The sequence below is a fragment of the Ixodes scapularis genome, unplaced genomic scaffold, assembly GCF_016920785.2.
Source record: "Ixodes scapularis isolate PalLabHiFi unplaced genomic scaffold, ASM1692078v2 PGA_scaffold8__174_contigs__length_109621045, whole genome shotgun sequence".
Classification (NCBI taxonomy): domain Eukaryota; kingdom Metazoa; phylum Arthropoda; class Arachnida; order Ixodida; family Ixodidae; genus Ixodes; species Ixodes scapularis.
Window position 1 is genome coordinate 57,440,701 of NW_024609883.1, and position 144,179 is coordinate 57,584,879.

Sequence of the window (144,179 nt, forward strand, 5' to 3'; positions counted from 1 at the left end):
GCACATAATTTCGTGAGATGCGAGTTCCATGAAAGATCGATATCAAAATGTATTCCGAGATATTTAACAGTGTCGGAATATAGAACTTCAATACAATAACATGGGGAACAGTGGAACGAATGGAGATAAAGGGGAATATTTAAAGAAACAACTTTTAAAGGATTATTTTATTTTTCATTTTTCATTTCATTTCATTTATTTAGATACCTTGAAAGCAATAATAAGAATATTAAATGATATTTATAAAACAAATATTTATAATAATAATAATAATAATAATAATAATAATAATAATTTTATTTCGCATATCTTCAATACAGAATAAAATAAAGAATAAATAAACAAATAATAAGAATAATAATAATATTAATAATACATACATACATACATACGTAGATTTTGGTTGACTCATTGGGACTATTAAGGACGAATATATTCACGGGCACATGAAAGCCAGCAAAGGGCTTGTGGGATGACACCCTAAGAAAATGAAAAGAGTTCGCATAAATGCTAAGGTAAAGACAGATCTCTCCTTACCATCCTCCCCTCCCCTCCATTTCCGATTGTAGCACAGAGTACTAACTAACTACGAGAAAACGTACAGCATACGAAAGAAATATACAAATGGAAGCAACAATGCACAAAAATAAACACTTACAAACGCGTGTCCAAAAATAAATTGTAACAGAGAGCACTGAAATCGAAAATAAAAAAAAAGAAAAGAAGAGGCAGGATTCAGAATCTGTGGTAACTATAGCAACTAGCACAGCCGATAGTCATAAACCCAGACGAAACAGCCACTAAATACTATCAAGGTTAAGGACCTTAATTCCTTTCTTTAGAGTCTTTGGTGATGCGATGTAAATATAGCCCGGGAGGGTGTTGAAGACACGTGGAACAAAACATTTGCGCGTGAATTTACCGTACCGGGTACAACAACGTGGTACTACAAAACGAGAAGAGCTGCGTAATGTGCGGGACGAATGTAGCGGTGTCTTGTAATCACTGCTCCGAAAATTGCAAAGGAGGACGGACGCAATAAAAAAGTGTGTGGAAATCCGGCAGCTTAGTGCTTTCAACGATGTCGGCAGTGGCAGAAAGAGGCGTATTGAAGAGGATGTTGGTCAGTATGCCTCTTAATAAGGTGTTAACATTTCATTGCCAGCGGTATGAACAGATACCAAACACGGTAATGCCGTACTGAAGCACACTTTAGGCCAAGCGCGTGGACTATAAAAAACCGAACATTGACGGGCATAAACACCTGTGTGTTCTATAGAGCACGCAGGGTACAGTTCGGAATTTACCTCATAAGTAGGACATAAGAGTGTTCCAGGACATCTCGAAATCAAAATGAACAACCAAATATTTCACGTAATTAACAGACTCGATCGGGTAACCGTTATCTGTGTGGCAGCTTGAGGAGTGGAGAAGAAACCTGTGAGTAGCGTGGTGTCTTTTAAAGGGATTTCTGACACAAACAAGCTTTATTTTCAAGTTGTTCATGTCATGAAGGTCATCCACAAACCAGTTCATTAGATGGGTGGAATGCAGAATACTACTACTACTCATAATATTAATAAAATAACATTAATAAAAATAACAATCTCTATTTTATTGTGCTCAAAAACAACCCGGAGGTCTTCGCTTTGGTGCACAAAGAACGAGTAAAGGCCAAATTCACACCAAACATACAAAACACACATTAGAGATAGGTAGCAATCTCTTGTAAATGCTTGCGGTAAACATAAAAGTCACTGAATATTTCAATACCCGAATTTTCAAAGCGATTGAACAGTGATTGCATGCGTGACAAGAGTAAAGATCTGCATATATGCTATTGACCTAAAAATTAGTGACGCCTAGTCAGACTGGAGGAGACATTGATATTAATATTGGACAAAAGCGAATCATTCCCTATGATTTACTTTACTATATTGTGGAAAAATAATCAAGTCACGTTCTGCTCTTCAGTAAGACAATGGTCTCAACGAGAACTTATCTAGAAGAAAGTAATAATCAAAATAAAAGTGGCGCTGAAGATAATGGTCGTAAACGATGCGTATTAAGCGTTTTTGCGCACTTCCGATTTTTGTTGATTGCGTTTCTGACAAAAAATTTTAAGCTGTAGAAACGAATTCAAGCTTTGACCTAACAAGAGAGCAGAATGAACGAAGAATGCAGGCAGGGTTATTAAACTACTTAATAATGCGAGATATCAGTCCCAACATCTTTGTCGCGCTGCCAGCACTAGACGACACATGCGAAATAAACGTCAGTTGATTATCTATGCTCAAGCCAAGGTCTGTTACAAAAGAGATGCGCTTTATTAAAGTCGATTTTTAAACATATTCGTTATGTAATACATTACGAGGTCTGCACAGGGACAAGACATTTGTTTAGAGGCGGTTGACTGACAAGTTATTCACTTTACACCACTCAATTATGCGCGACACATCAATTTGAAAAGTTTCGCAGTCTACAGGAGTATGAACATAGATAAACAGCTTAATGTTATCTGCAAAGAGCAACAACTCGGCATTTTCAACGTACGACACTCAATCATTTACGAAAATAAGGAAGAGAAGTGGGCCGAGAATAAAACCTTGGAGAACACCGGGAATAGAAAAAAATGTTATTGACTATTATCCATTCGAACAGGGTTGGGACGACATGATAGGCAACTTCGAAACCATTTGCACAGCTCTGCAGAACAACCATATGAAGATTATTTTATGTAATAAAACTCATGGTTCACTTTATCAAACGTATTTGACACATAGAAATATATACAATCAATTTGACCTTTGTTCACAACAGGTGCGCACAAGTTTAGAAAAAGCGCACGCATTACTTTCAACTGGCCGTTTCGTCAGGAATCCGTGCTGTCAAGATACAAATTTTTGGTAGCAGTAAGAGTAAATTCGGTTATGCATAAAGCGTTCAAACGCCTTAGAAAATTCAGGCAATAATGATATGGGGTGACAGCCATTAGTAACAGAAGCGCCATTACTTTTGAAAAGAGCTACAATCACCGCGTTCTTCTAAAGCAATGGAAAATCACCGGAACTAAGAGAGAGGACAAAGAAGTGCACCGAAATAGGTGAAATCAATTCGCGACAACACTTAGTAATAAAAGATGGAATGGAGTCCGCCCAAGTAGATAATTTTTGTTTTAGTTTCTTTATGGCTTCAGCGATTTCTTCAATATCTACTTCAATACCAGTCGAAAAGTCATGGCAGTTTATTTTGATATTCGTAGGCGGAACGTTTTGTTGAACTGTGGAGCAGCAGTCACGGAAGTAATCAGAAAACATATCTGCAACCTCTGCAGGGGTGGAAACATCGCTATCGTTAAGTGAGCTGTCGCGTAGGCAAATATTGTGGCTAGAATCGAGGGTGTACTGTTTTTCAATCCTCCGAAAACATTTTGGGGTTCGGTTCAAGCTACGCTCTATTGGGTCAAGGTTTAAGCTCTTATCTCTAGTGTAAAACACTTTAGCTTGAGCACAATAAATGCTAAACTGAATATAGCATAAAGTATTGCCAGTTTGTTTAAACAGTCAGTGAAAGTGTTTTTTTTATGCAAGCACACATTTAAATCTTTAGAAAAACAGTTGAAACAATTGCAAGCCTTGAAAATTCGCTGAGGCACAAAAGGATCAATCGCTTCTTTAACAATAGACACAAACGTCTCTTCAGTTACTATTTCCATGTCAGTTATGTAAGACCCCGCTCCGACCAATGTTTTCGAAGTATCTGTACATGCTCAGATAATCTCCTTGGGCATAGTTGTAGGTACAGTAGCTACGTGATATATTTTTTTTTCGTAGAAGGTCGAACATAACCTCAAATACTGGGTGAAACTCGATCATCTTTTTTCAGTTTACTTCTAGATTAGAAAACACCTTACAAGGGCGAAGCACACTAGCATGGGACCTTCAGCGTCACGTGGTGTGGAGCGGCCCTGATGAAGGTTCGCCGTAAAATAGCCCCGTCATCAACCTAAAACCCATCAAAGCAATATATACACAAAACTCCGACCTCCGTAACCGCATAGCCTACCAGCACCACAACGCTGAAAATAATGGACGCATTCACATTTACACTGACGCCAGTTTTTTGGCGGACCCAGCCGGGCTAGCGTGGCATTGCACCTCTCGACAAGAGCTCACAGGCGCTCATACATGTACTCTACCGCAAGGCACCACCCTGCAGGCTGAACTATTAACAATATGGTGAGGGACCTGCTCGATTTCCACCCTCACTGATCTTCAAAGAGAACAGACGCTGACGCGTACATACCGAATCTACACGGACTCCGTCGCAGCTCTAGAAGAACTGTCAACACCAACGACCGAAGATGCTACCGCTGTTGAAATCCGTAAACGCCGTCGGATGCTTCAAGACTTGGGCTCGGATGTTCAGATCCTCTGGACGCCAGCCCATACTGGGGTCCCAGCAGGAAACGCTGCAGCACATGGAGCCGCCACACAGGCACGTGGGAGCAACCGTAACTACAACCCCACCCTCCTCACAGATCCCCTTCGCAAATCCCTATTTGACCTTGATGACGCCTCGGATTTTTCTTCACTATCTACGCACGCGTATCCGCAAAGATAGTAAGCATCGCCTCCAGAGGGCGACACCCGAAACCTTTTTCTCCCCCACCAATAAATACACGCGCGCACGACAAGTATTTCTTAAAGGGGTCATGAAACGCTTTTCCAACTTTTTCCTGTTCAGCTTTCCTCCTCAACTCATAAATCGCGCATTCCACCAAACAGTTAAAGAAGACGAAAAGGGGAAGCCCCCTCTTGCTCGCACCCTCGTTTGTGTAATCCGGACACATCCATTCTCCCCCTAGAAGATTAGCCCGTCGCTCAAAATTCAGACAAAAGTTGCTTTCCCCACCCCTTTCATTCCGAAGCTGACAATGCTGTTGAAGCTATGTGCTCGTTGGGCCAGCCACACTTGCCACGTGAGCGTGGCAAATGTGGCTGCAGAGAATGAAGTCAGGTGATGAAAGGGAGGCGGCTGATTGGTCCGGCAAGCGCGTAGCTTCCACCACAATGTCAGCTTAGGGGTGAAGGGAATAAGTGAGGTCCGGTTGCGTGTGACGTCAGTTTGGACCCGACGACGCGCTTTTGGGACCGCGGATGTATCACAGTGAAAAGGCAGAGAGGTTGCGAAGGGGAGGAGGTACAAAATAGTCCGCTCTGTTTTCAAATTTTCGCACTGAAAGTCACGCTTTTGACTTTCTACTTTTTTTCTTTTGGTTCACTGAACGATGTGCTATTAGTAAAATCCCAATCTAAAATGATTTATCCCAACTAAAAAATCGTTTCATGGGCCCTTTAAAGGCCGGCCCGCAAGCAGAGAGGAGGAACCCGACCCTCACTTTCCTTCTCGCCACTGTGAAAGGAGGAAATTGCCTCTCGTTTCCTTCTCGCCATTTTCCGATTTTGTTGTTTTTTGTTTTTTTTGCCGGCTGCCTGTTTTTTTCTTTTTTTGACAAGTTTGGGGTGGAGGAAATGAAAGCTTCAAGGATTTGAAAAGATTATCCAGAAGCCAGCCGGCACACCTGCGACAAGGAGCTGAACGAACCGAGTTTTGAGCGAGCTTGGCACTTGCTCTTCCCAACGAGTTGCATTGGATCTTTTTTAGCATTGGTTTGGACGACGATTCTTGCTGCTGTGAGAGCACAAATACCTTGTTCTGCTCAAAGAAGTAGTCATTGAGGTATCATTTTTAATATAAATATCTGATTTGGTATCTTTCGTTCTTTAGGCGGATTCATGGCGACAACGGGAAGTACGAGCGGCGTTTTCTGTATATCAGGGATGGCGCTCCATAGACCAGTGGTTCTGAATCATTATGGTTCGTAAACCGGCAGAGGTGACGGAGGATCCCATCCGTGATGGGTCTAGCACTTTTCGGTGTAGAGCGTTTTGCTGTAGGGCATTTCGGTGCGGACTTTTTGCTGCAAAGACTTTTTGCTGTGGGACTTTTTGGTGCGCGGATATTTCGGTGCACGGACATTTTGATGCATGGACATTCGACGCTATGGTTTGCTCGCCGGTATCTCTTTTCCAACGTACGAAGACACGCTTCACATCGTGTTTGCGCGTTGAGTTGATAGAGATAGTCTCTTCTATAAGGTTTTGGCTTTATTATTGGTCCTGCGTGTAGGAAAGGACCCAAACAGCAAGACGTTTGAAGTCGTTTGTGTATTCCGAACAATTCTGAATATCTTCAAATGCGCCTCCTCCGCGTAATCGCATAGCTCTGATTGTTAATAATAAATTGTGATGACCTCGCACGACAAAAAAAAACAACAAAAAACAATGTAATTATCACTTGTAACTCATTAGGGAATAAAGGAGGCGTGTACGGGTACAAAATATGTGTAATCAAAACAAATATCGATTTGAAGCAAGTAAACAAGCCGAATTTCGTGAATGCTAAATCTATTTTATTTGGTATCAAATGTTTGCTCATTCTCGTACGAAAACAAAAAACAGTGACCACAGATCATACACAGCGTATGATCTGTGGTCAACGCCTCCTTCCATGCCGTAATGATGTCGCCGGACGTAAAGAACTCCGTTACAATCGAGCTTATAAAGGGCGATAGTTTTTTTAACGACTAGATATTTTTCTAGAAAGGACGTCGGAGTTACGCAATTGCGGTTTGTACCTTATCTGTAGTCATCAAAAACACCAAAGCATTCATTTTTAAAGAGATGTAGTGCACGTGAAGTGGTTCACGGCGTCCTAAAAAGCCTAATTTGGACGCGCATCGTGTTACCGCAATCTTTTCGGCCGCCGCACTCCTCGCTCGCCCCCCCCCCCCCCCCCCCCCCCCCCCCCAAAAGTGGCGTTGTCACAGCGATGCGCATGATTTGTCGCTTTGGCTTCATGGTGTTAGGCTGTGCCACGCGGAGATGGAGGCCACATAAAATCAGAACTGTGTTTTCGCACCCAAATTAGGAGGACGCCGTATCAGGACGCCGTACAATAGGGTGCGCGCGTCGCGCGTTACATCTTTTTAAGAATGGACGGTTTGGTGGGTTGCGATTATGGCCGACAACTTTCTAAATACACGATGCAGTTTTCTTTTCTAATTAAAAGGTTAATTAGCAAATTTTAGGCAATCGGTCGGTTTTAGTTGCGTTCGTTCTTGAACCTAACCCTCGCCTGGCCGTATAGCTCACCTACACAAACCGCAATGGCGCTAATTTTCACTGGACGATTTGGTGGCTTTCGATTATGCGCAACAACTTTATAAGTCAACTATCCCGTTTTCTTTTATAATCAAAAAGTTCATTAACAAAATTAGGTAATCAGTCGGTTTTTGTTGCGTATTCTTTCTTGAACCCAATCTTCGCCTGGCCGTATAGCTTACATCCGCAAATCGTTAATTTGCAAGTTTTCTGAAATATCTAGTAGGTGAAAAAAACAAAACAAAAAAAAAAAAAAAAAACAACGTTGTATATAAAACAGAGGGCAGTTCTTTTCTGATATAAATAAAGCGTAGGGGCGCGCGTCTTGCACGCATCTCTCTTTTTTTTTACGGCCTATGAAAACAAATCCAAAACAAATGAAAACAATTCGAAATTGAGTTTATGATGGGGCGGGCGCTTTATCACGAGGTATTTTGTCATGTTTCATAAGCTTTATTACTAGTCAGAAGAAAGTCACGCGAGCCGTATCACGTTGCAGACAGCTAATTCGGGTGTTTCTCAAGGAGCTCTAGAACGTTCCAACTGACATTTCGGTTGTTAATACATTTAAAAAAGTTTGATAATTAGTCTTAAACATTTAATTTCTTAAGCATAATTAAAAATACTCCACCTTTCACAAGACGTCTGCCCAAAACATAAAGTTGGTTTCATTGGTGTAAAGTAGCTGCGCCCTAATTTCGCGTTACAAAGATTTCTAAGCGTCTTTCATTTTTATGCTTGGTCTTTAAAGATTCGTGAAAGTCATTCGCGACCTGTCAAACCGCGTACGCGGACAGCGCGGCCTCCTCGGCAAGTTGTTCCCTCATCGAAGACGACAATGAATAAAAGGTACGATCAAAATCTTAATGCCTCAAGAAAGCGCAAGTTTAAAATAATTCTAAGTTGATTTTATTTCTACTATATTCAAATTTCAACACTCGTCGCAGGCAGCATGAAAGGAAGCACTGCACTCTTGGCGCAAACTAGTGCCCAGTCAACGGTCCTACACTCAAACACGCATCACCACCCGACCTGTTTGAAAAATAAATAATTTCCAGCACTTTTGGTAGAAAAAGCGAATTTTCTACTGAACGTGACATTTCGTGGACCCAAAAGTCCTGTAGCCGAGATCGGTAGTTCATAGCTTCAGGAAGGCGAAGAACGACGGATGCATTATTTCCCGCGGAAGTACTGTTTTGACGTTGAATTCCACATAAAACTGTATTTGCACAAATTGTGGCATGATACCGAACTTGCTTGATTACTTTTCTTTTAGAGACAACATAACCAGGCATAATCTATTGCAGAATTTATTTTAATTGGCGTACAGCGCGAAAAACAAGTATGGACATAAAGAACACAATGGAGCTCTGCGTTTCTACTGCATTTCTTTCTGTACTTGTGTAAAGTTAGTCCGCATGACTATATTCAAAAATTGACAAATCGTTTAAGCCTACCCCTTTTTATAGTTTTTTTTTTCATAGATTAATTAGGAATTGTGGCGAATCCCGGCTGGGTTCGGGTAAAGATCTCGCACGTGTTCAAGGACACATTTCGGCATGATTTCCCTCTTGGTGACGACATTGAGCTGGCCGCTGTTCCGCTTATTTTCTAAGTAGGCGGGGAACGCCAGACGTCTAAATTAGCCAAGCAGCCTCAAAACTTGCGGTAATGCACCTTCCGAACTCCTGAGTTTTTTTTTTGGAGATGGTCGCTGGCCTTCGCCCACCCTGACAGAGCCCCGAACAATTATGATGCAATGGCTGCAGAGGCTATCTGGGAATTCCATTTCTTAATCAGCGAACAAATGGGAACAGAAGAGAATGAAAACTTCGTAATACCTGCTGTCTTTTAATGAATGGCATAATATGCTACTATTGCTAATTGCACTATTTTAAGCGAAGAAAATTGTGATTTTGCGGTTCAATCTTCGTATTTCCCGCTCTCTTTGCTGATACGCCAGATATTTGTCTGCTGTCGAGTTTTCAGTTACATATGTTGACAGAAACTAAATGCACTTTTGGCCACGAAGAAATTTTTTTTCAAAGGCGATAGATGAAATATACCATAAACCGTTTCACTTTTTATGGAAGTTTGTTTTTACTCTTCTTAGTAGCTTCAGCGAGGCGGCCGTCACTCTAGAAAACACCTGTAGTACGAACCTATATATTATGCCCCAGAAATGATCAGACTGTGTCCCTCTGACTGCAATATCTTTGACTTGTAATTACTCATGATTATAACTTTGTACAAAAAACAAAACAAAAAAAAACAAAAAAAAAACACAATAGTGATACAATCACTCTTCAGTGTGCCGTTGTTAGAACGACCAATTTTCAACTCTCTGGGTAGAGCTCAAAGTTCAGATAAAAATACCCATCTTTTTTCCTTCTGCTGTGATGTTCAAGTTCCGTTCACTCGAGATAAATATGCGGTGTTGTAGCGTATGTGGCCGCATGCGGAAGTATCTGAATGTAAAAGAACTTGTTGGCCTAGTTAGTGTTGACTATCTGAGTGTGTTTTAGAGCTGCAGAAAAAGAGTAAAAAAAAAAAAGAGAAAAGCGAGCCACCCCGAACCCTTCCGAGCTCGTCCCAGCCGGCCTAACTAATCCCTGGTGTTTGGGATTGAAGCAGAGAACCTTGAAGGGTTACGGAGATTTTGTGGGGGAACCGCTAAGTCCATTAGCACTCGTGCGAGAAGGCCGGAAAAAGCGAGGAGGAAAATGAAGGAGGAAAGGGGAGGAGGAAAAAAAGAAAAGAGGGGGAATCTTCTGCCACGCTGAAGAAAATTTTGAGCGCCCGCCTTTAACAAAATCATGACTAACGCTGCATACACACCACACATTATTCAAAAATGCCTCCCTATCGACCTCAATATTCCCCTAAGCTGCCCTCACTGCCAGAAGACGGCAAAAGCAGACCTCCTTCATCTTATATGGGATTGCTGCGCATTCACGACCGGCCGGGACACGATCGTACACATCCCTCATTCGGACCATGCAACCCTCGTTCAACACCTCTTCGATCAACCAGCCAATAGACACATTCTCGCCACTTTTGGTAGCTTTAACGGTCTGTCCAGGATGGTGTAGGCTGACTTACTCTTTCCTTTCGATTGCTCCAGGATACCCTGCATGACTTAGGTGCTGCAGAAGACACCGAAGACCAAACACAGCGGAACTGGCGCAAATTTCGAAAAAACCAGACACTCCCCCCCCCCCCTCCCTCAACCCCCTTGCCTCCACAGCGGCCTTGTACCATCCTCCCTCCCAAAGGATCAATCAATAAATAAATCCATTCGCACTTAGGAATGCACAAGGGTCACAAAATCGACTCATATGTTTGATAAAACAAGGTCCAGAGCATTTCCAGCGCTATTTTAATTGGGTTAAGTTGATGAAGGACACAGTAGTCTATGAACGACAGTAATTATAAAGTCTTATTTGATATTAAAGCGTTGTTGCAATTAGCGAACCTCAGCGGCCAGTCCACTCCTTGAAGATTAAAATCCACATATATCTGCACTCTGCATTTCGAAAAAAATGTACTTGTTTGCTAATTTTGTCAAAATGCTCTTCAGAAGTTACTTCATTAGAAAGTTGTAGAAAATGAAAGTTTCCATCTATATAATTGAAGTCATCATCTGCCTGAACCTCCACCCAGACACTCTCAGGATATGATTTCAGGTCAAAACGATGATGTGACGAAATAAATGACTTAGTAGCAATTAAAACCCCACCACCAACCCCGTGACTAGAACCCTGGTAATCTCGATCACGGCGATACATTTTGTAGTTCGGTGTAAAATAGTTGGAGTCGCTTCTCCGATTACAGAGCCAAGTTTCCGTGCGACGAAAACCTCAAACTTTATTGTGACTATCTTTGGCATGAACTCGCTGGGCTTCGTTCGCAGGCCCCTCACATTTCGATAACGAACACTAATCCTTGCAGCCATTCTCGCGTGTGTTTCCTTAGTGTGAACACGCGCATTCTCAAGGCGACGGAAAAAACTGCTGGAAGGTGCTACCCTCGGGGCGAACTTCTGGTTTGTTTAGAGCTCCAAGCGCTGTCTCGTCGCAAGCGAAGTGGAACGACGAGTACCATGGAAACCTTGTTGTAATCTTAGGACAGGCAACAGTTCTGCCGTCTAGGAAAGGCTCAGTTGGGGATACAATATCAGGAGCAGTCGTGTTCGGTTCGAGCCTGGAAACAAATAGCTCGAAGCGTCATACGGTGCGAGAAACATCATTCACCTTGACCGATTTTGCGGCACCAGACGACGGCTTGTCTCGTCGCCGACGCTTTACCAGAATGAAACCGTCGTCCGTTCGCTGTCGCGTTTATTACGAAATTCCGTAAAAGAGAATAAATAGAGAACATAGGGCACTAAAACTAATCAAACTTGATATTCCGGCTATTTATACATAGTCATACAAATTTTATAATTCACATTTCTATTGAATTTAGCTAGCTTGATATTCTTCACAATTTACGTCATACCTAAAGAACAAAAGTTGCGTAACGAAAGCAAAGGCGTCAGCGAGCAAGTGATCACTGTGGTGTCAACAGTTAAGACCATAATACAGCGATTTTGTTAGGTTATCCGTCAGAGTGAAAATATTAGTCTCTAATCATTCTCAAACCATACTTGGCACCATCTGGCGCAAGTGTAAGAATGTATCTAAAATGAAGACAACACCCCAACAATCGATTGTCTTAATAGTGTCAACAGCTGTGGACGACAAGCATGGTACTTCGGTAACATCATCAGCGTGATCGATCGCATGCGAGGGCTGGAAAAGTAAACACGTATAAAAAATGTAGGACCATTGAGCGCCCGTCTCTTCGGTCTGTTTCCTTGTTGCAGTACCGTTATTCGTGTTTCATTTGTTTATTATTACGGGAAACCTAAACTTTAATTAAAAAATAGGAGATTAAGGCTCGCGTTAACGGGCCTCTGAAATTCGTAAACTGATGCTATTCTCCGTTCGATCTTAAAGCCGTCCGCGGCTGACGTAATGTTTCCATCCGGCCATTTCAGCAGCGCCAAAGCCAAATCTTCACGACATTCGTTGTTTTTGCGGGTTTACTATCACCTAATAAACCAATCACGCGGAGGGATTTTGCTGCAATTAGCGATTTTTCTGCATGGTTAGTTTAGCCGGCCAGAACAAGCCTACAAAAACAAGGGACATCTTGACAATACACTTCTGGCGCTGCTGGATTGAACGCATTAGCCCAAAGTGTCGGCTGGGGTTGCATTTTATTTATTTATTTATTTATTTATTTAGAAAATACTGCAGATGGTTTTTCACCATCCAAGCAGGAAAGGGTTACATACGGTTTCAAACAGAGCAGTCAGAACAGTCAACATTTGGGTCATGCACGCAATCGGTTACATAAGGTTTCGAACACAACAGTCAAAACAGTCAATATTTGGGGTATGCACACAATCGGAGGGCAGTGAATTCCAGTCGTTAATCGTACGTACAAAAAAGGAGTATTTAAACGTGTTATTTTTAGGAGCATATGGTCTCACATTTTTGGCGTGATTCAATCTTGCAGAGCGCTGGGGAGGTGGCAAAAGGTATAAGGTTTTGTCCAGGCCGGACTCATTATTGTAGACCTTATGAAAAAAACCCAGCCTAGCAATCTTCCGCCAAGACTCGAGCGATTCGAGTCCGCAATTACGTATCATGTCCGACACTGATGATAGGCGCCTAAAATCGGAAGAAATAAATCGTGCACTGAGGCGCTGGATTCTCTCGACTTTTCCAGTATCTTTTATTAAGTACGGGTCCCACACAATGGACGCGTATTCTAGCACTGGCCGAATCAAACTTTTATATGCCGAAAGTTTTACCGACGAGTCACATGGTCCCAGCTTCCGTCTTAAGTAACACAACTTTTTGTAAGCCTTTGCGGTTGTACTATCTATATGGGTTTCCCAATTTAATTTTGAATTAAGATGTAGGCCCAGATACTTTACCTCGTTTACAGTTTTTATGCATTTGTCTTTAACGTGGTATGCAAAGCTAAGAGGGTATTTCTTGTGCGTTAGTGTGAGAGCGCACGTTTTAGAGTAATTAATAACCATTCGCCACCTCTCACACCATTCGGCAATTTTGCAAAAGTTTTCGTTAAGCGATACTTGATCGCACGTGTTTCTGACAGTTCTATAAACAACGCAGTCGTCAGCAAACATTTTCACGGTCACACTTGTATCAATGTTGTCGGCTATGTCGTTGACATAAACTAAAAATAAGAGAGGTCCTAAGACCGACCCCTGTGGAACGCCAGATAGCACGTCAAGATGTACTGATTGACATCCGTTGATTTCAACAAATTGTACCCTATTTTTTAAGTAAGCAGCGATCCATGTCACAAGGCGAGGAGCAATGCCAACCTGTTGCAATTTTATTAGTAGTAGGTGATGCGGTACCCTGTCAAAGGCCTTGGATAGGTCTAAAAATATTGCATCAATTTGTTCTCTGTTATTAATCGCATGGCCGAAATCGTGTACTACTGAGAGCAGTTGAGTAGTAGTAGACAATCTTTTTCTGAACCCGTGCTGAAAGTTGGCTAATATGTTATGGCTATCTAGAAAAAAACTTATGTGACTGGCGATGACATGTTCTAGCAATTTACAGCAGGTGCTAATTAATGATATCGGTCTGTAATTTTCAGCAAGCAGTTTGCTCCCATCCTTATGTACGGGTACAACTTTTCCACAAAGCCAGTCAGGTGGAAGACATCCCTGATCCAAAGAGGTTTTGAAAATGACATATAAATATTGTGAAATCATCTCTGCGTAACATTTCAAAAAAGCATTTGGGATGCCATCAGGACCACATGATTTTTTACATCTAGGTTTAAAAGTAGATGACGTATACCGTGGATGTTCAAGTCTATATCTCGCATTATTGGGAAAAGAGGTACTGAGTCAATAGTTTCTTCAGAAGTGCATCTTGAACTGAAAACACCATGAAAGGTGCTGTTAAACTCGTTCGCAATTTGGTAGGAGTCAGTAACAGCATTTCCATCCACATGAAGCTGTTCAATAGATCTCTTGTTGCCCGACAGGTACCCCCAAAACTTTTGAGGCGCTTCTTTCATAAAGTTTACTAACGTTGTTCCAAAAAAATGATCACGCGCCGTCTTTATTTTTTGTTTCAACGTCTCTGTGAGGGAAGATATGACATCAGCATTTTTACGATTTCCTCTCCGTTTCCTAGATAATGTCCTTTTAAGATGTATTATCTCTCTTGTTATCCAGGGGTTCTGATGTTTCTTTTTTACTATTTTTGGTACGTATTTATGAAGGCACTTTCCAGTAGTATGTTTAAAGGCATTCCATAATGTTGTCATGTCACCCTCCGTCTCAAAGTCGCTGAAGTTCAAATCAAGAGTATCAATAATAGCTTCGTCGTCTGCAGCAGCGAAGTTAAAGAAAAGTTTACCATCGTGACTCTTTTTTACTGGGCAAAAATTAGTCGTAAGGAAAACAAGCTTGTGGTCAGAAATTCCATCGTAAACGTTAACCTCAGTGTCCTCTGGAAAGTTTCCAACAAAAATTAGGTCCAGTGTGTTATTGCTATTTTGGGAGATACGAGTACCTTCAGTAACAAGCTGACTTAGATTAAAATTGAGCATTAATTCGAGTAGCAAGTGGCAGCTTTTTTCTTCAGTTGAGCCAGGCTGGAAAGTCGACCAGTTAATTGACGGTAGACCAGTTAATGGACGGAGTGTAAGATCACAGTCAGTGTGACCGGTGTCGTTTTACAAGAAATATTTTTTGGAAAACTGCCTTGCCATTGAGTCGCATACGTAAACCGTTCTAGCATCGCAAGTATTTCGCGATAATCTGAGCAACCAGAAGCCAGATGCCTACGTTCGGGGCGCACTTCATCAGATAGTTAAACGCATACCATGTGTGCACTTGATGGTTCTTCCTAGGATCTAACGATACTACCTCCTAATTGGGCTGATGAACCTGCCGATTTTCCAGTGCCTTCTGTGCTCCCCAGCTGCTCTCCCTCAGTGCGTGCAGGTGGTCGAGCTCCTTCTCGCTTCCTTCACTTTTCCTGGCATACGCTTTCTAATCATATGACATCGCCGATAACCAATCAGCGTCGTCCACCTCACTCCTCATCTCCCGCCCATCCATCAACCAATTAGTATTTAGCATAGTGGCCACGCTTTTATCTAGGTTTCATTTTTGGTCTTCACGAAATGCTGAACACCTAGCCAAATAACGTTTGACCTTAAAAAGTGGGCTGCGCTTCTGCGGTGCTTCGCTGCAGAGTGCGTCGAAACGCGATAGCATGTCGGCGTTAGCTAAAGGCCAGCACAACATTATTCTGAAAATGGTTATTATGTATATTAATTTTACCCATTGAACCTCCAATCAGATGAGGATAAGCCTCCCAAATACATTATAGTCCGTCTTTTATGGGTGTTGTAAGTAAACTTAAAAACATTACACTCGCCAGATATTTTCGAATGCATACATATCTTCGGCCAATGAAACGAACGCGTGAATTCCCATAGTTGACGACCAGCTAAGATGTACAGAGGGTTTTCTATAGTGAGCATCTCATTATGGATCTTCTTCAATAAGATCGTAGCTTTAGCCTATTAGGAATAACGAAGAACGAATAAACCATTTACTGCGCTTTTTTAACCACAATAAATAACAGTTTTCCTTTGCAGTCTAAAGCGCCCTCTAGAAGGTATCACTGGTTGGGGAAGCAAAATAGATAAACGAATGATCGGTGGGAAGCAGTATGAGAGCCCAGGTTACATATTTAAGAGAAGGGATTGAATTTGCTGTGTAATGAATTTATCGTTGGAAGCCACCAAGTGCATATGTAGTCAATGTCACCATGAAGAAGAGGCCTGTGCTTAACGCCATTGTTAGTCGACCCCCCCCCCCCCCCCGACCTTGAACCGTGCGGCAAACATTCCGATAGCTCGACCAGACCCGCATCAAAGTGGCAGACGCATCAGTCTTAAAGTCGGCGCATGCTAGCTCCGCGCTCATGATGTGACGTTGAGAATGTGCTGGAGGCGATGCTGACCTAATTGCTAAAAGGCGTTGCGCGGATCCACTGGTGATGACGCTTAGGGGGAAGAGGGACAGGCCTTGCCACTTATAGGTGGTATCCATCCAGTTCGACCGACGTCACGTGACTTTCGGTAATGGGTTCGTGGTAACCTGGCACAGTAGGACTGCACCAATACTCCGTCCTTACCGCCAACGCAGTCGCGGGTTTATGTTGGTGCGGCGCTACCGGCGTCGCAATGTAAATTGTACGACGTATGACTGGTGTGCCATTTATGCGTAACCCTCTTCGTCTCTGTCCGCGCTTTTTTCGCACCAGAACTCGGATAAGCCACCTTTATAGACCGCATCCTTTTACACGGCATATCATTTTAAGTTTGCTTTGCTGTTTTTTTTTTTTTTTTCATCCTGTGTTGTGTTTTGGCTTGGTTGAAAAGTATGGTTGAAAATGTGGTTGAAAAGAACCCTTCTTTTGAATTCCTTTTCGTTATATTGTAGGAAGGGTTGCTTTTTGTTATGTAAAAGTATGAGCGGTTAAAATGTGTGGGTTCGTTCATCTTGGATGGCTTGGTACCCTTCACAACTTGAAATATTCAAATGTACATTTACGAGTGACTTGGTACTTTAAATGACGTAAATGTACATAGTAATATAATGAGTTTGAAAGCAATATTCCCCAGTACAAAACCATCATAATTGAGAAAGCAACCACTTGACCCTTGATGTCCTCATTCGGTAAGTGCGTGCGTGTTAGTTTGAATACGTCAGGATCACGCTCCGAGGTCGGGAACCAGGCGAGCTTATCTTTTACTCTGGTTTGCATTTTATGTTCGATTAATGTTTACAGCAGACCTCCGATATAATGTTTTTCCTTTCTGCTGCATCTACGTTTCTGCATCTTATGTAGAACGAGTTGAAGGTGTGACGAATTTTCCTCGCCACAAAGCATGTAAAGAAGTCTAAAAACATGTGTGAATTGATAAATCAGCTTTTTTGTTTTCTTGTTTTCCAGCATTTGTGCCATGTCGTATTGCGTCGACGCATTGCCAAAGTAAAAATATTACATTATTAATGTTGTCCATTGTTTTATTATTAACCACAAATAAATAAAAGGAGACGTAATTTAGGGCAATTTAACACCGAAGTAATACATATTTTAAAAGAGGCGCAAAAATGTTCCAATAGCCGGGTGAATTCATGATTGAAAAGGTTTACTCCAACTTAACATAACAAATAAATAACAAAAGGTACAGACGTTTCGCCACCTCTGCAGGTGGCATCCTCAGTATACACTGACACAAATGAGGTGAGGCCGACCAGTCTACTTATCACACACGTCCCCGTAAACGTCCGGCAGGGGGCCACGGTTGGTGCTGCACACCGATGCGTCACGGCGAATGAACCTGGACTCGACAAACTTTCTTTGCCTCCAACTTTGTTCTCGGGCCGGCGTCGTCGCACTGTCCAGGTCGAAACTGTGTCCTGTCGTCCAGCAGTGTTCGACAAGTTCCGCCTTGGACCGCGTGGCATGGGTGGCCTTGGCAGCGTCCCTTTTGTATTCTTTCAATCTCGTTGCCCTCTTTGTGCCCGTTTCGCCGATGTAGGTCGCGTCAGTGCATAACTTTTCCTCGAAACGTCTATCGGACAACCACATGAGCTTAATGTCGAAGGGCCTGAATTTCGCAATTGCCCCACGGAAAGTGCCCAAACGTGATATCATCGTGGAGGTTGAGGAAAAGTTGCGGCATATCCAGGATACAACTGGGGTAAACTTGGCTCGTAGCCAAATTGTAAGTGTCCTGGCCAATGCGAAAAGCACTCGGACGAACCTTACCGCTGGGGAACGCACGGCACTAAATGATCTCAAATCAGATAAATCTATCGTTGTCCTCTCGGCAGATAAGGGAAAGGGTACTGTGTTGCTAGATCGAAAGGATTATGAGGAGAAAATGTACAGCATCTTGAACGATCCCTCGCACTTTATGAAGCTGAACCGTGATCCTACAGCAAAGTCAGAGCGCCAGGTCGTTGAACATTTACGGGTACTACGTAGCAAAGGACGTTTGGATCAAACGTTGTACCGCCGACTGTTTTCTTCGGACGGGGCCACTCCAACCATCTACGATAGGATGGAGAGGGCAGGCCTCTTTATGCACCTAAGGTGCATAAGGGCACCTCTCTTTATGCACCTAAGTTGCATAAAGAGGGCTGCCCTCTCCGTCTTATCGTATCTTTTGTTGGTTCACCAACTCACAACCTTTCGAAGTTCTTGGTTGAAGTGCTGAAGCCGTTAACTGAGGACAGCTCTAGGTCGGTTAGAAACTCTCGCGATTTTGTAACCGAAGTCCGTACGCAGCAGCTTGATGATGACGATGTGATGGTGTCTTGATGTTATCTCATTGTTTACAAATGTCCCCATTGGCCTGGCTATCGATTATGTAGAGGAGCGTTTGAAAGAAGATTGGAATTTGGAGAGTCGTACGTCCTTACTTGTGGAGGATATTATAATTTTGTTACGGTTTTGCTTGAATCAAACCTACTTCAGTTTCGCCAACATCATTTACCATCAAATCGAAGGGTGCACTATGGGAAGTCCAGTTTCTGTTACCGCAGCAAACTTAATGATGGAGCACGTCGAAACACGGGGGCTAAAGTCAGTACCCTTTCCGGTGAAAATGTACTGTAGGTACGTAGATGACACTTTTGTAATTTTGAAAAGAATTAAAATGGATGCTTTCCACGTGGCGCTGAACAGCGTACACCACGCCATTCAGTTCACGTACAAAACAGAGAGATAATGTGTTGCCTTTTTTGGATGTGCTGGTACGCCGGGACAGTAATGGCAGTGTGGAAAATACGGTGTACTGTAAACAGTGTGACACCGGAAACTTTTTGTCCTTTGACTCGCATCACCCGACCGAACACAAACGGTCCGTTGTAAGAACCTTTTTATCACGTTGTGATGCAGTGCGCTCTAACAAGCAGTAGCTTGTTAGAGGTTGCCAGAAGTAGAAAATGTGGTTCGTGCGTTAGAGGGGCGCATTATCCCAGGATGTTTATTAACGATACGCAAAGGCGAATGCAGAGGGAAAGGGAGAGTGAGTCACGAGTGCGGGCAACGTTTATGTCTATTTCCTATGTCCAGGGCGTGTCAGATGCTGTTCGGAGAGCTTTCCGCCCGCTGGGCGTACAACCTGTTTTTAAACCACACTATACATTGGCGAATGTGTTCCCGAAACCGAAGGACCGCACCTCTTCAGACGGTCAGGGCGGGGTTGTAGACAAAGTGCAGTGCGTGGATTGTGACGCGACCTACATCGGCGAAACGGGCAGAAAGAGGGCAACGAGAATAAAAGAACACAAAAGGGACGTTGCCAAGGCCACCCATGCCACGCGGTTCAAGACGGAACTTGTCGAACACTGCTGGACGACAGGACACAGTTTCGACCTGGACAATGCGACGACGCTTGCCCGAGAACAAAGGTGGGGGCAAAGAAAATTCGTCGAGTCCTGATTCATTCGCCGTGACGCATCGGTGTGCAACACCAACCGTGGCCCCCTGCCGGGCGTTTACGGGGACGTGCGTGACAAGTAGACTAGTGGACCTCACCTCATTTGTGTCAGTGTATACTGAAGATGCCACCTGCATAGGTGGCGAAACGTCTGTACCTTTTGTTATTCATTTGTTATGTTAAGTAAGAGTAAAGCTTTTCAATCATAAAAGAGGCGCTTTTGTCTCGGTAAAAGTTATTAAGAATATATTTTTTTTAGTTACATCCATTGTTTGGTTGCGAAACTAATGATTTCCCTTCAGTTGTACCTTAAATATAAACGCAAGGAAATAATACTTGATCAGAAGTCAATAAACAATAGTGCCATGATATTTAAATTGTTTGAAGTTCTGCTTTTATTAATGAGTGACATGACTTAAGGAATTAAATTATGATTATCAGAGAGAGATAGGAAAGTACTTACATATTTCATCTGAGCTGATTCTTGCGCTTAACACTATAAAGGTGCACATGCCAAAACTCTTTAACTGCGGTGAATTTAAAGAATAAAGCAAGATATGCGGTGATGGTGATTTCTTTCACACGGTTAACACATTAAAGCAAGGACGAACTCCACGCGGTAATCAACTTCGCAGCTATAAGCGCGTGGTTCCAGGTTTTGACCGCCCATTAAAATTAAAATTTCTGGTAATGACCTTTTGCTCAGCTAACATATCTATTTTTATTTCATGGTGTACATGTCTTTTTGTGAATTACAGCATCGAAAGTGGAATTTAAAAAGACACATAAGAAAATACTTGAGCACAAATATATTTGATAAAAACCTATGCTAACTTTAATATTGGACTCGTGATAACAGGGATATAACTTTACCAAACGACTAGACTAACCTCGAGATAAAGAATATTTATAATATCGGTTGATCTTACGAGAGTGGTGGTTTTATTTCAATGGTCGTAAACTCAAATAAAAGTTAATAAATTACAAAACATTTGCTCATCCAATTTATATTCAGGCCGGTTACATAGTGTTCAATTCTGTATGTCTATATTTACTAATAACGAAGCTTGCCTTGCGGTTTCCACCCGTGTCTTTGAGCGTGGTTTTACACTGATCTAATCGGTCTTCAGAACTTTGTTGGCATTTCTATTAGCTACTCCCAAGAGTTTATCTCAAGTTCCGGTGTACCCGAGGGATCCATCCAGGGACAGATTTTGTTCCTTTTGTTTGTAAATTATCCTCCTTCCTGTATAGACCATTCCATTTAGCGCTCTCTGGGCGGCACCATGTTGTTCGACAGCAGCGCCCTCTCCATACATCCGGGAAATTCACCGGGCTCGGCGGGGTAAAACGAGAGAGAGGGCATGCGCCCGACTCCGCTAGCAGACGACAAGCCGAGAGGTTGCCATCCTCCATCTTTGGGCTGTATCGGCGGGCTGTAGGGAACATCGAACTCTCGCTCGTGGCTGCCGTTGTGAAGTGTTTCGCGTTCTTAGAATAGTTATGGCTACTCAAATATCAGCCTAGAGCTCTCTGTTGCTCTATTTTGCTAAATGATCAACTAGCTTATCTTTTTTCCGTTACTTAAATAGCAGTTGAGTCAGCCAGAAGTACTACCCTCAACTACTGCGTGCATTGCGGCAGGAGAGCACGTTTTATTTATTATTTCAGACTTCCACTCACGGTCGCTAAAGGCCTACACCAGTACGAACTTTGTATAGTAAAAAAGGCACAGCCACCGAATTTACTTTTTTTTCGCCAAAAATGCCGGCCAGTCTGACAGTGTTCCCTATTTTCTTTTATTTACACGCAGATAACAACGCAATTGGACTCAGTCGTTTTATCTAGCATAGTAATACACGATAACTGGCATACCAAAATCTGCGCACCTGCGCTTGAAATTTTCAAAATGACGCGATTTTAAAAAGAGTTTGTACGCCAACCGGATGCTAGGTACTGTCCACTCGGCGGAGCAGACGACATGAGGGTGAGAGGGGGAGGACATTTTTTTCTCTTTTTACGCTTTCTGCTATGACCCTAATGGAACGCTCTATTACCGATGTAAAAAATATTTTGTTCGCTGATGACCTTAAGTCTTTTATAAGTGTGAAGTCATAACATGATGGCCCCCTTCCTCAGGCTGATATAAATGGTGCACAAGAGCGCTGGTCACCAGACCCCAAGGAGACTAAATCAATCGTGTGATACAGAATGCATGACGTACTTTATTCTTTTAATATGCTATGGGGTGGGCACTAATTCCTTGGGTTTCTTTCATCAAGGACCTCGGTGCATCCATTAGTAGTTAACTGTCCTTTAATAATCACGTATATATAACCGTTAATGCAGCACTGAGAGTGTTTACAATGACTTCACGATTTGTTGCCATTCTTCCATACCTTGCTTCTTGCTACACTTGCTTAAGAAATTAATGAGGTCATGATTAGAATTTGACTCAGTCATTTGGAGTTCATTCCCTTTCTCACAAGCTGTTGCAATTGAACATATACAAAAACTAATAATTAGAGTTGCTTATGACCGTTATACTGGAATTAAATATATTTAGGATTATGAAACGTTACTTGTTCGATTTGCGTTGCGGAAGCTTGCCGTGCGCAGGCAATACAGACATTTTGCAATTCTTCACATTGTTGTACACGAGGAAGTGAATTCAATTGATTTGTTGAATTTTCTAAACTTTCATGTTCCAACAAAGGTCAGCAGGTGTTTGCCTACCTTTCACCCTTCTTGTATGCCTTCTGTACCTCCTCTATTGGCATTTTATTTAGCATTTATTAAGGCACAACTGTGTTTTTTTCTCGTAGTTTATGTGCGAATGTGGATGTCTTCAAACTACTTATTGTGAGGGGGGTTTCGTGTATGCTTTTCAGCTTATTTTATCTATCTTTGTATATTTTATGCTGCCATGTATTTTGATATTTGAAATAACGCTGTGTTCTAGCCTGCTCCTCGATGCTTGGAGTGAACTTCGTTTCTGACTGACGAGGTGGCCGCCTTCAGAAATGAAAACGCGCACCTCCGTAACGAGCAAAAGCGGGACGCCGAGCTTCAGGCGGGTGCCATGGTAAGACTGCGTTCCAAGGATCGAGGTATGCGTGATGCGCTTGGTAAGTGACGACAGAGGTATGTGCCCGATTACCGACGGCCACCTGTGAACAGGGCTAAGGGGGGCTTTCGGGAAAAGACACTTATGCTGTCACTCTACACAGCACTCTTCCCCAAGCTTCTCCTATGAACGTTGTTGCCACATCTCTCCATTCTGATACCCAGAATAATCCTTTGCCAAAAGGTAACTTTCCGCAAACTGGTATCAATTCTGTGCGACCAAAAGCTCGGACGACAGCGCTTACCGGGTGTCCGAAATCTGCAAGCTGATCAATTCTTGATCAATCAACTCGACGAAGGGCCCTGTACGTCACTAATCTTCACCGGGACAGCAGGTGCGGAGACATCAGTTTTCATTTCTCTTCCGTCCGAGTTGAGAAAGGGGAATGCCGTAAACTGAATACGCGCTGCGACTCTTGCGCCTCCTTCCATCTGTCCGTGGCTGAAGTAGACCTCGACAAGCTTTCTGATCCCACCGTGTGGCCCAAATCTTGCCTATTTAAAGCTTTCCGAGCCGCCCTTCACGAAGACTTGCCCCATGTGTCCGAGGCAGCCTTCGCCGCCCCCTCGACCATTGTAAAAAACAAGGATAAGTCACATTGATTTATTTTATCAAAACTTTTGCGGCCTGCGTACACAACTCGATTGGTCGTTCTCCTTGTTTTGGGGCGCACCATCGAGATCGAGATTTTACCTCGCGGAGCCGCACGGGAGACGGAGTGTTGGTCGCAGTCGACAGACGATACCTCTCAAGCAGACGCAAAGACTTGAAGAAATTTCCTGAGAGTGTGTAGGTCGAAATTTAGTCGGCAAAAAGAGTAAAAATTTTACCGTCCTCCTCAGACACCACCAGCTGAATCTCGTAGTTGTCTTGTTGCCACGGATAATGCAGTGAATGACTTACATGGATGCGGGGTATTTAAGTAAGTTGATTTTAATCCTCCCAGAATCAATTGGCCGGAGTTTGCTAATTTACGGACAAATTTTAATGCAGGAAGAAAGGCAATTAGTACTTAAACCTTTCTTCTTTCTTTAATCTCACACAACACAAGCTGTTCTGCACTAACTTCTTAATTCCCTAGATTTATGTTTCTCAAATATTTACAGTGTACAAATAGGACGGGGTGAACTTTCATTTGTTTCTCAGGATACATATCATCCTGCACTTGATATAGTGCTTTCTTTTAAAAATTCATCTTGTTCGTGCTCATTCTGGTGGTTCCCCTCCACACACCTGATAATCTTTCGTCAGAGGACTATGTCAGAATGTATCATCACTTCACAACCTTTGATTGGGCATGGATCTTGTAATCTGATGATTTAAATAACCGAAACATGCTATTCACGTGAATTATACTAGAAGCAATGGAAACCTTTATTCCGTTGAGGTCAGTTACTAAATCTGGCTTTCTAGCTTATTTTCCATTGAGCTAATAATGTTACTGAAATTAAAGTACTTTTTAAATAGAAAGTTTAGAAAAAGCGGCTCTCAGAGTGGGAGGTAAATTCAAAAGTTGCAGAATGCAATGTAAAACAGTCCTAAATCACGACCGCCAGGCGCATCGCTACTGAGTGAACCTGATCTTGTCAGTAACCTAAAAAAACTCTGGAGGTGCATTAAATCGTGTTCTGAGAGCGATATCGAGTCAAACGTTGTCCTAAATTGTCACGCAAGCGATTCTAAGTCTGTGCTTGACTTATTTGCTTATCATGTTGGGTCATTCTACAAGGATAGCATGCAATGTTTCTCACCTGCGTTTTCTCGCTTAGATGTGTTTGGTCATGTTAACTTGAATTAAAGTCGATGAGAAATGCGCACTGTTCTGTATTAAGGAAATGAGAGCAACACTATAAGTAGGGCCCGACGGCATTCCCTCCGCGACCCTCAAAACATATCACGACATATCCATCCCACGAGATAAATCGGTCCAACCGATTTATCTCGTCTCTTCATTTCCCAAGCTCTTTGAAGTTGACGTCAATTAATTTCTGTGTTTCAAATTCTGAAACTTAGTAATTCCAAATCAGCATGGCTTTAATAGCGACGGATCAACTGCTAGAAATCTTGTTAGATTTATGTCTACCGCATCTCGTGTGATATGTTACAGAGGTCAGTGAGACATTGTCTACTTTGACTAAAAGGGACAATGAAGACGATTTTATTTAATTTTTTAAAAGGTGTTTTTATGCTTCTTGGGCACATATCATGCTGCCCATTTTTTGTAGACATCTGTGAGGCGTATTTTTTTGCCTACGAAAGAAGTAAAGAAACCGAAACTGAACAATCTCCATCCTCGTTTCTGGGCCTCCGAAAACGGAGGTGACGTAGGGTGTGACGTCAAGTGTGAACAGTTGGTATCGGTAGTATTTAGGAGATCGAGACTCTGGTTACCGCGGTGGGTTATAGCAGCTCGGTAACGTGGTTGTTTCGTCGAATCTGTGAACATGAACGGCAATGCCGCTCTCGCGCATCTCTCGCGAGCGAGTTCGAGCTCTTCCGTTCAGTGATCGAACACAAACGGAACGGGAGTACGTGTGTGGCGGCCTTCGCCATCACACAACGGAGACCGCCCAGCTGGTAACGAGCGGCCCGCATGCCGAGGGGAAAGCGGCAGCGATCCGACCGTTCCGGGACCAGGTTCCTCCGCGTGGGACGCTCCCCAAGGAGGAGAAAATAAACAGCACAATTTTTGATTTCCACTAAGGTCGGACACGCGTGAAAACTAGCGTCGCCCGAACGAATACTGGTCCTCATTCAAACGTTGGAACAGCCATCTACAGCGCACAAATTTGGCATGACTACCACTTTGCAGAATCCTTCGAGTACCGCGTTCTTTTATATTATTTTGTTTGCCCATAGTGGCTCGTTGGCCGTTTCGCGTCCAGCGTAGCAAAAAAAAAAAAAAAACAGTTATGTTGCTTTATTTACAGATTAGTAATAATTTCCGGTTCGATTTTTACTTTTCATGGTTATTCAAGCGGAAAATAGAACAGCATTCCTAAAAATCGAGAACCAAAACGTGACCGAGGCTACCTCGTTGGACCGAGGGCACGTCTCTCGTTTTGACCAATCGCTGACGCGTTTTTTGTGACGTCGCGCTTCTTGGCCCTGCATCGGTCACGTGAGCACCGCTTCTCCTGGCTTCTCCCGCAACTCTCAGGGCGCCGCTCCAGTCGATCCCGGTACGATTACTACCGCGACTGTTTAAGTGATTTGCGCGGCCACAAGCGCCGGTTTCGGCTGAATTTTGGGCAACGTGGCCTGAGACGTACCTTGAACCCAGTTCAATTGCCAAAAATCTGAAATTGCCTTCATTGTCCCTTTAAGCAAGGCCTTTGACGTATCAATCATACCGTTATTATATCCGAACTTTGATCCTACGAAGTATGTGGCTTCGTACACGCCTGTTTTAAAATTTACACCTCATAGAGAAAGAGGCATATGTGCCTTTCAAAAATATGAACTCTTCGTTGAGGTCCCTGAGGAACGCTTTGGCGTTCCTCAGGGACCTCTTTTAGGATCTCTTTTGTTCACAATTTTCGTTAATGACGTCTCTCTTGCTGTTTAAAATTCTTTATTCTGCAATATGCTAATGATATAAAAATATATAGACAAACAGTTACTGCATATGATTGTGCCAAGCTCCAGGAATATTAATATTCTTTCTACCGATTGTGCTCTGACAGCGACCTTCTTTGGAAACGTCCAAAACCAAAGTTACGACCCTCTTTTGGGAAGATTCAAATATCTATTTTGCATATAACATTCATTTGGGAGATTTTGTCTAGAGTAAGTGTAATGTAACATCTCGGAGTTATGGTCGATTCAGGCTTGTGTTTCTCTGATAACGTTGGTGAGCTGGTTAACTCGTCATTGCGAATGTCGGGTGTTGCCTGCCGCTTAACAAGGGAGAACAACAAAATCTACTGCTCTTATCACATTTTACTGTCCGTTACGCAGCTCACAGTTATAGTATGCCTGAGTTGTTTGGAACGGAATCTCTGAAACTAACTCCTTGGAAATCGAACGAGTGCGAGAAAGGTTTCTATCTTTAAACATCGCTATCGCTGCATTAAGGAGGATATTTACTGTTTAACATCTGACGCTGCGCTACAGCGTGCTTGTTTGCTTAGCCTGGCCAGGCGTCTGGAGAATGCGGACTTACTCGTCTTGTTTAAATCGGTCCATGGTATCATCAATTCTCCAAGCCTGTTATCTTAACTTTGCCTTAGGGTTCCACGTGTGCCTACTCGGTTTCAGTCATCCATTCGTGTTTCCGAAACTTTTAGTCCGGAAAACACAATTGTAAGAGGGCGAAGCGTTCCAACCATTACCCTGACAAACTTGATAATTTACACCCATGCTACAGGATGTATGTCCTTTCTATTAAAACTTGCTCGTGCAATTTGAAACATTGCTGAATGACTCTGGTATTTCTGAATTTCGCGATCTACTTCGCGTGCATTTCGGTGGTGCATTAGTTTGTCCTACGGCCTTTGGTTTTGTGTCTACTGCTCCTGCCTCGTTTTTTTTTTTTTATTCTACTTTTTACATTTGTTCTGCCCAGTGCAAAAATGTATCGTTTTTCTTTTATTCTCACAAAACACACCATGTCTCAATTCCTGTGCCATGTGTAATGCTCAGTGTGTTACCTTTCTGAATTCTGTTCCTAATATATTTTATCCTCCTTTATACCAGCACCCAGACCTTAGCGTTTCTCTTAAGCTCGGTACAATAAAGATTGATTGATTGATCGTTTATCATTATTGTTATTAGTAATATTATTAACATGATTATTCTTATTATTCATATTGTAACGTATATCCCTTTATTTGCAAGCAAAGGTTGCACCTACATTGAACGTTGAACTAGTCTTGTCATATTTGTCGGAATGTTTACGATATCCAATATCCACGATAGAAATTTCAGAGGTAATGATACATATCGTAGACTTTTTTTTTAAACGATTCTATTCCATGGCACTTTATGAAATTGTGGTACAATTCCAGAAACTCCTCCTGAACGGCTGCATATAAATAAAGTAGTTATGCATCTATATAAGTTTTAGAGTGGAGCGCTTTATTCGCCATATTTTTAATTCTGAGAATTGAATGTAAAAATAATATTACATTCTTCTTATTCGTTTACCGGACATTAATTATTGATCACATTGTGGTGGCACACAAAATTTATCAATTATAATAATTTAAATTATGAATGAAGTAGAGCACTTTTCATGAAAAGTGCATCATGCATGGGTTGGGCCCACGAAACTTCTAGGCATTGTATCTCTACTCATATGATTGCAAGCTACTTTCAATATTGCACTTTACTTTTTATATAGTCCTCGGAAAAGAAACACTCTCAGCGTATCCCCGGACGCCAGCTGCGCTCCTCCGCCGAAACTAGATGATCGCACTAGCATTACCATTTTGTTAAGTGAGCTTACCCTTAAGCGAAGTATAACTGGACCGGAGAATTGCTAGAACGTTTCTTGTGCGTCGTCGGCGCGCTCAAGGGATCAAGACGTGCCCCGATCGATGCTACTGAAGAAACTCTTAGCTGAGAGCGAGGATAACGGCCGCGTAATCTGCCTAAGTGCAGACGAGGCAGTTCCATGGAATGCCGAGTCGTTGTCTGCTAGTCGAGCTTCGTGCTCTAGCAAACGGCGTCTTCGCGTTTCGTGGCATCTTGTATGCCTGAGCACTGCCGCAGACCTAAAAAGTTGTGAGCATTCAACTTGTGTTTTTAATTTGCGAAAGAAGAAAAGTTCCTGCGAACTATTTCTATATTCTGATTAAGCTAATTCATTCAAGAGACATCGAGTGACAATATGCTGACGTTTTAGATCTTTGAGGGCTCTTGAAACTGCAGTCGCTTGGTTGAAATATATCCGTTTTACATTGTACTGAAAACCTACGCTTAAGCCATCAATGGTGACCCTTCGAGCGTTTTAGCTTTGTTCGTTTGGTGTTTTTTTCTTAGTTTGAGCAGATTCAAAAGTTTGACCGCATCGCAAGCCATGTCTTACAGTTGTTTAGCGCACATCGAGTAATCGGTAACGGTATCCGTAGCCTCAAGCAATGATTTCGCTAACAAAGCAAGAGAAAGCACGGGTTTTTGAAAGTTCATAAAGCGTGAACGCTCATGCAGGTCCGGAATGTACCTCAGGCGTGTTTATAAATTAACTAAAAGTTAAGTAATAGAGTGAGATATTTAAGACTATTTGTCATTGTTGACTAGTTAGCTTTAAAGTGCTAATTTATTCTTTGTATGTTGGAACGAAAATATGTAGTTTAAGAAAATTGTGTCAGGGCGCGGGCGAGCTACTAGACCTTTATCAGGATGTATTCGACCCGACCCTGGCGCAGAAAGAGCAAACATATTTGACAATGCTGGAAAAAGAAACATGGACATTCAACGTCTCTATATCAGCTCGTAGACACGTTAGAGACGCTTTCTGTCCCCGTTTTTTTTTTTTTCTTACAGATGTCAAGATTGTTTGATCCTTACCTCACTTTTGGCATGAATTCTACATGGTAGACAGGCAAACTCCCAAAAAAAAAATATCGCCTGACTTAGGTGTTTAGTTAAAAAGCATAAATATCGAACAGCATATCTGGGGTGTTCAACGAGCGTCATATTGTACTGTTATATTACTTCATGCGACACGTGCCGAAGGAATTGTTAATATATACAACTTATTCATGCAACTATATTCGGCAGCACGTCAATTCCTTTCACATACAGCCGCGCATACGATGTCACCGAGAAATCCTAACACTCGTAGCATTATTTCGTTCTCATACTCAGTTCCAAGCAGACTATGCAGACGACGTTCGTGTACAGCTGAAGGGGAGGTAGGGAGGGGTGGGGGTAGATAGGAGAGTTTTAGAGCAGCATCAGCTGACACGAGGTATCTGCGCCTTCATGGGCCATACCCGCCCTATTTTCAATAAACTGAACCTGAAAAAAACAGAGAGCTTTTGAAGAAAAAAGGGGAAACGGTCCCTATCATCCCCCCTCTTCCCTAAAGAAAAAACAGCACCATCAGCGTGTTTTATTGCCAGACAATGGTTCTGGCCTACGACGATATCTCTGAAAGGGATTTCTCGGAAAGGGGAGCGCAGGCTACATAACAGCATAGGTACACGATTTCTTCCTACTGATTAACGGTGCATGGTCCCACGCACGCCCCGTCAGAGAGGTAATAAACACATAAAAAATAGGACGTCACCTTGGCTCAGGGGATCTATCTTAACTCGTTAAAGTTGCAGAACCCGACCCATTTTCCCGTACGAGAAGCTAATAAACGACTCCTTGAAGGCTTGAATTCACCCTGTGCTTAATAACCTGATGTCAGCATAGATTAGAACATGACACATGAAGTTTAACTAGGCGCTTTGAGGCCGGAGCAGTAAGCTATTCGCTTCGTTAATCTATCACAGCTAACATCAATCAAAGTGCGATTGAGCTCCACGTATTGTTGCACTAGAATCTCACCTCGCAGTTGTTTGGAATTGCATCTAAAGGAATATATAAACCCATCGAAGGAGAATACAATGTTCGATGCCTTGAGAGAATATGGGAACTTTTGATGCGGGAACATTAAGTGACTGGCAGGTAGCCTTGTGCTTCGTCATTGCAGCACGTCTATCTGACTACAGGTCGTGCGTATGTGATTTGCTTTATCGCGTGCGTCTTTTGCCTGGGTTAGAGAATTTTTTTCGGATGCAGTACGACCCTACATATTTTGTCTTATGCATGTACATCTACACGCTTGTCTTCCTATAAAAATGTCACGCATCTTTGCATTTTTTAAGCAGAGTTAATAAATCATTCATGAAACATTTATTTTACGTCTCTAGTGTTAACACGTCTGAATATTTCGAAAGCTGAATACAATAAAATTATGTTGTGCGGCACATCTTCAATGACCAAACTCGTCAAATACAGCCACGGTGCCACTCACCGGAAAGAGACACTGACATCCCAGCTAAAGATTGTTTTATTTTTGTCAGGCGATTTAATATGGAGTCAGAAAACTACCTAATCAATATTTTGCTATAGCGTCACGTATATATTTAATAAAGTAAAAAACGCAACTGCTCAAAGCCACAAAAACGGGTATCATATATATTTTCATCTTTTTTTTTTAATATTAAGCGTTGTCCTTCGATGACCCACGACTTTGATTATATTTGGTGGTTGTGTCTAAATAATAGAAAACGGCACGTGACGACGGAGAAGAGAATGAGCGCGGCTCGAACCGGCGTGTTCTCACTCGGTGGCGGAAAAAAAAAATTAATTTTGAGCCGCAGATTGTGGTTTGTGTACTTGAGCTTTCGCATGTAATGTACAAATAAAAATCTCGGCGAGTATAATACTCCATCACTGTCCATTTAATTTCGTTTAAACTGTCAATCTCGAAGAGCAGCGCATGGGTAATGATAATTTAATCGTTTAATTGTAGTGCATGACTAAGGATTAATGTGAATAATTTAAACACAACAAGCATTATTATTTCCATATAAAAATCATTCTCTAGAAATTTGTGGGATTTTATTTTTGCCATGTATCACTGCTCTGGATTTTTCCTTGTTCTCACTCACAGTTCAGCATAATTATTGAATAAGTGTATATTTATATTGAATCTCCACCATATGGCTTCAACTCACCATTTTTTTATATAAACCGATGAAGCGAGTATTGGGATCCTAGCCTTTACAATCCTTCAAATATACGAAAGAGATAGACAAGGTCGACGGACAGATGTTTGTCCTCTCCGTCCTCTTTGTCTAACTCTTTCGTACTTTTGAATCTATTACCAACGCGCTCAATCCAAGTTTACAATCCTATTGGACCGATGTTTTCAAGCAAACCACGAACATAGTAAATTCCGGATGAATAGTATAGCAGGGGAACACTTTATTCACACTTCATTGTTGGGCATGAAGAGGGAACCGAATGTAATTAAAAATCCTGCCTAGTTTTTTTTTTTTTTTTTTGTGAACATAAAAAAATATTTGTATACATAATTTAATTATTTCTAGGAATATACGTTTAATCGATTTTTTATGGGGCGCCTTCAGGCATCGAATTCAATTATTAACTGAAGGTGAAACTGATGTCTGCAGAACGTAACGCCATGCAATCTCCCAGACAGTGCGGTCGCTCGTGGTTTTAACATAAAGGATTTAGTGTTCATCAATACGAAACGGAATGTACCAAGAGTCAGCACAAAATACCGACGCACCGTACACCGGCACGCCTCACTTGAAAGCGGGTTACGAGGGCGGGCCTGATCCGCTTCCGTGGCAGAAAGCAAGACGCCGAGTTTTCCGGACAAAGTTTGTTTGCGCAACGGGAGACCCAAGTCACCGGAGGCGACTCATTGTTATTCAAAGTTGGCAGTGGGGCTCCAGCTGCTATAGCTTATGCGCATTTATCAGGGAAAGCGGAGGCCTCGTTGTCAGCTTCCTCGGCCACACTGTGCCCCTTTTACAACTTTAAGAAGACAAAAAAGGGACTCGCACAGACGTTTTTTCATTTATATATTTGTTTTTCTATTGCAGGTGTACAGGATACCTTATAAATAATGGTGAGCCTAAATAGATAATTAACGGAAGCGATTGTATTGCGTACTCGCTTGGCATATACTCAGTCAGCAAATGGTAAGTATACACCTTTCCAAAAAACACTCTACCCCAGAGGCAACAAACCGTTTTCGAGCCCAGTCACTGAGTTTTAGGCTAGACTCTCACCGACGTCCCTCCTAACCCTAACCGAGTGGACTGTGATTTCAATAGGCGCAGCCTGCGTACGCGCAGTTTCAAACGCTGCTGGCGGCTAAATTCTCGTCTTTTCCCGCTATATTTTGTGCTTCATGGTACATTTATTTTCCCGAGGACATGGAGAAAGCATAGTGCCACATTTTAAAAAGGAAAAAGAAAGCAAAAAAAAAATTTGTAAACGATTTTTGTTGGGTACGAGCGCGAAAGAACGAATGCGACTGGAATGTATAGTTCTATTTATTTGTTTTTTTCTTGCAATAAGTTTTGACGGCGCCGCGGGATTCGCCGCATGTGAAACGACAAGGCGCTTTGCTGTCAAAAATAAATTACAACAAAAGAGGGCAGAAAGGCGTGCATTTTTCACGCTCACAAATAACATGTTTACCGATGGACAGGACACGGACATACAATTGAGGAAGTGTTAACATTCCAACAATATATCGTACGTACCACATGATGCAGCGTTATCCGGAAAGAATTTATTTGAGAAAGATCTCAAATAACACAGTCACAGTCAACGATAGTCACATCTTGACGACCAGACGGAATCCGAGATGACTTCGTTTTGGGGCACGTTTTGTGGGGAGCTTCCTTTTTTCACAACCGCGCCAAGGCAAAGAAACAATCGCGACTGACCCGTTTCTCACCTCAACCCGGACAACTATTTTTGGAGACGACTGAGGATTCTAAGCGGATTATCTCTGGGAGGGGGGAGAACGATATTCGTAAAATCGTGTCGAGGGTCGTTCGACATCCTTCACCTCCTTCGTTTCCCGTGAATGTCGAGCAGAAAAGCTTGAATGCCAGGCACTTACCAGCCTCATTTGTCGCAATGGAAGATAACAGAAAAAGGGTACTCAGCACGCATGAAAAATAGTAAGTGGAAACTTTCAAGAGGTGCGAGAAAACGTCGAATGCAAAACCGCAAAAACATAGGTAGAGAACCGCGCTGAGTGGCTCTTCACAGTCCCAGAGAGTGGCAGAAAATTTCTAGCTGATAGAGGGCGCGAGGATCGCACCAGCCGCATCCGTATCAGCAACATGGCGGCGGCCTAGGAGAGTTTTTTTTTTTTTTTTAATGTGTATTGGCGCAAGAAAGGAATAGTTTAAAACGAGGTTAAAGGAAAATATTGCATTTTACTTGGGAACAATTCACCAATGAAATCTCCTCCTCGTTACTCTATGTATAGTTTTTTTTTTTAGCACTTCCCAAACCTATTGATAACCGTGTATGTAGCCACCAAGATTTCTGAGATGTATTAACTAGGGATGCCGCGAACTTTTTTCGAATCGAAGTTTCGATGATCGAATCAAGCGGTTCGAAAAGTTCGAAAGATTTCGATTTTTCGAATTGTCTATATCGTAAAATTCGACGGAGGTCGAATTTTCGAACTTGTTAAGCTAAGAAGTTCGACGCTTTTCGAACCGTCGAACTTATTACGCTAAAAAATTCGATCTTTTTCGAACTTTCGAACTTATTGCGCTGCAAGGTTCGATGCTTGTCGAACTTTCGAACTTGACTGACCAAAAAAATCGATAAATTTCGAACTTTCGAACTTATTTATCAAGAAAATTCGAAAAGTTTCGAACTTTCGAATTCTGAAAAGTCAGAAGTTCGACGAACTTCGAACTTATAGGGTAAAAGTTCGACGTTCGTCGAACTTCGAAAGACCGGCGGACGGTTTCATTTGATTTCAAGTAATGGGGTACATTCGTAATTTTTTTTCTGGAACTTTTACACGCGGTGCTGCGTTCCTTACGAAAGACAATGCCATTTATTTCAATGTTCTGGCATGCTTAGGTTTAAAGAAATAAATCCCCGAAGGGGCGAGGACGGACGACGGGTTTTTGACGATTATCGTTTGTGCCAGATTTGAAGCAAGCTGCAGCCGGAGCTATTTATGGTAGATATGTTATACTTTTTTTTAAGAATGATCTATGTATAGCGTAGGTAAGTGCCGTCTTAAGATGTGATTATTGTTATTCAACGTGAGTTTCGAAGAAATGTCCAAACATGTATCTGCATGCAATTATGACCTAAACTTGATATTTATTTTCGTCTAAGTTGTTTGAGGTATCGCATTTAAATTAACACCACAGACAGTACATATCATTGCCATCTGCAGAATACAAAATAATATATTTATTGTTTTTTCACGTTAAGGAATAAATTAACTCATGGCAGAAGATTTCTAGTAGTGTTCAAGTTCAGCATGTCATTAAAAGAAAACTTTTTTTTTTTTCGCTTCACGTTCCTGGGACGTGTTTCTTTTAGCCTGTACACATTTTCGTAAAAGAAACTTGTTTCGAAGTTCTGAACCTCTGAATATGCAAGAATAGAACACTTCCGACGAATTCTTGATAGTTTGTTTTTCTCCTGCTTTTTATTCCCGCATTTATTCTTTTTTTTTTTTTTTTTTTCTTTTGTTACTATCGGCACAGGTGTTTAGGTCGAAAAGACAGCTTTGAACTTCCGAACCACTAAGCATGTGACGAGCAGTGCCTTCTGACAACGAGTTTCTAACAATGACCATCTACGCAACCTTTTATGCAGTGAAGAGCGACAGTAGCTATACATATGCATAAATAATTTCAGATTAAAATAAGCTCGACCACGCTCTCTTTCCCCGTATTGTTTTCTTTAACAGTCCGAAATACCTGCAAGGGGGAGAATGAGGCTGAAGCCCCCCCCCCCCCCCCCCCCCCCCCCCCCCCGCTACCCTCTTTCCCCCCGTTTTTTCCTCTTCCGACGCCACTTGTCTGGTAGAACGCTCCTCGACCTCGAGTTGTGTCGGCTTTCGTGCTTTTTGCGAGGCGATTCCTCCGTCCCAGAAAATAAACCTCCAGTACAATTATAAACTTCACCGGATCGGATTACTACCAGCGTGCAAGGGGTGGCGAGCTAGTTTGCCAGGTCGCTTCAAGGTTTCTCTGAGCCTCAACCTCCTGCTCGCCCCTGGCCGTTTCGAACTGGATGAGTCTCGTAAAACAGTGTGTTCGTGCAATCACTACTGCGTGATAAAGACCCCCCCCCCCCCCCCCCGGGGGGCTGGCGGTCACAATTCTGCACTGGCAAATATTCTAGCACGTCCGGGACACTCGTCGTCTCATTTAATTGCCTTAGCAACTTCGCAGAATCTAGATATCACACCCTAACTTTTCTAAACTTGATTTTGTGAAAACAAGTGAGTCGTGAAAACGTTATTTGAAACTGAAACTGTAGAAAAACTTGAAAATCGGACTTCAAACTTTGAAAACTTGGATTTAAAAAAATTCAAAATCTTCAGAGTTTTTTTTTTTTTTGAATTTAGCGTTAAAAGAGAATCGAAACTTTCGAACTTCTCGAACTTTATGCCAAAAGAAATTCGAAATCTTCGAATTGTTCGAACTTCATGTCTATAAAAATTCGAAGCGTTCGAAGTTTTCGAATTTTTTTTACAAAGAATTTCGAAATCTTCGAATTTATCGAACCTGAAGTAAAAAATATTCGACATATTCGAATTCGAAATTTTAGAAACCGTGAAAGCTTCGAAATTTTCGAATTCGAAACTCCGCTGTGGACAAAAGTTGCGAATTTTTCGAAATCGAACCTCGGTCGGTACGAAAATATCGAAATTTTTCGAAATCGAACCTCAGTTCGCTTCGCAAATATCGAAACCTTTCGAAATCGAACCTAGGGTGGTTCGCGACATCCCTAGTATTAACGTACCCTTCAAGAATATTTAATTGCTTTGAGATGATCGGAATGTTTCCTGAAGGGCCTCTCGAGCCCTTTAAGAATTCCTAAAAGGTGCAAGGGACCGGTCATAGTTATTTGAGAGGCATGTGGGGCCTGTCTGAATCTTAACCTTGAAGCCCCAGCACCCCTCGAAAAGGTTTTAATAAGTCTGTGTGAAAGGTCACGTGACCATTCAGTATTCGTGCGTCGGGGAAGCTGCTTGGCCATTTTGTGTCGTCCGCATCGAGGGTCGGAATTAGAGCCCTTGACCCGTCCTTATCACAACGTGGCCTTGGCTAACGCGGCCCCATTTCTGTGCCTGTGTGTTTTGTGAATGCGTTTTACGTGCTGGACTGGGGACGCCAGAGGACGCAAAGTCCTTGCTCACGAGAGAGAGAGAGAGAGATAAAGAGGGAACGTGGTAAAAATGGGAGGGGGCCTTTTGCTCTTTGTTTCAAAATAACCTGTTTCAGGCAGTAGAAATGCAACCTGCGTCAGTAGATGTACGCCCTGTTTTTTCTACGTCATCGAGAGCAAACTAAATGCGCAACACGAGCGGACGCTCAGTATCGGCTTCCCGTCTCATCCGTGGGACCGATCTTCTAGAGCAGCTGGGTGTGCGAATCAAGGTCTCTCAGTGCCCTGCTGTATGCGCCTCTTCAACTGTTTGGCTTCAAAAGCATCCATCAAGCGAAAAAGATGCTCGAGATGCTACCGCGACCTAACCAGCGCTGACACCATGAATGTGCTCCGGATTTCTCAACGGCGGTGGATGTTGGTTGCCCGTTTGTGGTTTTCGCTGAATGTGCTACTGACAATGTGACTGCGTAAGTGATGCACCGGCTTGGATTTATTAGTTGAACCACTGTACATCTCAGGTATTTTCCGAAGGGCCATTGCGAGTACCTCTAACTATATATTTATATATATTTGTTTTGCGACAAAGAACTCGGTTTGCGCTATTTGGTCTCATTGCTTTTGTCTACAGCTGCTTGAGCCCGAGTTTGAGTAAACGATGGTTCTTATCGTCTTTCTTAAGCTACAACATGCATATAAATGTACTCTCTGAAACAGATTTCAACTAATTTTTAAACTGCATTTGTGGTCTTAGTTCACAGTCATTTGGGCGTTTAAAAGGTTGAAGAGATGATTGGTCTGAAAGGTTGATGGGTCTAGATGGGTCCGAAAGGCTGAAGTGTTTTGAAGGACTGAATAATTTTGAAGGGCTGAGGGTGTCGATGGACTGAAGGGGTTTAAAGCGTTGAGAAGGTCCTATAACACATGGGGGCACAGGTGTTATTTTCAATGGTAAAAATTGTTCCGATAAGAAGCAAACTAAACATATGAAACTTATACATTATATTCTTCCGGATAAACGCAACACCAATTTATAACAAATTCCCGTGAGTTCCAGACGCGATAAGTAGCATGGTCGCAATTCGTATGCTCCTCTACTTATAAGATATGGGTTAATATTTCATGATATCCTCTTTGCTCATGCTCTGCTCTGGAATCTTATAAGCTGGCTGGCTAAAGTTGTTGGTTCTGGGTAAAGCATTGTTATCGGTGGGTTTTATTACTCAGTAGAAATGGCGCATCGAAACCATGCATCGAGATGTTGTAGTGATAGAAAACCCGGTTAATAAATGTTTAAGAGAGTCTCAGATTGTAATGGTGCTTTTTTGGTAATAATGATGTGTGGCCGTTCAAACTGTCTTTGTACCTGGAGCTAAGATGTAGTTGGGTTTAGCCACGTTCAAAGTTATTATACTACGCTAGGCCCGTCTAAGTATACAGCTTGATTTTTTGTGTTATAGAATTTTAAGAATTATTTTTTTTTGTAAGCGGCACGATATCTTCTTAGCAACACATGGTATTTCTAATATGTCTGCTAAAACCCTTATATTTAGATACTATGTTGTGCAAGTTCGACTGATTGGAACTGATTGGAAAATGTGGCAATATAGCAACTGAAAGCCTAAAAACGAGGGACGTTGCTCAATATGTTTTTTTTTCTCCACATATTGATACTGCTAGCCTATGCGGGCCGTTACATGAGTTGTATGTATATATAACAAAAAAAAACAATCCTACACATTAACTAAATATAAAGATCAGAATTTAAACAAAAAAAACGCAAAAAGTAAATTCTAGAGAACCTCATAAAGATCAGATATCATCGAACAATATACTCTTAATATCTTTACGAAATCCCGAATGTGTTTTTGCTTCATCAGAGCATGGTTCCTATCGGTCAATTCCCTATTCTTATTGGCTCCGAAGAAATGGTTACGTCCGTGGGATTCGGTGTACTCTTCTCTTTTTACGCTGTCCTGGGCGAGAAAGTGTTTTAAAATGCGCCTTTCGCGCAGTGGAATTCAACGAAGGTTCCGCCAATCAAACGGCAAGATAGATAACGCGCTGACAATGCGGGTTGACGAAGCAGCCAGGCTTACACGGCCATTGGCTGACGTCGGGGAGGAAAAATACCCACGTGTTCGCATTTTGGGGCGGAAAGCACAGAAACAAAAATGCTTGATGCGCAAAGAGCAGACGAACTTGCGCGCCCTATACACAAACAGGCGGCCATGACGTCACGGCAGTGCGGTGGTGCTGCGATCGGCACAGTGCATGTGCAGACGCTCCCCTTCACACGAATCTATTTTCTGCGCACACGCAACGTCGGCACATTGACTGTAAGAATCCGTCTTTGCCCAGACCTCGTTTGGGCTTGTTTGTATACATCGCGCTGGCCTATGAGGAACGCAAGTTCGTCTGCTTCTTGAGGAGGGGTTGCGGTGACGTCAGATCGCCGAGCTCTGATTTACTCTCGTTGAAGGATAGTGGCCAAACCTTAAAGCAAGCTGGCTTGAAGGCTTGGAAAATATTCAAATGAACTTCAACATTGGATAGTTTATATTACATCGTTTAACTTTCCTAGACTCCCGTTCCTCCCGTGCACCTTGGCAAGATATATTAAATATATTTTACTTTTTCTAATAAAAGTTTCACACGATACATTTTCATTATGTAGCTATGTATGTCGTAGTCTCTATAAAGTCTCACTTAATCACGGCCGAAAGTTATGTGAACAAAGTTACTTAAACCGCACCGTACCGACGGCGTCTTTTTAATCGAAAGCAACCTGCTCACGCGTGTTTGTGCAGGTGTGCTCCTCCTACAGACCGACTTTCGTTGTTCTTCTTTTTATCTCGAAGATAAAAAACAACGAAAGCGTCGTGCGGTTAGATAGCGACGGCTTCCGCACTGAGTCATTCGGACCTACTCTGAAACCCTGCGCGAGTGTTGTTTTTTTGTATGTAAGGTCAAGCCCAATAACTGTCTTGGAATGCTATTGTGCTTATGCCCGACTAGTTAACGCGCTCGGGGGACGACATTTCTTTTTAGTGTACATTGATTAATTTTGCATGGTGTTGAGATCTCGGTTCCCAGCAGTCGTGTATTAAGGGGGGAGTAGTGTTTGGACTCCATGGTGTTCCTTCCCACCGCATCGTGTGCTTCTATGCCATGTGGCGATAACACCGAAGTGGCGTCGCGGAAGTGGACAATCTCGTGGCCAGTGGCCACAGCGGCGCTGCTTGAAGGTGACAAGCTGCAGAAGCGGCGGAGAGTCGACGGTTAGGGCTCTGGACTGCGCGGGACAAACGAGAACGGCTGCCTAGCTTCTTTACCGCGGGGCTTGGATTTCCGCCGTTATCCGGCGACCTGCCCGGAGCTGCGCCTCCCCCCTCACCCCCCACAGAAGTCATGACAGTGCCCGTCGAAACACACGCGGCCAATTGCCGGGAACCACAGCTTCCCATGGACGATGTTTGCGCGCCGCCGGGCCATCGGGAAGCCGACCCATGACGATGTTTGCGCGCCGTCCGCCGACTGCCCAGACATTGACGTGAGGGTTGAATGACCGAACGTTGCGTTGGGTTAATAATTCGTTAACCTAGAGCATGTGTAGTGTCTACCTGAGGAAGGGACGTTAAAGCACTGCCCACAATGGCGCCGAACGTGCTTCTTCTAGGGTGGACCACTTGCACTGCTCGGTTGGCTTCTGTTCTTAAAGGAAACGTTTCGCGCAGTTTAGATCAGCTTCGCGCGTGTATTTTTATGTTTTGGGGTCTATTTCTCTTAGTTTCTGATCATAGTACGTATTTAATGCTTTCTTTTTTTGTCTTGGTGTTGTGTGCTTCCGGGAGGCTGTTAGACAGATTCTAATCAGTTCGCTTGCTGACTAGGCGTACTTTCAGGGAGGTGCGTTATATTCTTTGTTCGCTGTTATTGCACGGTTTGCGTTTCGCTTTCGCTCAAGCCAGGCTTCTCCCGACTATCGCAACAAGCCCTCTTGGTCGTACAGTGTCCGGGTTTGGTTTAATGGAAAGAGAGCAGGTTAAATTTCGTCTAATAGTCCTTTGCAGGGACGTTTGTGTTTGATGTCGATAGGCCATCGCAACTGACGGTTGGTGTGGGTTGCGTTCTTTTCTTCGCTCCTCGCCGGCGACGGCACTTCCAGCTATACTTCGGTTATTCCAATATCGGATTCGGGTGTGAAAGGGGGGGGGGGGGGGGGTAAGGTTGTGGTCACGTACCGGACGGCCGGTCTGCCGCGTTGTGTGGTTAGATAGCGACGGCTTCCACACTGAGTCATTCGCACCCACTATGGAACACCTTCTCGAGTGTTGTGTTTTATTGTATCTATGGTCAGCCAAAGAACTGTTTTGGAATGCTATTTTGCTTGACTTGTTCCCTCGTTCGCGGGAAGTTGTTTCTTTGTAGTGTCCAGGAGATTGAATTTGATTGGTGTTGAGATCTTGGTTCCCAGCAGTCCTGTATTAAGGGAGGAGTAGTGTTTGGAACCCATGGTGTTCCTTCCAGGGGCGGATCCAGACCTCCATTTTGGGGGGGGCGGTTCCTCGGCGTTAAACGGGGGGGGGGGGGAGTGTTTATATTTTTTGTGGAGTCATCGTTTTTACTAAACTCTGATAACATAATATAGATCTTGAGAGCTTTTGTATCGGCTTACCTGTAGGGGATGAACTCTTTGAACTTTCTGTGGCTATGCACACCAAGGCACACGCTCCCGTACTTTTGAATGCATAGCCTCAGAAAGCTGGGCATCTGGCCAACGCAATGTCTCTGCTCGTGCGGAAAATCACGTGCAATTGCAAGCCTACGAAAGCTATATTCACGTGCACGCCACACGTGCCTGCTCGTATGGGGCACCAGTCAGGACGCTACACTGTAGCGTCCTGACTGTAAATTTGACCGTAAAATTTACGGTCAAATACCAGGCAGCTGATGCTGCCAAACTTGCACAGTAAAAATAACGGTGCACTGTAAATCTGGTTTACGATAAATTTAAACGGGGACCGTAGAAATCTACGGTCGGCCTTCAAATTTGCGGTAAAAAAAAAAAATTTACAGCGCGCCGTTATTTTTACGGTGCAATTTAAACGGCGAGAAAGGTGGTAGTATTCAGGTTCATAACATCATTGTATAGTGATGTTATGAACTCAATGATGTTATGAGCCTCGACTGAACCAAGCACGTTTTGAAGCCTTTCAGCAAGTTGGCCGAACATGTATTGTTTGTACAAGAAACGCCGACGTTGAAATTCATAAATGGTTTTTTGAACTGTTGATATCGGCATAAGAAGCGTTCCGTTAAACTTCAGATAGCAAAAAAAAACAAAAAAAAAAAAACAAGGTTGTATTTTACGGTTTTCCTTTTTTCTCCTGCAGACAGAGACATTAACACGTCGTAGTTATCATTAGGGGATTGCATTACGTTAACAGCACCGCCTTCATTAGAATCCGCACTAGTGGACCGAGCCGAAGAGTCCTCAACTTGAAGCGGGCCTGCAGGCGATGCGCCGTCGCCCAAGAAACCCGTCACTCGTAAATGCGCCCAGTTCAAATTTGCCGTGATCGAACTATGATTTCACACCTTCTGACAGTTGGAGCACGAACACGAAAACAAAATACTGTCGGTGATGTGGCCTTTTAGATGTTTTAGCAAAGCCTCCCTTGTGTGGCACTCCTCTAGGGTCTAGGGGAGGCACTCACTTGATCGAATGACGTTTTAGCGAACGCCCACGTTTCATCGAACGACACTTTAGCGAATAGTCGGACGCCGCGAAGCGGCGTTTTCGGGTGGGCCAAGTGAGTTCATATTTTTGTAATGAGTTGCCGCAGACTGTCGCCGCGAAGCGGCGTAAAGCGCAGCGCGACGGATGGGTTAACGCGCGCCCCCGTTATTCGCTAAAACGACCATTCGCTCAAATGTCGCCGTTCGCTAAAATGTCATTCGCTCTTGTGATATGGACCCCCAATGCCTATGTCTTCTCAAAATATGACACCTGAGAGCATCCTCCGTAACAAACTGGCGACAGCATCCTTCGTCCACACACTGAAGAATTCGAGAGCTGAAAACGTGCTCATCGAATTGCACAACCATCAAGCGTGCTTGAACAGAAACTACAAATTCTGCAAGTAAACATCTTTTAGAGTGTTGTATTTATGCCACTATCCTTGCCAATCAAGCAGCAGATTGATAGTGAAATACCTGCCTCGAGTATCCAGTTGCCTTCCGCTCCACATTTTCAGGTGCACAAAAATCCGGGAATGCCACAAACGAACGAGGACAAAATGGCGCGGAGACGGGTGGGAAGGCGGGAAAATGAACTCAACGTCAGCTTTTTCCACTTCTTTCCGCGTTGCCCCAACCAACGTTCCTTTCTTTTGTTTATGCTTCTAGCTCGTCGCATTGTTGCTCTACTGTTTGCTCTTGGTTCTCTTTTTTTTTCTTTTTTCAGTTAAGGCAGTTACGTTCTGCGTTGGCGCGGCTGGCGCGGACGAAGAAAGGAGGTGAAGGGGCGAGAGGAGACTCTCTGGGTTCCCGCAGCTTCCGAAAGGTCAAGCGTGGTGACCAATTAGCGAAGCGCGTCTTTTCTTTCTGTTTTCTTGCTCCATGAAGTTTTGCGTTTCTCTCTCGGTTTTTTTGCTCGTTTACGGTGCATTTCAGATAATTCCTCTTCGCGGCGTACTTGTAGTTTTTATTAGTGTATAGCGCCGTGAATTTGACGGTTACTTTTTACAGTCTATGCTTTCGAAGCTAAGCGCTTGTGAGCCCAAGCATGCTGGGCGCCGATAAAAGCTGCGCACAATGCCTGGTTACTACTACTGATATGTCAAAAAACATCTCGACCGCACGAACACTCGTGTGGGGGAAGCTCCAAAACTAATAGATCGCGTTTGTCCAAAGTGAAGTAGGTTAAGATGGGCCAAATGAGACGCGGGGCAAAATGCGACAGTTGGAGTGAAGGCACCCACGAAAGTTTTTGTTTAGTGCCAGCTATCACCTAGACACAAGTTTCAAGCTTCACTGAGACGTGCCTTAGCCTGTTCACTTTGCGTGAGCCATAAATGACTGCCTTTGGCAAGTCCTTTCCGGAAAAAAAGAAATGCCGATTTGAGATTGCCGAGTTGACCGCCCGTCAAAGAGGTGCATAATTCCGCGCGAGATTCCGCTTCGAGAAGTACGCCCCGGTTGGCACGGACTTTCTACCAAGGTATAATTTAATTTCATTCCTAAGTTTTATTCGCTGCATGCAGACCAAATTTGAGTGTTCAGCGTGCTTTGTTTTACAAAAAAAAAATATTCACGTAACGGGATACGCGCGAGACAAAACGCGACAATGTGGCATTGTATGACGCGTGTGTCAATAATGTACCAGTTTCCTGGTTGTTCCTGAGTCATATTTTCCTCTCGGTGTCTAGGAGGATCAAAACGTACAAAAGAAAGACAACAGGGGCTTCATGGCGCATAAGTAACACTACGAATGCTCTTGAAAGTGAAGCAACAGCGTCACTCCCTTCGCGTTGCCGCCACACTTTTTGGCGTACCAAGGGATGTGCTTCAAAAGCGAGCAAAAAGACAAAAAATGGGAAAAGCAATGGCTCCACAAAAAAAAAAAAATATGGCGAGGCGTTTGGGGGGGGGGGGGGGGCGATCGCCCCCACCGCCCCCCCCCCTTGGATCCGCCACTGGTTCCTTCCCACATCATCGAGCGCTGCTGATACTATGGGACGATAACACCGAAAGGGCGTCAAGGAAGTGGACGATCTCGTGGCCACAGTGGCACTGCCTGCGAATGACACGCTACAAAAGGGACGGAGAGACGATGGTTAGGGCTCTGGGCGGCACGGGACGAAAGAGAACGGCTGCCGGGCTTCTCAACGGCGAAGCTAGGATTGCCGCCGTTATCCGGCGACCTGCCCGGAGCTGTGACCCCGCACGGAGGACGACGGCCTGGCTTCTGACCGCGGGGCTTTGATTGCCGCCGCAAGCCCGCGGCCTTCCCGGAGCCGCGGCCCCATTCTAAATGACAGTGCCCGCCGAAACCAACGCGGCCACTGGCCTGGAACTACAGCTTCCCATGGACGACGTTTGCGCGCCGCCCGCGGACTGCCCGGACATTGACCTCAGACTTGCAGTGCAAACATTATGTTGGGTTAATAAGCCGTTAACCTACAGCCTGTGTCGTGTCTACGCGAGGAAGGGGCGTTTAAAAACCGCCCACAAAAGAAGGAATCCTTTCCGAGTAATAGAAAACGTCCGCCTCCAACGAAAGCTAGGCAAATCACCAGGTATTGAGAACCTACCTGTTTCTCTCACTTCGTGCGTTAAGAAGCTTTTGGAGCACAGTATTCTGAACCGGTTCCAACCATGCCTGGAGGACTGAGGCAAACTTCCGACAACAATAGTGGTATTCCGTCCGCACATCTCTACACAGGACATCCTACTTCAGCTGGAAGAGGACGTGACGGCTCCAGCGACACTCAACTCCCCCAGTGTCTTCCCCGCCCAGGATGTTAAAGGAGCTTTAGATGAAGTAAAAAATACCGCTATCTTACAGAGGCTAAACGCATTGGAAGTTTGAGCCAGGACTTACTGCTATATGAAAGATTTCCTATCAAGTGGAAAAAACTACATTAATGTTCGGGGATGAAACCACGGGCCTCTTCCCCCTGGGTAGGCGATGTACACCACAAGGATCAGTGCAATTTTCTCTCGTGTTTAATATTTTCCTAATTGGTCTTTCGCCGCTTATGATAACACCCGGGTGATTCGGCATAGCCTATACGCGAGTGACATTACCGTATTGTAGTCCACACACAGGGTCAATCGGAGCAATGGAGAGCCGTCTGCAAGAAACGGCGGATGTGGTGAATGACTGGCTGCTGGCAGAGCTCGGGGGAGTGAGTGATTCACTGTTTAACAACCTCTCGAAGAGTATCTCCCAAATTAATATGTGCCGGGAAAACATCCTGAAGACGGCGTTCATATTCAACTAGGGCACCTTCGAGTTTACAAGGATGCTGCGTGGCATCCTTGTAAACTCGAGCCAGGGGGACATATCATAGGGGCTAATCGTAATTATCAGTTGAATATTTAATTAAAATTCGTTAATTAACTTTTCAATTAATGAAAACAGACATATGGTTTCAATTAGAAACTTGCACAGCGTCACCGAAAACCACTAAATCAGTGATTTTCAAAAATACTTTGAGCGTGCGAGAAGCGTAGTAGTGCACTAAAGTTACGACTCGTGGAGCAGGTACAAGGCTGGGGCTAGATAAGAGACGGAAAAATCGCGCGGGCGACTTACCGCAACCGCTAGCTTTGTACCTGCTCCACCAGTGGTAACTTTAGTGCACTACTACGCTTCTCACGCGCTCAAAGTTTTTCTGAAAATGACTGATTTAGTGCTTTTTGATGACGCTGAGCAAGTTTTTAAATGGAACCATTTGTCTCTTTTCATTAATTGAAAAGTTAATTATCGAATTTTAGTTAATAAGCTTACTGATCGTTACGATTAGCCCCCTATAATATGCCCCCTGGCCGCATAAATCACCTCCACAAGCAGCATAGGTGTAACTTTCAGGGCTTTTTTTAAATAAATCTGTTCAAATTAGAAATGAACACCCCTTTGTGCACGGCATATCGCGAATTCAAAGAACTTCAAGACCTGCGCTCTAACTTTGCATTATAGATATTTGTAAACGTTTGTCTTTTTTTTTTTGTATTTTGAAACCCATAATACAAGAATGTACCGTAGTTCTGAGTGTCGTCTAAATAAAGAGTTTAAGCACCTAATCAGCACATGCGAAATGCCAAAAAAAAAGAGGCAGTCATTAAAGAAACTGGTACTTAAAAATAAACTTACACACAAATTTAACGCCGTGCACCTTCGGGTTCGAACGAAATGCGAACAGTGACGGAACGCCGAGCACACTACCAGCGCCGCTCCAGATCTTAAATTTTGCTTGGCGAGCTTCAAACACATTGAATTAGTACACACAATATACGTTGTTATGTTATTATATCACAAATATTCCGCGAATACGTTATTCCTGACATCGACGTAACAAGCAACAAGAAAATGTCAATGTGCTACGCGGACGCCACTCAGATTAAGGGTTTTGATATGCCGCCCTACTGATGCCTGACCATCAGTCATGATCAATAATTCCGGTGTATTTCGCTGGCACTCATAAAAACAACCTGTGACGTAGGTGCATATTGAAAAAAAAGAAGTATGTGTTATTCTGAACTTCTAATAGACGGTATGAAAACGTAATTATTTGGAGGGTGACAGGTGCATTTCCTTAGCTTATTTCAGGAAAACCTTTTCAGCATACACTAGCCGAATGGGAGGTCAGCTTTCATAAAACTCTGAAGCCGAAAAAAAATTAACACCTTTTTGTAAAATAAAAAAAAAAACGGAGTTAATAGCGTTGAGGAACGACGTAGCCATTCAGCGTGGGTAATTAATCTGCACGGCTCCCTTGGTCTGGAGAGTCTTAATTACGCAAGCATAGCACAACGCTTGATGAACGATGCGAGATGTGTGAAGGAGATTACGGGGAGTGAAATTTCGGAGTGAAGGCACTCGTTTATAAGTCAAATTATTCCTGTCGTTCGTGGCGCGGCGTGCGCTTAGTAATGGCGTCCTTATGAACTTTAACTGCTTTCGAGACCAGTTAAAATTATTGTAGAAATAATGGTAACTTTTGAACCAGAAGAAATAGAGTTTCACGAGTATTACCACTTATGCCGGTTGTGTATGGCTAAGGACCATATGACTGTCAAACAAAAGTTGCAGCAGAACTAAGAAGGCACTTATAAGGAGAATGCCGTTTCCTGCAACCGGTTCGACGCTTGAGCATCAATATAAAAAGCTCTGTTTTTTTTTTTTATCTTTATTTTGCTGCCTTCAGTCATTATATTCAAATTGAATGGGTTGTGTTCTGTCGGGTCTTAAGTAGTCTATTAAAACACACTTTAAGATGCCATCAAAACGTTAAGAAGTATTCTTCCATCTTCCAAAAGGACCGACATGTTTGTTTGTTTTAGTTTAATTATTTAGCCACAATATGCCACGTTTTTCTGGGCTGGAGCTTAAAGACAATTATATATCGCTTGTTTTTTGTGTTTTTTTTTTTCTTTTTAAACTGCGCGACCTCTTTGCAGCGTTCTTTTCATCAATTTATTTTGAGCATGACGGAATTGATTTACGAGCATATTTCTGCGTATTTTTTCAAAATTCAGCGTTGCATTTTTTTATCAATACAATGCTGACAAATGACTCACAGTGTAAGAGAAGTTAGAACAAAAAAAAAAAAACGATCGCTCTTCAGATGATATGTATGGTGTGCAAAATATGCCTCCATTTTTTTTTGCAGCCGTCCTGCTGCACCGGTTGTTGTGAGATATATGAAACCAATTAAGATGAACGATTATACAATTTGGCATCTTACTGTGCTCTTTTTTGGCTTTCTCTTTATTTTTAGCTTCCTCATTTTTTTGTTCCTCTCTTCCCTTCACATTGTTTTCGTTTTTGTAAGCTCGGGAATGTTGATAGCTAAAGGCTTTGATTGCGTCTTTTTATCTGAACAGCCAAGCCACTGGCGGAGAGCGGCAGCTTGTCACTGGTGATGCAAGTGAATTTAAACATTGGAGTCACAATCGGGTGAACACTATGATTTGGATGAATCGTAAGAAACCTAAAAAGAAAGGTTACCTCGGTTTAAATATATAAAGAAATTGTAACCGTTGAGTAAAAAAAAAGATTCTTTGTGATTTCTTGAAATTGGAAATTATGGCAAACTTTAGGTCGGCCAATCGGCCTACGTATTAGAGATAATCGTATCAATGACTAATTTGCAAATTTCTTGAGCTGACACAAATAAAAATATATGCAATGGGAGCGCATGAGCATGTCACAATATGTTTTAAAGAAAATGATGAAAGAAAAATTTTACTTTTTTTTTTCCTTGGCAGAGTGACTTCGTATTTTGCACAGCTCGTTCCATTCTAAAGTAATCTAACTTCGGTCTTAGAGTGCTGGAGTGCCGAGACCTTTCAGAATTTACATTAATAAACAAGCATTTCTTTATATATACTCCCCCTTTTTCTTATTCTTAATATTATTTCCAGGTTAAATTGGAAAGCCCGGATTAAGAGTTATTTTTGATAAACATCGATAAAAGTAAGAAACACAGGGAACGCCCTACAAATATATATATATATATATATATCTCTATATATATATATATATATATATATATATATATATATATATATATATATACTTATTAAGCGATAGAGATCTGTAACAAAGCCTTTCAATTGGCCGGGTTTCTGTGTGACATCAGTATTATTTGGATGCAATTTGTTTGAAAGTTTCTCTTAAAACTCTACATGATTATGCAAGAAACAACTGTAAAGCATTTCAACTTCTATAAAATGAACTCTTCTATTGACCCGAATCCTTCCTCGATTGTAACAACTCACAAAAAGTACCCAGTATCTCCTCAAAATCACCTTGAAATGTTATTCAGGGCCGCTTTGAAAATTTGGGAGATGTTGATAATTTTGAAAGTATGAGGAACTAGGAACCGTAATATTTGAAAGTAGACTGGCCTTTGGCGATTTCAATGGCTTAATTTTGCATTCCTATGAAATGCTAGCTGACGAGGTGGCAGGTGTTGGAAAGTGTGCAGATGCATTCACGTTTAGAGTCGACTGAGTGTGTATTCAAAACTCGCTGCTATTAAATACACCCTTCGTGAAAGACACTTCGTATCGAAGAGGTCTCATAAACGTGAAGAAACAAATTTCATTTCGCGCGTTAAATGAACGTTTCATGCAAGGAACTTTCTTTTGGGCGTTTGTTGATTCTCGCAGGCCATTTAAATATTATAAGAACCGTACACGGTTAGCTTTGTCATTTGATAAGTCGGTAGATGTTTGGGTTAGAATATAACCAAAGACCGTTGATGTTTGCCCATCACGCAATATGGAGACTTTTGAAGCCAAGAATTCCATAAACTTGCTCCCTTGGCTCCAAACATCTTTAACGTTGGGAGTGTGTGTTTCAAGCAAACTCATACCGTTTCGTTTTAAGCTATGTGATTTTCTTCTATACTGATTCTGGATTAAAACAAAATGCGAATTTCATTTAAGTTATCTCGTTGTTCTAATATATTGACCCCTTGAGTGATAGGCGAAATTTCTTATACTTTCATACGATGTATATATTTTGTAATTAATAATATTACGACCCATCTAAGCCTACAGACGGGAATTTTAAATAATTACGAAGAAATATTAGTAAATAAACACGACTATATACAATGTAAAAAGGCAGGTTAAACAACTCAAGTAAGAAGATTACAGGCATTAAAAAGGGAAACAAATAAAGTAAAATATGTACAGACGTTCAATCAAAAATGAAAAAAAAATACTTGTGAACCAGCATGTTACACGATCAAACAATGAAAACAAGATCTGAACAAATTCAGTATTTTGATATATTCGATGTAAACTTCACTTAAAATGATAAATATACAACAACTAAACAAAGCTACCAGCCTGCCTAGTAAGTCGTTTAATATTTTGAGCAAAGTTAGAAGTTATAAAGAGTTCAAATGGCAAGGAGTATAAGTTTTTTTATAGCAGAAGGAATGTGATAAATGTAAACATATTGTTATTTGCAAAGCTGGACGTTAAGGAATGTGCAATCTTGGTCGAAGGAGGTATTATTTTTTTTCAAATCAATATTGTTGCTCATAGAACACGAATAGATTACGGTAATGATGATGTTGAAAATAGGCGAGTCCTGTTTTACATTTTAAGGCGTAAGCCTCCACACGCCACCTTTGGCAACATCGGATATAAAGAAATAGTACGAGCATCTACAATTGCTGAATGTTTGGCTGCCAAAAAAAATTTGATAATATGCAAAGCCGCGAAGGCGTGCTTCGAATAAAAAATATGTTGATATATTAAAAAAAATATTTTATGTCAAATATATTTTTTCAGCGACACCGAGGTAAGTCGTATTCTGCGCGAGTGCGCAAGTACCACTTGTTGTCGAAAGACGCACCCTTCGCAAGGAGGACAAGTTCCAACCGCCCTTACGCCGTTCGCCATTAAAAGGAGCACAGGAAGACGCTTGTTTCTTTAAGGTCGTTTGCCGTCAGAGCCTCCTAAAAAAGAGACCGGCAACGTAGACGTCAAACCATGTGGAAAATAAAAAGATCGTGCTCTTGAGTACAAGCAGTACTCTGCCATCGACAGGAGGCGCCAAGGCACACGTTGACCTTTTTAGTATTCGGTTTTTTTTTTTTCGGCGATCTGCCGCTAAAGCGTCACCAATAACGGTAGTTGTAGTATAGCACCAAAAGACGGAAGATCTTGAATATGTATTTTATTAAATTTACTATAGCCAAGCATGCGCTAAAAAACTCTCAGAACTCATCTTCGGCAACATAAACAGCGAGTTCAGTTGGCTCCTTAATGGGACTGTCAGAACGAGACTCCTGAGCGATGAGGCTCGTAGACTAAGCTTCGATATTGGTCTACGCGCGCGGCGTTGCTTGTAGATGACGGGGAGCAGTAACTCAGTAGAAATGAAAAGAGATACCACCGATGTTACACCCAGTGATACTCTGCTTTTGACAGTTGAGTGAGCTGCGATAAGGTGCCGCTATATGTGCGATAGATGCCTTCCTTTGCAGTGAAGTGATGTGCCTTTTGGTTTGAGAGTTGACCGTACGTTTTGCGCTTCATTTGCGAATTTATTCTAAAAATATTGAACCTTTCGGAAATAGCTTTTTTCTTGCGTGATTTGTATTGGCAAGTATGAGTGAGATGTGTCAGTGCAGTGATTTCAGTGGGTACCAACATTTACTAACGCATTCCAAGTAAAACATACACCTCAAATGAACAGTGAAGGATTGGTGTGTATTTAGAAATTGCATGTGGTTAAAATATCGTAATAAAATGGCAAAGCTTTCTTTTTTCTTTATTTAAACTTAGAATGTATACCTTTGAACCAGGAATCAACACGGAATCCTAGTTTAATTTGTACTCTCGTTGGTGATGTTTTATTCTAAATATAGCCACAGAAATACGTACCCCTCCATTCGCGTACTTTATAGTTTGCACAAAACTATTTCGTGGCCTAAAAAAACATGCAGAAAAACTTGTGATTGCTTGGCGCATGTTTTAGCAACCTTAGGCGCCCATCTGTTGCAAATACGTAAGCGAATGCGTCATTAGCATGAACGTAAATTTCCTCGTCAGTGGAAATTTTAGACACCGTTGCTCTCCTTTTTATTTATAGTTTTTGGAATAAACAAACATCTGAGACTTGCGTAGCAGATCAATGATATGCATCTGGCGCACTACAAGGAGCAGCGAAGAATTAATTCGAATTTTACATGTCGATCATATGAATTTTAACCTATATGGTAATACTACAGCCCAGCTCTCGTGATAAAAAAACACACCTTAGTTTGTAGAATTTCGCGTGCATTCTGAATATGCCCTCGCAAAAATCAAAATAGCTCTTATTCTATGAAATTTTTCCTTTTAGTGTGTCTTGTGTTTTATGCAATTTGTTATTACAATCAAATGTTTTCAGCTGATCTTATTGACACTCTACTCTTTATTTTAGATTCGGTCTTTCCTGGATTCCAAGGGGGAACAGATAACCATCTGCTATATTTGTAACAATTTATTGTTTCTTGTCGCCTTGAATACCCCACCGTGTCTACTTCTGGATACAGGATTTCGGCTTAGGCAGGCTTCCCCTGCAGCAAACTCAGAGCGCCATATGAACCTGATTTGCTCGACGGCGTTCGAAGATAGTGCATACGAGACGAGACCCAAAAGTAACCGAAAGGAATTTCTGGATGATGGGACGTTTGTAGCACCCGCTTCCGCCGCTAGCAGCGCTTAGCGGCACCCCTTCCGAAACTGCTTGCGGACCAGCGTCGTCTGCTTAGGTTTTTTCAACATGTTGTGATTGTTTTCCCGAGGAAATTCAAAACCATTTCTAGTTTTTTTTTTTCTTTTTCTATGTTTGATTTGAAGGATTTTTCACATTTACAAAATGATTTTCTTTCAATACTTTTTTTTCGTACGGGTGAACAGAAATACGTTGCACAGGGCGAGGTCCGTACAATACGGGGGGTGAAGAAGCAATGTCCTGTCATTTTCGCAAAAACTTGTTGCACTGACGTGGCAGCGTGTGCTAGGGCATTGTCGTAATGAAACCAACACTCCCCGTTTCCCTCAAATCGGGGCATTTATGCCTTACTGAGGTGCACAAGCGTCGCAATATTCCCAGGTAAAAAACTTGATGAAGAGTTTCGCAAGAAGGAACAAGCTCGGAGTGAACAATGCCCGAATGTCTGGATGTCTTCGTCAGTTAACGAGATTGAGGGTCACCCTAAATGAGGTTGGCCGTCGATTAATAGTTTACCGGCCTTGAAGCGAGAAAACCACTCGTAGTCCTGCGATTTCTTAATACCATCTTTTTAAGCTGTCTGAAGCATTACAAAAGTTTGCGCTGCAGATTTTTCTAAAAAAAAACGGCAATTTACGATTGCACGTTCTTTCTTCGAAAAACCCATCGCAAAGAAAAAAGAAGAAAGCATAAATAGATTTTTAGGCGGGGAAACTTTACATGCCTCTACAAATTTAGCAGACAACGCCGGTCGGAAAACTGACTAGAAAGGTGCGCCGCTAAGCGTTGCTAGCGGCGGAATCTGTTACTATAGACGTGCCCTTCCTCAAGAAATTAATCCCGGTTACTTTCGAGTCTCACATCGTACAAATCCTGAATACACTTCACCCAACAGGTAAAATTTAGATTTTATCCATGGATAGCGTTTTTTTTTTCTTCTATATTCATTTTCTTGCTTCTATGCCCTACGAGTTATACGTATTTTAAGATATCACTTCTTTATAAAAACGTACCACACATCCTACCAGTTTCCTGGGAACAAAAGTTCAGAATCTATTTTAACTAAATTAAAACCTCAAGCTATCTATAGGAGCTGACTCTATTCCATCATTTATTATTAAGGATGTAGCGAATTATTTATACCTATTTTGTTGCACATCTTCAACCTCTCTCTTACTTCTGGTGTTTTTCCCTCCCTTTGGAAAAAAGCGGTTGTTGTACCAGTTTTGAAAAAAGGTGACAGCTCTGTGAAAAGCAACTACCGCCCAATATCTTTGCTATCTGGATTTTCTAAAGTTTTTGAACGGGTTATGTATTGCCGGATTCTTTTTTATTTTCGGCATAAGTTTGTAGAGTGTCAGCATGGTTTTTTGAAGGGACGTTCGGTTGAAACAAATCTTTGCTCTTTTTTAAATTACTCTGCCCCTGTTGTTACAAACAGAGGACAAGTTGATTGTATCTTTCTTGACATGTCTAAAGCCTTCGATAAAGTAAACAATAAATTGCTGTTACAGAAATTATCGTCATATGGTTGTTGCCCAGAGCTATGTAACTGGTTCCGTAGTTATTTGTCATCTCGACGGAACTCAGTTCGTGTAGATAACAGTCATTCCGACCACTTCTTTTCCACATCTGGTGTCCCTCAAGGCTCCATCCTTGACCCGTTGTTGTTTTTGATATTCATCAACGACTTGCCGTCATATGTTGATAACGCTCAAATTGTGTTGTTTGCCGATGACATCAAGCTTTTTATGAATATTCACTCTTCTATCGACTGCAACGCTCTACAGCATGATGTTTCACAGATTGCTATTTGGTGTACAGCGAATAACTTATCTCTGAATCCATTGAAAACAAAAGTCGTATCTTTCTCAAGGCGTCACACCATAATAGACTGCGATTATGTTTTAGAGGGGATGCCTATCAAACGTCTTTCTGTCATAAAAGACCTTGGCGTATACCTTGATAATGTTCTAACGTTTACTGCCCATGTGTCATTTGTCGTTGGCAGTGCAACAAGAATGCTTGGTGTTATATCTCGTATTACGAAGCACTTTAATAACCCGGCTTCCTTGGTTCGGTTATTTTGTGCCCTAGTCAGGTCTAGACTTGAATTTGCTTCAGTAGCTTGGAATGCGTTAAATAAAACTCCGGCATTGAACATTGAAAATGTACAGAAGAGATTTAATACGCATTGTGTATGATCGATACTCTCATCGTCGCTTCTATTTTGATTATGAATTTCTTCTTAAAAAAGTTTCGTTGACAAACTTGTCCGATAGAAGAGCGGAACGTGACTTAGTCTTTTTTCATAAGTTAGTAAACGGTGTATCTGATTGTGGCTCGCTTTTAAGTGATGTTAATTTACATGTTCCCTCCCGACCCACTAGAAATCATAGTACTTTTTACATTAATACTGTCTGTGATCTCTCGCCTTTATCACGCTGCCAACTGCTTTTTAACCGCATCAACAATGCTGAAGTGGATATATTTAGCGACTCTCGGGTGTTCGCGATGAAAATGAAAGTGCTTGTTGCCAATTTGTAACGTTTGTGTATTTTTGCCATGTCTCTGTTATTTTAATTCCTCATTTATTATGTGTACCAAAGAAAAGACCTGTTGGTTGCTTTGGGGCACTTGAAAAGAAATATTTATTATTATTATTATTATTAAAACACTCTTATTTGGTTCTTTTGGTTCTTTTTGGTTCTTTTCGGTTGACAATTTTAAGTAAAAATACTTAGACCCTGGACAAAAAGGATTAAGTTTGATTATACATTGACATCTTTGTGCTTTTAGGGTTCTTCATTGCAGGACAAAAATCAACAAACGGTGTTTTTAATAACTGTGCGGCTTGATATCGTTTAAGGTGCAGCGATCGCGCGCGATGTCGAATGCTATAAGAAAGAAAGAAATGCGGCTCACAAACCCCACAATTTTATTATTTTCATTTAGTCGCGATATTTTAGCCATATTAGACGAACGAGTAGAGACGAAACATTTTAAAAACGTTTTCCGCCTACTGGCCTAAAATTGAAGTGAAAACAAGTACGTTAAGCGATCGGAAGCGAGTGCCACTACACATAAACACAGCGACACACTCGTTGAGTATTCCTTCAATAACAACAGTTTTAAACACTCATTTTTTCCTTCAGCCATAAGAGACTGGAATAGTTTAGATAGACACTTTTTTTAGTTGTACACGTGTTGAATTGTTTAGAAATGCAGTTGAACACTAACTCTGTCAATTTATGAAATGATATGTTTTTTTCTATTACAAGAATGCCGCGATACGTTTCTGTTTCTTTTTTATTGATATTTGCCTCTTGATATATATTTGTTTTTTCCCCTACCTGAAAAAATCCCAATGAGATTGGCAGTATCTTGAATTAAATAAATAAATAACACGAGAGAAGGGCTCCCGAACCGAAAACAAAAGAATGGGTTAGAATTTCGTCCGCTGGATTAAGATGCACATGCTCCAATCGTGCTGTATTCTGCGTTAAACGTGATCGCCACTTTTTTTGTGCCATATCATTTGTCAACGTTTTCTTATTTATTATTCCGCAGCCCACTAATATAGGAAAGGCTATGTTTGCACAAACATCCTTGCCTGTTTTTCATTTTTTATTCCAGGACAATTAGAAATATTGAGGAAACTCGTCTCGGTCTCCAGATGGCTGAGATAGCACAGTTTTTGGTATTATTTAGATATTACTAAGAAGCTTCTCCACACATATACTTGAAGTTTCTGGTGCAATTTACTGTGTTTTCAGTCACAGGTTACACATGGAGAGGTAATATTGCAATGTCAGTGGGCATCGCTTTTTTAACTTTGTAATAGTACTTGTACTTAACTATCATTGCCAACGGGGTGTGCAACATTCCGGAGTCAATGCATAATGTATTTCCCTAAACTATAAGCGGTGGTGAGGTCCTGGAAGAGGTTCGGATGCCGCGCATGCGTATCTACAAAAGCAAAGTAGTGCACGAAAAGCAAGAGGAAAGAGCCGAAGAATAAATGAAACAATGTCCCGCAAAAATATGTTTCTTTTTCGAAATGTGTACTAGTTAGCTCTCTTTTCTTAAGCGTGCGATGTATAGATTTCTGGATTTTTTTTTTGTCCACGTTTGTGGGAAAAAAACGGGTAATATTGCAATACTTCAGTATAGCAACCTAATTCGTTTAAATTGAGAGTGACACAGGTTATCAACCATTTAAATGTACATAGCCAATTCAGTGCACTTGCCAGTGTATTTTAGCATAGTTGCCGGTAATGAATTGTTTCTATTTTCCTCTATTTTATAATCAACCAACCTATTTTTGTGATTCGTACATGTTTTTTTCAAGGTTATTCAAGGAGGATCTATCAATACAGTTGTTCTGTGAAACATTTTACGCTATCGCAAAGAAATTAAAGAGATGCAACTTTTTTAAAGCACCAATTTCATTATGTTTAACTTTTTCCTACACTGTTGCGTTTCTGTTTCGACTTTTACCGCAGTTTGATAACTTAGAACAACCCCTCTTGAATTTTTAGAATTTACTCATCACCGCACCAGATGACCTCAGCGAGCGCTTGGTGGCTCAGGTAAAGCTAGGCGGCGAAATGCAGGAATTATTCATGATTTGCATCTTTCAATGTGGACGTGATTCCTCTTCTTTTCGTACAATGAACTACTTGGGAGTCAGAGCTTAAGTATGGCTCGCGAGATTTTTTTCGGTGTCATCTATAAAATGCACTGTTGTACTCAATATGCCCATTGTCTACCCAAACCGCCCAGCTTTCTTCAATCTTTTGGTATCTATCATTATTTGTATTTGACTGTAGGTAAATTATCAACATAATCGTATGTACTAAATATCAACAATACATCATCTTTATTTTTAAAGTTTCAGAGTTGAGAAAGGGCGTTTGTTTTATACTCGTTCTCCCGGTATATAAATTTGAAGCGGGCGTGATAAATACATTTTTGACGATAGTCCACCTTCGGTGTATTTTTTATTAAAACACTATTCGAGGTTTATTAACGCAGGAAATGGGAACAAAGTAACTTTGGAGTGAATATAAATTTGCACCTCATCTTTATTACCGGTTACATATAGTTGAATAAAGACAAGAAGCCAGGTTAGATAAAAACAGAGAAGTACACATCGCGACACTGTTAGCGCGAACACGACATCGGCGCATTTTGCATTTTACTTCCAAATAGTATTAGCGAGCACAATGTTTCACCGCTTGCATTATAGAACTAAATGAGCTCTTTTCGTGGCAATATTAACTTAGATGAGATCCCTTGGTTTTAAAGAGAAAAACTGGAAAAACTGGCGATCGCTTGTTCGCGCTAACAGTGTCGCGCTCTGTACATCGCTGCGTTTTGGAAATTCGCTTTTGCTATAAGTAGAAGTCGAATTTTTACTCTCTGAAGGGCCGATATTATAGATTTATTACCAAGTATTTTATATAAATTACTGCCAAACTTGTGTGTGATCCCGAAAACGGTATCTAAAAAAATGCACAATTTTTAAAATCATGTCATTTAATAAAAAAGTAAAACCAGAAGTGGCTCAAGCTGTTCTATACATCGGCTTTCTCCAACGAATTGCCCTCCCCACTAAAGCGGAAAGGCGAAAACGTATTTCGAAAGTAGCCGTAGGATTTAACACGTAATCCTCTTTTCCAGAACGCCCCATAACAATCCGAAATGCTCTAGCGAAAGAGCAGAGCTCAACCTTTTTTTTCTTTGTGTTTTTGTTCAAGGCGCAAACAAGTCGTCATTGACGTCGCAGTGGGATCCCGCTGTGATGGCAGTCACTTTTAGTTATTTGAAAGTCGTCGCCAACGAGAATTTTTCACGACTGAACGGCTGCTTAGGGCTGTCGTTGTGCAAACAAAGCAATTCAATCTTCCCGCGGAATAAATGTATCGTCCGTTTTACTATAACTCGGTAATAGAGGTTTACACCCAGTTTCTTTCATATAAGCTGTAGGAAAATCTTGTATGGGCCAGGTACACAATTAACCCTGATTTTTATCCGTAATTTATAAGTATTCTTACAATCGATAAAACATATATATTAAGAAAATGAATAAAAATGAGCGCAAGGAAAAGGCTACGCAAACAAAACCTTCCAAAATTAAGATTAATCATATTTGTTTAGCATGGTGCGAATACGTGAAGTCGTATTTCTTCTGGTTTTATTCACATTTATGCTAGAAGCAAACACCACTGCAAAACTGAAGCTTTCCAATTCTTTTTTTTATATTTTGAATTTTTTATGTACGCGTACTTTGGTACTGGCGCGTATTTAAACTAAATATGGGTAGAAATAACTTTTCTCGCAGTACGCCAGTATTGCCTCAACGTTGGCATAACATTGGAATACTTTGGTTACAATATTGTGCCCCATTTTGGAGCGCAAACACACCAACTTCGGACCAATAAATTTTTGATATTGGGCTAATGACGATCCGGGGGTATTGCCATAATTATTACAATATTGGAATTCCAATTGTTCATTTCGAATCTCGATATATCTAAGCAGTATTACTCCATGATATCCAATATTGAAACATAATGATGCTCTATGATTTTCAATATTGGTGCTCAAAAATAGGAGTAATTTTTTGGAATTGGTGTCGAGTGATACGTCAGGATTTCCGATCTGGTATCCAATATTATGGCACAATTTCCGATGTTGTTATTCAATATTACTCCACAATTTCTGATATTGGTATTCAATAATACGCCATTTTAGTGAAATAGTGTTAACCAGTTATATTGTCACGGGTGGTGAGTCGTGACCAATAAACAAGAAATAAACAGAAATAAATGAACGTTTAATGTGGCGAACTTGTGCCAAAAATAAAGAAGGAAACAGAAGAAAGCAGAGCGTCGCGGGCGTCGAAGTCGGCGTGTCAGCAGAATCGAGCGCTAGGGCGAGACTGACTCGACAAGGTCGCGGGCGGCCTCTTATCTAAAGTGCGTCGCTATCTCGAAGATTCGGCGAAAGCGGCTCGAGCGTCGCGTGATCGGGCGAGAATGAACACGCACTTTATAGAAAACAAAAGCAGGAATAAATGATAGAAGTTACATGCGGTACATGAATGCGTTGCTTTCTCAGCCCTGGGCGCGGCATTATCCCCCCCTTTAAAAGTGCATCGTCCCGATGCAGCACAAAAACGGAAAACAAAAAAAAACAAAAGGACAGCAGAATTGCTAGCCGGAGTTCACAGTCCACAGTTCACTCGTCGACGAGAGTGGAGAGTCCTATCGTTCGTAATACGGCTTCAGCCGGACGACATGCACCACCTCGGGTCGCGGCTGACGTCTTGCAGATGGGCGCGTTCCGTCGGGTAGAACTTCGTAGCTCAGATCGCCGAGGCGTCGGATGATCTTGTAGGGCCCAAAGTAGCGCTTCAGGAGTTTTTCGCTGAGACCGCGACGACGAATTGGCGTCCACACCCAAACTCTGTCTCCGGGCTGGAAGTGGACGTCGCGGCAGCGAAGATTATACCGGCGAGCGTCGACATGTTGCTGGTCTTGAATTCGTAGTCTGACTAGCTGGCGGACCTCTTCTGCCCTTTGAGCAACCACCTGGGCGTCATCGCTCCCGTCGGTGACTGACTCGTGCGGCAACATAGAGTCTAGCATAGTCGTCACCGCCCGGCCATACACCAGCTGGAAGGGCGTCACTCCTGTGGTCTCTTGCACTGCTGTGTTGTAGGCGAACGTGACGTAGGGCAGCACTTCGTCCCAGGTCTTGTGCTCCACGTCGACGTACATAGAGACCATGTCGGCGATTGTTTTGTTGAGCCGCTCCGTCAACCCGTTGGTCTGCGGATGGTATGCCGTTGTTCGACGGTGTTCCGTGTGGCTTAGACGCAGGATCTCTTGGGTCAACTGTGCCATAAACGATGACCCTCGGTCTGTGATCAGTACTTCGGGGGCGCCATGGCGGAGGACGATGGACTCGATGAAGAACTTGGCGACTTCGACAGCAGTCCCCGAAGGAAGGGCTTTCGTCTCGGCGTAACGAGTAAGATAATCGGTGGCGACGATTATCCAGCGGTTCCCCATCGTCGACGGTGGAAAAGGACCCAGCAAATCCATTCCAATTTGCTGGAAGGGCTTGGTTGGCGGGGTAATCGGCTGAAGGAGACCTGCTGGCTTTGACGGTGATTTCTTGCGTCGCTGGCACTCATGGCACGATCGTGTGTAGAGATGGACGGTCTTCGGAAGCTTTGGCCAGTAGTACTTGTCCCGAATCCGGGCAAGGGTCCTGCTGTAGCCGAGATGTCCGGCCGTTGGGTCGTCGTGGCACGCTTGAAAAATTTCTTCTCGGAGGCTGGCGGGGACAACCAGTAGCCAGGGGGTTTCGCTGGTTCCGAAATTCTTTCTGAAGAGCACTCCTCGCTGCAGGACAAAGCTCGGTAGGTCCCGAGAAAAGACCCGTGGGACAGAGCCTCCTCGACCTTCGAGGCTGTCGATCACGGAGCTAAGTTCCGCGTCGTCGCGTTGCAGTGCCCTCATGTCGGTAGCGTCAACTGCGCCTAGAAAACGGGCGTCGTCATCGTCGTCCGTGCCGGAGATTGGAGGTTCGACTGGAGCCCTAGACAAGCAGTCAGCGTCATTATGCTTGCGGCCGGACTTATGCACAATGGTTACGTCGAATTCCTGCAGTCGAAGGCTCCAGCGGGCGAGGCGTCCGGACGGATCCTTGAGGTTTGCGAGCCAGCAGAGGGCGTGGTGGTCTGTGACCACGGGAAACGGGATCCCGTACAAGTACGGGCGGAACTTGGTTATCGCCCAGACGACAGCAAGACATTCTTTGTCGGTCGTTGAATAATTTTGTTCTGCCTTAGACAGCGCCCGGCTTGCGTAAGCGATTACTCTCTCTGCCCCTTCTTGTCGCTGAACGAGTACCGCACCGAGACCGGTATTGCTGGCGTCCGTGTGGATTTCAGTCTCCGCCGACTGGTCAAAATGTCCGAGGATAGGGGGCGACTGGAGCCTTCGCTTGAGTTCGTCGAACGCTTGCTCTTGCTCTTCTCCCCACTGGAACTGCACGTCGTCTTTCGTCAGATGCGTCAGCGGTGCAGAAATCTGCGCAAAATCACGAACGAAACGTCTGTAATACGCGCACAGCCCAAGGAATCTTCGAACGGTCTTCTTGTCCGATGGCTTCGGGAACTCGGCGACAGCGGACGTCTTGGCGGGATCAGGGCTTACACCCTGAGCACTCACGACGTGGCCCAAGAATTTGAGCTCACCATAGGCGAACCGACACTTGGAAGGCTTGAGGGTCAGCCCAGCAGCTTTGAAGGCCTGTAGAACGGCTCGCAGTCGTCTCAGGTGCTCGTCGAATTCGCTTGCGAAGACCACAACATCGTCGAGGTAGACGAGACAGCTTTGCCATTTCAAGCCGGCAAGGACGGTGTCCATAACGCGCTGGAAGGTTGCCGGCGCTGTGCACAGCCCGAATGGCATTACTTTAAACTCATACAGTCCGTCCGGCGTGACGAAGGCCGTCTTCTCACGATCTCGTTCGTCGACCTCAATCTGCCAGTACCCGCTCTTCAAGTCCATCGACGAAAAGTATCGGGCGTGGCGTAGTCGGTCCAGGGTGTCGTCGATGCGTGGCAGTGGGTAGACGTCCTTTTTTGTTACGGCGTTCAGTCGGCGATAGTCCACGCAGAACCGAAGAGTCCCGTCTTTCTTTTTCACCAGGACTACCGGTGAAGCCCACGGACTGCTTGAGGGCTGGATAATGTCGTCGTCAAGCATTTCTTGTACCTGCTGCTGGATGGCTTCCCTTTCTTTCACGGAGACCCTGTACGGCGGCCGATGCACAGGGAGTGCGTCGTCATCAGTAAGTATCCGATGTTTCGCAACCGTCGTTTGGCGCACTTTCGACGACGTGGAGAAGCACTCACTGAACTCGGCGAGAAGGTCACGAAGTTGTCGTCGTTGTGGGGCTGGGAGGGATGGGTCGATGTCGAGCTCTGAGGACGTGATTGTCTTGTTCTGCGTCGGAGAGGCGTCTTCTGAGATCACGGCGATCGCGGCTGAGTCTTCAATTTCCTCGACGTAGCCCACAGTTGTACCCTTTGTAAGGTGCTGCGACTCTTGCCGGAAATTGGTGACAAGGGCTACTGTACGCCCGTCCTGGAGCTCGGTTACGGCTCTTGCAATGCCAATCCCTCGTCCGAGGAGAAGTTGGACGCTTCCTTCCAGCAGTGCTACACCGCAGGTGGCTCCTTCGGTCCCGACGGGCACAAAGACACTCGACAGCGGCGGCAGGTTTACGTGGCTGGCGAAGACTCGCACTGCAGCTAACGTCGGTTTGGTATTTTCCACCGATGGGGCAGGCTTCCGAAGCGTCAGCTTGTTCTCCGCAAGGTCGATGATGGCGCCGTATTCACACAGGAAGTCCATTCCGAGAATGACGTCCCTCGAACAGTCTTGCAGAACGACGAACTTCACAGGGCATGTTTCGCCGTGAATCTCGACGCGAGCGGTGCATCTCCCGACTGGTGTAATGAGGTGTCCTCCGGCGGTTCTTATTTATGGTCCATCCCACGGCGTCATGACTTTTCGAAGGCGGCGGGAGAGCCTCCCACTCAAGACTGAGTAGTCTGCTCCGGTGTCCACGAGCGCGGATGCGTCGTGGCCGTCGATGACGACGTTTAGGGTATTGGACACCACTGCAGCGGCGTCGTTTTGGTCTCTGGTGGCGTTCGAGTGGGGGCCCCCCGACGTTCGTGGAGGATCTTGGCGTCGGTCGTCTTCGGCAACTCCACCTCCAGGGGTTGCCGCGCCTAGTTTCCCCGGCGAGGAGCGGGGGGGTACAGGCTTTCACGTCGCGGTCGGTGCATCGGCGAAGCTGGACGTCGCGGTGACGGCGACCGGAACTCTCGGCGGGACGCAGGCTCGGGGGACTGAGGTCGTCGCAGGTACTCGTCGATCTCGATAGGGCGTTCACCATGACGGGGGCGCGGGTCGTTCGGGTGGAACCCGCGTAGCCCGAGTCGTCGGTATGGGCATCGGCGGTAGGTGTGGTCCGCTTCCCCGCAATGGAAGCACAGAGGGCGTCGGTCGGGCGTTCGCCACAGGTCGGTCTTGCGGGGTGCGCGAGGCTCCGGGCAGGCGTACTGGACCTGGTCGTCGTGGCGTCGGTCGTGCTGCGGCGCAGGAGACTGACGTCGGGGCGGCGTGGCATAGGTGCGGCGAGGAGGCGGTGGCCGTCGGGCCACTGCGGCGTAGGTCAGGGCGGGCTCTTCGGGTGGTGCTACGCAGGCAGGAGCCTCCGGTTGAATTGCCCGCTGGACTTCTTCGCGCACCACTTCGGCGATCGACAGCTCAGCCGGCTGGTTGGCAGCAGGCAGCAGCTTGCGGAGCTCCTCCCGGACGATGTCGCGGACGATTTCCCGAAGGCCGTCGACACCGGTGGCGTTCAGGTCTAGTCGGCAAGATGCGGCGGTTCGAGGAGCAGGCAGGCCGGCGAGTCAATGGTAATGGCTTGCTCGGGCCGACAGCGCTCGCTCGATGTTAGTGGCTTCAGCCACAAAACCGTCGACGGTTGTCGGGGGATGGCGGACAAGGCCCCCAAAAATTTCAGCCTTCACGCCACGCATGAGGACGCGGAGCTTCTTCTCATCGGCTGCCTCAGGATCGGCTCGGGCACATAGGCGCATGACATCCTCTACGAAGCTGGTCACGCTTTCGTTGGGGCCCTGCACCCTTGTTTGGAGAAGGTCCTCCGCTCGCTGCCGACGGTGGTGGTTGAGGAACGTTCGCTTCAACTCCGCGGCGCAGGACTCCCACGTAGTGAAGGACGCTTCGTGGTTTTCAAACCAATGCCTCGCAGTTCCTTCAAGCGCGAAGTAGAGATTGTGGAGGTATTGTTCAGTCGTCCATCCGTTGTGGCGGGCTACACGTTCGTAGTGTTGCAACCAGTCTTCAACGTCCTCGTGGACGTCTCCGTGGAAAGGCGTTGGAGTCCTGGGTGCGATCGGCAGGTACACAACGGCAGAAGCGGCCGGGGTCTGCGCCTGGTTGGCCATCGTCGTCTTCGGCTTGGTCGTGGGTGGCAGAAGTCCGTGTTCCGGGGGCAGACCTCGGATGCGGCGACTTGACCGGGTCTCGATCTGGTCTTCGTCGGGTCCTCCGGAGCTGGGGTTTGGACTTGTACTGCGGGAACTCGGAGGGCTGCGCTGCACGGACATGCGGTACCCCGCACCTCCACCAGAATGTCACGGGTGGTGAGTCGTGACCAATAAACAAGAAATAAACAGAAATAAATGAACGTTTAATGTGGCGAACTTGTGCCAAAAATAAAGAAGGAAACAGAAGAAAGCAGAGCGTCGCGGGCGTCGAAGTCGGCGTGTCAGCAGAATCGAGCGCTAGGGCGAGACTGACTCGACAAGGTCGCGGGCGGCCTCTTATCTAGAGTGCGTCGCTATCTCGAAGATTCGGCGAAAGCGGCTCGAGCGTCGCGTGATCGGGCGAGAATGAACACGCACTTTCTAGAAAACAAAAGCAGGAATAAATGATAGAAGTTACATGCGGTACATGAATAAACGAGAACTTTCTGGAGTCCGTGACCGAGCGTTGCTTTCTCAGCCCTGGGCGCGGCAATATTTCACCATTTTCAATATTCTATTCCAATAACATACCGATTTCTCCAAATTAGATATACAGCTACATACCAGTTTTCCCCAATATTAGAAACTACTGACCCTCAAGCCTTCCAAGTGTCGGTTCGTCTATGGTGAGCTGAAATTCTTGGGCCACGTCGTGATTGCTCAAGGTGTAAGCCCTGATCCCGCCAAGACGTCCGCTGTCGCCGAGTTCCCGAAACCAAGCATTCGCCAGCGCGAATGCTTGGTTTCAGCTCACGAGCGCATACTCGCCAGATGAAATAAAAAAGTCATCCTATCTAACAGATAGTAAATTCAACAAGCAACAGCTGTAGAAAGCTCAAAATGCCGCAACAAATTGTTTATTCGTTCCACACTAATATAAATTGCTAGCGAATCATATTGATACTATCACAATATTATTCAAGAACAGAGCTTGATGGAATATTTAAGTAGAATACTTAAGCATGACAAGGACTGTATCAGCATAATAAATTCACAAAATCGATGACACGTTACAACGTCAGAATTCACAGAAGCAGCGCAGACACGACTCTTGAAGAACCCGTCCCTCTTGGTGGTACACTTCTCCGTACAAGGGTTATAGCACCGGCGAGCGCAGTCACATAGTAAAATAGTCCATAGACACTCAACAGAGTAGTCTGGACGGACGCTGGCGCTCTACGTGAAATATGTGGCTCGTCCTCAAACACAGCTTCTTCAGTGTAACTTCGTCGCCAAAAGACGATTGGGGTTCATTGCCTACGAGAAATACTCCATTTAATTTTAGAATGGACCGCAACTGAGGCTACGACCCTCCACAGCCAATCCATAGGTCAAAGGGTGTCACGTGCCCTTTGGGATATGCGGAGGGACGCCCGAACCGTGAAGTTACGTGTCACTCAAGAAGCACTGGATGAGCTAAGTTAACCCGTTGCGAGAGTAACTTTAGATCGGAGGGTGCAACCGAAGATAAGAGTTTCTTTTTTTCCCATTCTGCGATCTGCCTTTATTTCCGTTTTGACCTCTTTGGAGAATTGGCAAACTCTTACAAGCACGACTATTGGCCTCGCCCAAGGGCAGGGCATTAGAGTAACCTTTGAGCGCCCTCCTGGAAACAAGCAACGAGGAATCGCTTTCGTGTCGAAAGGAGGGGTTTGAAAAAGTGTCGTAACTTTTGTCCACCCTACCAAATAAAAAGAACTTTATGCAAAATTAACCACGAAAAATAAACCACACCACAAGCACATTTTCAGCGAAAACCCAGCCGTGTATTTCAAAGTTATTCGGGATAACTGAATTGCGGTTATCTCTGGCACGCTCATCTAGCTTGGCTAGCAGAATTATCGGCGCCAGCCAGTATAATATTTATCAACAAATAATTTACTATGGTCTCTCAATTTATCCCGCCATAAGAGTTAGTGAATTTAACCTCATTAATAACGACCAGTTAACGAGCACTCACACAGGCGCTGATTACACTCGTTGTTCCATCGTTCTATTTAGTACGCAGTTTCTCTGGTTTTAGTCAAATAGTAGATGAGTATGTGCTGAAAGATTTTGAGATCCTCTTGCGATTTCGCAGTTTTCTCGAAGAAAGGCTCTGCAGATGTGACCCGACCCTAGGTCCATCCGCTCCACGATATTGGAGTACATAGGAAGACATAGGCACTTCATTGAAAGTTGTATATACTTTATAAATGGAATGCACAATTACTGCCCAATACAAAACGACACTGGAACTCCATTGGAACTCTATTGGAAGTGGTATAAAATGTATCCGTTGGGGTGCCGATGACAGTTCAATATTGGACGACATTGGAAGCTCATTGGAACTACATTAGAAGTGGTTTCCAATTGGTCCAGCAGCACCCCAATGGATTTGAAATATTAGTGACAGAGCGGATTAATGAAGCCAATCATGGCTGTATTTTTCCAATACATTTCCAATATTGCTTCTAGGAAGGACACAATGGGCCGACGGTGGCCTCCTTTTTCCAAGACATTCCCAATGCTGACCCAATAATCTGTGCTGCCTGGGTGGTAGCCTGAGGCGTATTCTTTGAGAACGCTGTCGTTCACGTTGAAAAATGACATTGTGCAAAAAACAAATAAGTATCCCTATTTCATAAATTTAGATCGTAACATCCCCGTAAGATTCTAAACATTTTCTTATTTCCACATCAAGTTTAAAATATTTTATTCAAGCTTCTTTCGCACGTATTCTTAAATCGCCATCTTTTTCTGGAGAATCAGAGCAAATATCTACCTAAGAATAAGTAATCGAACTGAAGCTAACCTTTTTTTATCGTTCTAAGTCCTTACCACTGACCAATAACTCAGCATACATCGTTTCTAACATATTAACAAATTCTCTTTCTCAAATTATTCGATACCAGCAAAACACAATACGTAGTAGAAACCCTATCGAAGCCTCAACTCCAAGGTAGTTTTAAGGCAAGAATAGCACATCTGGAGAGGACGAAGAACAAGAATAGACGGAAATCAACGTCAACTATCAACTGATCGTTAATTTTCTTTTCACCCAGTATTTATAGACTTAGGTTACACCATTTCATCCATCGCTGTTTACCTCCTGGTACCTCCTCTTTTGCTTAAAACAATTTAATGAGCGTTTTTTTTCTTTTTGTTCTTGCAGCAACAAAAAAAAGGTAATGAATTCCGTTACCTAAATAAAAAAAAAAGTTGCACAGTTGTACTTATTTAGAATCACTCTCGTGATTTATTTTATATGTCCAGACTTCTTAGTCTCAGAGCGGCTTTGTTTATAGCATAACGCACCATACCCATTAATCAGCACTTTATAATTTTTGACTTACTGGTAAGAGGTATCTAGCTTCATATTTAGTTGTGTCGGAGGCACCGGTATTAAGCATCTTTTTTTTTATTTTTCCCCAAAGTTTGGTCTGAGTGTGCACTCTTAGAATCGCTACCCCGCTGAAGCCTTAACAAGAATGTCAAATTTTTGTTCATATTTAGTGTTCCGTACTTTTCTATTTTTACTCATCTGGATTGTTTCACTTTCGTTTTTGTATGTAGCGTTCCCCTTCTGCTGAGTTATATAACAGCCTTTAAAGTCATTCGTCTTTTGTCATATTTGTGAGACGTTTTTCGCTGTTTGAATCGTTCTTGTAACAAGTCTACGTAACCTTTTCACAAGGGCGTTGCCATCTTGAATCCTCGGAACTTCCAGTATGGGTGAAAACATTGTTTTGCCGTCGCCACGCTAATAGAAACGGTTTAGGGTATAAGCGTAACCGTCACGTATTTTTGTGTTGCCTAACCCCTAGTATTTCACTATTCACAGGTTGAAACTTTTCATTATTTTTTCGTCGCCCGTACTGGATACACCTATTAGATGGCTGGGACGAGAGTACACAAAAGAGGTCTATATTTGGATGATTTCCATTCCCTTTTTTACTTGGTTGTTCTTTTCTGTTGAGATTCGACTTGCACATCAACTTCGAAGACGGTCTCCAAGGAAATGTGGCTGGGCTATAATGAAGCCTGGTAAGTGATTCTATAGGCATATTGTCGCTCGCTAGCACCGTATTTATTTTTAACTTACATTGACCAAGTATATTATTTTGTAATTATCTTGTAAAATCCAAAAAAAATACAGAAAACCCGAACTGTCCAAATAAAAACTGGATCGCCTAAAAAACACCTTCAAAAAGACCTCTTTCAAAACAAATACGAAAACATTTTTCGTCTTAATAGTTTTGAAATAGGTAAGTCGTGTGTGTGCGAGGAGGGTGCTTTTTGTGTATTTGTTTTCCCGTCAACCATCATTATGTTTAGGAGCGTCGGGTTTTCTTCTTTAATTATCCTCAGAAGAGTTTACTTCACGTAATAAACACCCACGAAGTATGCAATTATAATGCAATTAAATGCAAAGGTGCAAGCGAGCTGGACAAGAATGATGAAAATAATCCATGGAGAAGGGGAACAAGAGGGACAAAGCACAAACATAAATCTCCAAACACAGCTAGGTGACTGGTGAGCGACCGAACTAAACAGCCTTAAATGACATCAAAGTGCACACCCTTTTAGGCCTATCTTTTCGAAACAAAAATGGAAGACAGGACATTTTATAAAATAGAACGAAACAAAGAGATATCCCAACAACGCATCATCAAATCTCAATTTCATCATGGGCAAGATGGTGTTAAAAGGCGCATCTTCAACTGAGATTTGGAGAGCGTTTACAATGAGTTTTCTCGCTTGGGGATGCCATGGGAGGCATCTACGTGAGCATTCTTTCATGAATACGTAAAAAAACAAAATAAATTAGAGTCGACAAGCCCCCTGTGCTTAAAAAACGAATATCAATATTATGTTTTTCAGTATTTAATTTAAGTGTGATAAAAAGATATATAAAACTGAGTAAGCTGTGAATCAATAAAATAATAAAATCTTTGCTTGCCTTAACAAGTTTAAGTAACTTAAACAAGAACAACATAAAAATAACACTAACACGGGAAACACACAAAAAAAAAAGACATCTTCCTTCTTTTTTATTATAGTACGAAGTCGAACAATACTTCAAACTTTTTTTATTATTCGGGTTTTGAGATTAATTTTAACTTCGTGTTCAGTCCGGGTGCTATATTGTTTAAGGTCGTTGTAAAATATTCCAGTGCATGCGAGGTCCACGAAAACCTCGCCTAACATTAAATTGACGAGCTCAATAAAAGTTTCGCTTTGATGCATAAAAAATATGGTCGGGCTACTTCTATTTATATGTACACGGGCCTGGAGAAATACAACCATAGGAGTACTGATTATTTAAATTTAGAGCAAACTGAGGTTGCAAAATGTCAAAAATAAATGCGGTTCAAGCATTTAATAGCCTACAAATGTTTACTAAAACTCATTGATACATTGTTTAGAAGATAGTGCCTAAGTTAATGTTCTGCATACTGTGACTTCATTTTTAAATAAACAATATTGGGAAGTAAGCGCCGAAGAAACAGGGACCAAGAGTAGATTAACAACGACATTGGTCGCCCTGTGTCGTTGTTATTCTACTCTTGGTCCCTGGTCCTTCTGCGCTTGTTTCCCATGATGTACCAACTGGCCCAACTAAGCATTTTATAAACAATATTACTGTTAAAGTGTCATATTAAATTCCTGAAAGCTGTAAAACACACAATAAATCAGAACTTAGCTGACTCGGACAATATGGAGTCGCTTAACATATTATTCCAATTATAAGCTCGTTTGTTCAACGGTCCACTCTGTTGTTAAAAATACAATTCTAAAAGAAAGACTAATTCATTTTTTTTTCTATAGCAACCGCGGATGGTGAAGACAAAGATATGTTTGAAAGGAGCGCTAATTATCTTCCCCAGCCAAATTTTACGGTGTGCAGCGGCTTACGACGTGTTCCTGATGAAAAAGCCAATATTGTCTTGGAATATATTCTTCGTTTAAACTTTCTTGGCACTTTGTACACCGGCCTTAGAGCGGATAACTACATTCCCAGAATTTTGAGCGCCTTTGTAATGAGAATGCTTAAGATTCTTTTGTTCAGAACTAGAGATTTAGAATAATGCAGCAGCGTGGCTCCAAAACGAAAATACATCGTAGACAAATACAAAAATGTGCAGTATTTATACATTAAAGCTTATTCACTTCATCCCTTGTAATCAATATATTAATACTGATTGCACGTGCTTCCTTTGGCGGAACACTACGTTAGTGATTAATTGAGATAAATGCGACAGACCTGAGGTCTCGGCTTTAGTTTTATGATTAAGAAAACCTGTACATATTTACTTCTATCTTAGGCTAATGGCTAAAAACTCACGTTGCCGGAAGAGAGTAGTCTCACGAAGATTACTTTTTATCGAGAGGAACGTTATTATCAAGAAATAAATGTTTCCTGCATTCTCGGATCAAAAAGAAGCTTTGTCGGCGAAACGAAAGAGTTCAGTTTTTTCTAATATGCCTTACGTATTATTTAGTCAAGTAAATTATAAGCACAATATAGGATAAAACAACAACATTTTAGCTTTCGAATTGTTCCAAGAATCGACTGATTAAATTTGTTGTACATACCCTTATTGTTCACGGCATAGTTTAAAGGTCTCGTGCACATTAATTTTCAACCAATGCCCACTTTTTTAACTTTGAATGCTTTTGCATATACGAATTCGCTTGTCACTACATTCTTGAGAAAGATGCGAGGAAAGAGTTGTTCTCACAACTTATAAAGAGCACCAACAATTTTTTGGGCGGTGCAAGCTAGTAAATATACACACATGCCATAAATGAACAAAAATTGTTTTCTAATTATACTTAGGTTTAAGCCGAGCGAGGGCTTCGGGGTAATAATATCCTTGATCTTTAGAAATATATGGGCTATATGCTCAAGTTTTCTGAAGCACTAACCTTGTGTAATTAAGACCGTTATTAATTTTGTGGTACCTAATAAATCTTTGGCACCAAAAATAAGCTACGCCACATCCTCTATTGTTGAGAAGCTGCAATTCTACCCTTAAATACTTAAATAATTAAATGTGAATAACCTCTGAAACTAAAATGTTTTACTACAAGAACATCAACTTTTAAAAGGTTACGTGCACCTCAATGATACACGCGTGACGATCGAAATGTTCCTTCATCGTGCGATTCGCGTAAAGAGAGTCGATGAAGCATTCCTGTCGACGAAGCATGAGATCATGGAACGCGTGTCCTTGGAAAGTTGTCCACAAAGCGTATCTCCACGAAACATGTTGCAAAGAAAAGTCTGAAAGCGGAGATAAGGGGGGGGGGGGGGCGGAATGCTAGGCCTGTTCCTGGGTGTATACTTGATAATATTTCCGCTGCTTATTAAATGCTTCTTTCAAATGCATTGGAACCTGCCTCCGTCTATTTTTCTTTGCGAATTTTAGTTATCCTCCATCTTTAGGGCCCATCTTCTTTTCGCTTGAAATAACGTGCAAATATTCTACAGTTTCGAAGCGTACAGTCGGCACTAAAATATAAGCACGAACGAGTGGTTGCTAGGTTGGGGAAAGGGCGACAGACGAAGTTGCAGTCACGCCAACTCAGCGGGATCGGCATTGCCTGGTTGGAGACATCTTTCTAGTCCGGGGACTCTTGTCTGAAAGCAGCCGATTCAAAAGCACGCATTCCGAGCACCGGTGCTCCGTCTCAGGCTTTCGCCGGGCGTGTTTGTCCGTGCGCGTGAACCTCCCTTTGCTTGCTTGTTGAGAAGAGCCATATCTTTCCTTCTATTTACTGATTTACCGTCTTCTGAAGTTTTAAAGATTACGATTTAACAAGTATCGTAGACGACAGTATGGTATGACAGTATAGACATAGAAAAACAGTTTAGAAGCGATAGGTGTCCGTCGAGACGCACAGCAGATTGAAAGAAGGGAACGGCTCAACCACTCCTAATATTAGTGTATTTCCTATAATGCAGTGAAACCTGAGTGATTCCACCACCCCGGTCGTTAATTACTGGTGTTTAGGGTTCTTTTTTTGCGTTTTGGGTTTTCGGCTAAAAGGGATGTTACAATACCAGCTAAAAAAGTGAAAGCCGTTTACAACTCCCTGTAACGCCGAATTAGAGCGCAGCTCTTGAGGAGGAGTAGGGAAGGGTACTGGGGGAGATCAAGTGACCTTGGGTGGGGGTCACGTGACCTACGGGGGTCACGTGACGATGACGATGCTGATGACGTCATCAGTAACGATGACGATGCGGATACCGATGACGTCATCAGTGATGATGACAATGACGATGCGGATGCCGGTGACGTCATCAGTGATGATGACGACGACGATGCGAATGCAAGTGACGTCATCAGGGACGTCACTGATCACGTCATCAGTGATGATGACGATGACGATCCGGATGCCGGTGACGTCATCAGTGGCGTCACTGATGACGTCATCAGCGATGATGACGATGACGATGCGAATGCCGGTGACGTCATCAGTGATGATGACGATGACGATGCGGATGCCGGTGACGTCATCAGTGACGTCACTGATGACGTCATCAGTGATGATGACAATGACAATGCGGATGCCGGTGACGTCATCAGTGATGATGACGATGACGATGCGGATGCCGGTGACGTTATCAGTGACGTCACTGATGACGTCATCGCGGGTCACGTGACCCCGGGGGTCACGTGACTTGGGGAGCCACGTGACTTTGGGTGTCACGTGACCTTGGGGAAGGGGTCACGTGACCTTGGGATGACCTTGGGGAGTCACATGACCCCCGGTGACCCTTGGGGAGGGGTCACGTGACCTTGGGGTGACCTTGCAATGACCTTGGGGGTCACGTGACCTTGGGATGACCTTGGTTACGCCGACGGCGACGGCGACGGCGACGCCGCTCAAGCCGGGAACGGGCCCCTAAGAGCTGCGCTCTAAAAAGTTTCTAAAAGAAACCTACATGTTGCCAAATATGTTTTTAATACCTTATTCACTTTCTTAAAATAAATTATATGCTCTTTATTTATCCCTTCCTTAAGCGGAAGTAAAGCATCGAAACTGAAAATAAAATCAAAACTGTCCCCCGGAAAACTGGATAGATACCTGGAACTGCGTATTGAGTTGAATTAAAGACTCCATTCCTTCGCATTGTAAATCAATGATTTAAAAAAAAAACAGGTACAATATAGGCTTTTTAGGTTGTTTTTCTTTTCAGAAGTAGAAAACAAAAATTTAATTATATCTCGATTGAAGGACAGATTTAAGCTTTTGACTGAACTGAAGCAAGGACTAAAAAAAAGGACGAGGCTATTGATTCAGTTAGTTGTGCGCCTGTCTTTGAATGAATTTAAAATTATATTTTTTTCATGCTCGCTTTGTTCGTCGAAAACTCTGGAGACCCAGGTTATTTGAGCCACCAATGTACTAATGAAGATTGAAAAGCATTCGCGACCTTTTAAGCAAATACTGACAATGTGGTTGGATGCCAAGAGTCACGTGCGATCGGGTGGTATACGAAGGCAGCAGAGACTGCCAGGACGGTTGAGGATTGAAATAAAGGTTTGTATTTACAGAAGACAAAAGAAAGGAAAGAAAAGGAAAAGCTACTCGGAAGTAGAGCAAAGGAAAAATCAGAGCTCTTGACGTTCTTCGTTCCTTTGTTTGCAAATAATTAATCTCCAACCCCTTAAAGAGTCACTGCTAAAGCGTCTAGTCCCCGGACGAATCTCCCTCGGGCCCCCCAGGTCTTGGTAGCCTCGAAGTTGACGCAATACTCCTTGTTGATAATTTATGGATGGGTAGAATTCGGACGGGCGGACCGGTGGAGCGATGCCAGCTGCTGGGTCTCGTTCCTAGGAGCGTAGCCGAGTCCTCCTACGCCTGGTTCGGGGTGCAGAAGAGACCGTGCGCTCTGCCGGTTGCGAACGATTCTGTCTTCTTGCTTTTCTCGAACACACACTTGCCGTCTTCGTTCTCCTTCTTAGACTGCCCAAACGTCCTTCTCGTTTTCCCTCACTTCTTCCTTCATAAACATGTCAGCAATCATTGAATCAAGGATCAGTGATTTATACTAATATTATTTATTTTTCGGGAGCATATCCTTGCTTGATGAAACCTTTCACACAGCGTTGTGACATGGCACGTAATAATACTGGATAGTTGGGACACTCTAAGCGTGAAAAATATGGATATCTGGGCATTGTGTTTAGCGTGGTAATTTGGATTTCGCGGTACCATTTTATCGAGGAAATACTCTGCAAGCTCAAATTAAGTTCACTTGCAAATTTGCTTCCTCTATTGGTTACGTTTGTTACGTCGTGTGGTATTTTCATGACGTAAGGAACAAATAGTTGCGAATAGCGTAACGTCATGCAAAATACTGTTAACATTTTTAGTCAAGAAACTGGTCAGCCTTTTTGTTTTGCTCCTGCACAGGTGGAACCACCTTGCATATGTTTACATTACGGTAAAAATAAGAAACATTATCAAATAAATAAAGTCCACTCGACGTCCTAATTTGTTTAGTGATCAGAATAAAACTAGGGAGAGTGTTTCCAACTCTACAATATCTGGGATCACCCATAGTTATTTTCTTACCGCGACGTATTATTAACTGAACCGCTCATAATTTTTATTCCAAAGAGCGTAGATACGTAAGTAGTCTGTCCAAAAATAAACATGGCTCCGGCAGCACATGTCACACGAGTTCTCAACCAATGTTTCACAATGCACAGAGAAAAGTATTGAGGCAAAAAAAAAAAAGGTTAAAGCAGCGCAAACGACCAGCGCCAAGAAGAAACACAGTTACACAGCGCTGCGTAGGAGTCATTCTGCTTCTCGTTCCTCGTCGTTTGGGCTATTTTAACCTTTTAAATACGTCACACTAAGTAGCCCTAGCTTCCACCTTAGCTATGCAAAAAATACAAGCGAAACAAATCACCTTCATCATGTATTCAAACATGGCTAACTCGCATGCATATTCAATATTTTATACCCTTAACGAAATTGGACTAGTGTAAGTATTTTGTATAATATATATGACTTAATATGGTAATATTTCACATAAATAAAGAAACGAGACTACCAGGAAACATCTTTGAAGATAATATGCATGTAGGTATACATTATATATATAAAAGGTTTTTGATTCCTTTTCAAAACGTGAATCCCAAAGACACTTGCAATTATAAACATAATTAATCAGTATACTACTAAACAAATATTATAACGAATGTAAAAAGAGAAACAAACGTAGAACTAAAATAAAGTTTCAATGGACGAACTTGTGCCAAAATCAAAATGAGAAACGAGCGTTGCGAAAACTGTAGCAAGCGTTTAGGGTGGCGGCATCGAGCACCGAGGCGTCGACGTGACCGCTGTGAGTCACCAAGCCACAACAGTCTTCCTAACTGCTACAGCGGGTATGTCGAATATTCCGCCTAAAATGTTGGAGCATCGAACAGTCGGGAGCATGGCTCGGCAAGGTCAATACTTACTCGTTATATACTAGACTCTGAAAAAGATTAATTACAAGTCTTCTAGAAGTACGGATAAGCGTTCCACGCTTGGCCACGCATGCGGCAATGTTATCTATGCTGCATATTTTTCTCTAGCAAATATTGTTGCACAAAATAGCTCTCATATCTCTTGGCAGGAAGTGAAAAATACGAGCCCCTCGAGCAAATCGGGGACGGGGGGAGGGGAGAACCGAAGCTGGTTACACCTTTGTATAGGTGCAGTGCGCTTCCGATGACAGATCCCCACGTGTCTCGCCCAGAAACAGAAAATAACCGTAATTGCCTTTTTAGCTACCATAAACAATTCAGTGAGTTTTGGTGTAATCGAGATGGAAGACAATGTTGGTGGTGTCTTATTTGCCGCCACGGATACCATCATATCGTTTTGCTACAAACTTGTCTAGCCTTCTTGAGGTTATCTGGGTCAGCCCATAGGCCGGCACGCTGTTCGTAAACGAAGCCAAAGTTTGCCCACGCGAGGTGCTGGCGCTGCGCATGCGCAGAAACCCAATTAGTTTTAAGTGAACGCTGTGCGCATGCGCCGTGCCGTCTGAACAGCACCATGGCTGTGGTGGACTAGACATCGTCTTAATTGCTGTACCAAGTCAGGCTGGCTCATAATGCATCTGCCTGGTCTTAGTGATATCTGCCTGTTCCATTTGGACTTAAACGTGCAATCAACGGTTTTACCGAATATATTCAAATTCATCAATAATTATGGTAAAGACAATGCGAAGGCAGTTAAGAGGAAATTATCTACCCGGGTTTCATGAGCATTCTATTGTTAATATGAGCGCGTTAAAATATAATTTCGTGGAAGCATGAACTTTAATGTTCCATTCGAAATGTGTTAATCTAAGTCAGATTCCCCGAGGTTCAGTAGAATAACTAGTAAATTATGAGACAACAACATTATGTGTTTTTTTAGTAATGCATTTACGTAGCCTATATTCTTCCCTTAAAACTCCTTGTAACTCACTAAATTAAGCATTTATATTTTTCTCACGCTCGTTGCAGCTACCACGAAACACAATGCAAAACGATTCTAGCCGATACTCAAAACTTCTGCTTATCACGCTTAAAATGCATATACATTTAAGTGTTCCTCAGAAAGTTCTTATTGCATTCATACTATTGTAGCTCAGAGGTTATTTTCGACCTGAAAAAAAATGTACCTGCGATAGCGACTGTAACCAAGAAGCGTGGATGCTTGGCTTGCCGTGTATAATTATTTAGTTCCTTAATTTCGGTTTTAAGTACGTCACGTTTTCTAGAACTTAACGAAATGGAAGTAACTTCAACGCGTTTTACCCAAGTCTCGCAGCGGTGATTCACAACAATTTTGTTTTGCTTCACATTTTTATAAGTGTTTTTGAATTTTCATTTAGTGCTTTTCTTTTTCCGAGGTGTTCTTTTCACTAATCTGAAAATAAAGAAGCTCTACTCGAGAACGAGCAAAATACCCATTGTAAGCAATTACTTACAGTCTCGAGCGCCACGAACTTGGAAATAAATTATTTAGCTTCAAAACGAGCCAAAAAGACAACTTTTTTATTGATAAACAGCGATGGTGGAATCGTTTCACGATAGATCCTCGTGAAGACCCCTTCTATAATATCAGGGCTAAGTAACCTGGTGTAATCATTGTGGACAATTTTCTGGCTATATCTGTTTACGCCACAGATGTTCTAAAGACACTAACAAAATTTTAAAGGCTGTCTACTTTGCAAAGCCGATTGTTGGTTATTCTTTCTCGAAACGCTTGCGTCTAGATACAAATAAAAATTATGCATACGGACGACTATGTGCAAAATTTCAAGTGCCACCCAGAGAGAACGTCTCCCTTTATTACGATTAACTGGTGGGTTGGTTAGGTAAACATGATGTGATGAAGCGGCAATTAATAGGAAGAGAAGAAGGGGACGGGACAAAGCGCTTATTTACACCTTGTATGTATGCGCTCCGGTTCTGTCTCCTCCTTCTCTTCCTAATCATTAGCACGTTTTTACACCATCACAGCAGCCCTCGCCGGTGAGTCTCGTGGCTGCATTTGAATCGGCAACATTCATTCGGATATTTCACCCAGTCTATGTCATTTGCAGAGAGTACGTAATCATATCCATGGTATCTCAGTAAACCAGCTTATTTTTTTCTAGAATAAATGTATCCTTATAGCTCAGAGAGTAGCTATTTGCTTTGCCGTGACGGATAATTGGCCATTTTGACCTATACGGTTGTTGCGTCTCTAGTTTTTAGCAATTTAATTGCTCAACAATTTGAATTTGCAATATTAAGAAACCATCACTGTGAAACATATATAGAGGTGAAAGTTTGACTAGTGATTTAGTGGGTGAAATGAATTATGAAGCTAATTGTACTGCTACCACCGCAAAGCGTGAAACCTTTGACTCCTACCGCATCGTCATTTATGTCGTTTGCTTTCAAAGATTCATTATGACCAGAGACATATGCATGTTGCGATTGTATATAAAATGAAGGAGTTTATTCACCGAGTATAGACGAATACATTTTTTTATTTTACCCTGTGGATAATTATATATGCTAATACCGAGTTTGACTTTGAGCAGACAGTTTCTGCATATAAAGTTCTGACCAAAGTCATGTGAATTTTTTTCTGATCGTAAAATACGCCTGTGGGGAAAACATTTTAGTAGTTGGGAAAACAAACATATTTAAATGTATTTTAGACGTGTATATTTACGTTTTATTGAGTATTTAAGCGGGATGAGGAAGATTATATATCTCAGCACAAACGTTTAATCGTAACAAATAGCAGTAGAAATGCATCGCTAAGTTAGTTTAAAAAAGAGTTTAAATTAAACATTGCTGAAGCACCACTTCTATTAGTAACTCAACCTAAGTACAAAAAAGAAAACCTAAAAACAAAGAACACCTGCAGCAGCGCTATATCTTAATATTGCTTTCTAACTTTATAGCTTCTTCAATTCAGATTATTGGGAGTTATGTTTAACATTACGGACCTTGGACAAAAATAAAGCATTGGTTATGTACGTGCTTACACTGAGCTTACATCTCTCATTGGCTGGAGAGATGATTAACGTCAGTAATAGTCGTATCTCCGTGCCGTAGTAGTATTTTCATCAATATATTTTTACGTTTCAGAAAAAAAAAGTCTAGATAGAGTCAATGTTGTTTTCAAGGTATCTAATGATTGCCTCTTCGGCATTAATGTGGAAAGATGGAAAAAACCTGGCTGCCGGCGCCTGTAGGTCGTTTAACGAGCGCAGTTCGTCGAGCTTATCCATTTTTACGAGTGCCAGTCATTTGGCGCTCTCCAAATTCCTCAGAGGAAAATCTCGCCAACCGACGTAGTATACAAGAAACAACTGTCGCTAGTTCGTGCCTTCAAAAGCGTTGTGCGTCTGCTTGTTCTTGTAGCGGGACTTGATTAAGCCTAGCGTCCCACGTCAAGTAATTCTTGGTCGACCTGGCTTAATTTCTTCATTGGAGGGTGTCGACGATGAATAAAGATGTTGGTTCCCATAAAAGTCGCCCAGGCGCTCTGCGAACTGTGCAACCGTCATCAATGCAACCAGGGTTTCAGTACCGAGAAGGCATGCAAGAATATGCTAGCCAATTGACTGGAGGCAATCGGCTGTTTGGCTCGCATGAAGTTAGTCCAGGTTTGTTCTCGTCATTTCGCTTCGAAATGTAAGTACGTCTCAAGGGAGAGACTAGGTTGGTTAGGGTGTTTGGTGAAGCAGTCAAGTCAATCCAGAAGTATTTCGCGGGGCCATTGAACTGGGGATTGGGCTAAGAGCGGGCTGTTACCTCCACCTACATTGAGTCAAACAGCGTACATTTAGAGAAAAAAAATAGGAAAAACCTTTTTTAAAATATACGTGTAGAGTCTAGATCCTTTAATTTTTGTTTCATTGGGTAGTTTATTAATGTGTTGTATTAGAGCCTAAATTATTTTTATTAAATGTAATGTTTCGCTTTTACAAAAACTGATATAGACTATATATATATATACATATATATATATACCATGAAACGGAGAGCATCTTCACTTTCCAATTCATTCGCCGGCATGGATCTTCCGTTATAACTCCCACAATTCGAGATGTGACGCCAATATTTTTAGTTTTTTTTCTAAAAGAAGGCTTTGTTGTAGAGGGAATGAATAATTTTTAAGTAGGTGGTGACGTCACTGTGAGGGCGAGATTTTTACGGTGAAGTTCCAGCCTGCAGCTTGTGCATCTTGTGAATAACCGTCACTGTGGCTTGCCAATAAATGCCCCCAAGAAGCGTTTTTTTTTCTCATCACCACCAGTGCGAAGTTCAGGTATCACGGTTCTTTAAGCCAAAGTGTCGCTTTTGCATTGGAATTTAGAGCATTGAAAATCCCAAAGAGGACTAGGCAGAGGAAAACTTGGCCATCATTGGCCAGATTCAGGACATCTTTGGCCAAAGTCTGGTTATTCCCCCAAAAAGTGCGATTTTTAGGATGCGTTGGTGATAGTTAGGCTGACATCTGGCAGTTTTTGACATAAATCACAAAACAAGTGGTGGAGTCAAGGACTTCACTATTAGTTAATTTGGTTTACATACCGGAACTTTCGGCCTCAGTTGCCAAACAAGTGCCACATCTGAGCTTCGCTGCTGTTCCTTCGGTTCATACACGACGCCTCAGGCTTTCTGGCACTTTGACGATTATTTGGAGAGACAAAGGTAGCCCTAGTATTGAAAAAGCTAGTTTGGCCCAAAACGCCTTAAATAAAATCGTATTAGGCCCAAGCCGGGTCCGTAAATTTACCAAACTTGTGCCAAGGAAGGTGTATCTGGCCTGCTACCTGGGAGAAGAAGCTTTAGTCAATGAAGCACAGATATGTCTGAAAATCGAAACAAAACGCGTAACCCCCATGTGGCATTCAACTTGTATCATGCATAAACCATTAAACAGATTATTCATGGCAGCACGTATTACCAATTTTTACGGCAAACTAAATTCTGTAATACAGACCTGCATGGTATTGCGAAATAACATATCTCAAAGCCAGAGCGCTCCGTTTGATTTTTAATACAATCGTTTGCTGCCCCTTCTCATTATTGATATTAACGTCATCACCTTTAGGCGGAAGCCGTTTGCTCTACTGCCTTCTAACTATTGGTTAGCTCAGTTGGTAGAGGGCTGTCCGAGAAATGGGGAGGTTGGGGCCATACCAGATCTACGTGGATTTTTTCAGCCCGCACCTGTCACTTAGCTGTTTGGAGATTTGTGTTTGTCTTTTGTTTCCTTGTTCCCTTTCTCCAGGGATTATTATCGTTATTCTTGTCCAGCTTCCTGCACCGTTGCATTCATTGCATTTACAAAGCCCTGTTTAGCATTAACAGGAATCTGTTATGCTCGTGAACAATCCGCCTAAAGCATGGCGGTTCTTGGTATTGTCGAGAATAACCTGGGCTGATTAAAACTGATTAACGATAGGGCTTTTGGGACACGTACCTACAGTATAACTTTTTTCTTCATACTCCATGAAGATATACCCTAATGAAAAATACACCAGACAATCCTGGTGTGACCTCAGATAACCCTAGTGTGACACCAGAATATCTGGTGTGCGCACCAGCAATGCTAATGTAACGAGCACATCAGCCTGCTGTGCCTAACAAAAATTCTGGTGTACCCGCGCGCCAGCCTGGTGGGTACACCAAGGGAGTCTGGTGTCACACCACAAGGGCTCGTGTGCCCGCCAGGCAGCCTGTTGTGCACACCACGCAGTTTGATGTGACACCAGAGTTGTGTTTTTGTTGACTTTTCCCCCCTTCCGCGAGCGTGTTTTCTATTAGTTTGTGTGCCGCCTCTTCCCCCGGCGTGGTGCCTTCTTTCCTCATGTCTTGGTGTTCGCCGGAGACCCCAGCGGCGGGCTCCTTTGTGTTTAAGAATCTCGTCCCGAGCACTTTCCCGGGCGGCTTTGCGCAGGTTGGGCCGCTCGCCGGCTCGCCTCTTCCGGGGTTTCTCTTTCCCTTTCCGCCAGTATTCTTGCCGAAGTTTGAGAAAATAAAGGAGTCTTCTCTGTAAGCCGAAGCCGAAAAGATTTGCGTTTGTGCGCTTTCCTGATTTCCGACGAGCTAGGTGTGGTAGCAAAACAACAAGGAAAGCTAGCAATTATTACAGCTTTTGGTGCCTAAAACCGGGAAATAAGGACCAGATCATGCCTACTACGAGCCAGGAGGGCGTCGACCGCCTGAAGCAAAAGAGGACTGCCCCACGAGCCGCCACCAGAAAGATCATCATCGAAATTTGCTTCCTGCTTTCCACGGATCCAACCGACATCGTTGAGTTCGAAGAAACATTTGATATTCTTCTACTTGAAGAGGCTTTTCTGAAAGAGCTTGACAAGGAAATCGAGTCATCTGTCGAATGTAGTCCCTGAAAGAGGAGATTTCCGGTGCGGAGGGGTACGCGGAATGGATCAGCATAACTAAAATACGAGTCAACCACAAGCTGAAAGGCCAAGAATTGCGGAACGACAGGGCGTCCGGTCCTCCGACGCAGGGCAGTGGCTCCGGGGATTTATTTGGACCACCTGGGGATCTTTTGACGTGTAAGCGAAAACTCGGGTACACGGCGCCTCCTCCGCAATAAGCCTCCGTCAGATTGCGGGCACCTCGGCCGGGATTCGAACTCGCCACATAGGGATCTGTAGGTCAGCGCTCTCGCCTCGGTGGCGGCCTGAAGTCACACCAGCTTTCGGCCTGGTGTATTTTGCACTGGGTACGTTCGGAATCTACGCAGATATTTGATTCAACTTCCTCCAATCTACAGCGTTGTCCTCTAAGAACTAGTATGGGTTGAGTGCATGTACTTCTTACAACATTTAACAACAAAAGCGATAGAAAAACCTGATGAATAAAGAAACACAAATAAAATCCTCGTAGCCGCAATTTTAATTAGTGTTTTATTTAAACATTTCAGCCACTAGTGTGTTTATTTTAATTCCTAACGTAAACCTCGCATTTGGTTAACACATTAAGTATATCGAATTGGCCGCCAGAAGACAAGTGTTAAGAAAGTCAATTTACCCGCAAGTTCTAAAGAAAACAGTTTGATGCCTCCAATTTAAATGTTACATGCACACATTTCTAAATATGAATTCTCGAAACCAAGAAAAAAAATCGTTCATGACAAAGCGTTTGTCATCACGACCAGTGACAGTCACCTACTAAATGTGAACTTTGCCAAAATTGTTAAAAAGTGAAAAATGATAATTGTTAAAAATATATAAACTTAATCTCAAGAAAAAGTGAAGCAGTCAGATACTCATTTCAAGCTACCTTGTGTAAATCGACAAAAAAAGCTAAAATGTATGTCGTTTCTGGTTACTTCGATGCACAACGACTTTCGATAAACGTTGTTTGGTCCTCACAAAATGAGCACGAGCGCGCCAATGCAGAGTTATTTGAATCTCACGTGTTCTAGTAAATTACAATCAATATTGAAGCGCTATACGTTCTAGCTTTCGTGTCGTCTTAGCATAAAATAGTAAGGTCAGATTACTGAAAAGACATTGGGTGTTTTTGTAATTAACATTATATAACGCGTATTATTTTAGAAATCACCCTTTCAGAGCACTGGGACTTTGGTATAACGGTACCTACTCATATAACAAGATTTAATGGACTGTCTGCAGCAAGCGCTAACTTTATACACGTTTTACCGCATCATGAGGGGACAATCCCTCAAGCTCATAAGGCGTCTGATAAGAGACGCTAACCTATCCCTCTCCCTATCCTTACCCTATCAGCTTTGACTCGGCTTTCCGGGATCCGCCTGGCGATCATTAACAACCAGGCTACCGCTACGCGAAATCTCTTCAAGACCTTAGACACGCTTCATCGCGTGAGTCCGCGTCTTTCTTCTCGTAGGATTATTTTCAAACGAACGGATCCTTTGGAGAGGTATTCAAAGGGTGCGTAAATTGCGAACTAAGGGTTCCCCGAAATCTTACCCACTATCTACACATATTCTCATCGTTCATCACGGTTCAGGTTATAACGATGCTCCTTTGTTCGATAGTCTTCCGAGGCCATTAAAGTTTTGTGGGTATGTGGTTTGCTTATAAGTATGAGTAATTATACAGGTTCGACACATTTTAACATCTATAATTTTCACTTTATTTTTTAACTCTTTAATGCCGCTTTGGCATGCGTTATATTAATTATACATAAAAAAGGAAGAGGTCGGATATAAATGTTATTACTTTTCAGCAGAATATTGTTAATATATGCTGAAGCAATGTTGCTGAGATAAGACTGGCAATTGTACTTTTGCGCAACCTTATTTTATGCGGTTATTCCCTAAACGTTTTTGATGAATGTATATTGTGTTTCTGCTGTTCTAGCTCTAAAGGTGCATTTATATAGCAATATGTCACTTACCTCCTAAAAAAAATTTGTGAGAATTATTTTTTTTTAAATATTCAGTTGTCGGGTTGTTGAATCGCGACTGTAATCGAGTCATATTGAGGGAACGCTTTTTCATTGTGTATAGTATAGGACCCGGCTTTTGAGTTTACTTGGTATTCTTGTGAGTAAATCTGCGCTAACTTTTATTAGAATTTATGACGCATTTTGCACACGAGATCGATCGAGTGAGGCTCCTATTCTGCTGACGAAAATGGCGGTAGTAATAACACTGGGTCATCTGTTGGGTAAGCTTAGCGAATACAGAAACTTAAATTTCTACCGGGCCCTGAAAAATCCAAGTTTCGAGTTAAATTACCTTGACCTTCTACTTTTCACGCAAAGCAGCTAGGCGAGCAAATCTTTGCACTGTATACAGGGTGCTCGGCGAATTACGAGTTGAAAAATATGTCCAATCCTGAATATCAAGACTGCGCTGCTCACATGGAACGTGACGTTCTATGTGGTTACGTCATTGTCAGTGTAACCGTGCGGACTGTTTTTAGGCTGACATCTCTTTTCGAGCTCCGCGCATTGTAGCGGTTGTCTCTCCCAAGTGGGTTGAAGGAGAACGAAAAAAGCTCGGGAACCTTTAGTGTCTAATCCTTTGCGACGTGGAAGCTTGGACACCTGGCATAAGGACCCCAAATAGATCTCCATAAGAGGTTTCATCATTGCTGCTCGTTCTTCGACGCCCATCGAGACAGCAATATTGACCAGCTTATACTTGCCGACATGGCCGGTAATGTACCTCTTTTCGTGGAATGTGAGCGACACTGTGGTTTGGTACGTTGTCTACGGAATATTACAATCGGGGTAAATACTCACATATTGTATACATCTGCGAAAACACATTACTTGTCATGTTGCCTGGTCACTGCTTTAGCGTGATGATGCCACTTCTGGTGGTTAATTTTGCGTTTTTCTTTTATGTTTTTTATAAATTCCCCGATAATGGTGGCGATTATTTTTGTTTATACTGTGTGAAAAAACATTTTGCGTAATTTTTTTCTTTTTTTTGGGCTGGGTGTATATACAAGGTGTTTCACTTTATTTCAAACAGATATATTTAAACCAATATAAAAACCTACTTATCCGGTTCTTTAGGTAAGTTATAGGGCAAGGTTTACATCATGCACATAAATTAGGGGGCTTAAGTTCAAGAGAAGTCAATAACTTATAAATATTATTAATTAAAATTTTTAATAGTGAATATACCCATATTGTTCCGGTTAAAAATGGCTGAGCGTCATTTGTCACCCGTTAATCTGTCATTTCTAGAATGACTTAAAGCAGGAGTGAAGCGCGAATATGCACTCAAGTTACCCATAGTGAAATGAAGCACGCGCAAGCCTGAAAACGCAAAAATGCGAATGATAAAAAAAACAAAAACACGCGAAATCAACTTTGTATGCATCTTTGGGACACTAGAAAACGAAGCACGCGATATAGAACTTCTTACAGTTGACAAATAGGGTGTTTTTCAATGACGATCAACAAGTTTTTAATTGACTCCATATGCACAGTTTCACTAACCGAAACTGCTATAAAAATGATTTTGTTAACTATTTGACGTTCGTGAGGATTGATGTGTATATTTCGTCCCGCTGGCCGTACAACTAACCTGCACAAACCGCAATAGGGTACCTTTCCCGGCATTTCTAAAATAAATATCTTCGAATTAAAAAAAAAAAGAAAAATACGCTGTACAACAGTACTTGCAAGATCGACTCACAGCCGTAGGTAGAGTTTATGTGTCTGACCCCGAACGGTCCAACAGAGGCATTTATCGTAGTTAACGAAGTTTAATAACCCGATTTACTTCGAAGATAACATAATATTCTTTATCTAATTGAAATTGTTGTTTTTGTAATGCTACTTACCTATAAAAAGTGGAGAGAACATATTTTTTTCGAGCGTTTTTATTTCACTGAATTATTCTTTTACAAGTATGTTTCCGTTAGTACTCCTTTTAATATAAACTTTACTTCGAAACATTTATGTTTAAATTCGTTCTATATTTAAAACTTCTATTGTTCCTTTTCTTTACATTTAACGTGAGGCTTTTCTTTTTTTAAGATGAATCAGTAAACTATTGTGTGGTTTGAACTTTAAACATAAAACAATTAAAGTATTTTATTAACACTGGCTCCCCTATTCTCCCCTTGGCAATCTTCACAGAAGTTCGACCGTACCAACGAAGCACGTTTTAAGAATTTGTATATGATGCTCACTACTCAAAAGGCAAGCAAGCTTAATTCGGCCAACTTCTAACGGCTTATTGCTGTTTATTTTATCCTGCTCCTTTCGAGATCTTTCTACACATATAGCTTAAAAAAACTATCTCATACGCATTCGAAGGTACACTAAGACCAATCATTAACTCAAATAAAATAAAGCTGTGACCAATATATAAACCTTTAAGTGTAATCTTCGTCATCTTGAATTATGAATGTTTCGGTATGAGGGAAAGCAGAATTTTACCCTCGCCATGACACTAGAAGATGTTCACGATCTTAGCGCGACTGTCAATCACCCTTGTTTTATCTCTTCTATCATAAATTGCTAAATCCAGGTTGTAACGTATTGCTTCTTTTCTTCGCCCATACCGGACGTGGGAACTACGTAGGTAGGAAACAAGGATAAATAGAAAAGGTTCATAAAAGTATGACCCGTTATAAAACGTAGTATAGAAATGTGTCAAATACACATTTTTTGTAACCCGCACAGCGTGGACGGAATTTCTGGTGTGCAGCTCACGTTTTCACATCGCGGATAAAACAGTGAACTTCGAAAGTGGCTCGGCTGTGTCAGAGATTGCCGGCCAACGTATTGTATAGAAATGCCGAGACAATAAAGCTTTTCTTCTTTACTGCATACGGGTGAAGCTGATTGAGTTTATGGAGATGTAAAAGCACAGTGGTAATGCTGTATTCCATTTTTTCTGAGTGTCTCCCTACGTGCTGATGCTTTCGCTACGTGATCACAACGTCCAATTGCCTTTACTTGTATATTTTTGTCGTGTTGCGTTTTTTAAGCTACTCTTCGGCGTCCGGTCGCAAACGGGGTGTCAGAAAAACCTACGGTCTCCAGAGAAACGTGACTTCAGTTACGAGTTCCGAATTTACTTTAGCCCTATCTAGTTGTGACATTTTATTACTAAAGACAAAGAGTGCCATATACACAGACATTGAGAAAAATCAGCACGGCTCTGTCCTACTCTCGTCTTTTCTCGTATGTATATTTCGCGTTTTTTTTTTTTTTCTTGTCTATTGAAATGGTCTACCAACTATTCTAATCGTGAAAACTTTTGCCTCTTTTTTTGAGAGTAGACGCATATTTGTTAAAGTTTGAACTATTTCGCCTGAGGCGCTTTTTTCTCTCGTGATATCTAATGGCGCAGTGAACCGAAATATCACAAATAGACGCTGCTCTGCTCATTTATTCTGCACCGGGCGTTCTTACATATGTCACGTTAGGTATGAACGTGTCCTTTTGCTGAAACATTATACGATTTCAGACAAAAAAGAAACCCAGAATATCCCAGAAACAAGTTAGACGCGCATGATGCTTACGTGAGACACCAATGGTGTCTCACGTAAGCATCATGCGCGTGAGACACCATTGGTGTCTCACGTAAGCATCATGACTTTATAAATGATTTTATACATATACGGTTTAAATTCTCAGTGCGTGGGGAGTTGCGAGCATCTGATTACTTTTCCTTAGCCGCAAAGATTGTACCATTAGCCGTTAAGAAAACGGAAGAAGCAATCACAAAGCAAGAAGACACAATATAATAGGACCATGCCAGTTCTCCTGAAGCTCTCAGTGACCATAGTCCTACCACCCTAATGAAGAATCAGACCTTCCAATTACGGCTACCTATATAACCTCCTAGTATTTACTTTTCCCTCTACCCGAGGAAGCGCCGGCCTCCGTGATTGTATTTATTCTACCTACCTTCCATTACTGAGCCGGCATTAACCTCGCTCTACCAATGTATCCGAATGATAGATTCGGAAACTCGTGAACCCAAGGCATGCCAGGGGCCAGGCATTTTCAGAAAATGCCACATATTTAATTTCTACCTTTGCGTTTGGTATACCACGCGCTAATCGCGTGGTTAGCACCGCCAAACACAACCAAAGAATGTCACTCCGTAGCATTCTGCGGTATGTCCCTTATGCATACAATAGGCTCGACCGCCCCTGTTGAGTGAACGGAATCTATTGATGTTCCCCCAATCCTTTCACAGCGGCGGCAGATATCGGGTCGCCGACCCATTGCACTTTGGCTCGGCGGCATTTCGGAATGCTTGGCGCTGGTGTAGTTGGTGACAGCACTTGGAAAACTCGGACACCGCTTGCCGAACCTTCGACTCGCCCAACACTGGATACCGTGAAGTTGCGCTCGGTATGTGCGTCCCGTGCATCGTACTTCTGACCATGACTCGAGGACTTTTCCAAAGGATATCCTTCCTTCCTCGCCTCTGTCCGCCTTCCTCCAGCCGCGTTTGTGGCCCCTCGTGCCCCACTTGCCGGCTTTGGCGAAACGACAACTCTCCTCTTTTTTTTTATCACAATTTTCTTTTTATTAGCAAATATCCCCCTCCCCCCCCTCCCCCCCATCTAACGATGACCGTTCGGCCTTTGGCTGTAATCCCCACGCTATTTTTTTCTCTTTCGCGCGACTTCTCTCTCTCTCTCTCTCTCTTTACCTAAAGGCAGACCTGCATCCGCCTTTCTGCCCTGCACGGCTCATCTTACGGAAAGGAAGTGTCGTTGTTCAGCAAATTATGAATGAATCATAACGCTTTGCTTGACATTAAGAATCTTGATACGATATCAATTTCCCTTATAAAGGGCCTATAACGAGGGCCGTTACAGATAGGCGCACGACGTGCCCTTTAATATTGCACGAAAATGATCAGAATCAAATTTTAGCCGCCAGTTTGTTCTGAACCTAAAGCGCCCTTCACACACTCGCAACCGATTACGACGGAGAGAGACAAGACCGGTTTTAAAGCCTCTTACAACGCCTTAGAACCAGCCCCGCAGCAGCGAGCCCAGTCCTAAGGCGTCTCAAGAGGCTTAAAAACCGGTCTTGTTTTTCTCAGTCGTTCTCGGTTACAAGTGTGTGAACGAGCCTTAAGTGTGTGAACATCAGAAATTGAAGCATGCTTGCTGTGAGGACATGTTAAATGTTTTAATATTTACGGATTTAGAAATACAGCCCACCCAAGGGAGAAATCATAGTAGGAAGGATCACTAAGTTATTATGTCGTCACTGACACCTTATATTCCATCACCCTATATAACCAGCTGGCCATAACACAGCATATATGTAAGCCTGTGGTGTTCCCGAACATTGCATCTGTCATCAACAAAGATGACATCTTTTACGTATGTAAGATATATTACTTGTCTTAGTATTCAGTGGAGCACTCCTACTGAAGCTAACACTCCAGCACTGAACTGAACCTTTTCATCCCTTCATACCCTCCTCTCAGCTCATCAAACCCCTCATTCCTTCAAACCCACTAACACTCCCTCAGCACTTCAACCCTTCTGACACCAAAATGTCTGTGAACCATTGACCAAAAATCTGGTTTAAAACGTGATTAGAACTTTATTTTAGACATTGAGGTTAACATGGTCGTTGTAGCTTAAGAATACTATAGGAACCAACGGGTACTTAAACGAGGGCGCAAGCACCTATAAATAAAAGCGATCACACCAAACGGAGACAGCCGAAATCTTTGTCGTAAAAATATCTTTTTATGCACGCATAACGCCGCTGGGGAAATTCCTGTGATGTACAGTAGTTCAACTAAAAAAGCCGAGAAAGTACTCTACGCACGCACACACACACTGGCAGCAGCACGCTTAGCGAAAACCACGAACACGAAACCGACGTTCGCGGCCATTGGGGAATCCTGAGCATGGTAACGGTGTCGTTTCTTATGTCGTCGCGGTGGTGTCTGAAGCTTTTTTTCTGCTCGCTGAATGAACTTCAGAAGCCGGAGGGACGAAGAGGCGTAAGGAAGATGGCACGTAGATAACTTCTGCTTAAACTGCACACTAATTTGCTCTAGATGGTAGGTCCCACGCATTGGACGGGAATCCGACAGTGTGTGTCTGCTCGTTCCGGCTGCTCCATACAAAATGGAAAAGTGGCTTCCCCACTAGAGCTTAGGGGTCACGCGATATCTCCCCAAGATTGGATAAAACGCGTTTGATGGGTGCCGTGCTTTCATGGAAAAGGTTGGGGCAGGTCGCAGAGGCCGATAAAAAAAATTATGACAGGTCTCCTTATATCTATTAGAAACTCTCCAAGGGTACGTCAGGCCCCTTAGAAAACGGCATCTCAAACCCCTCGAACTATTTTGCTGTGCATGTCAAAATATTTTAGAAACTCTTGTTGAAAACCATAGACGGTTTTTTAACAAGGACTACATAGTTCTTAGTAAGGGGGTAAAAAACTTCTTAGGAACGCTATACTCGGGACAACTTTTGGTGACATATCCAAGGAGAGAAAGAGAACGCGCTCACAGCGTTAACAACACTTCCTCCTAGGAAAGAAAGCCTAAGTGATGAAATTTCCTTCGTCACTCAAAGAGGCGACCGTAGGGCTCAAGTTGGACACGAGTGCTCCGTCAGCGCGCGGCCGGGACTCCAGTCCAATTAGTTAGAACCTGAGTTACTGCTGAACGATGACACCGCAGTCGTGTCCAATTTAATCCCTACGGTAGGCTTTTTGAGTGACGCGGGAAGATTCAACACTTTGGCTCTCTCGTATAGGTGTTTGTTTTAATCGGCGCTCAGTCTGCAAAGGGCACGCATGCTCTTATGCTTAAGTGCGTTGCCACAGATTGTTGCCCTCGTGTAGAGATGATTCCAGCGTTTAACATCCAGGTGAATAACGGGGAGTCGCTGAGCTGTGGACATAAATGGAAGGGCGCAGTAGGTGATTATTAGTAAGGTCTAGACCTTAGTTTTTGAAGTTTCTTGCGCGTGCGGAGCGTTACGCGGTGCAAAGAAAACAGAAAGAAAGAGAGAGAGAATGCAAATGGTTTTTCATGTGAATTTGCAGATGTCCTGTTTAGCGTTGTACTCTAAAGGGAGGTAAAGGCGTCACACTCGAGTGGCAGCTTTTTTTTCTACCTCCCTTCCTCCATTTTTTTTTTGTAGAGAAATAAAGAAACTAAATTGATGTGAACGGAACTATACTCCGTTTCAAATCATGTCTGACTGGTGCAGCCAACGCTACGGTCCGATGATGCCAATATGGCAGCGCCAAATGTGCCTCGTTGTCGCGCTCACCATTTTGTGCATTTGCGATGAGGAGCAAATTCAATCACGACTAATGAGTGCGCCCTGAACCCGCGCTCTTTTCATTCGTAATGTGCTTGAGCTTGCAGCTTTGTACATATCGCTGCCATCGGCGAGGACCCCGAAACCTACAACGAGAAGTCGACACCCGTCGGAAGTTGCGCACGTTCCACTATTGATGACTCTTGGGCCAACCCTTGGTAGGCCTTAATTGACCCCTTAGACACTAGGAAAGTCTCTGCCACAATGACAGCGTCGGCGAGTCGTGGATAGATGGGTGTACCCAGGCAGACAACTCTACAATTATTTTTTTCTCCGTTTCCCATTCCCATTTTCCTGATTTTTGGGTGCAATCAAACTTATTTTATTCCAGCTTTCTCTTTTATTTTCTAGTTTCTCCAGGGTATTGGTTTGGCGCGGAGTTGGGCTAGGAAGGTAAATATGTTTCAGTGAGTCAGGGTTTTATTTTATCCACTTTCAACATAAAAATGCAGAACGTGGCATGTTTTCTGTCACACTTGTCCTCTTGATTTTTCCATTCTTACCAGATGAAGTCGCAGCCTCATCATCTACGACGCGATGATATATCAGAGATTCCCGATGCTTTGCGTTGCTTAGACTGCCACTGGACATCGACCAACACACCAACTTCTTTCGATTTGCATGCACCTCCTGCGTCGGTGCAGAAACTTGTAGGGCAGTGCACTTCCGGAATGTGCATTGAGATACCACCGGAAGAACACCGCCCTACTTTGTTGCAACCTGTGCAGGAAGTGCAGGTAAATGGAACGAAGCTACTGTTTCCAAGCGAGACAGCGTTTGCTCACACCGGGTGTGGGCACAACGCGGACGCAGAAACCAGATTCTCTCGAGGCGAACCCACTGCGCATGCGCAGTTCCGACTGCAGCGCCACCGCTGTGGCGTGACGTCAGAGAGTTGAGTTGGTCTATACGTGCCTCTCTAATGAAGGCGTTCTTTTCGTACGCTCGATTGATCTTCAAATTGACGTTCATGAAATGTTCATTCAACTAACATCTGTACTAAACGCTAGCAAGACCAGAGGTAGCGCTCAGCCACGTTCATATGATGCTTTTTCAGATTCAAAACTGCGTTATATTATTTATTTTTTGCATAGTCTAAGTGTTAAAAATATTGCTTGGACTTACACCTTCCTATCAGATGCTAGTAATATTAAGGGGCATACACGACATCTATATTCATTCCTATTTTTGTCCAATATCCGTGTAGATCTCATCAATTCTATCTCGTGCTTGTGGGCTAATAAATATTTGCAGTTTCCGTCGTACTTACATTAGGAGGGACCCCTATAAAGACCCTTTATTCTGCCAGAAACGAAAGTAATGTTTGAAATACAGTCGTTTCGTTAAAACTTAAAATAGCATTTCAAATCATGCAGAAGCTCGTGCTTTTGACTAGAAGATTACTGTAAACGCGCAGTAGTTGCTGCCAAAAAGGCAGCTCCAGCACTTTTTATGTATTTTTTTATTTATTCAGGCATGTAATATGAACCGGCTCACGTTTGGTAGTGATTATTTTTGGTTTCCACTTTCGAAATAATTTAATATATGATTTGGAGATCCCTGACGCGACTTTCTGGAGACGTGCATTGTTTTCATCATTTTGACATCGCTTGTTAAGATATAAGTCCTCCTTATTTTGACATCTCAAACTTAGAACCCTTAGAACTTTGGATTTTTGGCTAATTCGGCGTTAGTATCGGACTAGAAAGGGATATAAAGTGGCGGTCAAACAAACATCATCGTTCATCTTTCTTGCAGGCGGCATCGCCGTACAACAGGCATTTTACGAGAACATAAAAGAAGTCGAGTGTAGTTTTTGTGACCTTTAATATGATGTGGATAGCAAAAATATAAAACTTTTCAAAATTCATCAGCTCTCAGACCCTACGTAACGTTTGCTAGGTTGTACCAAACAATAGACAAGCCCGCGCAACTGCTTTTAATAGTTCGCGAGTTCTATGTGGACAAAGTAACTGAATGTCGTGTGATAAAATTGTCAGTTGATTGGAAAATCTGTGTATCTCGTACAACCGGGCTAGAGCCTTTCTTCTTTCGCAAAAGGTAAACAAACGTCAAGAAGGCAATGTATGCGTTCGCAGCGTTTTATTGATTACTCCAATAGTTCTATAATTAACCCGTTTGTTATGCTCGTACTAAAAATGAAATCCGAACTAAACAATGAACTCAAAAATCCAATTTAAAAAAGGGCGGGAGCCAGATGCAAAGCGAGGCGGCAACCATATGAAGATGGGCTCTCATAATAAAAATCACAAAAAGCGTGCCAAATTTCTCAGTGTTCCGTAGTGCACGCACTTTGATTTTTTTCTATACTGGCCAGACAGGGGCATATTTAGCTTGCATTTGTTGCATATTAAAAAAAAAAAAGAAAAAAACGAGTTAATCGAGACGCGCGCCTAAACAACATGCGAGCTCAGAACATCGCCCCCGAGCGTGTCACGTCCGGAAGGATCAACTGCCAAGCCAGTCCCACGCACACGCTAAATAAGACACTTCAATTGCCAACTAGGACTGAAACTTCTTGGGTGCGCTGCACTTGACTGCGGCAGCACGTCTACACAACACCAACAGCACCATAAGCAACTAAACAGAACAAAACTGACGAAACCACGGAACGGCTACCACTGCGACTGCTGCATTATGGGAGGACGTCGAAATAATAAAGCCTCTATTTTGATGTTTTACGTAAGTGACGTCAAAGAGGTTGAGATATATTTCTAGATATTTTGACGGTGACTTGGGCAAAATCTGTGCAGTTACGCATTGCCAGATGGCCGACGCCTCTCTAGTGAAGGCCGGGATGATGGAGCGTAGCGTTTATGATGGATAGTGTATAGAGGAGAGTGGCGGTTGGGAAGCACTAACTGAGGCAGGCCGCGAAACGCATAGGAGCACGAATTTTCGCGTCTCACCTCTTCGAAGCGGAGTGCTCCGGTGCTCTTGGTTATTGATTGATCAGACATCTTTAATGCAGTTTAAGCGTTATTTTGCTGCATCGAACGCGTACTCCACTATTGCTCTTAGCGTCTCATTTCGCTTATACATCAACAGTGGTGCACAAGTGGCAACAAGGAACGTCACGAAAGCCGAAGTGTCATGCTGGCAGATGTAGGCATCCTGGCGGTTGGTCGTTCAAATGTTCACAAAGAGCAGGAGCGAAATAAAGTTTCGTTGTCGTCTTGGCGCCCGAACTTCTTTTTTTTTTTTTAAGCTTCCGTGAGCTTTCAAGCCGCATAACAATTAAGGCATATCAGAACAGGCGTTTAGGAGGTCTACCACCGCTGCTGTGGCACCACCAAGACAGCGGCCGGTGAGACCATCATACTCTTATGACATCATCGCTGGGAAACTTAGGGGCCACTTTGTAAGACGCGGTAAACACACCAGTCGGATACGGTTCCAGGGCACGATTCACGTGACGTACATCTGACCTAACACGTAGCCCTAGGCACCGTGTTAGCTTCACGTACACAAAGCCTATATGCGTTGTTGACTTTGGCAGGCTCTCAGTCTCTCTGTGCTCGTGAAGAAAGCATGAGATATAGACCCGCTAAAGATACCTTCGTGTGCATGCTGCACGTGTTTGATGCTTGTCGGTGTCTGGTTGTTTATGTTAGTCGCTCTGGTGTGATTTGTGCATTAGAGATACTTGTTTGCACATAAGCTTCACGTTTTTAACTGAATAATTTAACAAAAACATCTAACCGAAGAGGGCCACTTGCATTAAAACAGTCCTAGAATATTGATTATCGAATTCCGTCTACATGCACTAAAAATGATAACGCGTTTGCTAATACCGTGTCTTCTTGCACTTCGGTAGCAGGCGCGAAACGGATGCAAAAAGAATGTTTTGGAAACTGCAAATACTTTACGTCGTATTATGTTCAGGTAAACGTTATCACCTCTTCTCTTTCCCGTCTCGACCTACCATTTTTCAAATCGCTGTTTCTTGTTCATTGAACTCTTTTTGGTATTTTTAGTGGCAATGATAGTTTATTTCTTCCGGCTGTTTTGTTTGCTTTTCACGAACACGATAGTGGACGTGAGTTGTATAAAATGGTCGCGTATCGTCGGTAGATGGCGCTCACTTCCGGTAAAATATATACAACATAACCGTCGAGAGCGCTCTAGCGGAAGTTTACCGAATTTTAGCGCATGCGTGCTTAGATCTGAGCATCGCTTGACTTAGCCGTGGCATATGCCATGCAGCGTTCAAAATAAGGTGCCTCTCGAATGTTTTGTTTGGCTGACGTGTTAGCGGGTATTTGTCTGCACCATGCTTGCATATCTCGTATTTGGAATGGAAAATACTGTCAGACAAAACTCCCATGTCGCGACGTTTTCCGAATAATTTTGCCCTCTTTGTCATAACCATTTTGAAGGAAAAAAATATGAAGGTGTTTTGTGGATGTTTACACCAAAATCACATATGCACCTCACTTGGAACAGAATCTCGAGCATGAAGCCTGCTCATTCCGGTCGAAATATTTCCACGCTGCGGATAACTCGCACCAAAACATTCGAATAGAATGAAAAGATTTGCTCTATCAAAACCACCTGCAAAGTTTGTGTTGAAATAGTGTTAAAATACTGCATCAAAAGCTTTTCTTTCGTCAATTGTAAATGCAGAAAAACATGTCTTGATAATCCATTAGAATCGCCACTCATGCTCGAATCGAAAAACTATTTATTCCGGCAACACTTCAGCAGCAAGAGTACATAGACGCAAGCAAAATTATTATTATTTCCAAGACCTAAAACTTAAATTTTTCGTGTTTAGTGTAGTGAATACACGAGGTCATTCATCAATCAGTTTTGAAGGATCAAACGTAGCGCCCCATGTCTTGCTGAAGAAACGTTTGAGTCAAATCAGGGCATGTCTGCATGGGCAAAAACATAAAAATACCTGTGAACACAGACACAATTCTTCTTCAGGGAATCGGCTGAGGCATAGGTAACGTAGAAAGCTCATGCAAGATGAAACAAAACAATGTTTACGGCAAAAAATACAAGCAGATTTAGGAAACCGTTTGACAGCTATATGGGAAAGGGGGGGGGGGGGGGGGGCAGGGGTCCCCAATTTTTTTGGCTAAGGGGCCGGATCGGTTACATTTCGATATTTTAAGGGCCACAAAATAACTTAAATATTAATGAGGACAAAATTATTAAATAATCATGCAGATAAGCTCTAAGCACACGATTGAAATTCAGAGTAAACATTAAAAATGAAGAATATGGGGTGGGTAAATATATCTACTTCATTTATAAATCCACTATTTAGCTATTTGCGATATTCCACTATAATTGGGACCATGAAAAGTCACCAGGTATGAATCAAAGTGAATGGAAACTTTGACATGTTAAAGCAGAGTAGAATACTAACGAGACTGCTAGAACTCATGCTTACAACATACAATAGATACGACGAAGGGCACTAAGCGCACTGTAGACATGGAAACGGAAAGGAATTGTGTGATGCGCAGTTGTAGAGATATAAAACAGGGGACTAATTGCGATGATCGTACTACGTCATCTGTCGTGCTGAAGACCCAGAAGAAATGGTACACACGTTAGACAAGTTCGGGAGTCAAAAAAAAAGAAAGAAAAACTGCTTAAGCCACGGTCGTCGTTTCTTTTAATCTGCTCATGCAGTCCGTTTGCCGCCTGGTATGGCTACGGTTTCTGACATTGATATTATTAATATTAATAATTATTAATAATATTATATTTTATTTAAAGTTATAATGCGCTTCAGAACGACCGAAGTTTTAATATGCCGGAAGCGGGCCGCGCGACAGGCTTCAATGAAGGAACCGCGCCAACGCTTGGGTTGATCGGGAGACCTCCATGTGCTGGAGTGTCCCCCCGGGCTGGGGTTTGAAAGCCCCTGCTCTAGAGGAACGCAAAAAAAAAAAAAAAAACAACAAGATCGGTGTCAGAGCTGAACTACGAAAGGAAACATATCATTCTTTCATGCGCTTGGCGAGTCTCTACTTATATTATATGCACATAAGTGTACTCTTCTGTTGCCACAAGCGATGCAACAATCGACATCGCCAGAACGGGGAGAAAAAAATCATGAATAAGCCAGGTCACAGTGCGTCTGGTAAGCCAAAATTATTGAAAAACAAAAAAACTACAGAAGCCAAGACATGTGCTGGATTTGTGGGAAGACTCCGCAAATGTGTGGATATTTTAGGGACTGACTCCCGCGACCGCAGGGACATCGTACTGGGTTAAGAGCAGGGTTGGGCAGTATCGCGATACAAATGTATTGCGATAGTGTTGCAGAAATACATTTCGTATCTGTATTTCTGTATCGCGATACATTTTTTTCACCAGTATCTGTACCTCTGTATCGAAGCACGTTTGGAATGGTATTTTGTATCGCGATACAATCAGGGTGAAATGTATTTCGTTACATTTCTTGTAAAATACTCCCCCTCCCCTCGAAAAAAAAAATACAAACACATTTTTTTTTCTTCAGAGGGCACTAGGGTCAAGGAGATGCTGGGGCGTTGTTAATATATGCTGACCAAGATTCCTTCCGATTCTCCAAACTATTTTTCTATGCGTCCGCTTCTCTCTTCTGAGAAGTGTTGCGTAGTCGGGAACTCTAACCAGGTGGCGTGCCAGGAGTGAAGTCAGAGCGTCTTGTGCGTCAGGTCCTTAGGAAAATGTTTCTTGAGTCATCGTTCGCTGGCATCCAATGCCCGCTGCTAACCGTCTCTCTTGCCTTAACGTACACCGTACACTCAGCCGGCAAAGCTGAGTCACAGTCCGTTGCAGCACGAGCCTGGTGGTGGTTGAGTTCAAATACTAGGATGACTCACGCAGTGAAGTTCAACACATATTCGAATGTGTATGCGGCTGCGCGCGTAATATCTCATGGCTCAAGGGTACGTCATCAGCCGACGTGAACTTGAACCGCTGGTCTGGTGATCCGAAGCCCAAGAAGGAGGCCAGACGTTGCCTCGCTGTTCCGACCCGGATTTCATACACCTGCGACTCGTCTCGAACGCGCTGTTCCTCGGAGAGCTCGCACCTGTACGGGGCAATATCAGGGCTCAATCCACGATATCTCTGTTTGGATTATGCAAGGCGAAACTTGAGGACTGCAATTCATGCGTTGGTGGAGGAGGATCGGCAGGAAAAACCTTCACAACAGGGATGCCACCGTATCGTTTTTTCAACCGTAACAAAAGGTAAGACATCTGTTCTAGGATGTTTCAGGTGGTCCACTATTCTCAAACATTCCAAATGGTAACTGCCTTCACGATCTTCAACGAGGCAACCTACAACGTAAGTACGTATTGCCGTTTCATTCAGCTGCGTGGTAAAGTTTCATGGTCAAGGCCACGCCTACAGATAAAGAATCCCTGTTCATTCCACCATGACGTCATGTGATCATTCTTGACAGGGGCGTTCTTATTGGACAGGGGCGAAGTGACGTTTGGAGGGGATTTAGGATTACATAGAATTTATTTAGAGCTCGAAGTCTTTTCGCATTCCTCGTCAGACAGACAGGATGTCAGGGAAGGGACCGGGGTCAGTCCTTGATGGAACGTTTTTTTGAGCCCATTGAGACTGACTTCTCGTCGTTCGAAATCGCTACCTTCAAGGCGAAGTGCCCAGCCTACGGGAAGGTAATTTTGGGACAAAAAACTTCCACTTCCAACTTCAAGCTTCATCTCATTTGGCATCTCAAACAAATTGAAACTAACTATTGCAGTATCAGTATTTGTGTATCTGTATTTCTGCCCTCGCTAAAATGTATTCCTGTATTTGTATTTCCAAATACTTTTTGCCCCTATTTAAAATGTATTTCCGATAGGTATCGCGATACACTTTTATAAATATATTTCAGTATCAGTATTTAACCCACTATTTTAATGTATCACAGTATTTGTATTTCCAAATACATTTTTGAGTATTTCTGCCCAACTTTGGTTGGGAGGAAGGGGAGGGAGAGGCTATTGGAGCTCATTGTCTCCCAGCCTGTTTCACGCGGCACTGCCATATGTTCTGGAGTATGCGCATTGGTTAGAATCAAGAGTATTTCAGACAGTTTAAAGTGAAGGTGTCCCCATGTTTACCTTGTTCGTACCCTGCAATTTGTCTGACAAGGTAACCTCTAGGTTCAGAGAGCCAAAATGTTCGCCAGGCCTTCAACTTATCGTAGCATATCGTTCATGCAAGTTCTACTCTTTATGTTTCACTGGTTAACGACCCTGTTGCTTCCAAATATATTTGGTATCATTTCTACAACTTCCTTTTATAATGCACCTCGCATAAAAGGATGAATAAAGAATGAAAATACTTACCGTTTTGCAGTATACATTGCAACACGTGTGGCTGTGTTCCTCGACTTCAGCAGATTAGGATACTAGGAAGAAGCCGAGAGACGGTCGCTCGAGAGCTATTGGAAGCTTTCTTTATAAAAAAATGTGGGACGGCATGTGTCAGTGCCACTTCTATTGTACTTTATTGTAATGAATTTAAGTTTTTGAGTGGTCGGGTAAAACATTAATCAACTTTTACGTGGTGCTGCTTTGCCTGTCGTGTGTATTTATATGTTTACTTTTCCTGAATGAAACTAGTCGAAAGTTAGCGCCTATCTTGTATACTTCTTCTCCTTGTCTTTTTTGCGCTATTTTATATGTTTTACTGCAGTATTAAAGCTTGCATAAGGCATAAGGAGTTATAGAACACCTGGACATCACGCTCCCCGGCTAAAACAGTACAAGGATAAATATGCAGTGTTGTCAGTTTAACGTTATTTCTTTTGCACTGTCGCGTCTTATGCTATCTTTGAGATTTTATTCGACACGGATGGTACTAGACGCTATACTTAATTTTAGCAACCTGCACACGGTTTTTCATATTTCTTTTTGTTTTAGCTTTAGTGAATTTCGTTTCTGAAACTCTTAACTGCGCCACACGTTTGAGATTTAGAAACCAACATATTTTTCTGCTTTAGATGTGTTTCTGTTTATATAATTTTAGTTTTTCCGGTTTTCATTCTTAGTTTTATTGGCAGCGATTGCGTGATATATTTAATCTTTACAAATTCTTAACGAGAGGCTAAAATAAAAATGTATGCAAATTCTGCTCTCTTCTTAAAAATCCCACTATATACTAGGAGCTGCTAGGTTTCTACTTCATCAATAGTTTATATCATCATTTAGGTCTTTGCAGTTGTGTAGCAATTAAAACAAATTATGTACCTAAACCTACTTGATCGAACAATGTTTTTTCAGTAATTTTAATAGTTGTTTTAGATTTGAGTGCTACGTGAATTTGTTTTTTTACTTATCGCCTTTTGGCCGTTCCGAGCAAAGTTTAAATATTATTGACCAAGCGTGGACAGTGAAATAGTTTACCGCATTCAGTTTAGCCTTCTAATTGTTCCTCTCGTATATCAGGCAACACTTTTAAAGTAGGGCTTTCTTGTGACATCTTGGGAATCGCTGGAGCTTCGTCCATTAGGAGTACAAAAAAGAGCACCTTTTAATTGCTGATATATCTGTGACCATAAAACACGAAGCTTAAACGTCAGGTCAGTTCCAACTATGTAAATATCAAAAATGCCTCGTAAAGTGCTTTATTGAAAGAGGATTGTTGGTGAGATATTTGTTTCAACATATTTGTACTGTGGGTTGTAGTTACATAAGTGTTGTCTTAACCGTGAGTTCACCAGGCTGAGTAAACTATAGACGAAAAAAATCACCTTCACGATCATTTGGATAATTATCTGGAGTACGTTAATTCAGTTTTAAATCGACAGCTTTGCGGGCCACAATTTTTAGATTTTTCGACATCGTACGTTCTTGTCAAAGCGCGCTCGAAGAAGGGAAAATCTTATCTCCTTTCTTGGAGCGAGGCCCGCGAAGTCGGGTATTCACGTCGGCCGCTCAGCGATGGGAGCGAAGCGTGGGTAGCCACGGCATCCCGCCAGTAACAACGCGACCAAGGGTGAGTCTTCCTGTCATCTGCTTAAAAAACTTGTTTTCAAATATCACTCGTGGTTGGGAAATCTCACTAAGGCAGTTCCCAGTTGCTACGGTAATGTTGGATGGTTTTAGAAACTTCCACCGCGCTTGCCCACTTACTTCACAAATCGCCGAGTATTCGTGGAGCTCGCCAGTGGCATCCACAACGCCAATTACGACGGCTTTTAGAATTAACCATGCCGCACCTACATCATCAGGTGAGTAACGACAACACTCCATCCGCATTACGCGACCGTGCTACAGCTATTGCTTTCGTTCCTTCGCACACTGTGGGCACAAAATATGACATTTTCTTTATTGGTTTTGTGAGCTATGTTGCAATTCCTGTTTTAAGGACATCCATAATCAGACGTGAGACCAAGTTAAACAGTTTTTAATATATTAACGGGAAATATGTTACAAAACATCCAACCAAATTAAGGCTAATTGCTTTCTAAGAAAAAAAGAAGTACCTCTCTTTGACATTTGTCACAACATACCGCCGCCTAAAAATATTAATAGCGAGCGTCACGTTATGTGGTCTAGTTCCGATATCCACACACATACTACTCTACTTCGTTCTTTGTCTATGTCGTGTCACACATTTGCAAAGTTTGTTCTGTGGCTGTGTTGTATGCCTCCAGAATACGATGTACATGATAGCGAGCAATGAATCGTTACTTCCGTTTTCTATAATGAGGTATGAAGCGTGAAGTTTGATACTATGAGGTATGCATCCTCAATATTTCGCACCACCTGGCCCAAATACAAGGATTGTTAGTTTTTCCTTAGGTTGATTTTGCGTGTCCTCGAAATACATCCAAGCTCACAGGTGTTTTCGTTGTCTTTTCTTTCAAAATTAATATGTGGGACATTTTCTTTCTAGGTATATTCGATAGGGTAAAAAGTCTAGAACCTTGGCCCTCGAGAATTTAGGAAGAGCCTCGTGTTAACATGTGAACCTCAAATTACGCTTGCCTATTTTTGGAAAGGCACTTTTTATATTAACCAATTTATTTCATATACAATTGTCTAATTATAGCTAATACAATTTATCTTTGGGCATATACCCTTCCATTATTTATGTATTTTTCTTTTTAATGTTTCTCTTTGTATTGTCGTCCTTGGAAAGAACACTTAAAACATGGCAGCCAGGTAATTGCGGCAATAATTGTCATACTTATGGATTAAAACTTTTATGAGCGTTTTTCTTATAAGGAACAATTTCTAATTCTCTCTAACGCAGCATAAACTCGGACATTTCCGTATATTTCACTTTAATTGGTGCGCTCTAATCAAAAATTCCGGACCTGGTCAAGCATTTACGCATCCTAAAAAGAGGAGCTAGAAGTAATAAAGCTTATTGTTCATTCTTGTCGTCTTTTATTTCCTGAAATAACGCGAACATTTGAAAACGTAAAACATTTATCAGGAACAGTAAATGTAAAAATAGTGCGTTTTTTTTCTCTCTGTGCTCCGCACAGAGAGAAAAAAAGCAAAAATTTTGACATTACTTGCGCTGCAGTCATTTTTAGAACATTTCGATGGCAAAGTTTCTGCGTAGAGGACGAACGTTTTTACAATTTCTTTTTATTTAATGCGTGTTGTTTTACACTTCTCGCGAGGTGTATTCCGATGAATGCGAGCATTAATACGGGTGTGTTTATTAAATGAAAATTTTCTCTATTTATTATTTGGTTATTTACTTTAACATGCATGGAATAAAATGCGTTTCGGAATTCCAATTTTAGTTGCAATGTGTTTAATTAGTCTTAAGAAGCCAGCGGCCCTTCACATTATGACAGGGATTCATTGCATATGCTGTTGGTACGTTTGAGCTTAAGAGTTTCCTGGTAGTCATTTTAGCATGGTCTGTTCACAAAAAAAAAAAAAAAAACATAAACCAATTATTCAGTAATCAAATGAGACCCCGAGTTAGCCAAATATATTCCCCCTCAACATCATAGTAGGGCGTTTTCAGTTAAGATCGAACAACCATATCCGGTGTCTATTTTTAAGTTTGATGAAAATAATATATTGTGCTGGCTACATGCCAGGAAAGAGAAAAATGCCTAATACATTTTCGTACAACCGACCCAAGAATGTAAATGGGCCGGAGCGATCGAGATGTGCCACCCTGTGACATGCTTCGCGGTGCCTGTTTCAACAGCCGGCGTGTAGCGTCCCCGTCTAGGCGACATAATAGAAGCAACCGGAGCGTGATGGCGATAACGGACAGCTACCGCCTATCCAAGTATACACCTGAACTGGCACGGTGTGGAGACCAGAATGTCATACAGAGAAAGGGGAATTAAATGAATGGGGTTGGGATTCTGAATAACCCCTGTATGCGGGATTCTCTATCTGGGATTGCATGGACAATCAAGCCTAATTTAAACACTGTTATAATACTATTGCAAAAAATTTTTTTTTTTTCAGAAGATTATAAGGCGCAATGAAAACCTGTTTCTCGGTCAGTCGCCTTTTATAAACGAATGAGCTCGTTTACTTTTCTATTTATGTGTATGTTTTATTTGAATTACCCGCTCTCTTCTTCTTCCTCATTAGAGTAACGAGCCGTGGTTTTCGAAATATTTTTTTTATAATCATTAACTTGAATTTCCACAGGGATGTTCTACTTTAATTTATCATTTTTCTCGTTATATTTGTCTTTTATATTGTTGTGTGACTACCCACGCAGCAAGGCTGTGATGGCCAAACGTAGACAGAATATTGATTTATTTATTTCCAATATTGGACCGAATACTGGAGCAATCCAGGATTGTTCCATAATTATGCCGATAGTGGCCTTCAATTTTATCCAATTAAATTTAAATATATTGAGACGAAGACTAAGAGTCGACGACCGTTCTTATGTCCGCACTTTTAAGCATTGAGCGCGACTCTCCTCGCACATCCAGTTCAAGCGCACGCAGGCCTCGTCCTCCTCGACCACCATGCTGAAAGATGATGAAGGGTACATCGTGAAGTATAGACGTCACAATTACCCCCCTCCCTCTCCGGTAAGGGGGGGGGGGGGAAGGAAGAGGGGGTTGTGGGGGTTGGCGTCCGTTTGAAGTAGGACGCAGCAAGAGTCTTTATAGACAGGAAGCCGGTATTGGTGTTTTGCAGTTGTACGGTGAGGAGCATCTCGGAGATTAGTGCTTGAGCGGGGTTGGCTGGGGCTGAACGTATTTCTTTAGCCGATTTACATGATGTCGTCGTTTCGGAAGCGGGCATCGGATGGTGGTGAGAGTGGTTCGACATGGCATGTGACTGGTGTCGTTTGTTTGATGACGCGATATGGCCCGACATACTTGCGTAGGAACTTGTCTGCTAAGCATTGTCGCTTCATGGGTGCCCACAGATGACGAGGTCTGCTGTTGCGTAAGTAGCGGTTGTGTGCCGTAAATCATAGCGAGTTTTCGCGGTATGCTGCTGCTGAGCAGTTCGAAGATGAGCCAGTTGGCGGCACTCCTCGGCACGGCAGCTGCATGAAAAGGGCGTCCTGATCGCTCGCTCAATAAAGGAAGATAGTGTCCATGTTGCACGATGCTTCTCGTCCATAAAGAAGGAAGAAGGGAGAAAAACCAGTGGTGGTCTTGCTGTCCGGTATTGTATGCGAATGTGACAAAGGGCAAAAGTAGTGTCCTAATTGCTATGCTCAGAAGCGATGTACGTACATTGCTATCATGTCCGCGAGGGTCCTATGGAAGCGTTCAATCAGTCCGTTGGTTTTAGGGTGATAGGGAGAGGTGGGTGTGATGTACGACGTTGCAAGCCTTTAGGATGGCCTCTCCGGTTTGGGACAAAAACTGGTGGCCTCTGTCGCCTAAAAGAAATTTCGGTGCACCGTGGCGTAGCAGGATGTTGGCAATAAAATAAACTGACAACAGCTTCAGCGGATGCATTTGGGAGTGCAGCCGTTTCAGCGTACCTGGTAAAGTAGTCGACCACCGTGACTATCCAACGATTTCCTTGGGAAGAGACTGGGAATGGTCCAACGAGGTCAATGCTGACGCGGTCAAACGGACGATCTGGGCAAACTAAGGGTTGGAGTAATCCTGTGGGACCGCTTGTGGGCGCTTGCGTTGCTGACATTGAAGACATGATTGTACGTATCTAAAGAGAGTGTCATATAGTTTCGGCCAAAAATAACGATATTTCTACGTGCGGTGTCGGAATTGCCGTAACAGCGAGTACCTTGTCTGGATCCCGTCTGATGCCCTCTTGAAGGGGACATCCTGAAGTATACACGTCACAATATTTACAAAATAACACGCTCATTTCCAATATTGGTTATCAATAATACTCCAGGGTTTCCTAGATTAGAATGCAATGATAAGCCAAGTTTTCCGATATTGGTACCGAATGATACACCAGGAGTATTGATATTGGTAGCCAATATTATGCAACAATTTTCAATATTGGTATCCAGTATATTACGCTATTTATACCCGTATAGGTAAATAATTACATTCCGGCTTTTCCAGCCTTATAATTGCATTACAAACCGATTTCCCACCCAATCTTCCAACCCACCAAAATATGCACTGTTAATATTTTACGATGGTTAATGACGAAAACATTTTTGATTATTCAGAACTTTGTTTTCACGAATTTGAACACCCTGATGTCAATATTTTGTGGAGCAAATTTAATGCAAGCTGTGCTTTTTCTTTGAAAAAATACACCCCAGCAAGCGTAAGCCCGTTCGCAAATCCAACCCTTGGCTAAATCTAAAAATATTACATCATAAAGGGCGGATTTAGTGGCTCAAATAAAGACAATCTGTAATATGGCTGATCAAATTGAGAACTTAGAGATCCTTCCTTCAAAACTATTACATCATGCGAAAGAGTTATACTTTTCCGGTACGTTTACAAACTTTTGTTTTTCTAATATACTCTCAGAAAATTGGGATCCTCTTCATGATCGGAAAAGGCTTATAGATAAAATCTAGGAAGAAGGTGCGCTAGTTTCAGATCCAAACAAAATTTCTCGACACATTAAGGCTTATTTTTAATGTTTCTTGTCTCGCCGCGAGATGCCTAATTACGATGTAAACGTCTTCCGGTTTTCCTGCAGGTTCTATATCTTACGAGGAGTATTTTCTCTACTATTAAATTTAAAAGTGAAAGGTTCCTGAGTCCTGATAAGATTTCTAGAACTTTTCTGCATCGCTGAGATATTAGCGCGTTTTTAAGAGTCATTTTTGCTTTTATTTCTTAATTATTGTACCAAATGGTTGGTATTTGGCACGAGTTGTACCTGTGTTTAAGAAATGTGACCAGATGTCAACAAGTAACTACCGGCACATTTCTTTAGCCTGCACATAATGTAAAATATTTGAACACATTATTGCTTACCAACTTACCAGGTTTTTGAACACCAATGATGTACTCAGGCCTTATCATCATGGATTTACAAAAATAGTATTTTCCAGTTGCCAAGCTTGCTTCCCGATTTACGAATTTGCATCCATAGTTGTCACAAGAGGCGAGGTTTATATAATTTATCTGGATTTTAGTGAGGATCTTCACTTCCTGCCCCATGGCAAACTAATCACTAAATTTGAATATTTTGATATTTATTCCACGATTGTAAAATTGGTACGATGCTACTTGCACAGGCGAAACAAATTTGCGAAGATTAATGAGAACTATTGGGTGATAAGGGGTGTGACTTCTGAGGTTTGTTTACGAGGAGCTCTTGTTCCTTTGCTTTTTTAATTTATATTAATTATATCGGTAAGTGATCATTCCCTCCGAAAATTTCCGTGTATTTTCTGCCGATTACTTTTCGCTTAAAGAAATATTATCTCCTTTGTGATAAACCGCTGCTTAACTCCAGCCTAAACGATGTACAGTTTTGGTGCAGCATTTGGGGTATGAGGTTAAATCTTGAAAAAAAAACTGTTTGTCCTCCGATCACACACAAGAATAATTTATTACAATTTCAATAAACTCTGAACAACTTGAACGTTACTGAAGTTGAGTAATAGTACGTCACTTTAACTCAAAGTGAAAATTATATTTGGTCTACATTCATTGACAATATTTCTTCGGCAGCTTTCAGACAAATGAGTTTTGTGAATATTTCTCACTATGTTTTGCACTAGCCTTGGCATATTCTTTATATTAGGATAACTGTACATTTGAACCGTTCGCAAGGGTGCGGAATGTAATATGTCTTAAATATTTCACCGAGGAACGATCGATAAAAACAGCACTCTGGCAAGAAAAAAACACAAAAAACAGGGGATATCTTGATTTGACCTGGATATGATTATCACATTCAAAAGTGGGACAGATAAAATAACAGATGGTGTACCATTCGATAATTTGTTTCAATTTAGTCATGTCGATCCGTTGATTAGAAATGTCACTCAAGATAATGATACTCCAGTTTCTGCTCTGCAATACCTTAGAAGTAAGATTCTGTGTTTCTACATTTTCCTGCTGCTGCTTTTCAAAAAAAAAAATATTACATTTGCACTAATAATGTGCTGGCAATGTTAGTACGAATGAAAGGGTTTCATTTTATTGGAGAAATAATATAACGTGTAAATATTGTGTTTCACTCAGCCCTTGAGCTACAAATGACGAGTAAGTCCTATATATATTTTTTTGTTTGTTTTTGTTTTCCAAAAATCATTTTGCGTTTTTTTATGCTTTGAGAAAATTACGAAAAGGAGGATACCTGTGTGCGCGGTGTCGTAAGGACGCCTAGTTCTAATTCGAATGATTAGCGGGTATACATCAAGCTGATTGAGTGTTTCTCCGCTGCTCTCGCTGAACGCCTTCGACTTAGAGAACCACTATTACACATACTTTCCAACTGCTTGGTTGGGGTCACGTAATTTACGTGGCCGGGGTTTCCAGATGAGCTGCGACGAAGTGACGAAAGAGTCTCTCGTCTGCAAACGCCTCCGCCTTTCCGCCCGCTTTCTGCCTCGTCACGAGAAAACACAAGTCACGCGCACTTGAGATCGACCGGCGCCGGAAGCGTTCGCCATTAAATTGCAAACGCTCACTGTAGTTTCAATTGGGCCCCTCTCCACTCTAATCTCTCTTGTTCGAATACTAGGGCCAAACACCTGACGCCGGCGTTCAGCATTCGAAGGCGTTCGACGAGCGCAGTGGAGACAAAAGGCCTCCGTTGTCTCTACTGCGCTCTTGGAACGCGTTCGAATGGTACAACCAAACACCGGACGCCGGCGTTTCGCGTTCTAAAGGCTTTGTTATACTCGGACGTTGAGCGCAGCGTAGCGCAGCGTAGCGCAGCGTAGCGCAGCGTAGCGCAGCGTAGCGCAACTTTTTTTTGGCCAGTGAGCAAGGAGCTCGATATCTGCGACCAATCAATAACTGCCCGCTCTGCGCTACGTTGCGTTTGCTACGCTCTACGTCGGAGTGTAGCATTGCTTTAACCAGCTCCACAAGTACAGTGGAGGCAAAACCAGCTAATCCTGAATCCTAAAAAAAAAAGGACTGGTTGCCCCCCGATTACGAATAAGGATAACTCATTCCAAATTCAATGCAATTTAATCATCTTGCCCGTTACTCAGGTTAGATAAAAGTTCCTCGGTTTAAGTGTAAGTAAATCTTGGAATCGTTCTACACACACAGACAATATTTCTTTGTCAGTTTTGAGACGAATGCGTTTTGTAATAAATTCTCACAATTTTTCGCACTAGCCTTGGCAGCTTGTTTATAGTAGGATAATTTTACATTTGAACAGTTAGAGAGAGTCGGGGAGTGATATTTCTTAAATATTCCTCCGGGGAATGTTCAAATTAATCATTCAAAGCAGTGCTCGGCGTTCTGACACCCCCGCGCCCTCTCGTCTCCTTATCTCGCTCAGTTTCTCGGCACATAAACTTCAAAACTCTATAATCCTGGAAAAATCCCCACATAAAATATACGGCGAAATCCTGACGGTATTCTCAAATGATGACAAATGGTTTCCTTTCGCTGATGGAGAGAAACTCGTTTCACTCGACGTCTTTAAATATTTCTGGATACTTTTTGAGGCATGATATACGAATCTAAAAGTAATAAATATGAGACGCTGAAGTTGCCAGTTTTCATTTTAGCAGAGGTGATCTATTGATATTCACCATATTCTAGAAAAGTTATGTTTGTTAAGATATTAATATTCAATACGGTTTCTAATTGGCATATCTAACACCATAATTTGCCGGATATAGTCCATCACGAATGCTCGTATGTTCAATTCGAAGTGTTGCGTTAATTAACTAGTATTGTTTTCTTTTATTTCCAGGTACGTGCCCGCTGTCTTCGCTTCCTCCTTTTGCACTTTGAATAGACAGGTAAAGTAATGGTTTTGCTATTTGAAGGCATCATACTGATACCCTAAAAAAGGTGGATTCTTAGAATAAACAAATAAGACTTCAGTTAATTTAATACAATCTAACCGCGTACTCCAGTCTGTACCCGAAGTATAATGTTTAAGTAGTTTTCTTCTGCGCGCGGTAAATGTCCAGGAGTCGCTCAACATCAAGCATGGGCATTGCTGACATGAAAGGAATAAAGGTGTTTTAATTAAACCTCAGTTAAAACATCGAAGTTGTTTTCAATTAAAATATTTGTAACTGCAGACCAGTGTTCGTTTCTTTTTTTTTTATTCTCCATAGGGGTGAGTTAAATATTTAGAGCACAACTCTTCTAAAAAAAAGTCATAGTGATTTTATTCGCTCTTTTTTACTCATCAGAAAAAACATCCTGGTCAAAAGTTTTTTTATTGAGCCCTATGTATAGAGACTGCAGTTTTACTTATAGGACCCTCGTCATACACTCTTAAAACAAAAAAAAACAAAAAAAAACTTACGAAGTTTTTTATTTGAAGCTACGGGCCACACATCCGACGCTCCGGAACTGCCGAGCCCCGCCGGACCTGTCGCTTTTCCGCGCGCTGGAATATCTACAGTGAAATCACGGACCGTACGCGCAGCCTTTATTTCTTGAAGGTGTTAGCGTAGCCCGCATTTTCTGCACAGTGCAAACACGAAATGGTTATCATCACAGCATACTATGACGGCATTTTAGTGCACACAACCGCTTGTATCACACAGAAACGATACTGAAGGCATGCATTCTTAATATGGGCCGCATTAATAGGAATAGAGACAAACGTTTCGGCGGCCGATCTTTCGCCATGCAATGCTGCCCCGTTAATATGAAAACCCACAATCCGGACTATAGACAGCTATTTTAAGGTTAAAGTGGGTAAATACAGGCATTTGTGATTCGCTAGTACGCACGCCAGTACCCCAGTTTTTTATGTTCTTTTTTTTAAGGTCTTAAATTTGTTTGAGATATCCGTGGCCCCAACCGGTCACAGTGTGCTGCCGAACGTTGTTTGTGGGTCATAAGACAAGAGTTGTGCACTAAAGGTGTATGTTCTTTTTTTTTTTTTTTTCTTACACGGAACATGGGTCATTGCCGCTTGCAGTCAATTTGCGCTTGAGGTCGTGTATGACATAGAAACGGGAACAAGGAAGAAGGAACCCTAAATCAGCTAGGGCACCTCGCTGTATTCCTCGCCACTGTTTTGGTAACGGGAAGGAAGCTTCTGTACACTCAAAGTTAATTCATCCCATGCTTCGTTTCACTGTAGCTTGGCGAATGGCGAAAGATATTTGGGGATAAATCGTGTGACATTCACACAAAAGAGGGTACGGATAGGAGTGGAGTTCCTTCTCCCCTTCTTTTGAAACATCTTGGGTCGGTTTGATCCCGATTCTCCATGTTGGGCGATTGCCATTATGGACGGTTTTTTTTTTTGGGGGGGGGGGGGGGGGAACTTAAGCATCCTTATTAACCAGACATAACTCTGTACAGTCATTCTCAAAATACTCCACGGCTCCTTATAAATAGCAAAGGAACACAAAGGTAATTATATAGCTCGCTATTGAAGGTAGTCCACACTGCCAACATTTGTTTTATTTTTATACGTTTATCCTCATCTGTATATGTTTATCGTTATCTTTATCTGGCAAATACCCTAAAAATGTAAAGAACGAGTTAAATTAGCCTGGGAGCATTCTCCGACCGGCCACTCTGGCTGCGAAAAATGATGCAAAACCCAGAGAAAAAAAAATGGCACACACATAAAGAGACGTCGGATGAAACAACAGTCCCAAAGGCACATTGGGCTGGCGGTTCTTGCTGTTCATTAAATAATTTTTCGAAGTGCTTCGGCTCCTCGTGTGTCCCTTTTTTTGTCTCGAGCTCCTTCGCCTCTTCCAATTTATAGACGAATTTTATTTAAACGTCCGACACTATGAAGAGCATATATAAACAAGCGATATATCCTAGATTGATAAGAAGAAGACAGTTGGCGGCATCAAGTGAACGTCTTATTTTCGTGGCTTACTAAAGTTTACTTTCGTTGATTGGTGATTTTTTAACAGCGGAAGTCAGCAACGAGGGCAGAGCATACTGCTTCCGAATAAGCCTGAAAGGCAACATTCAATAACTCTAATTTTTTTAGGCAAATAATTCGTTTTGGGGATTTATAGAATCACTGCAATAAAACAAAATTATAGCAGTCTGTAAATTTTTTTTCCCACAGTGAGCATATCCGCATTGCCCTTTTGAAGCCTATAACGGAACTTTTCAACTAAACGAGTTTATAAAATATCGAAAAAATTTTCTGGTAAAATAAACGCACAGGGTTTATTAAAAGATAAGAGCGCTAATGTTCTACACTCCCCGGTTTTGTGAAGCCGCGTGGCAAAATATTTGCATTGCGAAAACGTTGTTTTACATAGCACGGTTTTGTAAGGCAGTGTTTCCGTACAAAGATTTTGGTATTCTAAATACTTGCAGTCATTTTTAAATATGTTTTGGTTACCATAGGAGTGGTATCAATCTCCCCAAACAAATTTGATCGAAATACATGGCGTAAAATTGTTATAAATTATGCGAGAGCTTAAGTTCCCTTACACAGTCAAACCCGTTTACAACGAACCACAGGAAACAGCTACGATGAGTTCGATATAGCAACTAGTTTGATATAGCAAAACAATATTTACAACGACCTTCGTTGGTCGTAAGGGTAGAGCTTCTCTGTCTCTCCGATCTCTTCGCTGCCACTTTGTAACAAAGCGAGGGAAAGTTCCTTTTCTTATTTTTTTGTATGCGTGCAGACTTTGTTCTTTTAGCTTATCTCCCCTGCTGAATCACTTCTTTACGTAGGCAACCGCTTTGGGATAAAATTACTTTTTTTTTCCTGCGCGTGCGTGAATTTTTTTTTTTTTTTTTAGCTTTCTCCCCTTTTGAATCGCTTCTCTTTGTCAATTTTGTTCGCGGCTTGAGATTTTGGAATTTTCTCTCTTTCCTAGATTTTTTTTTGGGGGGGGGGGGGGGAGATGGGGAAGGGGAGTGGGAGGGACATGCTAGAGGACAATTGTGTGGACGTTTTTGAAAGCCTTCCCTGGAGAAAAAGTTCGATATAGCAAATATGTTGTTCGTTATAAAGAGTCCTTTTTTTATTTATATTTTTCGTGAGTTCGATATCGACAATAATTCGCTGTGCGTGGGTTCGTTCTAAACGGGCGTCACAGTCCTTTTACATCGCTTATTTCACCTGATACAGGGACACCTGTGCCCCACGCCGTACGATCGCCAAGTTGACGTTCTTAACGCTCATTATGCCATAGCACATCCGCACATCGGTTACCAGTGTAATTATCCAAAAAAATTAAACAATGCATTGGCAGCGACTGAAGACAAAATCCTTATGTTCAAGTATACAAGAAAACCATGAAGCTCAGACAAAAAAAAAAATAAATTGGGAATTAATAGGAATAATTTTAATCGAAACGTATTGAATACCTACATGAAGAAAAGTTTTATAACAAAAACGCGAGCTGACACAACGAATCATCTATGTGTACATTTCGACGGAACAACTAGGACACATAGAAATTGAAATGGCGAAACGTAATGCTCATAAATTTCCGTTTTTTTTTTTGTTTCTTCAGTGAGTTGTTTTTATAGTACAGTCTTATATCGGGGGGGTCTTAATACCCGCCAATCGAAATTAACGCTCATCGCCGTACCGACATGGTTATCTAGGAAATGAGGGTAAGGAAAGTAGAGCGTCGCCGTGGGAGGAAGGGAGGGTAGTTGATGTGAGAGTATAGCGGTGGAATGCGACGAAGTACGCGGGTGGCTTCGCAAGCTGCACGTGACCGGGAAATAATTTGATTGTACGGTTCATGGCATGACAAGGCAAATTCAACTAGTTTTATACACCATTCCACTGTTCAAAAATAGGCAGTTGAGCGTGCGACCTCCGTTTATATAGAAAAAGAGGTACAGCCAGTCGGTTGAACATACAGCCGGTATGTTGGCGAAGCATGTTCACAAACCGAATGAAGGCGCTGCTTGCAAACCAAAGCAAACCATGACGGCGCGGATTCGCCGATCCAACTGGACGTTGGTCGAACGGGCGGCAACGCCAAAGGGGACTCGGTGTAACCTGCTAACCAAACGAGTGGACTGAACGCAGCAGCTGCATATTCGCGGAGAGCTTATGTGATATTTCTGTGTGGTGTGGTATTGTGGTAAACATTCAAACTAGAAATACGCGGCTGGTGTTTGGATCTCAACGGTAGGGGTCATCCTTGCACTGTTCTAATCCAGGCAGTTTGCGTCGGAAACCAGGACATTTACCCTGACCCTTTTATGTATATGACAAGGCAAGGAGCCTATGATTTTTTTTTGTTCTACACAAGACGCCCTTTTCTTAAATAATATGCTGAGCTATTTGGAGTTACGCTCCAAATAGGAATATATAAGTTCACTATCAATAACGAAACCCGAGACCCCTCGGCTGCCCCCTGGAAGGACATCATTATCGAAGGGGTTTTCCTTACGACCGGGCTTCGCGACCATAAATCCGCGGCCAACGACCAAGAGCCATGATACCACGTCGAAAGGGGCGGACCCCATTTCTCACATTTATTGCCGGAGGGTGTGAGCTCGGGGTCGCTCAACCGGAGCATGAACAACACCTCTCCTCCATTCTAAAAAACAAACAAACAAAATAATATGTTGCGTTTAGTAGGTTCCCTGATACCGCTACTTTGGTTGACCACTGCGCTCACATTTATCTTGACTTCGGTAGGGAACAATCAATGAACGCTCGAACGATGAAACTTCGCAGACGAAGTAGCAAAACCTTTGACTATAAAATAAATAAAAATTGCGTAAAAATGCCTGATCTGCTACCTTTATTTTGTTGACGGCTCAAATAAGCCTCGCGTATCTCATGGTTTCAGAAACTAATATTGCTATGCTCGCCGGAACATCACAAAAAACAACAGCATTGTAATCCATTGGCTAGAAGACCCAAACGCAGACGCATATGGTCCCAGCGATTCACTGGGGTGGATTAAATTTGCCAGTCACAGCACCTGTACAGAACAACCAACTAGCCTTGTGTTATATTGGCTCGTAACGAAGACTGGGGAATATGGTTATGTTTTAGTATAAAATAGAGTAATTAAGTTAAAAACTCACATGACACAAAATTCCTGGAGCTTCGGATTGAGAGCCAATATTCCTACGAGGCCAAAAGAAAATCTAGTCAGAACTATAACCATTCAACCTTGGATTTTTTTAGAGAGAGAGAGAAAAAACTTTCGTTATTATCAGGTAGACGGACGGCATGTTTTTGAAAATTCGATCTTCTGAAAGAAAACTGGAGTACTAAAACAAATTTAATTTTGTTTTGGCAGCGAAACGAATTCAAGATTTTGACCCTATATCGCACTATAGTCTCTGAGGTGCAGTGATCGATCGGTACAACGTTTGGGCCACCTGGTATGAAGACGCCGTATTCGAATGTAAGTAGCATAATTAATGAATCAGGTAGTGAACTAGTCATTAAGTTCACCGATTAATATATAATTTAAAAGCAATGTTTCAATACACTTATAAACCCTACATAGGCCTTAGAGACTTGGGCATGCGGTTAAGAAAAAGCGCCTTACGATTGCAGTTTCACTATCCTATCGTGTATCGACATGTTTAGCCGCCCCCATTGGCTCAGGAACTTCAATGAGTAGTGATGATTTCTTCGGCTAGGTCAATGAGCAGAGCCCCTCAAAAATGGCTCCAAAAGCTCATGCACCCTCAGTTTCAAAAAATGTGTCCCCACCTATCAATACATTATGTAGCTATTGTAGAATAAAAGAGTAGAGCAGAAACTAAAAAAAAAGATTATATATATATATATATATATATATATATATATATATATATATATATATATATATATATATATATATATATATATATATATATATATATATATATATATATCCTCGTTCTATAGCACTTATCCTTGTATAACAACGGCCTGAATGCTGTTGCTTAGTCAAACTAGGGCAGTTTTCGCCTCTAAAAAAGAAGCGATATCATTAGGCTGAACGATCTTGTAATTAAGGGTGATAAAACAACTCTTCAATACTCACCACACGACACTTCGTCCCTCTTTTCTGCCAGCGAATATCATGACACCGGCTTCAAGTGTGCGCTTCAATTCGTTTTTCTATTGTCGTTTTAATTTAGAGTAAATAAGTATGACTGTGACCCATGTCTACACAGAGAAATACGGCTTGTCTTAAAATACTTGGGTGAGGAGATATTTTACTTATAATTCCCTGATTTTGCGCCTCTCAAGTGCAAAAAAGACGCAGTCTGCGCCGAGTTTTGCGCAGATTTTGCTTGTCATCAGGCAATTCACGGATCCATGGGGGTTACTGTTTATGGTAGTTAAGCCTTTGCAAGTTTGTAAATCTATGATAGAGAATCCTATCGAAAGCAGTCGTCCTGATTCACATTTACTAACAATCAATTTGTCAGAAGTGTTGACTAGTAGTAGGTACACTTAATTTCAGGTTGTAAAGTTTAGCTAATTTTTAAGCGATTCATTTCTACCATTCCCAACTCGGTGTTAAACCTCGCTGGCGACTCCCATGTAAAAAGTTATTGTTATATGAGGTTGCTTATTAGAAATCATAAAAAAATTAAAAAAAAAACACATATAGTCTGTTTACTTCAATAATATGCATTCTATATGTGTTTTTGTAATTTAAGAAAATATATTGAGAAGAAAAAATAGGGCTCTGAAAGGCTTTATGACATATTTGGTAGAACAGTAAAATAAATGAAGGAAAGGTTATAACATTATTAGGAACACCATTTTAACTTGTCTACATTTTGTTTTTATGTTACAGGAGTGCAAATCAGATATATATGTTTTCATCACGTTCTATTCATATAAAGTCCTGTGAAGTACCCTGAAATGGGACAGAAACCAATAGTTCACTGGAGAGATCAGAAATGACACCACTTATTATAGAAATAAAAATAGTTATGATAATACAATGTACAACTCATTGACTCGTTATTTCTCCTGCTTTCATCAAAACAAACATTTAAAATTAGACGCATGGAATGTAACAGAAAGCTGGGAACAAAATTTTCGGGGTCTTTGGAATATTAATTTTTTCGATTGCACTCTTAAATTCTACCTGTACAACGCGCATATCTGACATTATTGTGCTCGATTTAAATTTGTTAATTAAGGGACAATTATCACTTTATTACTCTGTCATATTGATATTTTATGAATATGGCGAGTAAATATAAAATCATTTTTCGCACGCTTGTCCAAGAGTACCTATATTCCTACAAAAATCGATCAGCGGAAAAACGACAAGGTAAAATTAAGCATACACTAAAAACTATTTCTTGGATCGCGTGAAGCGCGAAACTGAAACCCTCAGTTCGCGTTCTGGAATCTTGGCACATATTCCACGCGATTGCGTGCGTCCTCACAGCACCTTTGCTAGGGTTTCTACCCTTATAGACTGAGCAAGCGTTCCAAATCAAACCAATTGCGAAAGAAACAAAAATATATCAAAATAAGAACTCAGTATGGATAATCCCCAAATGGCACTTCCTTGATAAAAGTACCCGAGGGAATTTACAGGGAGTAATTGGCCGCCCTTCGCTTTTAACTCGACCTCTCGTGGATCGAGAGATAGGAAGAATAGAAAATGAGGATGAACAAGAGTGAAGATGCTAATAAGGAGAGGTCAAATACTTCCGCGCTGAGTAACTCTGGTCGCTTTGGTTGTCGACTCTTCTTGTTAGGATTTGATGGGTGCAGCTCCCATATACAACACGTCTGATGTAAACTGCGCGGCAGCAGCTTTTACTGAACATATCGCATCTGCACTTGAGCGCTTTGTTCATACGAAACTTCCTCGAACAACTCGTTATCCTCACTGGTATTCTTTCGAGCTGAGATAAGCTTTAAGATCCAAATTGCATTATCACAGGAAATATAGGGCTTGTAACTCAGCGTTCTGGTAGGCCACATTTTTCGAACAACGTGCGCAGGCAAAGTCGTTGTTACAGCGCGATAAAAGAATGCACCATGAGTCAGTTGAGCGCAGTTTATATTGTAACCCAATGCAGTTCCCGCGGTACGTCAAAAGATGTTCAGCCACGATTCATCAACTACAAATATCACTGACTTGTCTGGGATTCCGATTAGTGAACCCGAAGATGTATCGATCGCTTTTGCGAGCTATTTTGCCTCTTTGTATTCTTGCAGCCGGAATTGTCTATTTGTGCCTAACATTACTGACATTGGTAGCGACTGCCTATCAATTTCATTCTTTGAAAACGCTTACATTAAACTTGCAATTAAAAAAATTAAAATATAAGTCATCTGTTGCATATGAAGATATCCCCAGTTGCATTGTCAAAAGATGCTCTTCCATTTTCACACCCATTCTAATTCATATTATAACCTTTCATTATTGACCTCAACTTTTTTATATTATGAAAAAATTCGATAAGCGTGCCGGTACATAAGAAAAGAAGAACAGATGAGGCAAAAAAAAAAGCTATAGACCATTTCATTATTATGTCAATTTGCCAGGGCCTACAACATAGTACTTTCGGAACATATTTCGAGCATTTTTAAACATAAGATCCTGCCCTCACAACATAGTTTTGTTTGGGAAAGGTCATTGAAATCAAACTTGGTGTCTTTTCTTAATTTTGTTTCGCCTGTTGTGTGTCACCGGGGTCAGATTGACACTGTATATTTTGATCTGTCTGAGGCATTTGATTTGGTTGACACCTTGCTACTTTTACAAAAACTGAAATCGCACGGTATGAGTACTACAATATGCACATTTTTTTACGATTATTTGTCCGAAAGACACAACTTAGTACGTATCCTTGGTCATCTCTCCCGGCGTTTTTCCACTGGCTCCGGTGTTCCCCAGGGGTTCATCCTTGGGCCGATTCTTTTTAATGTTTTCATAAACGACCTTAGCTCATGTGTTGTACATTAAGCTATCCACCAATACGCCGATGACATCAAGTTATTTAGGCAGATAGTGTCTGTGGAGGACTGTGTGAAACTAATGGATCATGTCAAATTCGTGAGTGAGTGGCGTAGTCTTAAAAGGCTGACACTTAACCCCACGAAGACTGTTGTGATGTCATTTGCTAAGAAGATAAGATTTTTTTGTTTTCCTTTCTGTTACTAACTCGGCAATGCACCATTGCAAAGGGTGGATAGCACACGTGATTTAGGAGTTTATGCAGACTCTTCTTTGTCATTTGACATGCATGTCAACAACATTGACAACACCTCTTTCCGTACGTTGGGTGTCATATTCTGGTGTACACTTTAGTTTTCAATGTCGACCTGTGTTATGCAGTTATAATTTTCAATATTTAGGTCTAAGCTGTATTTTTCCTCTGTTGTGTGGAATTATATTGGGCGTACGCACAAAGGGTCGACTAAAATCTCTGGCAACGTTTCTTTCGAGTTTTTATGACAGGTATGTCGGGCGCACTGCCTACTATGTATATAGCAGACCTAGAACGACACAATCCTTCTACATTGAGTGTCAGATGACGCGACAGGGATCTCATAGTTTTCTGCAATCGCCTTCAGGAAGTTAGTGATTGCCCTGACCTAACTTCAGCGATAAATATGTATAAGACAGCGAGGAGGAGGACTGGAGCAGAACATCTTTCAAGGATGTCCTGTTCCCGTCCTCGTCCTTGCTGTTTTATACTTTCAAGTTTTCGTATCTATTAACCAAAACGCTAATTTCCAAATGTATTCGATAAATATTTATGTTCCGAAAACATTTTGGGAATTTCTCTTCCATTTTGTGACCATCAATTCTTCCAAACCTGCCCAATGACCGGCATTGAGACCTTGTGTAATACTTTTTATTATTCCTGCATTGACATTTTTAACCCATTAGTTGCAGCGTTCAAGTTTTCTCTAACAAATCTATTATTTTAACCGACATTTTCTAGCGTTCAAGATTTCTCTTGTCAATCTGTAGAATTATTTCTTTTGGTGTACGTGAATGGTGCATCATTGCAAAGGCGGAAGCTATTCATTGGCACCAAACATAATCGAAGGAATGAATGAATGAATGAACAAATAGTTGACAGTCGAGTGGAAGTCGTCTATTTTAGTCCGAGTTGAATAAAAATAAAATTCCTGGAAATACGAAATAAGTTCGGAACGCGAAAAACTGGATGTGTCAAAATGATGGTGTGAAAGGGAATCGGTAATTTCATTTAACTCAATTTTCGGACCGGAGCGATCCCACTTGAAAATAACATCACTTTAGTGCCCTATTTTGCTTGTGGATTCTGTTTGGCTCTTTTGTGTTTACTTTTTTTTTTATCGGGCGAGACTGAGACGAGAACTTAGACCAGCATATTCGTTTTGTTGCCCAGGATTTTTTTTTATTGCTTATATTTTCCTAGCGCCTTGCAGAAATGCTGGTCCTCTCTTAATATGAAGACGTGAGCGCTGCGCGACCATTCAACTTAACTTTTATTGCCAACCGTGTTCGTTCCAGTCACACTCGATGTAATCTTTTATCAAATGGTTTCAGTCCATTCGTTGCCAATTCTTCTAAGTATGCTCAAATACAACTAACTATCTCTAGTGAAAAATCTTTATGTACGAGAAATTTCTTGCGTCCAGTAAACACATATGAATCATACAAGACATAAGAACATATAAGAACCATATCAGAAACTTAAAAAAAACTTCTCACAACTTCTTTGTAAGGTTCTAATATGTTCTTATATATCTAATATAGTTCTTATATCATATGGTTCTTATATGTTCTTGTGTATCTTGTAGAGTCATATGTGTTTATTGGACACAGAAATTGTGCATACAAATGAGATTTATCAATAAGGATACCAATCCCCAAAAGTATATTTTCTGACATTAACGATTTTTTACTTTTTTTTGCATTGTACACGTTTTTTTATTAACGTGAGAATGTACCTAATGTTATGTTTAGTGTTCTTTCTAGACCCCTGAAGAAATTAGACTTTTACTATTCTTTGTAATGCCGAATTAGTGCGCGGCACTTGAGGAGGAGGCGGGGAGGGTACAGAGGGGAAGGTAGGCCCCTGCTCCCCCCTCCGTATCCTCCCCTCCTCATCGCCTGCTCCACCGATTCAGCGGGGAAGTTTGACTGAATTTCTCGCTAAACTTGGAAAAAAAGCTTTTTTTCAACATTTTTTTTTTTTTTTTTCAAATTGAGTCGGAATTTTTTTTGGTAAATTTCGCGGGGAAATATTTCTGTTAAATTTAGCGGGACATTCTTCCGCTCGATATAGCTAAAAAAAATTTCGAGCGGCCAGTTATTTCCGCTAAATCTAGCGGGGAAATGTTTCCACTAATTTAGCAGGGAAATGTTGCCGCTCAATTTAGCTGGGAAATTTGCCCATAATGCAACACGCGCTTACGCCGACGCGAACGGCGATGGTGGCGCTGCTGAAGCCCGAAACGGGCGCCTAAGAGCTGCGCTTTTAGGCGCTCACGCAACATTTCCAAATTGTGTAATAAAAAAAGGGTTCTTTTTTAGTACACAATTTTTCAACAAACGTTCGCATCCGGGCTGCGAACGCAAGTGATTGCCACTGCCACTGAACGAGTTCATAAAGAGGTTTGCCCGAGAATATCTACGACCGACATGCGAAACTATAGTCAGCGACAACTTACCAAACGCAGGGTTTGGCTAATTCTGTTCTTCCGTCTTACTTTCTGATTGGTAGTTCGCCGCTCTTATTGTCTAAAGGCCCGTTCACACTCTTGCAACCGAGTACGACCGAGAGAGACGAGACTTGTTAAAACTTCTTAAAATATCTTAGGACGAGAGAACACACTGGTACGCAGGCGCCACCTATACGGGGACCCTGAAACTGCATTTCACAAGAGCGAAGGTTTCGCCACATTTCCGAGGTCATTTGTGCGTAATACCTATAAAAAAGGCTCGTTTATAACGTTGACAAAGGTTTTTCGAGCCAAGAAAAAAAGGACATTGCGCGAGAGAAATAGAAATTATGCCGGACCGCTAGGTTTACATTGCTACCCAATAGATGGCGCTACTGTGTCCTCCCTCTTCTAGCTACGAAGTTGGGTGGTGGAATAAACTTTGCTTTATTAATCCTGGTTCGATTACGGTAATTAATTTGCATGGAGAAACTTCTAACGAAGACGTCTTCTTCGTGAGGAAAGTGACTCCCACTCCAATTGCCTTTTACGAGCGGTATCACTTTCTCTATAATTGTAGTTTCTTTTGACAAATCTCGCAGCCCTGCTCTGTGCTTGCTCCATGTTTTCCCCGGATAACTCTCTTTTGGGTCCCACACTACACTGGAGTACTCCTGTAATGGCCTAACGTTACTCTTAAGCAGAGCTGCTTTCACGGTATGAGGAAAGTCCCTGAAATTTCGTTTCAAAAAGTTTAACGTGCGGCTGGCTTTGACCGTGACGAAGTCAGTCTGGGCGCTCCTTGACAGATTATGATCAAATTCCGCATGTAGATATTTTACTAATTCCCCCTTCTTCAGTTTGACACCGCCGATCGAGTACGGAAAATATACTGGGTAGCGCTTCCTAGTGAACGTCATCTGGGAGCATTTACGAATACTAAGCTTCATTCCTAACTTTTGCACCACCGTGAAATTCTATCAATGTCCTCTTGTAGAGCCAGGCAGTCCGATTCAGTCACTGTCCTAAGTTTACGTCACTGGGAGGTAAACGTAGGATAGATTGGTCCTCATACCATATGTTCAGAACTCCGGTAACCGCTTCAGAGACATTGCGTCCCAGGGTTCAACATCAACGTTGTGTTTTCCTACAGAAGGCGCTTGAAACAGTTGGGTCAGCGGGACAACAATGAAGGAAAGCCGCAGGGCTGCAGCGGTAAACATGTTAAGAAGTTAATTTTGTGTGAAAAGAAGAAGGTGTACTCTGTTCTTTTATAATTTGGGGGGCTACACATCGAGCAGACGGGGAGGTGCGTAAACCGCTGGCTTCGAGAGCACCAGCTAAAAGTATTACAGGCTTCTGCGGAAACGTATCACCCCATTGTCGTTCATGCTCGCTCCTCTCAAGGCTGCGTACCGTCTTTCGAGCAAACTAGAACTGTAGGCGGACACAAGAGCAGAGACGGTAGAGAAATTATTGGATTATTCACCATGAACACAGTGCAAAATAACTTTAGTGTGCCTTCACTACTGCCTTCTAAAATTGAAATTGAATACTTGACGCCAGAACAGGCTTAGTTCCATGTTCATTCTTCACCCCCACCTGGCTACGAAGTGTTTACGGCAACTCAATCATTCTTTCATTCTTACAGTTTTCAAACACGTTTTATTTACTTTACTCTGCCTCTTCTCACGTCCTTTTCTCTCTCTTTTTAACGGCGCGTGGGACTGCAAATAACGTATTTGTCATTTACGATGTTGAGATATGAAATGTCGGTCGTCCGCACCAAATATGTGTTTTATTCTTTCAGCGTCAGCAATCGTTAAGCCAACACGTTCCTCATTTCACCTTAGTATAACCGCGACATTTCGCAGAAATATATTCCTTAGTATTTGGGTGCATATGTATTTTCAAGCAAAAAAAAAATTCGGGAACGGTAATTTGTGAAACATCCCGTTCCCTTCAGAAGCAGTTTCCATTGTCGCAGTAGGGCTGCTGTGACACTGCGAACTTGGACGTGTCTATACCTGTTTTCACCTCAAGAACAGCAGTATAAAATGTCCGGCTTCTCGCGGAGGTTTACTAATTTTTCCCTTGATTTAGAGAATGGAGAGAAACGTATGTAGGTAAATTTTAGATTAGATATGTGTTATCTTATCAGTACGTATATGTTATGAACGACAAAAGCATCGCTTCTTCCTGTCACAACCAAACCTTGTAAGAACCACTTCGAGCGGCGTGTGAGCAATGAGTACAACTTCCTTTTTTCTTGAGGTGAAAACGGGCATAGCTTTCGGTTTTTTTTATCGAAACGCACCTGCCCGCCATTCGTCTGCCCCCCCCCCCCCCCCCCCCCCCCCCCCGCTCCTTCGACTTCCTTGTGGCCGAGGCGCACGAAATACACGCGTCAAACTGGCTTCCATACTACAAAAGAGGCGAGGCGGTAGCCACGAGGGCACGGCCGCTGGCTCCATGCATATGACATCACAACCCAGAAACGTGCCGAAGTCGAGTGTGCTTCGGATTGCCGTAAAATGCTTACGTGTCTCTATATATTTCCAAAGTTGGCTTATTTGATATATTTAAATGACACTTAGCAAGGTACTAGCAGCAACTATCTGTTGTTTTTTCGGCTAATTTTGAAGTAAAAGTTTGCTTTGTTATTTCGCTAATTAGCATTTCTTTTAATGCGTGACGCCTGCTTGGGCAGCGAGTTTGTTCTAGAAACATTATTATTTTTTCTCATTCAACCTATTTATTGCTGTGGAAATTCTTCGCTGAAACACCCAATTTATGCTAGAGCACCGGTCAATCCTTTGTGGTAAATTTAGCTTTTTTGCTTCAAAATTATGCCGAATCTGCCTAGTTACAGATAATGCAAATAGTTCCTCCAAAACTGTCGTAGAGACCTTGATCAAAATAACTCTTTGACACTCATTTAATTTCTCAACGCAGTTAACAACAAAGCGACACTGAGCCAGTAATAACAGTACTTATAAAACGTAACTGATGTGGATGACGATTACGCAATCCACCGCGTAATGTACAAGGGGATTACGTTCCACAGGGAGCGTAACCCTGTGGATATCAGAAGGCTCGCTTTATGGTGTCATACTCATTGGAACAATACGAGCGGGCGAGTTCGTTCGCTTAATTTCAGAATGGCGGTCTAAACTTGAAAACCATAGGGAATTTTACGGTTTCACAAATTGTATACATTTCACGCTAAATTGCTGCTCTGACCCTATTGAAAATTCTCATTTGCATGAGAAATTTCTTGTGTCCAATAAACACATATGAATCATACAAGATATGGAAGAACATATAAGAACCAAATAAGAGCTATATAAGAACTATATAAGATATATAAGAACATACATGCACCATATAAGAAACTTGTAAGAATTTTCTTACAGGTATCATATATGGTTCCTATATATCTTATATAGTTCTTATATTGTTCTCATGTAGTTCTTATGTGGTTCTCATATGTTCTTATATATTGTCACGGGTGGTGACCAAAAAACAATAAATACACAGAAAGAAATAAACGTTTAATGTGGCGAACTTGTGCCAAAAATAAAAGGAAATAGAAAGATAACAACAGAGCGTCGCGGGCGTCGAAGGCGGCGAAGCAGCAAGGTCGAACGCTGAGGCGAAACTGACTCGACAAGGTCGCGAGCGGCGTCTTATCTAGAGTGAGTCACTATCTCGAAGATTCGGCGGAGAAGGTTCGAGCGTAGCGCGCTCGGGGCGAGAATGAACACGCACTTTCTAGAACAACAGAAGCAGGGATAAACGACAGAAGTTATGTCCGGAGTAAGAATAAACGAGAAAGTTCTAGAAGTCCGTGACCCTGCGCGCGGCATTATCCCCCTCTTTAAAAGCGCATCGTCCCGATGCAGCACAAAAAAAACAAAAACAAATCCAAAACAAAACGGCAGCAGAATCGCGAGCCACAGTTCACAGTTCACAGAGTTCACGGTTCACTCGTCGACAAGAGTATAAAGTTCTATCGTTCGTAATACGGCTTCAGCCGGACGACGTGCACCACCTCGGGTCGCGGCTGACGTCTTGCAGATGGGCGCGTTCCGTCGGGAAGGACTTCGTAGTTCAGATCGCCGAGCCGTCGGATGATCTTGTAGGGCCCGAAATAGCGTTTCAGAAGCTTCTCGCTGAGACCACGGCGACGGATGGGCGTCCACACCCATACCCGGTCTCCGGGTTGATAGTGGGCGTCACGCCGGCGAAGATTGTATCGGCCGGCGTCGACATGTTGCTGGTCTTGAATTCGTAGTCTTGCCAGTTGGCGGACCTCTTCTGCCCGTTGAGCAACCACCTGGGCGCCATCGCTTCCGTCGTCGACTGGATCGTGCGGCAACATGGAGTCTAGCATAGTCGTCACCTTCCGGCCATACACCAGCTGGAAGGGCGTCACTCTTGTGGTCTCTTGTACGGCCGTATTGTAGGCAAATGTGACGTATGGCAATACCTCGTCCCATGTCTTGTGCTCCACGTCGACGTACATGGAGATCATGTCGGCGATGGTCTTGTTGAGCCGCTCCGTCAACCCGTTTGTTTGCGGATGGTATGCAGTTGTCCGACGGTGGTCCGTCTGGCTTAGACGAAGGATCTCCTGGGTTAACTGCGCCATGAACGATGACCCTCGGTCTGTGATCAGGACTTCGGGGGCGCCATGCCGGAGGACGATGGACTCGATGAAGAACTTCGCCACTTCGACAGCAGTCCCCGAAGGAAGGGCTTTCGTCTCGGCGTAACGCGTAAGGTAATCTGTGGCGACGATTATCCAGCGGTTTCCCAGGGTCGACGGTGGAAAAGGGCCCAGCAAATCCATTCCAATTTGCTGGAACGGTTTGGTTGGAGGGGGAATCGGCTGAAGGCGACCTGCTGGCTTTGACGGCGGTTTCTTGCGTCGCTGGCACTCATGGCACGATCGCGTGTAGAGATGGACGGTCTTCGGCAGCTTGGGCCAGTAGTATTTTTCACGTATTCGGGCTAGTGTTCGGCTGTAACCGAGGTGTCCTGAAGTTGGGTCGTCGTGGCAGGCTTGAAAAATCTCTTGTCGAAGGCTGGTGGGGACTACCAGAAGCCACGACGAATTACTGGTTCCAAAATTTTTCTTATAAAGTACACCTCTTCGAATAGCGAAGGTCGGCAGGACTCGTGAAAAGACAGGAGAAACGGTACTTCCTCGTCCTTCTAGATGCTCAATCAGGGCGCGGAGCTCCGGATCGTCTCGTTGAAGTCCTGCCATGTCGCTGATGTCCACGGCACCTAGGAAACACTCGTCATCATCCACGTCGGTACAGTCTGACGTTTCGACGGGGGCTCTGGACAAGCAGTCGGCGTCGCTATGTTTCCGTCCTGACTTGTAGACTACGGTCATGTCAAATTCTTGCAGTCGAAGACTCCATCGAGCCAGTCGTCCTGAAGGGTCTTTGAGGTTTGCAAGCCAACAGAGCGAGTGGTGGTCTGTGACCACCCGGAACGGGTTCCCGTATATGTACGGACGAAACTTTGTGATCGCCCATACAACCGCGAGACATTCTTTTTCCGTCGTGGAGTAATTTTTCTCCGCTTTTGACAGTGTCCGACTTGCGTACGCAATAACTCGCTCCGTGCCTTCCTGTAGCTGTACCAATACCGCACCAAGTCCGGAGTTACTTGCGTCCGTGTGAATTTCGGTTTCGGCGTGCTGGTCGAAATGTCCGAGGATCGGAGGTGTCTGAAGTCTTTGTTTCAGTTCGTCGAACGCCCGTTCTTGTTCTTCTGCCCAGTGAAACTTCACGGCGTCTTTCGTAAGATGTGTGAGGGGCGCCGAAATTTTTGCGAAATCTTGAACGAAGCGCCTGTAGTACGCGCACAGCCCCAGGACTCTGCGGATGGCCTTCTTGTCCGATGGTCGAGGAAATTCGGCTACGGCGGATGTCTTCGCGGGGTCAGGGCGTACTCCTTCGCTACTAACGACATGACCAAGGAACTTAAGTTCGGCGTAGGCGAAGCGGCACTTCGTTGGCTTGAGTGTGAGCCCTGCGGTCTTGATGGCTTGGAGCACGGCCCTAAGCCGTTTCAAGTGCTCGTCGAAGTCGTGCGAAAAAACGACGACGTCATCCAGGTAAACGAGGCAGCTCTGCCACTTCAGTCCCGTTAGTACAGTATCCATGACCCGCTGGAAAGTCGCCGGCGCCGTACAGAGTCCGAAGGGCATCACCTTGAACTCGTAAAGTCCATCGGCGTGACAAAGGCAGTCTTCTCGCGGTCCCGTTCATCGACCTCAATCTGCCAGTAGCCACTCTTCAAGTCCATCGACGAAAAGTACCGGGTGTGGCGTAAACGGTCGAGGGTGTCATCTATGCGGGGAAGCGGATAGACATCTTTCTTTGTAACAGCGTTCAGCCGCCTGTAGTCCACGCAGAACCTAAGGGTTCCGTCTTTCTTCTTCACCAGCACGACTGGAGAGGCCCACGGACTGCTTGAAGGCTGGATAATATCGTCGTCAAGCATTTCTTGAACTTGTTTCTGGATGGTTTCCCTCTCCTTCACCGAAACTCGGTACGGCGACTGATGAATAGGGGGCACGTCATCGTCAGTAACAATTCGATGCTTCGCAACCGCTGTTTGGCGTAGCCTTGACGATGTGGCGAAGCACTCACTGAACTCAGCGAGAACGTCAGTCAGCTGTCGTCGTTGTGGGCCTGGGAGGGATGGGTCGATGTCGAGCTTTGACGGCGTGGTTCCCTTGTGGTGCGTCGGAGAGGCGTCTTCTGAGATCACGGCGATGTCGGCCGAGTCCTGGATTTCCTCGACGTGCCCACAGCTGTACCCTTTGTAAGGTGCTGCGACTCTTGCCGGAAGTTGGTGACAAGGGCTACGGTACGCCCGTCCTGGAGCTCGGTTACGCCTCTTGCAATACCAATCCCTCGTCCAAGGAGAAGTTGGACGCTTCCTTCCAACAGTGCTATCCCGCAGGTGGCTTCGCCGGTCCCGACGGGGACAAAGACACTGGACAGCGGCGGCAGGTTTACGTGGCTGGTAAGGACTCGCACTGCAGCTAACGTCGCTTTGGGATCTTCCGCCGAGGGAACAGGTTTCCGAAGCGTCAGCTTGTTCTCCCCAAGGTCGATGATGGCGCCGTATTCACACAAAAAGTCCATTCCGAGAATGACGTCTCTCGAACAGTCTTGCAGAACGACGAACTTGACAGGGCAGGTTTCACCGTGGATCTCAACGCGAGCAGTGCACCTGCCGACAGGCGTGATGAGGTGTCCGCCGGCGGTTCGTATCTGTGGTCCATCCCACGACGTCGTAACTTTCCGAAGGCGACGAGAGAGTCTCCCACTCAAAACGGAGTAATCCGCTCCGGTGTCGACGAGTGCTGTCGCGTCGTGGCCGTCGATGATAACGTTGAGGTTATTCGACACTGTAACAGAGACGTCGTTTCGGGGCGTTGCGGCGTTAGAGTGGGAGAGCTCCGACGATCTTGGAGGATCTTGGCATCGTTCGTCTTCGGCAACACCACCTCCCGGCATTGCCGCGCCTAGTTTTCCCGACGGGACGCAATGGGTGACAGGCTGTCTCGGCGAGACCGGCGGAAGGGCGATGGCGAGCGTCGGGGAGATGGCGAACGGAACACTCGGCGGGGAGACGACTCAGGAGATGAAGAGTGGCGGAGGTAGTCCTCGATTTCCCGAGGTCGCTCTCCAAGACGTGGTCGAGGGTCGTTGGGTTCGAACCCTCGTAGGCCCAGCTGGCGGTAGGGGCATCGTCGGTAGATATGGTCGGCTTCCCCGCAGTGGTAGCACAACGGGCGTCGATCAGCCGTCCTCCACACGTCGGTCTTCCTTGGCGCAACTTGTTCTGGACGAACGTGCGCCCGATCTTCCTGGCGTCGGAAATGCTGCGGCTCTAAAAGCACACGTCGGGGAGGCGCCATGTACGGACGCGGTGCTGATGGTGCTCGGCGGAGCATTTCGGCGTAGCTTACGGCTGGCTCCTGCTGTGCTGCTGCGGTGACGGCAACCTCGGGATGGAAAGCTCGGTGAACTTCCTCTCGGACGACGTCGGCGAGTGAGAGTGAGGCTGGGCGATCTGCAGCAGGTAGAATCTTCCGGAGCTCTTCCCGGACGATATCCCGGACGATATCCCGAAGGCTGTCGACACCGGTGTTGCTCAGGTCCGGAAGGGTAGCTGCGACGGTTGGAGAAGTAGGCGCGCCGGCGAGTCGGTGGTAGTGGCTTGCTCGGGCCGTCAGTGCGCGCTCGATGTTCGTGGCTTCACTCACAAATGCATCGACGGTCGTCGGGGGATTGCGAACCAGGCCTCCAAAAATTTCTGCCTTGACGCCTCGCATGAGGATTCGAAGTTTCTTTTCCTCAGTGGCCTCCGGGTCTGCTCGGGCACTTAGACGCAGAACATCCTCTACAAAGCTGGTCAGGCTTTCATTGGGGCCCTGCACCCTTGTTTGAAGCAGGTCCTCTGCTCGCTGGCGACGATGGTGGTTAATGAATGTTCGTTTAAGTTCGGCGACGCAGGACTCCCATGTGAGAAAGGAGGCTTCGTGGTTTTCAAACCAGTGCCTCGCAGTGCCTTCAAGCGAGAAGTAAAGGTTGTGGAGGCACTGCTCAGTCGTCCATCCGTTGTGGCGGGCTACACGTTCGTAGTGTCGCAGCCAGTCTTCGATGTCTTCGTGGACCTCCCCGTGGAAAGGCGTCGGAGTCCGGGGTGCGACGGGCAGGACGACGACGCTGGCGGTGGACGGGTTCTGCGACGACTGGCTGTCCATCGTTGGTCTCGTTGGCTGCTTAGTCTTGGGTGGCAGAGGTCCGAATTCCGGGTGTAGGCCTTGGGTGCGACGACTGAACCGGATCTCGGAAGTGCTTTCGTTGGTTCTTCGTGGGCTAGGCGTCGGACTTGCACTGCGGGCCCTCGGAGGGGTACGCGGCAGGGGCATGCGTTACCCCGCACCTCCACCAAAATGTCACGGGTGGTGACCAAAAAACAATAAATACACAGAAAGAAATAAACGTTTAATGTGGCGAACTTGTGCCAAAAATAAAAGGAAATAGAAAGATAACAACAGAGCGTCGCGGGCGTCGAAGGCGGCGAAGCAGCAAGGTCGAACGCTGAGGCGAAACTGACTCGACAAGGTCGCGAGCGGCGTCTTATCTAGAGTGAGTCACTATCTCGAAGATTCGGCGGAGAAGGTTCGAGCGTAGCGCGCTCGGGGCGAGAATGAACACGCACTTTCTAGAACAACAGAAGCAAGGATAAACGACAGAAGTTATGTCCGGAGTAAGAATAAACGAGAAATTTCTAGAAGTCCGTGACCCTGCGCGCGGCAATATCTTGTATGATTCATATGTGTTTTATCGACTCAAGAAATTTCTCATACAAATGACTTTTTTCACTAGAAAATTTGCGATGCAGCTCCGATTTGGGCCTCGAGCAAGCAACCTCCTGGGCTTAGGTTCTTCAACTAATAACTACGTCATCAAGACATTGTTCAAAAATGGTCAGTAAAAGAAAGATAACAAAAATATCAGACCTAATGTTTTCTAAGTGTGGTGCACACTGCATCTATAACCGATCACACCACTTTATATAAACGTACGGGCTGGGCCCTTTCAAATACCTAGTTCCGATAGGAGTCTTCTATTCTCCTCTAGAGTTAGCTACTTTACGAAACACCGTAGCTCAGACAAAGGACGTCCCACCCGCGTCACAATGACGTCGCCCGTGCAGATAACTTGGATCGACAGAAGCAATCGGCATTTCGAGATCCATCCAACAAAAAAGAAAGAGCGAGTTTCGTCTTTCTGGCGCGTTCTCGCGCTTTCTCGCAAACTGTCCGTTCCAGCCAGTAAAAACTGTCACTAGGAATCTTCAACACGCTTCCTAGTTTCTCCCCCAACCCTTTTCCGGAAATGCCAGTTTTCTGCAATCTACCAATCTTTTACATATATTTTTTTATTGTCTTTATCGGTGTTCTTCAGCTTTTCCCTCACGTCCCATGTGCTCTCCATTCTTGTTCGTCAGCTTCTATTCTCGTTGTCGTCGGCGCCTGTTCGTCCCGCAGTGTGCCTTTCTCTTCTGCTTGTCGTCTGCTGTGCGGCTCGCTGTTTTTTTTTTTTTTTTAAATTTTAGATTGGGCTCTTTCTTGTTTGATCAGATGCGTTCAATGCAGTTTTATTTTTGCCTCATTCGTTTCTCTAGGCAAGGTTTCATTTTGACTTTCTTCTTTACCAGCATTGACAGAGCCTAGGTGGCTGAAACAAAAGTATCACCATTTTTTGTTTGTTGTAACAGTAAGGTGTCGTGATTTTCAGGACAACATTGACGGTATACTTCTTTTCCGTTTATTTTCTCTTGTCGTCTCCTCAGCAATTTCTATTTCGTTTTCTTTCAGCCAAAACTACGAAGATTACACCATAATATATGGGTAAAAAAACTAGGTGATTAGTTATTGAAAAAAAATATTATTTTCATATAAAGTTCGAAGTTCCCTACTGGAGATTTAGGTACAAATATGTTTGTGTTCATTTTAGGTTTTAGAATACATTCATACATTGATCGGTTCGCAGAGAGGCATGAATTATGTTTATCCTTGTGTAGCTTATACTTTCTTTTCTCCATGGTCAGTCGTAGACTTTTTATGTCAGGTCTTTATATAGCGACGAGAAAACAAATATAACAATGGTATACAACTTTTATCAAGCGCTTCCTATTCGTTTTATTCAAATAAAATTACTTTCATGTTTAATACGCTACACAGATCATTGTCTTGTAATAACTGTTTACTCCAATGCATGTTTTCATGGGTATGTTACACTTATTCCCAACTTCATATTGACCTGGGTGCTAAATCGACCGACATCTATCAAAACATCAATGTTCCTCCCTTAAAAGAAGGGAGCCTAGGGGTCGTGACATTTGGCTAATACTCCATTGCGGCTGATCCAAGACTGCGACGTGTCCGGGTTTTAGATAGGGTATGTCATTTACCAGATAACAAAAACACACATTGATACTAGAAGAAGCATTGCTACCAAAGCAATGTTTCACATTCCTGCTGCTTAATAGATGGTGTCTTTGTTTGTTGTCTGCGGACGGTCTTAATGAGTATTCTAACTATTTATTAATATATTTGCTTAATTACAGCTCCCACCAACAGGGAGAGGGCTAGGAATGTGGTATATTTCTTGAGGTCCCACACCATACTTTCTGAGGTTACCAAAATATAGTAGGTTGAGGCGTCATCATCTGATGCTTCAAATGACAAACGTTTTTTTTTTGTTTTTTAGAGCGCAGCTCTTAGGCGCCCGTTTCCGGCTTGAGCGGCGTTGACGTCGCCGTCGCCGTCGGCGTAACCGCGCGGTGCATTATGGGTAAATTTCCCCGCTAAATCTAGCCGAAAAACCCCGCTAAATTTAGCGGAAATATCCCCGCTATATCTAGCTGAAAAATTTCCCCACTAAATCTAGCGGAAAAATTTCCCTGCTAAATCTAGCGGAAAAATTTTCCTGCTAAATCTAGCGGAAAAATTTCCCCGCTAAATCTAGTGGAAAAATTTCCCCGCTAGACCTAGCGGAAAAATTTCCCCGCTAAATCTAGCGGAAAAAATTTCCCCGTTAAATCTAGCGGAAAAATTTCCCCCCTATATCTAGCAGGGAAAAAATTTTGGTCACGTGACCGGGGGGGGGGGTCACATGATCTGGAGAGTCACGTGACCTCTCCCCAGGTCGCGTGACACCCCCAGGTCACGTGACCTGGGGGACAGGTCACGTGACCTCGGAGGGTGGTCAAGTGACCCTTTTCCTATGTCACGTGACCCCCCCCCCCGAGAACACGTGGTCCTCAGTACCCTTCCCTCCTCCTCCTCAAGAGCTGCGCTCCAATCGGCGTTACAGGGAGTTGTAAACGGCTTTCACATTTTTTTTTTTTTTTTTTCAGGAATCCCGAAAACAAATTATGCGGCTACACAAGAATAAAATAAAAAAAAAGCTTATAATTCGTAGTTCTTTTTTACCCTGCTTTCAAATTTAACGATGTCTTACTTTCAGCAACCTGTGTGTATTTAATCATTTCCCAAAGTAAATTTATATGAAGGGCTTGATAAACGAGTCCTTTCACTAAACTTGTGTATGTTATAAAATCTCCCATTCATTCCCGTTGATTCAGGACAAGACCTCTCGCTTTTGATTCATTTTCTAGTCCAGGAAGTTATCCATTGGTTCAGGCACAGCCAAGAAAAACCAAGCACGCTTGAATACAAAAACTCGTAGCCGGAAAGGATCAACTGGTTACATTCTCTGGGGATACATCAAAACGTAGTAAATGTTATATTAATTTATTTATCATAGCGGCCCAGAAATAAGATCAGGCCTGACACTTACTGGATGCTTCCAGCTATTGTTTTCATCAACATGTACGTATGCCCGATCCCGCCCATTTTCGTTCCTTCATTCATTCATTCATTCATTCATTGATTTGTTTATTTTTTGTTCTCATGAACAGCTTGACGGCTTGATATTGATGCACAACAAAATGATCACAGGTTAGTTACAAATGTCTGAAGAGCTACAAAATTTGGGTTTAAACATCAATATCTGCTCGACTGAGGGTATTGTAGAAGTGTTGAATACGGCCAGGTCACGGAACTGGTTAGGATGATTTGATTAACATGGAAAGTTGGAGAAACCTGCAAAACTCGACTCGGAACGTGAATATTAATGGCAGATGTGAGATCTAGGCAATATAATAATCCATGACACTGCAATATGCATCATCTGCATATTGTAAGATGACCGAATTGCGAACCATTCACCCCAAATCAATAATAAAAACATTGAGAAAGATCGGCCCAAGTATGGAGCCTTCCCCCCCTTCCAAGAACGGGAACAAAATTGTGTCTATTTGACAAATAATCTAGAAACAGAGAACAAAGGCAGGCACTAACGCCTTAGGAGTCTAGTTTGTGTGCAAGGAGCAAATGGTCTACCAGATCAAAAGCCTTAGGAAAGTCAAAATATACGTATACCTGTCCACGTTGGCACACAGTAGGCGAAACAAAATTTAAAAAAAAGACACCAGAGTTATATCAAGACCTTCATGCATAAAGCCGTGTTCTGAAGGCCTTATCTTATGCTTAAAAAAGTTTGGAGTGCACTCGAATGAAACAATTTCATAGATCTTAGTAAATGGAGATAGCAACGACACAGGTCGCTAATTTTTTACATCATCCGTTCTGCCATTCTTACGTACTGGCACAGTAATAGAGTTCTTTCGCAGGGAAGGGAATGTAAGGCTCTGCAACGGCAAGCTAAAAATATGCGTTAAGACTGGCGCAAAAATAGAGCATCATCCTTTAACAATGAAGCTAAGAATGCCGTCAAATGCAACTGGTAACTTTGGCTCGAGTTTCCTGATAGCATGTTCAATATCAGTAATTTCAAAAGATAAAATTGACACGTGATCACTGGCATTATCTCTTGTGCCATGCACAGGCAGTCCAGTTTGGTTGCAAGAATAAATTGAAGAAAAATAACTCGCGAATGCATGTAATACATCTTCGGGCTCAGACGGCACATTACCAAACGAGTCAGCTATGTTCATTAATGACAAAGTTGTAGTTGTGCGATCGTGTACATATCACGAGAAAAGAATTGTGTCACGATTGAAGCTACGCCCTACTCACGGACTACACCGTCCGCGCGGACTCACGGACTACACGGACTACTCACGGACTACACCGTCTGCATGCAACTCAGAAAAGTTTAGGTACCAAGAAGCGGAATTTGCGACCTTATGTTTTCTATGACATATCAATTTTTTTCTTAGAACTGAGCTAAGCTCCTTCGAAAACAGTGCGGATAATGACTTGTGTAAGGACGCTTTTTGGGAACGAACCTTTCAAGCGCATATACGATATAGTTTCTAAACACTTCAACCGCACAATTTACATCGGTCAAGTTATATATGGAAGTCCAATCTGAGTTATTTAAATGTTGATAAAGGTCAATATAATCACCTCTTGAGAAAGCAAGCAACTCACGGTTTTTCGTGCTTTACGTTCCCCACAGAAATCACAAAGGAAACAAAAAAAAGGAACGTTCCGAACATTTGGTAAAACAAGCGATTGGAAACAGACATCACGCTGTCGATCTGAGAGTTGGCCAAGGACAGATCCAGCACATGTCCTGCTGAGTTATGAAGACCGTTCATTTAAGTAAATCCAAAAAGGTTAACAAATGAAAGAAGGGCATTCGCGTTAAATAATGCAGTATGAGCAGACACTGCAGGATGTAACAAATTGCAGTTTATTTCGGGAATATTGAAATCAACAAGTATGAGTAAACAATGTTGATTTACATCATATTTATCCCCTAACGAATCTAGATGGTCAGAAAACTTAGATCCGTCGACATGAGGAGGAGAATAAAAATTGCCTATAAGTAGGCTATTATTATCACGAAGAGGTATTTCAATCCAGGCGGACTCGCACTCGAATTTGATATCAAACCGGTGAATAGCCCGTAAATGTTTCTTAAAGGCCGACCAACAAGCCGAGAGAAGGAAACTCTCCCTCAAATCGTTCACTTCATTTGAGAAAGAGGGAGACCCTCCTTCTCTCTACCGGGAATAGTTCAGAGATCCGCTCCTGTGTGGAGAGGAGGGGAAAAGTGGGCGAGAGGGAATGGAGAGAAGGAAACTGGGAACCGGTTTTTTCCCCGGTCGAAGACGATTCCTTAGGTCGGACTTTAAGTGCAATTAGTACTCCACCACCGAATTCAACGGAAAGTTTTCTATAATCTCGATCCTGACGAAACACCGTGTATTGGGGAGGGAAATAGTCCATATATGCAAATATGCAAATGGGCTATTTAGCCAAGTTTCACTTAAAGAAATGATATCGTAATCGCCTAGTACGACGTTATTGAAAAAAAATAGGAGCCTTCGTACGCAGGCCGGGGTTGTTTTGATAAAACACTAAACTATTCATTTGACAAGCTAGTTGGGCGTAGCTGTGTCACGAACATCATTGCGCCTGCAACATCGCAAAATGGCCTAACGAGGGAGCTCATTGACAAACGTCTGCATTGTTCACTTTGTCGAAATAATCCTCGTTCACAGCAATGCGGAATGACAAGTAGCTTTCGTGTCGAGTTTTCAACTAGGTGCATGTAAAAGATTATCCGTCCAAAACTGCAGTTAGCACCTCCCCAACATCACTACAGGTTGTATCAGGATTGAGACGCGAAACAAAAAGCGTCTTGAGCATTTGTGCTCAAGGGGCTGACGATAATGTATTGCTTGTCCAAGAACCTGAGGATGACTTGACTTTTTTTTTCCTTTTGATGAACGTGAAGGGGATCGGCGTCTGTTGTCGCCTTTGGCACGGTCACCGCGGGCGGCAGTACGGAAGACCCAGCAGCTACAGCAGATGTAGATGTATTACGCAGATGAACAGAAGTAAAACTGCTTCCGGACGCCTCCAGAGTGGTTGATGCAACGGACCGGTCTGGTGAGTCTTTCCCAAAAACCTCCGCGAAGCTTGCGAAATCAGGACCGGGTTGCGCAGACTGCGTTGTAGTCGGCCGTTTCCCAACGTTTTCGGCAGTAAAACGACGTAGAATGTCCGTGTTCTTTGACAAATGCAGAAACAGAGACGCGTTTTCCGCCTTGTCCGAGACAACTTCTTTGACGAGGGAATCAACCTTGTCATTTAGTGCCACCAACAAGTCTTTCAGACAGCCACACGCGCTGCAGTTTCCCAAAACGGTGCTCACCGATGCCACGTCACAATCACCAGCAGGGCGTTTTTCCGTGATAGCAGTAACTTCATCGAAGCCATTGCGCCTCGTGCAGGATTTACACTTGTAACAACTGATACCACATGCATGAAGTAATCATAGCCATCTCCCACAACGTCGATGCACTTCCAGTGACAGCGGGTACCGCAAGGCCTCGAACATCGCAGGAATTGCATCCGGCCAATGAACGCTTCGGAGCACACCGAGCACACGTCCTTTGAGTAGGGCATGTGGCCAGCAAAGCAACATGCCCTACTTTCATTCAGAGATGTGGCAAGTACAGCTATTTAAGTAATTGAATTGCACAACGAGATTTTATTATTATTCTGGTATCTCTTAACTTGGATACCGTCCGTGTCTTCAAGGGAATTTTCTGGAAACCTAATGTTATGCCCGCGAAAATAGAAAATAATATTCATTTTTGCTGTCGCCGCTAGAATATGACGATTTTCTCTTCAATAATATTGTGGAACTGCGAGGAAAAATAGCATTTAGAGCAACAGAGTCCTGGTAGATATTGCATGCGAAGCGGCTAGTACGAAAATATGATCGAACACCACCAAAATGGCGGCCAGTAAAATGGAAGCAGAGGCTTCCGTGTATGGCGAAAGCTCAGCAAAACATTTAGTTAAAAAATCAAACACTCAACTAAAACGTTCTCATTGCCTCGAGTGTTTTTTTTCTTAATATGATCTTCGTTTTTACCTGGTCATCTTTGTTGTATTTTGGGATAGGTTTTTTTAAGCTGAGGCGAGTACACAAAAAAAAAAGAAGAAAAAAACCCGAACCGACAACTACGTCCCCTCGTTTTATTCGAGTTCTTCAAACATAGCAACGCACCGTTCTTCGCCATTGTATTCGGGCTTTCACGAGGCTCAGTCTGTTTCTCAAGCCCCGAAGACAAAGGGAAACCGGGTACGTGATTAGAATACAAGCTTAATTTAAACAGGAAACTTTGAAGAGGCGACGAGTTTCTATTCTGGCCTGGCTTTTTTTGCTTTTAAGTCTTTTCTCTGGTTCGCGCTTGATTACTTAGCCCGTACGCCTCACAGAGATTCAATGCTGGCGGATATACTAAATCCTCATTCTTTGTGTGTGTGTGTGGGGGGGGGGGGGGTATATTGTGTTTGGTTAGTTTAAAGGTTGTCTAAGTTACAACATTAACTTATTTCAAATTTGATCCCGAACTGGAGAGGAACGTTGTCTAATTGGAAGAGAGCCTACTTGGGCAAAAATGCGTGCATACTGAATGGGACGCCGCATAAGGTTTACGCGGTTTCTAAGGGTAAATACCAATTGTATCAGATCACAAGTTTTATGAGACCTTGCGGCGAATTGTAATGAACACAATGGAGGTTTTATGTGCAGTGCGGTTCGTGGACTGTTTTTTCTATGAATAATGTACTGTTAACTGCTGTGTGATATCCTATTTTATACCACCAACATGAGCTTGTAAATTTGTTTCTTGGAACACTTGCTGAGACAATTATTGCGATCTACAATGAGAGCATGGCAAACACAAAGCAGTAGCTTCTGTAATTAAGAGCTGGCACTGATAGATTATTTGCCTTCACAAGCTTTGTGCGCGGTAAAGAATATCCCTAGTGCTCATAGAAAGCCAAGACTAAGCACATAAAACTGTCCTTGCTATTCACTATGACAAGCAGTGCCAAACTAAAGACTTGTTAGAGTCTGGAAAAGATGGGGTCAGAATCTTTTCAAGCAACTGGCCGAATGTTTAAGAAATAATTCAAGGTAACGTTGTGGCAGCCTCGGGGGTGGGTAACGGCAACATCTAAGCGATATTTGCATTTTCTGCACAACGCTGGCAGGTCCGTGAACATGTTTAAGGGGGTACAGCTTTAGTTGGTACATGGCTCGCTGCACCAACACGCCTCAGGCCGGGACGAGCACCCACATAACTCGGAAACCCCACGCAGACAACGCTTGGCCAGCAGCCTGGTCCACAAACTCGACGTCTCCAATGAAAGCCTGAAAAGCACGGTAATCCCTATTCGGCGTTTTTATTTGAGAGCAACGGCGGTGGCACGCGGCATCATCTAACTGGTCGGTGTATTTTCTGGAGAATAGTAACTAAACTTCTTTCTTAATTGCTGTTGCTGCTGCTGCTGCTGCTGCAGCTGTCTTGCTCATTTTTATCTGTTCTTTTAACTTGTGTTTACCTTTCTTAGGGCTTTGCCATGTCGAAGGACGTGGCAAAGTTAATGAGCAAGTTCAAAGAAAAAATAAAAGATAGAGAAACATTGGAAAGAGATTTCTGCACTGCAACTTCACGTCATTGAAATAGAGATGAAACAAATACATGATAAAATTTATTTTATAAAAGAGGAATTATAAATTTTAAAGAAAAGATTGTGTGTGTTGTTGTTTAAAAAATGTTGATACGAAGGCCTGCACGAAACATGACGAAAAAATGTGCTCAGGTGGCGAAATGTTTTAAATGAAATGAACAAAGGCTCGTTCAGTGCGAACAATATTCGAGGCGTCAAAACACTGAGGTGAATGGAATTCAAGAAACGGGAATGAAAAAAAAAAGTTCCGGATCTGATACTTTGCGCTCAAAAATCTGATAGCGCGACAGATTACCATGGCCAGCATTGAATCATGCTACCGTGATCCGACATGGGAGGAGGGCGACTGCGGATAGTCCAATTTTAGCGGTAGCAAAAACGGGGCGGTATTCTCGGTAGTGCAATTAAAAGAAGGATCCTAAGCTGGGACGTTGGTCTTCTCGACCACTCGCCTGTTTATGTAAACGAGCATTTATTGCGCACTCAAAAACAAATTACTTGGAATGACATCGTCAATGAAGCGCGAGAACTAAGGCGACACGTCTGGGTGCTAACTTCTAAAATACTAGCCCCTGCTCTCACTAAAACTTCACTGTTTTACTTCTATTTTTGTTATGGCTGAATATTGTTGATATGTGACAATAGGAGTCTCAAATATTTATCTAAAAAGCAGTAATATAGCATGGAGCTTAGTTGACTTATGCGTGCAATCTGGCAGGGTAGAGGGAGGTGGTCTGAAGCCAATAGGTATTCTTTTTTTTTTGTGGGGTCATGTTGACCGGAAACTGTTAAAAAGATGATGAAACTTTCTTTGTCCTGCCGGGTTACTGTCATTTCGTCTTGATTCATGGTAACAGGCGTGGTGGCGGTGTATCATTGCAGAATTGTATTTCTGGCTTGAAGTTCCGTTGCAATTATTCTATAGTGATGCTGCACTGCGAAGTACTTTGCCTAAAGTAATCGTTACATTTACTCTGTTTTGTTTCACCGCCTGCTGGAAACGTTGCGGAATTATGGGATTCCTTGAAATTGTATTTTGTTCTATCTATAAAAAATGTAATTTTTTTAGGCGATTTTATAAAACATGATAGAAACTTCCGTAATACAAAAATGGCCTGCTCATTTTATTGACGTCTAGCAGCTTTTCGGGTGTGATTATCCCACACACAGGAGTTACATGCTTAACTTAAATCTTTATTCATATTTTCCGTGGCCAATCGTGATAAAAGTAATATCACTACGCGGGTTCCTAGCTGTGAGTTAAATGATAGCCTCCGAATTTTTGTTCCTTAATCAAAATATACTGCAAAAATAAGCTATGAATCCTCCTTTATATTATGAGACATTGGTTCTGAAACACTGGAGATATTCAGAAGAACAAGAACGTTATTGATTGGACTCATTGCTAAATTATACTTATGGTAATGAGTGCTATGACATTTCCTTTAACGATTTGAAAAGTGCTACTGTTTAGCGTTTTTCCACAATACAGTTCCTTCTAGCTACAAGTCTATAGAGCCTTGGATATTTAAAGAAAATTTAAAACAAATGAAGGATATTCATTTTTTTAAAGTTGCTTTGTTTAAGTCAAGACGAAGAAAAGACGTTTGGACTAAACAAAAATAAGCATTTATTGAATGCACAACAGTGTTATTTTACTGCCAGATATATCTGTCTCTTCTAAATCACCCAGCAATTATGTGGAGGAATTTGAACTTGCTAATGGGCAGCCCCTGCCAGGAGAACACTTTTGAAGAAATAACAAATGATCATTAATATTTATAATGTATCTCAGCAATAAATTATATGACAATTTTGTAAGTGTAGAGCACAGTACGTATGACAGTGCTGTCACAGAAAATGTCCCATCTGTAATTAAACAACGTTTGGAATGAATAATGCAAGTGGAGTCAATCATATCTGTGAAATTAGTTTTTAATTCCGTATTCCCAAGCATAACTAATTTGTAAGAACTTAAATTATCGTCTTGTGTATTCTCTAAAAGAACGCAATATGCTAAAATATGTATTCTCGATAGTGTAGTTGATAGGAATGTTCTCAGTAACTATCGTCCGATTTTCCAGCTCCTTTGTTTCAAAGCACATTGTAAAACATTGTGTTCTCGACTTCACACTTTTTTGTGAAAAAAAAACGTTTGGTGAAGTAACCTTAATTTGATGTAAGGAAACAACGAACAACAAAGACAGCTTTATTAGTACACAAATAGATAATATCAAACAAATTTTAGAATCAAATTTTACCCTTTGGGATATAAATTTATTTTAGCAAAGTGCTCAACCGAATAAATAACCATACCCTTTTTGACAAGTTAAAATGCTATGGGGTAGGTGACATTCAAATACCACCCCTTTAGGTGTATTTACAACATCGTAATTATAGCAATATGTTGAAATTGAAAACTTGCCATCCCACACGCAACGCATTTAATCGAGTGTTCTTTAGCGAACCGTGTTATTTCCCCTGTTTTTTTTTTACTTTTTACGTCAATGATATTACAAGTATTGAAACCACCACCACATTTATTACGTACACCGCTGACACCAGCGTTCCTTTTTTTTATAATAAAAAAAGATATACGCACTTCCGAACAAACCATTTACTGAGGAAAATAGAAAACCTTGAGATTAAGACTATGTAAGCAGGTGGACTAAATAAACGAGTTAGCTGATCTGATACGTCGTCCTGTCTATATTCTGTCTCTTCTACGTGTTGATGTTTCTTCTCTACCCCAGTCTCATGTTAGTCCAACATGATTAATATTCGCCACCTCGCCTGCGCTCTTACGATATTTTAAAAGACTGGGTACAGATTAGTTATCTCGTTATTAACACGTCCAAAACAAAAGCTGTACTATTTAATTGCCCAAGATCACGCATTTCAATGTCGAATGATTTGTAATTTGAAACGAATACTGTAGAATGTATTCACAATATTAAGGCCCTCAGTATTCTGATCTATGAACAAATGCCATGTGAACTTCGTGTTGATTACATACATAAAATACTATAAAGCAGTGGGAATAACGAAGAAGCAAGTCGGAAATTTTCCCGAAACCATTAAAATGTTAATATATAATTTCTTTTTATTCCGTTCTTCCTTATATCCATCTCGTCTGCGGGACCACAAAAAGTATTTAATCCAGATTGAGGTTATTATAAAAAAGCACTTAATATAATTAAAACTGTCCTTCGCGATTATAGTTGCCTATCCCTAATTATAGATCATAAATTAGTTGACATATTAAGCGTGAACTCGTTGGTCTAGGGTTAAATATCAATAATCCTGAAGAAAACATTACGTTCATTTTAGACCTTGTGAGAATATAAAATAATCTATCCTTATACGCGTTACATCATTGGCATCCTTGGGAAATTCCATCTTCCATAGCTAATTGTGGCTTCCAAAGGTTGACTCACAAATTACCATCTGTCTTAAAAAACCTAATTTCTGAGAGAAAAATATGTTGATACGCTTTGATTAAATGTCAGTATAATTCAACGTAATTTGTAAGATGTGATTTGTTTCTTATTCTATTTATTATATTTATGTACGTCAGTGTGTTTCACTGTGTAAGTTATTTAATATAATATACTAAATTAGCTACTTTCATAGTGACTTCCCTTCATCTGTTGAATCAGTGCCGCTCTGCCCTGTGT